Raw genomic sequence first — 103,695 nt, forward strand, 5'->3', positions numbered from 1 at the left:
TCTCATTAATTGGTGATTTTTGTTTGTATGTAACACTTGGAACTTTATTTGACTAATATTTCATTTTGGGGTATTCAACAATTGAAATGCACTCTAAGTGTTTGATGAAATGCTTAAGTCAAAACTAATCAAGTAATAAGCAACCCAACAGCACAAACCAAGCTCGATGTTCGTAAGGAATGACTTCAACTGCATCAAATCTTGCTTTGCACATTTCTTTAATTTAGTTTGAGCTTTACCTCTAATATATATGACTGTTATATATATTTTTAAAAACCAACAATTGAACCGGTAGAACCATCAGTCTGACCAGTGAACCGTTGAACCGGAGCTTTAGCGGTTCGATGTCTGATCCGGTTCTGATAACATTGGTTTCTTACTTAGTAAGTCAGCTGTGGTTTTGTGTTTACTTTTGTAAATTTAGATGACTTGTGGGATATAGGTGTTTGTCTACAGGATGATAATTTGGTTATGATGATTATAGGTGCAGTCTTGTGGACTGTCTAACTCGAGAGAAATAGAGAAATAGGTTAATTTTTAAAGGGGTTGCAAAAAGTTCCCAAACTTTAGGTACACAAATAATTGCGTTTGTTAAATTATGGTGTTCCCTTCAGAAATATGATGCGCGCTCTATAGAAACTAACCTATATGTTCCCTCGTGATGTAAAGGACCCGTTAGGGGTTTTACCTGCTATTCATACGGAGGATACTCAGGTTATAATTCCTATGCTTAGGACAGGAAGCATTATGGAGGCTGGTGCTACATATGGAGGGTGAAGATGTAGAAGCTGGTTTATGTGTTTTTTGTTACATCAGGGTCCTTTTAGCATAATTTGTATTAGATTCAACTTCATATGTCTATTTGGTATGTTTTGATTGGTTGTTGTCTATACTGTTACTTTTGTTGGAGTGTTGGTATTATCAATGAAATATTGTAAAAGGTTTTCGTTATATCAATGAAAATCGGTGAGATTGATCCCACTTGTCTCAAAAACAACAAAAAAAAAGTGAAATATTTAAATCCAAGAATAGGATTACAGTTGAACTCCTTACTCCTTAGTGCTATTAATATAAACAAAAATAAATTTCCGGAACATGAAAATCTGTCATATCATTATTCAAAAGATTATCGCTCCTACCGACCTAAATTATATTTATAAAGTGTTAAAATGATTGATTATCTCTCAGAAATTCGACAAGTAAAATTTCAAATCTGATAAGGACACTACACATTGATATATAGTAAATATTTAAGTCCGATATCTTAACCAACTGATAGTTATTTTAATTTGATTTTATGTATGAGATCATAATTAAGTTCAAACTGGGCCTATTCATCAGGTCGGTACTCGGTAAGTACCTTGAGAAATGGGCCGGGCCGGGCTTTGATTCGGTGAACTTCTACAGAGGAGCCAGGTTGCTTAGCCGTGTTGACCACTACAATACCTTCGTCCGAAAGTTCTATTGAACCAAAAGCGTAATTAAATGCCCATTATTTACCTTCGTCCGAAAGTTCTATTGCATGTTTTGTTGGAGGTGATACCCTAAAAAACTAAACTGAAAACCCCCTTTTGGTACTAACTAACTACATTTAATTGTTTCCTCCAAAAATCAGATGCCCAAGCGAAAGACTAAAAGCTCTACGACGAGAGAACGAAGCGGTACCGATGGCATCCTAAGCCATGAAAGAAATTGGTCTGAACTTCCACAAGAAATTCTCCATCTCTTCTCCAAAAAGCTCCCTGATATCTCCGATTTCATACGCTTCCGTGCTGTGTGCAAGACGTGGCAGTTATCAGCCCCAGTCAATGATCCTCCCCCACAACTCCCCTGGCTTCTAGAGCTCCGCCGTGAAGAAGGCCGTGAAAACGCCATTATACGTTTCTACTGCCTCTCGTCTAATAAAGTTCATACTATCACCTGTCCAGGTTCCCGCTGTGCCTGGCTCAGGGGCCCTGGATGGCGCTACTTACTTGCCTACTTGAGAAATTCCGAGATGTATCTCCTTAATCCTCTTACTGGTGATCAGATCCATCTCCCTTTTTTTGATGGCCGTGGGGTCCCAGACTATATTGGTCCTGATCCAATTCAAGGCGGCGATATTGTCGTTGTATCGGGAATAATGCCAAATTTGAATCCCCCATCCTATCTGATGGCTTTTTGGCGACATAAGGCTGACAATTGGGTCTATGTAGAAGGGGTCAGTGATTTTGGTAATGCATTTTGTATGGGAAAATATTTCAGTAATGACAGAGAAACTAGCATTACAAATGTTATTGATATTGCAACCAAAAAATTGGCTTATCAAATCGCACCACCGGAGGACACAAACCCTCCTTTAAAGGGTTGGACATTTATGGTCGAGTCAGGGGGAAAGATCCTAAGGTTGTTCCAGCATTACCAGACTGTGCAGTGCCACTTTGATATACACTGTCTTTATTTCGGTGATGGAGAACCGAAACCTTATTGGGTGAAAATAACTGATATCGGTGACCAAATGTTGTTTCTGCAAGGAAGTTCTGGTTTATCTTTCTGTGCAAGTAACTTTGTTGGATTCAAAGGGAATTGCATTTACTTCGGGAACGACTGGCATTATCTTTGTAGATATGACATAGGAGATGGTACAACTGAGGTGCTGCCTTGCCCTTTTGATGCAATAATGGGCTCTTGGTTTGTGCCTAGTCTGGTTTAACTCTCAGATATCAATTCAACTAAGAGCAAGTAAGTTTAACTCTCTGATATCAATTATGCACTGAGAGCAAGTAAGTTTAACTGAGTATTAATTTAGATTTTTGTTTAATTCGTTAGAAATTTAGTTCTGTTGTTCTAATCGGACTGTTTTCTAACAGTACTTTTAGTGGCCAGTGCTTTTGTAAATTAATTTTAGTATTACAAATATGCCTCCTGACTGATATTTAATACCACCGCTTGAACTTTACAAAATTAAGGGTTGATACTGTACTAAGAATCTTTTGCTCACGTGTTTTCACTTATGTTGGTTTCGGGTACACAAGAGTCAAGGCCAGATTTGAGGTGCGTTTCCGCATATTAAGATATGAGATCACTTAAATATAGATCGTTATTGCTGCCACTTGGGTTAATTTTAAATCCCACTCAGGGTTATTATATTAGGATTTATTTTGATTCCAACTAATATTCGAATATGTTGAAATTTGATATCTTGTGATCATTCACCATGTTGGGTATTTATTTCCATTTTATATATCTAAATTATGACATTGATATGTTGTATGACCGGCTATGATAACCTTCAAACAAAGGGTTGCATAGTAGACTTGGCATGTCCATTTTGTGTGCAGGTAGAGACAATATATAGTATTAACTCAGACAATTTGGTTTTGGATGGGATGAAGCCAATATTATTTCCAAGAGTAGCATTCAATCTCTGACATAATTTAGATATAAGGGTTTAGGGTTTAACATAATTTATTTTGATTCCAAGAGTTTGCTTATACTTTGCCTAATTGAAAAGAATATAAGAGCCTTTTTAATGATGATGAGTGCAGTTTGTTGGTGTATTTGATTACACAGGAATGAGTTTATATTTTCAAGCACCGCAAAAAATAAAACTAATAAGATTTTGATTATCATGATAATGGCAATGATTTCTTATTGAACAGGTAGTACCAAGCAGGCTGTGCAGGAGGGTTTCAGAAGTTTTTTGGGTCTAAAAGGAAATAGCAAGTTACTAGTTGTATAAAAACATATATTATTCCTCTAAGATATATATATAGTTGTAGTAGCAAGTAAACATTTTAACAAAAGGTGGAGTATGTTTAGCTAAGTAGATTAAAGAAGGGCAAAATTTTGGATATGATAGAGGCCGTAGTAGTTTGTGGTTCCTGATAATATTTGTGTTTGCATTGCATGCGGTTATATTTTGTGTCGGAAGTAAATAGTGGACTATCAATTGCTTGAATGAAACGGGCATATCCTTTTTCTTTTCTTTTTTCATACAAAAATATTTGGGATTTTCTTGTTGTCCATTAGATGAATTATTGTGTACAATTTGATATAAGATAAATGAAATATTAGAGTAGATCAACTAGGGTATTCTTAAGTTTACTAAGCCTTTTGGTGAACTCAAGTCTAAAATCCATCAAATTGGCTTCAAATTATGAATCCGAACTGTTGAAATTCACCTACCTTATGAGTGATGCCTTTACATGTAAATTTTTTTTTTTTGCATAGATTCAAAAGTTCAAAAAATGTTCAAAAAATAAATGCATTAAAATTAATTTATTAACCTTCTAATTTTGACCACTCGACTTTATACTAAATTAATTCGAATGTTAAAAAATTTCTTATGTAGATGCATCACTCGTAAGTAGGGCTGTAAATGAGCCGAGTTTGAGCGAGTTACCCCCAACTCGAACTCGGCTCGTTTAATAAACGAGCGAGCCAACTCAAGTTGAGATGGTAATAACGAGTTGTAGAGCCAACTCGAACTCGGCTCGTTATCAACTCGAGTTGGCTCACAACTCGTTTATAACTCATTTAACCAGTGATAGTATTACAACACAAGTTCAAACTCAGCTCGTTATCAACTCGAGTTGGCTCACAACTCGTTTAACTAGTGATAGTATTACAACACAAGTTTAAATATATTTTGCACGAATCTCAAAGCACAAATAACAGTCTAGAGATTCGAGTTTGATTATTTTGGGATTTATTGTGACCAATACTATGTAACTCGAGTTATAAATGAGCGAGTTGGGGCCAACTCGAACTCAGCTCATTTATTAAACGAGTTGGCCAACTCGAGTTGTAAATGAGTCGAGTTAAACGAGTTGTAAATGAGCGAGTTACGAGTTTGAGCTATTTTGCCCAGCCCTACTCGTAAGGTAGGCGAATTTCAACAATTCGGATTCGTCATTTGAAGCCGATTTAACATATTTTAGACTTGAATTGAACTTAAGAACACCCTAGTTCTACTCAAAATATTATCAGACATTAACTAATTACTATACACGAACGAATAAGAAAAATCATATTTACCATTCATATCTGTTTGTGGAATTTTTTTTAATTATATTCGGTTACTTGACCCTGGTGAAATAAGGTGCAAAATAATCAATAAAAATTCCAGGACCCCAATTGGTATAAACAACAAACTCAATTATTTTTATGTAATGAGATATCATTGTCAATTTTATACAGTTGGAGGATTGTCATAACTGGTTGTGATTTCTCAATTTTATACATGTCTTGACCTAATATTTATATGCTTATGTTACTATATATACTTTTTTTGGAAACAATTTTTTTTTGCAATTATAAAACATACTGGTGGTTGAAATAATTACAAAGTTATATTCCATATTTTGCCGTGTTACGTGGTAAAATAGGATCAATATAGCAATATGATACCAGAAGTGAAAACGAGTCAATTTATGATTTTCTCCGAATATGTGCTGCTTCTTTATTCTTAACTCTATTTTTTTTTAGTTTCGAAAAGAACACCTTTTTTTTTTTCCTCTTTTACAATTGTTCTCCAAATTCGGAATTTTTTTTGAGTTTCCTCGAAACTCTCTATAGCAAATTGTGCATCAAACCGAAAAGAATGTTCAGACGAGCCTAAATAACCGGATTCAAATCAGCTTTTTTTTCTTGAGAAAAGGAGCACTCTCCTATTCTTTTATCTGAGCCGTGCAAAATCGATCACGCGGCTTCAATTACATCTGATTCATTTTAATAGATTATGTTAATATAAAAGAAAAAAATAATTGAAGCCATGTGATCGATTTTAAATGGCTCAGATGGAAGAATATAATGATGCTCCTTTTCTCAAGAAAAAAGAACAGATTTGAATCCTAAATAACCTAGTGCACAATCACTAAAATGTGAAGTCTTAGAGTGGTTACAATTTGCTTTTTGAAGATGTATGTTATATTTCAAAATCATAAGTAATTTACTGCTTCGCGTTTTTTACATGAATGTGGAATTGGAGGGAATAATCCATCAATTCTTACTTGAGATTATTTTATTTTGGTTAATTTGTAAGACTAACTTGGATCACATAAACTGAAACAATTATTTCCAATTTCGGATATTGACATTTTTTATGATTTTAAAATTTTTCGTAAATAAGATATATTTTTGTCATCTTTTTTTTTTCTGCAAATAAATCACTTACATAGTTACATGCATAGTGCATTTTTTTTTTAGTCCAATAGATTTCAAGTTTGTCAGATCCGTTTTAAGATCCGTGCATGCAAATATTAAAGCTGACACACTTATTAAAGCAGTTTACATGGATTTTAAAGTGAATCAGACATACGTAGTATCTGTTTATTCATTTAAAAAGTAATGAGAGAATTTATTATCAATGAATTAATTTAAGACTTTAGATAATAAAAAAAATTACCTGTACCAACTTTTTGGGGATAAAGTGTAATTAGACACTATGTCTAGCTGCATGTATTGTAATTTTCTATGTTTAGCTGCACAAATTGCTCAAGAAAGAGATAGATCCCCATTTTAAAGCCCAGTATATAAATGAAGAGCATAAATTACAGTACATAAATGAAGGGAATATATTGCTAAAGAAAAAGATAGATCCCCATTTTAAAAGCCCAGTATATAAATGAAGGGCATGAATTGCTCAACAAAAATATAGATCCCATATTCTCATAAATTAAAAAAAAAAATGATAGATCCCACTTAAAAAGCCCAAGTCCAACATAACAGATCCCCATGTCGTTTCGGAATTTTGTTAAAAAAAATATTATTAACAAACCAAATATAGGAATGAATAATCCGAATATTTTATTTGAGAAATGTAAAATCTTAAATTAAATAGTTAGGAAAATATAACAAAAAATGAAAATATGGTCATTCAGTGGAAGAAACTTAAAATTTTTATGTCAGTTAACAAAATATTTCTGTTTAGATAATCCGGTTGTTTTTCAAGTTATATGATTTGAAATTTTCAACACAGCTGAGTTATGTAAATTTTATATATTCAACATACAATGATCTTTCAGAGAAATCCGTATCACCCAGGTACCTGAGGTGCAAGTTATAAATCTAAACCGTTCTTTTCATGTGGCATGAATCTCAAAGCAGACTCCCTAAAGTCCCAACTGGTTCCAGATTGAGTTTGTTTCAGCTAAGTTAATCTGAACCGTCCATTTTTTAAAAATTGTACCTCAGGTACCTGAAGGACACAGACTCCTTTCAGAGTGAGTAAACAATTGTTCAAATTTATGATAATTATTATTATTATTATTATCAAAATCATTATCAACATAATGTAATATTTCATCTAAATTATCATTATTATTAATGTCCAACCAATTATTATATTCCAAATAAATTTTAACATTACAACTATCAAGTACATTTTTATTCTCATCTTCACAATCATAATCAACAATTTTACTAATACTAGTTTCAAATTTCAAGATGAAATACACATAACCTCTTTAAAACTGACCTGGATTCTGATCAATCCGGATCTAAACAAAATTATGTTTCCTTTTAACTGATGTGAATTTAGGGATGTAAACGGTCGGATACGGATACAGTTACGGATAGTCTCGGATACATATATGGATCGGATATCGGACAGATACGGATATTAGATCTAATTTTCATAATAAGTTTGTTGATTACAAAACATATATCATATTATCAAAACATCAGTCACTAATTATAGTGTTATATTATTTATCAAAATATTTATATATATGCAGTTTAATAAATCATTGGTATGAATATGTACTTTAATAAATCAATTTAAGAACACATAGTATATTTGTTGTAATTTTTCAGATACAAATTAAATAGTTTAAGTACTTTTTCGAAAATCCCCACTAAATTGAATAATATCCGATCCATTTACCCCCCCCCCCCCCCCCCCCCCCCCCCCCCCCCCGAACCCGTATCCTCTCAGGTATTGCACAATTATTGCAGAGGATGACTTACTTAACGGTTTGAGATTAAATCTCAACCGGCTTGGGATTCGGGTCACTGTAGGGGGCCCCATTTTTGGGCTTTGAGATTCGTGCCAAGTTAAAAAGTACGGTTCAGATCTAGTAATTGTAAAAGATTCCCTTATCAGGTATTGGAGAGGATATATTTCCCCCCCCCCCCCCACCCCACACACACACACACACACACACGTGAATTCCTTTCCGTCTTGGATAAGATTTTTTAAGTCCAACTCTTCTAGGAATCTGAATTTTTTGTCCATTTCAAGATAGGAGTTTAAAAGTTCGATGTTAGGGATAATTAATATATTTTTTTCTCATTTATGTACGGAAAATAGAGAGAAGGGCCAAAAATTTTAATTCAGTAATTCCAGCCCTCATAAACTCTAATTTTTTATTACGAAGTTAATATAATTTTTTACATATAGATAAAAAAAATTTGGAATGAATAAACTTGAAATTATTAATATTCTCGTTTTAAGAAAAGAAGAAATTTGTTCTGCATAAATCCCTGACCTGTATACAAGCTCTCTCTTTCAGCGTTAAGTTGCCAAATTTTTCTAAGTTATTTGAGAGAAGTTTAAAAGTTAAAATTATATACTTTTCTTTTAGGTTAAATCAAAGCTTAAAATTGAAATTTTAGCTAAAAAGTATTCCGAGCTATCTTGACTTCATGTAACATATAATTAATAAAAAAATGAAAAAAAAAATATGATTAATACATTGCGTGCAGCTAAAATAGCTCTGTTAATATATATTTATCCTAAAAATACAGGAACTAAAACTAAGCGTGACGTGTCTATAGGTCTTTATCACCTTTTTTTATTTTATTTGAGTATTAAGTATAAACCCGTAGGTAGTCTTTATCAGCTGCTACCAGTTTTATGTTTCCTGCCCAGGTATGGTGTTGGATTTTATCCAAAGGGCTTTGGACAGAATCTCATCCAAAGTGATCCTTACCCTTTAATATACTTTAGGATTCGTACCAACATAACTAAAACTTAATAATCTAAGATCGGACGGTTTACATCTGAATTTGGATGAGATTTTGTCCAAAGCCCTTTGGAATAAACTCCAACCATATTTATGAAGTGCCTGACGGATAGGAATTTGCATCCTCTGAGATATCTCATATTTTGCGTGACTTTTTGGAAACTCTCAACCGTTGCATTACGTTATACGCGAATCTCAAAGCTCAAATAATACTGGCCCCCCAACGTCACCTCCGAATAGGCACCGGACACGTCGGTCACGCAAAATATGAGATATCTCAGAGGATACGCACTCGACGGATAGGACCAGCCTGCCTGACGAACAAAGGCTGGGACCCACCACACATTAAAAAACGGCGGCAACAACTCTCGTTTTTCGTTTGCGTATAAAATCGAGATCGTCTTTACTTAGGATTCTTCGTTTCGCTTCGTGCTTATCCACGAGAGAGAGAGAGATCGGGAGAGAGGACTGAGGAGAGAGAAGCCATGGATCCCTACACGGTACGGTCTTCTAATTTTCTACCTTTAATCTTCGTTGATACAATTAATCTAGGGTTTAGCTCCGGAATCAGGGTGGTTTGATCGCTTTAATTGCAAAGAATGATACAATTTTGCTATTTTTTTTTGGATTTAGTGATTAAATTTGTGCCTTATTCGTTTGTTTGTTGTTTGATGGTGTCAGCATCGACCATCGAGTGCCCACAACTCCGCTTTTTGGACCACCAATTCCGGTGCTCCTGTTTGGAATAACAATTCATCCTTGACCGTTGGATCTCGAGGTAAATTAAATTAAAAAATATTTCTCTCCTGTTAAATATTTCCTTATCAGTTCGCTTTCTATTGCGACCCAATTTTGATTTTGGTTTTTTTTCTTTTTTTTTTTCAGAATAGTGGTTTTACTAAATTATTTTATTTTATTTTATTTCTTGCTTAAAAGTTCAATCAACAAAGAGTACTGTTTGCTACAGGAATACTAGGAGAAAATTAGATAAAATATGAAAATTAGCTCAGTTAATTAGCAAAATTAATTTCCAATCAATGAAGCAGTAATCAAAAGCCATAATCAACAAGTTAAAAAATTTAAGGTGATATTATATTATCTGCAATCTATAATATGTTAAAATAAAAAGCCTTGTACAAAGTTTAAGGTGATATTATATTACCCTATGGAATTGCATCATATAGTGATGTGAATAATGAGACATTTTTGCCAATTCAGGGCCAATACTACTAGAAGACTACCACTTGTTGGAGAAGTTGGCACAGTTTGACAGGGAGCGGATACCAGAGAGAGTGGTACACGCGAGGGGAGCAAGCGCAAAGGGCTTCTTTGAAGTCACCCATGACGTCTCCCACCTGACCTGTGCGGATTTCCTGCGTGCCCCCGGCGTCCAGACCCCCCTTATCGTGCGCTTCTCTACTGTCATCCATGAAAGGGGCAGCCCTGAGACTCTACGTGACCCCCGTGGCTTCGCTGTCAAGTTTTATACCAGAGAGGTATCATGGTTGTGTGCTTGTTTGTTTTTAGGTATCATGACAAAATCTATCAGATTGACTTCTAATGACAAATCTAAACCGTTTAAACCGATCTACTTCACGAATTATGCTCATACACGTCAAATTTATAAAATTTTGAATTAATTTAGTATAAAGTCAAGCGTTCAAAAAAAGAAGGTTTAATAAGTTAATTTTAATGTGTTCATTTTTCATCATTTTTTTACCGCTCGACTTTATACTAAATTTATTTGAATTTTTTTTAATTTGACTTGTAAATTCATTACTCGTGTAGTAGATCACGGTTTGGATTTGTCATTTGAAGTCAATTCTATAGATTTTTTAAGTTGAGCTCACCAAACTCTTGGTGAGCTTTAGAACAACTTAGTTCTACTCGTGGTAAAATATCTCTGGTTATCACCATGCTTAGGTAGTGGTTGTCTTTTATTGGTTGAGTCATCAGATATCCTGGACTATTCAGTTTGATTGAGTTATATGTGGGTCAATTTTACTTCATATTTTTTGTTAGAATTAGTTCTATTAATAATCCATATTTAGAAGTTCCCCAAACAACCAATAGAATTGCGTGGATTCTCCTAAATGATCAGCCAAATACCCTTATCCCAGATGGCATTTCTTCTGACATTATTCCCACCTTTTTTTTATACTGCCAAGGTTGCAATTCTTCAATTTGTTTCATCCATTTTCTTTGTCAGGGAAACTTTGATCTGGTTGGAAATAACTTCCCAGTATTCTTTGTGCGTGATGGGATGAAGTTCCCTGACATGGTTCATGCACTCAAACCAAACCCGAAGACCCATATCCAGGAAAACTGGCGCATTGTCGACTTCTTCTCTCATCACCCTGAAAGTCTCCACATGTTCAGCTTCCTCTTTGATGATGTTGGCATCCCATTAAACTACAGGTATTTAAACACTAGTCTTTTTTAAGGTCAATTCGTTGAGTCAAATGGGTCAGGTCTGGATTCCCTTGGTTTGGTCAGAATTGACATTTTATTTGTGTTTGAGGAAGAAAAAGTTGATGTAAACATATCATGCGTTTCATAATTTTTTCCATGGTGGTTAAATGTAATAGTTTTTCAATGATGTAGTCTTGTGGTGTATCTTAGTTTCAAAAAGGATGATAGGATAATATTCCAAACTTGGAAGGATAATTTTCATTCAAGTTTTGTGCGTCTTCGAGTTTCCTTCCTGCTATTTTTATTTATTTTTTTATTTTTGTGAGGAACAAGTAGGAGGAAGCGAGTGACCTATCTTCACTTGATCAGTGAGGGAAAAATGACCATGTTGAAATCTTGGCTAAACTATATATTACATTACTGATACATAACAGGCACATGGACGGATTTGGTGTCAACACGTACAGCCTGATAAACAAAGAAGGTAAAACCCACTATGTGAAGTTCCACTGGAGACCTACTTGTGGTGTAAAATCCTTGCTGGATGATGAGGCAATCCAAGTTGGGGGTTCTAACCATAGCCACGCTACAAAGGATCTCACCGATTCTATAGCTTCTGGAAACTTCCCTGAATGGAAGCTTTACATCCAGACCATAGACCCGGAGCATGAAGATAAGTTTGACTTTGACCTGCTTGATGTAACTAAGATCTGGCCTGAGGATCTGATTCCACTCCAGCCAGTAGGCCGCATGGTCTTGAATAAAAATATTGATAATTTCTTTGCGGAGAATGAGATGCTTGCATTCTGTCCTGCTATTGTCGTGCCTGGGATTTATTACTCTGATGATAAGCTGCTCCAAACTAGGGTTTTTTCATATTCTGATACCCAGAGGCACCGGCTGGGGCCAAACTATTTGATGCTACCTGTGAATGCTCCCAAATGTGCACACCATAACAACCATCATGAGGGTTCCATGAACTTCATGCACCGGGATGAGGAGGTACTCGTGTTATTTTCTTCACAGCAACCTAGACTATGCACTTACAGACTTTAAAATCTGATACCCTGAGGAGGAGAAATTTCTCTTTTAAAATATATGGGATCAGGAATATCATTGTATGCTAAAAGAAAGGTACTGTCAGTGCCTCCCCACCATCCATTTTCTTGAAAAGATAACCAAACTACCTCCCTCTATATTCTTGAAATACACACATGAGGGAGAACAAATGAAGTTTTTGCTTATTTTTTCAAGAGACTGGAAGATATTCGAGGATATCACATGTCGTGGTTGTACGAGAATTTTTTTTTTTAAAAAGGGTTATAGATGATAACTTATTGGGGGGCATAAATGAATTAAGACATGATTGTTTGAAGTTTCAGAGGGGCAATATGTATATTTCTCCATTATGTTTAGTTTTCACTCTGATACCAGTAGGGAGCATTTATGATTTAACGCTTGATGTTGTTTCTTTCTTAGGTTAACTATTTCCCATCAAGATTTGATCCTGTTCGCCATTCTGAAACAGTTCCAATCCCTCCCCGTGTTTTTACCGCAAAACGTGAAAAAGTAAGTTTATACTTTTCGCCTTCTATGTCTGTATATATTATGTATTAAAATTTAAAACTAATATCTGCATTTAAAACACTTTTTTGCAGTGTATGATAGAGAAGGAGAACAACTTTAAGCAACCAGGTGAGAGGTACAGGTCCTTCGATCCTGCCAGGTTTGTGTTCTTTTTTTTGTTATAATTTATCTTTCAGTTACAAAGGAACTATATGGAAGCACAATTTTAACTTTGTATTTTGTACAAAAAAAAAAAAATTAGGCAAGAGCGATTTGTTCAGAGGTGGGTTGAAGCATTGTCAGATCCACGTGTCACGCATGAACTCCGAAGTATTTGGGTGTCATACTGGACCCAGGTACTATTCCCTTCCTATGCCTTGATAATATACCCTTTGACGAACAGATCATTTTATAACTTAAAATTTAGATTTTTAATGCAAATATATAATTGTGTTTATTGTTGTAGTGCGATGAATGGCTGGGGCAGAAATTGGGGACTCGACTATCAGTTAAACCAAGCATGTAGAGTTGCAGTGTGGAAAAGAATAAACATGAAAGAGATGTGTGAAATTGGGGACTCGACTATCAGTTACTATTCACATGATCTTGAGTAAAAAAAATAAAAATAAATGAAATATCAAAATCATGTGATAGTTACTTTTATTTTGACATGTCCGTGTGAAATGCTGTTGCTTGTTTTTAAACGATGTGTCGGTTATGTTTTATTTATATGTGAAGTGATGTTTCTTGTGAAGTTGCAACATCTGTTGTGCTGTATGTTTTGTTTATATTTCCTCAATTTTTAGCTTTGTTCAATGTGCACCTCCAGTTTTTAGTGTATTTTTTTTTTCTCCATTTAGTAAATTTTGGAATTAACACTTCTGCTCGAAATTAAGTAATCAAAACAATATTCATGATCTTTCGGTTATATTTAGGCTTTCAATCTTTTTTCCATTACATTCAACAGTCCTAAAAGTTTGTGAGCTTAACTCTAAATATATCAGATTAGTTTCAAACGACAAATTTAAATGGTAAAAAATGATTTACTTCACAAGTGATGTATTTATATATATGAAATTTATAAATTTGTAGATTAATTTAGTATAGAGTTAAACAATTCAAAATATTTTAATGATTTTTGAATTAAGATCGTCGCAAAACTTGGTGAGCTTAATAACACCCTCTATCTACTACATAGAATACATTCATTTTTGCTCTCTTCCTCTTTGCATATTTTTCTCTATAGACAACTAAAGAAGAAAATAACAAATACAAAGTACAACAGTCTAGTCTATCTCAATTGCAAATTCATCTTTGCAAATCCACTTCATACACCAATGAATAAACTGTACCACGGAGTATATCCTCTCCATTACTTCACTTTATGGTTTGAGATTAATTCCCAGCTGCTTTGGAATTTGGGCTAGAGCAGGAGGCAGTATTATTGGACTTTGAGATTCGTGCCAAGTTAAAAAGAACGGTCTAGATTCAGTAATTGTAAAAGAATCCCTATTACGGTACCGGGGAGGATCCGAATTCGTACATTTCTGTACTCTCGGGATGTGACCCATCATGGGAAACAAAATTATGAGCTTCTTGGCCGATATGCACTGAGCTATAGCCGCTCATGACCTTCATCCCTTTCTCTCTTATAAGCGACCTCAATTTAGCCGTTTCATCAACTAATCCATGCTTTGCATACATGTTCGAGGCCATTAAATACCCGGCTGAGTTTGAAGGCTCCAGTTGAATAACCCGTGTTACAGCCTCTGGGCCAACTTCACAATCCTCATAACTCCTACATGCACTCAGTAATGCACCCCATGCCGGTGCATTGGCTTGCACTGTTTCGGGCAGTTTCTCTATGAAGCTTATTGCGCCTTTGAGGTCTCCTGCTCTTCCTAACATATCGACTACACAAGAGTAATGCTCCATTTGAGGCTGAAATGAAATTTCGTTTACCATTTTATCAAAAAATGCCAGACCTTCCTTCACTAGACCGGCATGGCTGCATGCTGACAGAACCGTCAGCACAGTAACTCCATTAGGTTCTAATCCGTTTGATTTCATCTCCTCTAAGAGAGTAAGGGACTCCATTCCACGTCCATTCATTCCTAGTGCACCTATCATTGCATTATATGTTAAAATATTTCTTTTGGGCATTTCATCGAACACCTCCCTAGCAGAAACTAAATCTCCACATTTGCCATATGCATCTACAAGCCCTGTGCCAACAGCCAAGCCATTAATAAAACCATTCTTGACTGCCATTCCATGAGCACAATTGGAGAAAATCACCTCAGCCAAGCAAACACAAGCTTCTAGAAGGCCGAGCATGGTCACTGAATTAGGGCTACCAAGCTCTCTTTGTGCCTCCACAAAGAAGGTTATTGCTTCATTAGGTTTACCACAACTCGCAAAGCCTGAAACCATAGTGTTCCAAGTGAACAGGTTTCTCTCTTCCATGTTGTCAAACAGTTGCAAGGCCAACTCCATGAGGTCACACTTTGCATATGCATCCAATAGGGAATTCATCAAAATTATATTAGAGAACCGTACTCTTCGAATGATCACTGCATGAACACACTTGCACCACATCGGTTGCTTTTGTTTTTTGCAAAGTTGCAATAAGGAGACTAATGTGACATCATCTCCTCTAATTCCACAGTTAATCATGGAATCAAACATTGTGAGTGCTTCTACACACCTCTCAGCATGGACCAGACCTGAAAAGATACTATTCCACGAAACCAAGTTCCTTTCAGGCATTTGAACAAACACCTTGTAGGCAGATTCCATGTCAAAGGACTTGGAGTACATATCAATTAGTGAATTTGCCACAAAAACATCATTCTCAAAGCCCCAAGAAACCACAAGCCCATGTAACATTGTTCCATTACACATGTTCCCAATATTACAACAAGCTTGTATGACACTGACAACAGAAAGCCCATCTAAATCAACAAAAGCACCATTGAACATGTTTCTAAACAACAAAATCGCATTCACAGCATGGTCAGTTTGTGCATAGGCACTAATTAGTGCACTCCATGAGATGACATCTATCTTGAGCATTTCATCAAATAACTTTTGTGCACAGATCAATTCCTGGATTTTTCCATACATTGTTAATAAAGAGTTTGCAACTGACAAGTCCCTAATAAACCCAATCTTTAAAACATACCCATGCAGGTTCAATCCTTCTTTATACTCTTGAAGTTTCCAACAAGCCTGTATCGAGACAACCAATGTGGAAAGATTTGGCTTGAAGAAATCACAAACCCTAGCCTCTTTCCAATGACTCAACCCATTCAAGTAGTCACCATTGCTCATGAAACCATGTATTAAAGCATTCCAGGACACAGAGTTTTTATTCACTGAACTGTTAAACTGTGTAAAGGCTGAAGCGAACATGTTGCTTTTGAGGTAGAAGCTAGTGATGGAATTGGAGGTGGAAGGGAAAAGTTGGAGACCAGTTTTGATTGCATCTGCATGGAGACACATGCCGTGATCGAGCCACTGAACTGCCGCGAGAGATTTAAAGATGGAAGGGAGGAGTTCAGGCGGTATGGTGAAACTGAGACCTGTGGCCCTAGCATGGCGATAATGGTGCAAGAGATTCATGACAAGTGCTGAGAATTTTTGCAAATTGATCTCGCTTCCTTTTCAGGGCTGTTTTGTTTGCTATGACGGGGATCCGTATCCTCCCAGGTACCTGACTCAACACAATTGAAATGGACGGCCCAGATTTAATTTCAGTTGGTCGGTGATCAGAATGGCAGTATTATTTGTGCTTTGAGATGCGTGCCAAGTTAAAAATTATATCTTCAGATCGTCCGATTCAATTCTTCTAACCTGAGGGGATACAAATTCCTATGACGGGGAGGCGCGGAGCGAATTCACATCCCCTCAGGTTACCGGACTGAGTACAATTGAATCAGACAGTTCAAAATTGTTCTATTTAACTTGACACGAATCTCAAAGAAAATATAATAGTGCCCCCTCTGTCATTCTGATCAAGGACCGACTGAGAGTAAATCTGACCCGTCCGTTTCATTTGTGTTGAGTCAGGTACCTTGCAGTTGGAATTCACATCCCCTCAGGTTACCTGACTGAGTACAATTAAATCGGACGGTCCAAAATTGTTCTTTTTAAATTGGTACGAATCTCAAAGCATAAATAATACTGTCCCTCTGCACCATCCCGAGCTAGTATTGGCTGGTACCTGGGAGGATACCAAATCCATTTGAACATATTTTCTTCTCTGTGTGTTATTTTTGTTTTTTTTCAATTAAGCACTTCTTTAAAAATAAACCTAAACCCTAGTACTAGGTCACTTTTAATGACCCCAAAATAATAAAAAATAATTTATATGCATACAATTTAGTATTATACTGCATCTTTTTTTTTTGCCAAAAAGTTTCTTTCGAATTACTCTAATAATAAGTTGTGAAAGCTTTAAATATTATTTAGAGCATAACGTTGAGTTTTGGTGATTTAATAACTAAAACATGTCAAGAATTAAACAAACACATCTAATATACATGCAATTTGTTGTAAATGTTTTACTATAACTTTTGTCTGCGTAAAACTTAATGTACTCTTACGGAATTGCTTGATTAATAATTAGTGAAAGTATTAGATAATATTTGAGGCATAACTGTCAATTTTAATCGTCAAAAGTATTATTAGAGTAAATTCAAAATAGTTCAATTTTGTGGTTTAACTATGAATGCACATAAATCGTATTTTATAGATAAATTTCTAGAGGGTTTCCATTTGGCACAATATATTTCCAAACGGTTCATTATTTTTCCAAATGTAAAACATGTATAAATTTAATCCTACATGGTCTGTTCTGCAACTAAAGTGCAAATCTTACATTAGTTGATGCAAATAAAATGCAAAATATGTATAAAAAAGTTTCATCTCTTAGGGAATTAGTTTGATGTTTCAGAAAAAAAAAATCCCCTTTTTCTTATCTGGCAGCCTCTGTCGGTATTTTTTTTTAAAAAAGTATGAATAAAGTTGGAACCATGAGTTAATCAGTACAAAAAAAAATATATAAGAATTGTGTACAAATTTGTGCAAAAAAAAAAAGATCATTTCATGAGCTAGAATGCAAAATGTCTCAACAGTACATAATTTATGTGCTTAAAGGAATCTGACGGCTGTATTTTTTATTTAACCAAACTCAAGCCTCCATTTGTATTTTTGACTTTTGAGAACACCCTATCCACTTGTTCTGACATATAGCTTACACACAACTAACAACCCTTAATGGTTGGCGAAACCAGAACTGTGATTAGAAGATCTCATATAAAATATTTCGGTACATGTATATTCATAGAATAGTTTCATGTTTACTTTAAAATATATATATTGTGAACGAACGTACTGGAAAAATGGGAAATATATTTGTAGGAAGTATGTACTGGAGCAACTTAACCTAGACAAAAACCTCCCTCATTTTTTAAGTCTTTTTAAAGTCTCTCTCTCACTCTAGATTAACATTCAAACAAAGCACTAACAAATACATAAAAAACGCACAAAACATACAAACAAGTAACTAGTGTAATGGCATTGGAATTCTTTCTTTTTTATAGCAATTAACTCGTGAGCATTGGCAGTCCCTTTATTGCCAGAAATATACCATTTACATGTCGTATAATACCACCGGCTCTTGCCCTCTATCTTATCTTGCTTTTCTGACAATTCTATCCTATTGTCTCAATGTCACGACTTGCATGCTAACAAATGTTGCAAGATTATAGGATTAATTAAGGACTAGATCGTAAGCCGGTATTCATGCTATACAAAAGAATGATTCAAAGAAAAGAAATAAGTATGAAAAGGGAATAAGTCGAAGCCAAAATTGGTGATGCCATCAATCATTCATGAAACAGTGCTGGATGTAGGGGTTATCAAATCTGACATAATTGGACCAGTACTGCTTGTACTTGGCAATTGCAAGATCAAGCCATGGCTTGTAGTTTCCATTGTAATGCACCACAGCTGCACTCTCTATCTCTTTTGGGTCTACTGCCGGGTCGTACCCAAGACCAAGCACGTGCCAGGTGCGATTGAGTGGGAATGTTAGGTTGTAAAAGGTGATCAGGCCAGGTGGCAGTGATCCCAGCTTCCATAGCTTTCTGTCCTCATTCTGAAAAAAAATGCAAAGTACTTGTATTTTAGTATTTAGAAAATTAGAAAATGAACAATATTCATGATATAGCATTAAAACATATTAAATAGAAATGCAGACATTGCTGAGGGCTAAGGAGGCAGGGTATTTTGGTCACAAAAATTCAACAAAGAATGACTGGAACAGGCCAGTAGGTACTGGGAATACCATATTACCTCAACAACTACTAACAATACCATGCACCAACCTTGGCCCCAAAAGTAATTAAATAAAAAGAATATAAATTTGTATGTCGTACCAAATCTTGCCAATAGTGATAAATCCCAGTAATGTTCCTTTTCTTCCACTCCTTCAGATCAAACATATTCATCCCAAAGGCCCATCCACAGGCCCGTGGATCAAAATTATCTGAAATTTTTGGGTTTGAAAAATTCAAATACGTGTCAAACCGGTGAAAGCTCTCCTTGCATGTTTCAACCGCCCCATTCACCATTCCTTTCAAATTTACTGACCAGAGAGGAGTCAGGTCCCGTTGCACCACCACATCATCGTCCAAAAATAATATTTTATTTAATTTTGGGTACACCTCTGGCATGTAAAACCTCAAGTGGTTCAGCATAGAAAGGTACTTGGGGTTCCGGTATTTCAAATTCTCATGCCCAGCCGAAAGGGATGAGGGATGGTTAAATTTGAAATAATATTCTTTAATCCTCGCTGATTCAAGTTGGCGAAGAACTGAACAGTATGAAGAATTTAGCCATTTGAACTTGTCTATGTTTTGCACCTCGATTGTTGCATGGTTAGGCGGGTGCATCATGAACCACATTTTCATGGCTGGGAAATTTAATCTATCAGTTACTATGTGAAACACGTGTTTATGCGGCTCATTGGCATGTGTAACAGTTGAATTGATAACAACTGACGTTGCAAGCACATTGTCAGAGAAGACGGCATAATGGTAAAGAGAGGAATCTTCAAGTTTGGACTTCTCTTCTTCGAATTTTTCTTCCTTGTAGTAATTATAGTAATCATTGGTTAGTTGTAAATGAAGACAGTGTATGGGTTTTGGCACAGTTTTGGCTGCATGTTGAACTAGGAAGGTGTTTTGTTTTTTGGCTGAGTTGATTTTTTCTTCTGACAATTGAAGAATGGCCCGTATCTTTCTCTCAATCTCTTCTGATTTATGAAGTTTGTCTTTTGCTGAGGTTAAGGCATGGCCCATTGCTTTAGCCTGCTCAAGGGCACTGGAATAGAGAAAAAGAACAAAAAGATGTAATAACAGAGGAAGATGATTAGAAACAGAAAGCAACACATGCCACCATTATAATAGCAGGCACATAATTTGCATTATCCCTCCCTTCTTTTCCAGTATTACAAGAGTCTTGGAACTTCAAACAGTTTGATCCTGTAAAACCTCAAAGCATATTGGATAACCTCAAAGCATAATGAATTCTGTAGAAGCAGACATGAACTCCAATTGAAGTATCGTGAATTCTATTTAACATTATGCTGACATAAGGGAATGATGGGATCAAAAAAGAATTTCTAAAATCAAAACCATTAGAAAAGACATCAACAGATAGCAGTCAAAATCTAAGGTGTCATCCAGAAAACCTTAAATTGTAATGTTGACAAGAGAGGAGGTTTAAGATAAAATCTTCACAATCATCACTAACATACCTCTCATGTAGTTCATTGTCTGAGCTGGCATCTCCAATGGCATCTTGGTTCTCTTTGATTCGCATGATAAGCAATTGGTAAAGATCAAGCTCTTTCTTGGAATAAAATATGCTAGCATAAACCTTGGCCATTATTATCTGATCTTTCATGAGCATCAGTACGGAGTCTGACATGGGATTCTGGTATAGTACTCTCCATATACTGTACCTATCTTGTACCTTGTTCACAAAATTTTTGGTACGGTTTATCGCTGCATTTTGTATCTTGGTTTCATTTTCTTGGCTCATATGGATAAGATCCATTGTTCGTTTTTCCCTTCTCTTCTGCCTCAGCAGCTGAAGTTAAATTTTACAATCTCATTACATACAAATCAGAATAGAAAATTCATGTGCAAATCCAGTTTTTTTGTCTAAAATTTGATCAGCTTGCATAGGGCTGTATCAGCAAGTTCAATGTCACTTCATTCTGATGCTTTTCTACAGATTTATTAATAATTAAGACAATATAGACCTAATCAAGCAGGTCGTCAGCTTGGTCAAATATGGTCAAATACCAGTCTGGTTCACAATGAGTATGTTGGTGTCACAGGCCTTGATCTGAGAAGCTAGTTCATCCATTTAAATTGCCGCCTAGAAACAAATAAGAAGGAAACAAAAAAGGTAAGACACTGACCTCACGCTTACGTTTGATTGGGTCAATTGGTTCATCATTTTGAATTTGAGATCTAGTTTGATCATTTGCTTCCAATCTACTTGTCAAACTCAGCTCTGATCTGTTCACAAGAAGTTCGTTTGAAATGTGTCCCTGTTCAAAATTTACAGCTTTAAAAGTGCAGGCTAACTAGGCTGCAAAATTTGTATCGTAAAAACACTGCCAAACATATTTGTGCATCCTTTTCTTTTAAGAACAACAATAACGTGCCACATCTTCCAACTAAACCAAACAATTACTCATTCTGTAATTAAAATGCAACATATTAGGAGCTGTTTGCAAATGATATCCAATTATTGAAACCAAGAAATTAAACAAAGTTTTATAAATTGCCTCTTAACTTTCTTGTATTATTCAAATCATATCATCACTAATTTCCATACATTTGGCATGGAATAATCAGGTAATGGTGACCAGATTTTAGCTCAAACATGTTCTTCAATAGGGAGGCTTGTTAGAGTTAGGAGCGGAATAATCAAATTCATTAGAGTACACCTCTTCCATCACATAACTTAACATGATGGCATTAGTTGCAAGTATCTTAGAAAATGTAAGGTTTTAGTTGCGACATCAAATATTTTAGGTGTCATCACACGAATACTAATGTTATTAGTATCATTTGTAAAAAAAAAAAAACCCAGTAATTATCAGAATAAATAGAAGAAACAATAAGTACCAATCCAGCTGTTTCTTTAGTCTGATTCAGAGAAGAGAGCTCCTTGAAGTTTATTTTAAATGTTCTAATAGCACCTGAGGGATTGGTGTAGGCAACTGTTATTGATTCCTGACAAGTACTTCAAAAAATGTAATCAGAATAAAAATATTCTAATTATACAAGGGACAACAGTAATGATTTAAAAAATGTAAAACCCTATCATTGCTTTTGATAGGCCTATAATCAAGATGAAAAGGAATTATAGTAATTAACATGTAATAACTTGTGTACAAAACATAATGATAACTTTAGGACTCTACAAAGTTTCATGATTTTTTTAGCATCAAATGCAGCTGCTAATTAACTTTTCAGCATCAAAAACAGTGCAATCCATATGCTTGTCCCACTCTTAATCCTAACTGTGGTTCTTACAGTCCTACACAGCTTCAGGGCTCTTGACATGAGTTTGATCTAATTTGCAACAGCTAAAGCTTAATAAATTTCAGCCTACAGCTTTACTGCTAATGACAAGTGAATTGAGGAAAAGATTGGATCATTAATAGTTGGTACCAATCATAACAGGTACTGCATGATCCCAATTGGTACCCTATTCATTCATACCTGCTCATCATGGCAGTTTGTACAAGGTTGTTTACGGCCATCTCCACCATTTCCTTCATGTCTGAGAACTCATAAGTTTAAAAAAAAAGGGACAAAGGAAAATTGATTTACTCATGTAATATCATATATAATTAAAGTGAAGTTATGACTTGTAAATGCAAGAAAAGAAGAACAAACAATTGAGCCCACTAACCGGTTGGAAAAGGAGAACTTCCTCAAAAAAGAAAACTCTGATTGGGCAGATGAAACAATAATCGTCCCCTAAATAAAAAAGTTTATTTAAACAATTAAAAAGATAATATTTTGCAAAGTGAAAAGTTTGTGCATTATTGTCCACTACTAATCCTCCCTTATCAGTATAAGAGAAGGATATAAATAAAAGCTTTCACTTTGTATGAGGCTAGGAACAATACAGACACAATTCCAAGCATTGTCGTACTGGCTGATATATATAATGGTTAACATTATCTACCTGTCTAATTACCAGGGCTGTAGTATCATCAATCATTCAAATGCTATGAATTTTTAAAGAAAAATAGAATTAAGCTCACTAGGTCGAAAATGTGCCTGGTACTAAAACAGATACTACTACTAATCAAAATAAGAGAAATGTCCAAATTGTAAGGAAATTAAGCACCGCAGAGATTAGAAAAATAGAAATTGAAAGAAAGAAATATTACCTGAAATAAGAAGAAGATAATTAAAATTGAACGTCTAATCTCCATCTCGCATCAAGTAAGAGCAAGGGATGGAGAAAGTACTGAAGCGAAGGGAATATCGGGACGGGCTGTGGTTACCCAGTGTTGGAAGTGATTAGCGACCCGCATTCGCCAAATACTTCCTCAGTGATCGAGTTGCTGGACAGCACCACCTTTGGCCTCGTTCCGATTTGGTCTCGGTGGAGCGCCACCGCTAACGATTCTCGCCAAATCCGATCGATCTGGAGAGGATTTTCTATCGCGATTTGGCCTCCTTCAAATCCCGTCGACTGAAATCGCTTCTCGTTTCCGATCAGACACACGCCGCGAAATCCATTTCCAATTCTGATTTCTCTGTTTTGCTCCGCGTTCCGATCAGAGGGTTTAGTGTGATTGCTCCAGTTCGGATATGGAATTTATTTACCTAAGGTAACTCAAATTGTAATTTTAGATCTGGACCGTTCGATCTACTTTGGCAGCCATATTGAAGGATTCCGTGCATTCCAGCTCGGACCAGATTGGCACGAATTCTGATAAAACGGTCGTGATCTAAAACGTAAATATTGCATTACCTCAGAGAATCTGGACTCCATTAAATGTATGTCTTTGATGAGAGATTCATGATAAACGAAGTGTGGTTCTTCTGCTTCATGAGCGGTGTGTGCGTTCATGCTTCAGCTTCATTTTTAAGATTTTAAATTTCTTTTACTCAATAGAATAGAAAGCTTCATCTTTATTTTTTTATATTTAAATCGTTCGGTAATTTGATTTTGATAGTTGAAATTTAACTATATATTGCTATCCTTCTTTTTCTAATTTTAATATTTATCATTTTGACGTGGTCTCTGTTTTAATAATGTTATCCAATAATGAGGATGTTTTTAATTTTTTAGCAAGTTTAACAACAAATTTGAATTAATTAAAAATAAAGAAGAAATAAAGTCAACTCAAATATATAATTTTGTAATATAAAATAGTATGTCTTACATTAAATTTTTAAAAATATGTGTGTTTGAAACCGGAGGCAATATTTAAATAATATAAATTGTGTATATCACATTATTGCTTTTCCATTTACAGGTATAGTGACAAATTAATTATTCGGGTACGATGCGGCGAGGTCAAAAATTCATGATTCGAGAATAATTCGAGAATAATTCGGAATTATCCGGATCAGATATCTCAGTTCTATAAGAGAGCAAAACAAAAAACCAAAAATAAATGTTCTAGGAAAATTCGGGAAAAATTCATAAAATTAGCAAATTATTCGGGTTTAATTCGCGAATAATTTGTGAATCTTTTGACTATGTTTACAAGGGGGTGCTGACCCGCTTCACATGGACAACGCCAATAATTGACCATTTTAAACCTAAGATCCAACAAATGTATATAAAATCACAAAAGGAATTATGACGGTACATTTTGCATTTTGCATCAAGAATGTCTTTAAAAATTTCTTAGAAACGTGGGACTAAAGAAAACAAATCTCAGTATCCTCTATATCTAAATATTAAAACAAAAATATCATCAATACTTAGAAATACACACTACCTCTTGTTAAAGAGTTCCCTTATTAATTAATTATCAATTATCAGTAGAAAGCACCTGACACACCAAAAAATTGATCATCCAGAGAAAAACAAAATTAGGCAAAATGTACAAATCTGAGCAACAGAATTAATGAAAATCATGAGCCATGACAGTACAATTCCATCATCTTCCTTGTTGAGATCTATTGCTCGTACCAGCACCGGTACGACCCAGTGAGTTTGAACTGAGACGAATATCTTTCGACCTTCTCTTAATAGCCTCAACCTGCTCTAAAGTTTCCAAAACCTCCTTCATCGACGGTCTCTTTTTAGGGTCTTCATTGAGGCATTTTAAGCTTAGTTGTGCAGCTTTGAAGGCCCCCCTGGTGCTGTATTGTCCCTCGATCCGATGGTCCATAATATGCGATAACTTTCTCCGATCAGCTAAGAATGGCTTCGCATACTTCACTAAATTTTGTTGTTCATGCGGTCGATGTGGGTCTAATGCTCTCAGACCTGTTAGCATTTCTAACAGTACTACTCCAAACCCGTAAACATCGCTTTTCACATATAAATGACCTATAATTGATAACAAAATTTCACATGAAAATGACCTACAACTGAAGAGCAATTTGTGTAACAGGTCACTACACTGCAAAGGCTGACTAGGGCTTTACATGAGCCGGATGATGCGGGACGAGTAACGCAGAATGCCGCACCTCCAGGGACACAAGAGAACCCGAGATAAAAATTCGGATTGACTTTGGATGATTTAAGTGCCAAATCCACAAATATCTTGGAAGAATCAAAATGATTTGATGTTCATTTCTTTTTAATTATTTCAATAATCAATAATGCTTTTGTTGAAAGGGTGAAAGAGATAATTCCCTCCAACCAAAGGCACCAAAAGATATTTGAATTTTGACCACTATTTGAGATAGGCCACTTGATTTCTATTTCCATTAACAAAAGAAAAATCTTATGGTCCCCTACATAGGGGCCTACCTCCTAAATGCTAACATATCATTATGGTAGGCAACATTGATTAGTACCCAATTAAATTTATTTTTAATAAAGGGCAATTAATAAATTGCTTTTGATTAGTACCACAAGATATCCTTACCCCTCTATGATATGCACATGAGCACACATCCTTTGAATTTTACCTTAAAAAATTGACCTTCAATACAATTTGGTTCTACCAAAAGCAACAGGAAACACACAAGTTGATCTAAAGAGAGAGATGAAGAAGCTTATGTATGACCCTTCCTAAGGAATATAACAAAAACTTAAAAATAGCTGAAGATATTATAAGAACTTATATATAAATAAATAATATAATTGATATTTCATACCAGTAGCAACATATTCTGGAGCAGCGTAACCGAAAGTGCCCATGACCCTTGTCGTCACATGCGATTCACCGCTATCAGGGCCATGTTTTGCCAGACCAAAATCAGAGAGCTTTGCATTGTAATTCTACAAAAGAAGATAATTTCCCCACAATAATTCCTGGTAAATAAATAGTCAGAAATTGACTTTTTTACTGGTAATATTTTGAAAGGAAGGTGTTTACTTACAGAGTCCAAGAGGATATTTGAGGCCTTGAAGTCTCTGTAGATGACTTGTCTCTCTGACGAGTGAAGAAAGGCGAGGCCACGAGCCGCGCCTATTACAATTTTTAGTCTAAGATCCCAAGATAATGTATCGTTGGTTGTTCCTCCTATCAGAAGCAAATTACCAGAAAATTAATCCAACTTCACAGAGAGAAAATTTTGAAGATGATTTAATTAATTGAAGTTCATGCCTCTCCTATTGTTCTCAAAATAAGACAAACTTATTATGCATGAAAGAAAAAGACATGTCACATATTTGCATAGTGTCCCCACCAATTAAAAAAAAAGGAACATAAATAACATACTAATAAATTAAAAAGGAGTTCAAATCAGAAGAAGATATTTATTAAAGGACAAGTAAATCTAACCACATCAGAAAGAATTTGTATCCTCTGCATTAACTCAAAAGAGAATCTTTTGAGTTAATGAATCTCAGCCGTCCAATATGCTTTAAGATTTGTGTAAATTAGATCACACTAATATTAAAGAGCCTCCTATGTTATAAGTAGGATCCGGATTGGATCCGTTTAAAATCAAACGATTGAGATTAATTAACTCAAAAAGATTTCCTTTTGAGTTAATGCAGAGGATACACATTCCATCAGAAAAAGACATCAATCACTAGAGGCTGATACAGTCCTTGTCAGATATTAAATAATTTTGCAAAGCAATTAATAAGTTGGCAAATGGACACATATCAATCTCAAGTTCTCAACAAAACATTATCATCTCTGAAATTGCATGTACCTTCCAAGCAAAGGACAAAATATGTACCGTACTATTCAATTTTATAATGTAATGAGGTTGACTAGTTGGTATAAAGCATCCACCGCTGTATTGCACTACAAATTCAACCTTTTCTCATTTCTTGTCACTTGCATAAATTGCTAAACCTAATTTCTCATAAGAAACAAAAGAAAAGAAAATGATGAGATTCTCACTTCGAAAGAGATGGTTTTCTAAGCTGCCTTTGGCCATGAACTCATAAACCAGCAAAAGCTCCTTATCTTCCCAACAGTACCCCAACAGTTTCACCAGGTTTGGATGAGTCAACCTCCCTAGAAAATTCACCTCTGACTACAAAATTTACAAACAAAAAATAAAAAATATTGTTTACCATTTAAAATTTTAAACGAACTATATATATATGTCAACCGACAAGTAGTACTTGTCAACTTGATATAGTAAAGCAATATATAACTAACAAATTTTCTCTGGAAAAGGACTCAAATATAGGGTAAATTTTAACAGAGGAGTTTCGGCTTCATGCAGCGCACATACTATACAATAAAACAAGGCCATATATGGTTCGTGCACTGCATGAAGTCAAAACTACTCTGTTAAAATATTTACCCCAAATATATCCTAATTATTGAACCCACATAATCTAAGCACTTAAAAAGTACAAGTGATACCTGCCATTCTTCGATACCTTGCACGCTCTCGGGATTGAGTTTCTTCACGGCAATGACCATTCCGATCCCGCTCTTACTCGGATTCAATGTTTTTTCTTCAACCCATCCCTTGTACACCCTCCCAAACCCGCCTTCTCCAAGCACTGTCTCAGGTTTAAAATTTCTCGTGGCGCCTTTCAGCTCCGCAAATGTGAAAATTCTGAGGTTTGGTGTCTCGAGGATGTGTCCGTCAGGGTAAACTAAGGTGGGGTCATCTAAACTGACACGGCTACTACCGGTAGATTGGCCAAAAGTGCTGCTGCTTATGGTTGAGATCTCGGTCATGGACGTGCTGCTACTCGCCTTCGACGTCAAGCGACCTGTGCATTTTGTCAAGAGTTATTGGTACTAGTTTATGCTATATGACCGTTCCTGATTAGTGGTACTATCAGTAACGCCTGAGTCAGTATCACCCGTAGGTCCGTTTCTAATGTCTAGTTCTCCACTAGTGACTCTTACCAATAGCATGCCTACTGGTTTGATTAATTACCAGTACTGGTTTATTTAGTCATTCTTGGATTTTCTTTTCCTTTTTAATTTGAGTTTCCACCATCTTATATATGCAATGCTTAAGCGTTTGTGAAACCAGCAGATTTGAGAAAATATAATATAATTGTTAAGCGTTTGAATGCTATTGTGTTTGGACTTTGGAGGGTTCATCATGCATGGTTTTTTAATATGAAAGATGCCAAATGTGCAACACATTGAAATATTAAAATTAATCAGACTAAAATATGCCGGCTTTGGAAAGGAACATTATTGAAGTTATTGCGTAACACACTTATATATAAGAAGGGTTCAAATGCCTCCATTTTTTGTATCTCCATCATGCCTCTATTTTTTAAAACTTCAATAACTCAAGATTTAAAACTTAAAAGTCAAAATAAAACCGTTAGATGTGATATATGTTATTTTCTCTATGTACTCATAAAAAATTATCAAAAATTATCACATTTCAATTTTGTTTTTATGTGAATCAATAAGTTCAAAAATCAACGCCTAAAAATCATCCAAATTAGTGCATTTTTTACAAGCTCTTGATGACAATCAAAATAAAATTGAAATGTCATAATTTTTTACATCTGCATAGATAAAATGATGTAGATCATATCCAACGGTTTTATTTTAATTTGTAAGTTTTAAATTTTAAATTATTAAAGTTTTAAAAAATGAAGGCACGGTGGAGACACAAAAAATGAAGGTATTTGAACCCTCCTTGTATATATATATATATATTCCGATTAAATGAAAGTAGTGCAGTATCGTCCTGTTTGTTTCTTTGATATTGAGGTTCAAGTGTGTACCAAAGAAAGGTTGGTGTGGGAATTACCAAACAAGTTCAAACCATTCATATACATACATATAGATAGATAGATAGATAGATAGATAGATAGATAGATAGATAGACAGGCTAATGTGCTTTCGGTAGCATATGGGTCGAAATACACGGTTCAAATTTGAAATTTCAAAATTCAAAAAGTCGATCTGAACCGTTCATCTTATTCTCCATATTAATATGTGCTTGGAGACCAAATTTTACATTTTTCTGAATTTTTTTTACTATTTATTAAGCCACTTGGAAAATTGCTGATCCAACGGTGGCTTAACAAAACAGTAAAACCGTTGGATTAGCAATTTTCAAAGTACCTTAATAAATAGTAAAAAAATTCAGAAAAATATAAAATTTGGTTTCCAAGCACATATTAATATGGAGAACAAGATGAACGGTTCAGGTCAACTTTTTGAATTTTGAAATTTCAAATTTGAATTGTGTGTATTTCGGAAGCACATTAGCCTCTCTCTCTATATATATATATAGAGAGAGAGAGTAAAGCTAATATACACTTAAGTGTACTGTACACTTAACTTTATGATCGTCAGATTTCTTTAAAAGTCGTGTAGATTCTTTAAAAGTCGTGGTAGCACGACTTTTAAAGAAATCTGATGACCCTAAGGTTAAGTGTACGGAACACTTAAGTGTATATTAGCTTTACTCTATATATATATTCAAGTGAGGCCTCTCTGACATTTATTATTAAAGTTATAGTAAAATGAAACTTGGATTATATTGCAGAACTGATCTCACTTAATTGAAAGAAACTTGAATGAAGTGCTATTTGCAAATTATTAAATCCTTCGGTTTTCAAATATAGCTGAAAAACATACACAAATTAATCCTTCAAAATTTCCACTGGCTAAAAACAAAAGGGAAAATAAAATATATATATATATACTACTCAGTTTTATATATTACATGAGAAAAAAAAATTAAAAATTCCAAGTATATGAAATTATGAACTAACCTATAATGGCTGATGGTCTATTAGTCACTGAAGTGCAAGATTTCCATGGCATCCCAAGGCAATTCCCCATCTTTCTCTCCTGCTCTCTCTCTCTCTCTCTCTCTCTCTATCTGCCAACAACTAAATGCTGAGAAATATAAAGCTAGTTAACTGAAGGAAAGATATGAAGAGAGGAAATTATGAAGCAAGTGATGCGTCAACGAGGAAAGAGAAAGGAAAGAAGAGCAAGTTAGAGAGAGAGAGAGAGAGAGAGAGAGGTGATTATTATGATTTTTTTCCCAATACTTTCCTCTGTGGTTTCTAAGTCAGCAAGGTCAACCATTTCTCATGTTTTCACATTCCCTGCGTCTAATTCTTATTCCCAATATCAACGCTCCGGGTTTGCTGCGGCCTCTCAGTTCTGTATAGATGTGTGGCGAGTCTCTGCAAAAAATTAAGGCCTATACATTTTGTAGTTGGGAAACATTTAATAGCTAAATTGACAAGAATATAGACTGATCTTAATATATACAACATAGTGCTTAGGCATCCATATGTTTTTAAAAATAATTAATTATATATAATAAAATTTAATTAATTTTTTTTCAGCCTTCCTCATAAAATATTAAATGTATGTTTACAGCGTAGTAATTAAAATTTTACATTGTAGTTAATTTTGAAGATTTTAATTCAAATTTTATCTACACATTAAATATTTTTACAATTTAATTACCTTTTAGCATCTCCAATCTAAATTTTCTAGTTCTGCTTCAGAACATGGACACAATTTTTTCCTTTGTACCTTATTTGAACCAAATTGTATTTTTTTTTCAAAAAAAAAAAATCTGATATAGCATGTTGATTATACCTCTTTTTAGACTTGAAGTAAAAGTTTATTTTTTATTTGGTGATTTTTCATGATAATTCTAGTAGAAATAGGGGTGATATTATCCGACCGTATCCGACTCCGTATCCGAAAATTTAATACGGATATCCGATATCCGAATATCCGTGCAGATACGGATACAGATATGGTTTTGAATTTTAATTATCCGTATCCGAATAGTAGATATATATTATATAATTTAATATGAATTATGAAAAAAATTATGTTATTCACTATTATAAAAAACGAATATCCGTATCCGTATCCGGTTAATATCCAATCCATATCCGTCTAATATCCGATCCGTATCCGGAAAATAAAAACGGATACGGATATGATTTTACCACTATCCGATCCGTTTGCACCCCTAAGTAGGAAAAATTATAACGTTCGCTTTAAAACTTCTATTCATTCAAAATATGTATAGTAATTAAAATTATGAGATTTGCTCCAATAATATACACCATATCATACTGAAAATAAATTTGAAATTTATTTTCACCATCAAACTCGAAAGACAATATATATCAGAATACTAAAAATAATCGATTACAGTTTTGTTAATAATAAATCTGAAATTTAAATTATGATATCTGAAAATGCTATTTAAATACTTTTTAAACACTTATTAGAGAAATTTTTTTTGAATAATTTGTACATAATTCACATATGTGGAAGAATTTCACCCGTCGGCGAACCTGAGACGATTTTTCTCTAGACAATTGTTAACATGTGCAAAAACAACCCCTATTTTGTTGCTGAGAGCTGCTGGTTCTCCAGCTTGAGTGCAATGAAAAAGAACAAAGATTTTTGTATAGATCCGAGTTTAGGATCCTTATTTTACCTTAGCCCTATTATATGTGGCTTAGTATTAAGTTGATGTTTTGTTATGATTGTTTTTTGGTGGATTGTTAAAAGCAGAGCCTGTGTTTTGCTCTGCGTTAGTGCTTTATAGTTTTTCTTAACTGAGTTTTAAACTCTTTTTTTTTTGTAAGTTAACTATGATTTCATGCTAATAAAATGGACAATCTTGCCTTTTATCAAAAAAAAAAAAAAAAAATTGTTAACATGCTTCTTAAATAAAATGAGAACAAAAAACATTTCGTGCTTAGCCATGGTTGAATCTTGCTTAAATATTGTGGATAATATTTAATTATCTATGTCAGACAACGTCCTGATCAAGTAGCAATCATTCAAGGTGGTTGTTTTTTTCTTGCACGGAGACCCTAAAAATTCAACCATCTTTTGATGTTTATGCTTCTTCTTTTTTTCCAAAAAAAGTATATGCTTAAACTTTTTGTGAAAAGAAATCTATTTTTAACTAAAAAGAGAATGATGTAACGATATTATTAGAAAGACGCCAAACAAAGTTTGGTGGTACACAACTGCAAGTTTCAGTTCACATAAGTGCTGCACAAAAAGAAAGTTCGTAGTCTGTGATTCGATTTGAGTTTGATTTGAAAAAAGTTCACAATTAATTCGATTAGAAATTAGTTCGTTCTGAAACAAATTAAATCAGTTTGGTTTGAATCTTATTCAAATCAAATTCAAATTGGCTATGATTAGTTTGAAATTGATTCGCGAACTATTTAGGTTCGAATCTCAAATAATGCAACTAATGAAGTCAACCATCGATCTTTATAATGCAGGAACCAAGCTTATATCATAGCTCAAATTGTTAATATAATGATAACTTATAATAGGAAAATGTTTCAGCAATGTAACAAATTAACAATGGAATAAGTTTCATTTGACTAGGTCCATGTCGTGATTTTAATCAATCCAACAGCGTAAATGATAAGAGAATCTTGAGCTGGCCCATAATCTATCACTGTGAATTCGTGAAAGGTAAAAGGAAACCGTATGAATTTTGTTCCGTGCGAATTAAATTAAAGCATAAACTACTGGTATAACTAGAGATGCCAAACAAATTTGTAGTTCGTAATTCGATTGACTTTGATTCGAAAAACTTGTAGTTCACAATTAATTCAATTCGAAATTAGTTAGTTATGAAACAAATCAAAGCAATTCAGTTTAAATCTTATTCAAACTCAAATTCAAACTCAAACCGAAGTAAGTTCGATTCGTTTGCAGTTCTAGTTTACATAGCTATTAGTTAGTTTAATTTGTCTAACAATATTCATTTTTCAAGTCATAAAAAAGCAACCTATACTTGTCAACTCTTTAGGTACTAAAATTTTGGTGATTATTTTATTAATCTTAGTTGTGAGTTACCTGTTATGGGATTCTAAAATTGACGCACACTACTAGAGAATCTAAAGAAATAATCTAAGCAAAATAATTCATAACTAGCCACTTACCGCAAAATAGGAATTCTTAAAACACCGTAATTTGAATGGAAGCTATAGTAGTTAGAATAGTGAAATTTGAGAATAGCAATTTTTAAATTAGTGTGAAATTGGTACTATTCGGATTAGTAAAAATATTGTTTGGATTGTACATTTGGAATAGTGAATAACTGTGACCGATAAAAAATAGTGTTAATAATGTGCTAATTAAGAAGAAAAATAGATAAGTAGGGTCTCAAATGAATTGTCACGTCGTGGAGATAGCATAAGTGATGTCAATTATACATTTCATTTCGATGGAAATCAAAGAACGTTTTTTTTTTCTCTCTCTTTACATTTTCTGAATAGTAGTTATTCTAACATTTACAATGAATAGAGAATAACAACTATTATAGCTATTCCGAATACCAAAAATATTATTTGAATACACATTGCTATTCCAAATAAACTCTATTCTAAAATAGCTCATATTCTTGACACATCCAAACATACCCTTATTTAACATGTGTGTGATCAAAGTGGAAGCTATAGCAAAGCTACTGATTCACAATAAATACAATGAACCAGATCCATCCAGTAATTTATCTTGCAATCTACTGTTAACTGAACAAAATCTTGAGCGGTCTTTTTTTTGTTTTTTCTGATTAATATCTTGAGTTGCTTCAGTGGTGGGTTTTGCCTACTTAGTAGTGACAAAGTGCATGCTTTATTGACAGGATTAGGCTCAATCAGCCATTCAGATTTCGCCACGTAGCAGCTATCAGCAGCCCCTAACTTGTAAGATACAGCAGATCTAGACGCCTATGGGGGGTTTTAATTAATTAATTCACCAATTACTGGGAGGTCTGGTCTAAAAGAGGAGTAAGGAAATCATCATTAAAAAAAGGTACGCACTTATAGAAAAGATATTTGAAATAACAGATAGATAAAAAGGCGATACCGACATGAATGAAAAAACATATTAATGCTAAATAAAATAGAGTGAGGCTATCCTACATTGTAATTGGGATATAGGTATGTGGTATGAATTTATATTTATACTTTAAAAATTTAAATAGTCGATTCAAACAGTTAAACATAATTTTTATTTAAAATGGTATTTGAACATTAAACTTTATATTTTTTAATATTTCCTTTCACTATTTTTTAAATAAGTAGAAAAAATCACCGGATCTAAAGATTATGGACCATCCGAAAATAGTGATTTTCTAGTCAAATAAAAAATATATATATAATTTGGTTGTAAGTACATTTTCATATGAAGATCATATTGAACGGCTCAGATTGATTGTTTGAACTTTGAAAATCGAGATATAGATCCTTAACACATACCCATATTTGCATTGCAAAAGAGCATAGTCTCAATTTGATCCTTTAGTAATTGCAATCAAAACTTAAAAAGGTACAAAAGATTACTCTCTTTTTATCCAGTAGCCAGCATTTTGGATGGAAGTGATCAGAGAAGGCATTACATATGTGATATGTACATGGATTATATCATTGCAGCAAGTATCATTGATGATATAATTTTTTTTTCAATTTCGTAATATACATGGTATATGCACTTATGTTGTGCTCTTTGTTTCAGTGATTTTCCAATTTTTATACCTACAAGACATATATACTTCCAGTGAGAGATAAATGCCAAAACTTGTGTCAGCATTTTCTCATATTAGAAACAGCATATATGCATAACTGCCAGTACTTAGCCAATACTATTTGGACACATATACAAAAAATACCCACGAAAGTCGCAAAATTTGGTTTCTTTCTGTTAGTTTCAGCGCAGAGTAATGCTGTTGTTCTTTTGAACTCTAGGTTTCGAGCTTGAGGCTGATGCGACGTTGGGCTGAGCCTGAGATACAACATGCTCAAGTGCTGATGTTAAGTCACACGTGCTGGGCCGCATATGGGGTTGTTCCTTGAGACAGAGTGAGATGATCTCAGCTAATTGGTATAGTGAACGCTTCGGGTAGCACCCGTTAAGCAACGGATCTGCTAGGTGCATGTATCCTCTGCTGTTAAGGAAAGGACGGGACTGCAGAGGAATAAATTAAACAGTAATTGCTGTTAAATGAGGAAAACATGTGGTTTGGGTATACAAGTTTATAATCATAATATCACGTTTGAGTACTCCACTGGAATTTGGTTTTGAATTAAATTTATATGCCCCTTTTCAGTCATTGTACTTATTTTAGTTATTTTGTCTTTATCCAACTATACCAAGTGTTTACAGGTGATTAGGATTAATAAAGTCCATCAAATCTGAGCCAAAAACTCCATTTAAAAACCCTAAATTCAATTACAGAATTCATGTGCTTTTGGTCAGAGTAAACATGATAACAAGTTGAGGTAGAAAATAACCACAAACTTGCCATTTGTTTATACATTCTCTAGAGGTCTTGTATTGAAAGCCTTTCTTTTCTTGGTTTAATAAAAGATTAAAGTAACCATTGACAGTTGACCTACTTCTAAGAAAACCCAAAAACCTTAAGAAGAAGATACTTTTAAACAAAACCAAAGTTCCAGTGCCCGACCTAGTGAATCACTCATTTAAAAAATTCTCAAAATAACAAGTACTAGTGAGAATAAAAACAAATGTAAATTATCATTTTCAGAAAAAGAAAAACCTACCCAACGTATCAGACTCCGCTCGCCTTCTTCCCTTGACATGTCATATGCCTTTCTGCCAGAGATCAGCTCAAGGAGAACAACACCAAAGCTATACACATCAGACTTGACACTGAGCTTCCCACTCATGTAATAATCGGGTGCACAGTACCCATATGTGCCCATGACCCGTGTAGACACGTGCGTGCTATCCCCTGTGGGTCCCAGCTTGGCCAGGCCGAAGTCTGACAGCTTGGGGTTGAATTCATTGTCCAGTAATATGTTTGATGATTTCAAGTCCCGGTATATGACAGGTGGATTGACTTCGTGCAAGTACTGCAAGCCACGGGCTGCACCAGTAGCAATCTTGAGTCGAGTGCTCCAGTCGAGGGGCTTTCTGTTAGGTGGAAGATCTAGGAGCAAGGCGAAATGTAATGAGTTAATAGAGAACACTACAAGTCAATTAAAATTGCACAACTAGAGCCAGCACTAACCAACTAGTGATTTAACCCAACATCCATTTTAATTTACTTTTGTAGTACTTAATACTGCTTTCTAGTGACAACTGTATACATACACATGTTATGCAAGAATTTTTTCAGGGAGAAAACTTAGTCATATAAGGCCTTGTGAGAACTGACCTCAAGGACTCCTGTTATAATCTATTTTAAACAAACAAACTGTTCCAAAAGCTTAATCTCATGGTACAATGAAGGTTACATTTCATTGTTTCTATTCTAAACTAAATTTCAGATACATTACATTAAATCTTGCCAATTGCAAGGGCCTTTTTTTTTTTTTGCCAATGAACCAATTTGTTATCCCTTCCTAAAGGGGGAATTGGATACTAAAAATTATAGCACACTGCACCGAATATCAAACTGAGAACGGTAATATGCGAAAAGGTAAGTAAAGTGAGGAGAAGGAACCAACCGAAAAGGTGGTTTTCAAGGCTACCCTGAGACATATGCTCGTAAACCAAGATACGCTGGTCACCCTCGGCACAGTAGCCTATCAAGTTGACGAGATTCGGGTGGTGAAGCAAGAGAAGCATCAGGCACTCTACCACAAATTCATGCGTGCCCTCCATTCCTGCCTTCTTCAGCTGCTTGATCGCCACCGTCTACTCCCCGCAATATACCAATTCTTACATCAGATCAAAATAAACAAAATGTGCAAAATAAAAAGGAATTGAGTACTGTTCAGTAATATATATCAATCCAGTATTAGTAACCCACCCCTCCCCCTTTACAACCCCCTGCTATTATTTAAAACTTGGTATAGGTTGGGTTAGTACAATAATCAAGTAGTAGAAAAATGTGACTACCTGGCCACAAACCAACTGACCCTTGTAAACCAGACCGAACCCACCTTCGCCAATCAAGTTAGCCTCAGCAAAGTTGCTGGTGGCAGCCACCATCTGGCTCAGCGTGTATTTATTTGCATTTTTTGGATCAGGACAAACGCCTTTCTCGTCGAACTCAGTATAACCTAAGGGGCAGAAATAATTATTTAAGCCAGCAAAAAGGGGATAAATAAAGGTGTTATCAACTTTTGCACAAGGGATCCTGTAAGGTGTAAAATTGCATTTGCCACTCTTAAAATATATAAATTTGGTTTATGCTTAGAACATGATTTAACTCCGCCTGTGTAGTGCCTATGTAGTTTCTACACAGCCTGTCCCAAGTCAGGAAAAAGGAGGAGGGTTCGTGATAGAGCCAGCGGTAAAGAAAAACAGTCTCTTTATGGAAATGAAACCCTCACAAATTGGGGCAGGAGTAGTACTAGGATGGGCGACCTCTTGGAAAGTTCTTGTGCTGCTGATTTTGGTTGGGTTTCATTTCTAACCTACCCCAACTTGTTTGGAAATAAAGGCTTTGAAAAAGAAGAAGATGCTTAGAACATGATTTGCATCTTTTTTTTGTTCCTTCCTTTGAATGGTTGTATCCATGGTATCCAAGAATTGAATCCAAAAACTAAGAATTCTTCATTACTAACTATTTATGGGAGCATATGACTTTTACAACATGAACACAACTTGTACAAAATACAATTAAGAAAGGGCAATAAAGATTCACTTAGGCATTTATACAAACATGAACAGTGCGAACCAGAGAGCGATCAAAACCTATGGAATCAACAAGACGGGAAAGAGTTCTGGAGCTGGCCGCAGCGCCATTGCTCCGGCGTCGCCGCAGGTCTCTTGACCTCGGGCTGCAAGAGAAGCAACTCATCTCCTCTCTTGTCTCTTTCTACGCTACATTCCTTTGCTGACACATAGGGCTAGGAATCAGTTCCATAAACCAATCAGGAGAAACCAAAGGTGCATTCTAATCTCCCTAGAAAGAAGAAAAGAGGAGATTCTATAATTAGGTGAGTTACTTCTCTCTTGCTGTAGAGGTAATTGTTTCGCCATTTTTAGCAGATTTGCTGTAGAGGTAACGAATTCAGCTCCAATTTAGTGATGGAACTGGTATAGAATTCACATCCCTCGGGTTATCGGACTGAGTACAATTGAATCAGACCGTCTAAAATTATTCTATTTAACTTGGCACGAATCTTAAAGCACAAATAATACTGCCCCCCTGTCATCCCGAGCAAGGACCGGCTGAGAGTAAATCTGAACCGTCAGTTTCAATTGTATTGAGTCAGGTACCTGGGAGGATACGGATCCACTGGTATAAGCATTAGCTCAACGATAACGGTAACCTCTCTGGCTATTGCTACGACTACTACGAGGAGCCCACCGGGGGAGTACCACAAGTGCCACAGAAAATCACTGAAACGGAATAACAAAACACGGATTAAGTTAAGCCTTATTAAAAGAACACGGTCCATGCCAGATATTCTACACCGTCATTCTGACAGTGGTTATAATAAAAAGAATAATTATAACAAACCCCCTACTCTCATCCCCCCATTTTCCCCGCACTCTCTCTCTCTTCCTTAACTGCCATATATCCCCCACTAATTTCCCTAAAAGTTTCCTTTTATCCCCCCACTAATTATAAGAAACCCCCCACTCCCATCCCCGCATTAATTATGCATTCCTCTAATAACAATTCTCGCATTAATTATTGCTTTAAAAACAATCTGCGCATTAATTATACTGTTATCTAATAACAATCACTGTTAATAAATGCTTATCTGTTAATTGATGTTCAAAAAAGTATTTATCATTATTTCTGATAAGTATTTACCCTTATAACATATAGTTTTTATCCATGTAACATAGAGTATTTATCATTATGTCTGAAAGTATTTATCATTGATGTTTTACTGTAAGTTGCAATTATGTCTGAGAAGTATTTATCTATGCAATACAAAGTATTTATCCATGTAACATAAAGTATTTATCATTATGCATGAGAGTATTTATCATTGATGTTTTACTGAAAGTTGCAAGTATGCCTGAGAAGTATTTATCTATGTAACATAAAGTATTTATTCATATAATGTAAAGTATTTACCCATGTAACATAAAGTATTTATCATTATGTCTCAGAGTATTTATCATTGGGTGAAAGGATTGTTTATTTAATGGTCTCCAGTTGTGCGGGGACGATTCAAAAAAAAAGAAATTTTGTGCGGGAACAATTAATGGATTGATTTATTCTTTCATAAATAGATATCATTGCATAGGGTTTAATACCTGATAAATTCAAGTTAAATACTTTGATGCTTCAAGTTAAATACTAACAGTTTTTTAAACGCTCATTAATGATTGAGCGGTCCCCCCATATTTAATGGTCCCCAGTTGTGCGGGGACGATTCAAAAAAAAAGGAAATTTTGTGCGGGAACAATTAATGGATTGATTTATTCTTTCATAAATAGAGATCATTGCATAGGGTTTAATACCTCGCAAATTCAAGGTAAATACTTTAATGCTTCAAGTTAAATACCCGCAGTTTTTTAAACGTTCATTAATGATTGAGCGGTCCCCCCATGTTTTTTTTGGCAGTATCTGCGGGGATAAATGTGGGGATAAACCTGCGGGGATTGTTATCACTGTCTTAATAAAAATCTTATTTAAAACCTGAATGTATAAACTATAAACACAGGAGGCTGCTATTTTCACTTTTCAGAGCATAAATTTAACTATTCAGTAAATAGAGAACCTTTTTTCGTCTCTATATTAATTTTGTCCTTTTTGAAAACCTTCTTATTTTTTTTTCTTTTAATTAAATTATGTTATTTATAACCAATAAAGTTCATAACCCGTTACAAGTTGAAAAAATTGGTGACTCTGACCCATTCGAGATAGAAATTTAGCTCTTAGCTAAATATATTTTTATTTTATTATCTTATGTTGTTTTTTTTTTGTTCTATATTCATTCTAATATTAAAATCTATTGTTTCTCTTTTGTAAACAAGAACAAAATTGAATCAAATATTCAAAATATAGAGGAATTGTGTGATTTTCAAGTACTTCTAAATTCTTCTCACAAAACACTCAAAGACTCAGACTTTGCACAAAAGAAAAGGTAACAAAAGTTAATCAAATTGAATCTACGATACTCATAAAATGATTGTTCTAAGTGTCCACACTGTAAGTTATTCGTCTGATTTGATGAATTAAATTTATAAATTAATTTCTTTGCAAAAATAAAAAATTACAATATAATTTCTAAAATGAGTTAAAAAAGGATAAAAAAATCTTAGTGGTGAAATTTATATCTTACAAAAAAAAAAATGATCCTATCAAATATATTTTCAAGCGACGATAAGTTTTATACTTCTAAATATGTAAACAGTACCAACTGCTATTAATTTTCTAATTATGATTTTTTTTATTAGAAGCAGAAAATAAAAATGATATTTAAGAATGAGCAAAAGAGAAATAAATATATAAGAAGGATAAAATTGTATTTATACCGAAAAAGATATCTCCGCGCCGAATAGTTCAAATTATGTCCTGAAAATAGCTGCTTCCATAAAACATATTTTAGGATTTAAACCGCGCCTACGTTAATAGAAAATCGAACGACGGGTACAGCTGAGATTCTCTAATCCAGCGTAACAATTGGACCACTTACGAATTTCTACTTTTACCTACGATTCACAAAGCAAGCATCTTCACTCCCGTAATTTCCCTACTGTAAAAAAGTCGTACATTACTGTGTAAGAATAAAAACACCGCCTTCGTTCCCACTTTCCATCTTTGCTTCACTTGAGCTTTCCTTTTAAATCCCACCATGCGCTTCTCACCTCAAGAAAGAAAAGAAAGAAAAGAAAGAAGAATGAAGAAGCGCTCGAAGTTGCCGCCATTATTAGGCACCATTCTTAGCTTCTTCCTCCTCTTATTCATCTTCCATTTACCTCACAAATCAACCACTAGACTCCACCTCCCGAAGCCCTCGCTCCGTCTCTCTATTCGACCGAATCCGAACCCCCGTCTCCAACACACCGCCTCAGTACTCCTCCAAGATTGGCAAATTCTTGTTTTCCAATTTTACCCCTCTGTGGAAGCTTCTAGAAGGATGTCGTGCTTGTTCCGTGATAATTCAGTTACTCCCGCGCGGGCAACCTCCTTTAGCAATGCTTTCGTCTGCCCGCTGCCCCGCCGCCTCCGTGTCCGCCGCCCCTTCTACTCACCCCTCACAGTAGCATCCGATAACCCGGTAAGGAAGCAGTATATCAATACATTCCCTCTTATGCTACGGTGGAATTGGATTGTCTATGAATCCCTCTCTACTGCCAAAGATGTGATTGTATTTGCCAAGGGGGTTAACACAAAGCAAGGCATAAACCGACCGGCTAGAGAATTAACTTGTTTGTTCTACTCCTCTGACATCCGGGCCCCGTTCTACACTACGGCTGTCACCAGCTCATCTCATGAGGTATTTCGTTGCCACCATCCTGACCTCAATGCAATACCTGAATCTACCAATCAGATTTTTGTCTCTCTTAGAATTGGCAATTCTGACGAGTCATCTGACCCACTACCATCGGTTGCAATTTACACACCACCCAGTACTCAACAGCAAGCTTTGCACCAGAAAATGAAAATTTGTGCATGTACAATGGTCTATAATTCAGCAAAGTTTCTACCCGAATGGGTCAGGTATCACTCGGCCATTGGTGTAGAGAAGTTCTTCTTATATGACAATGGTAGCGATGACCGGTTAAACTTGACCGTGAACCGGCTCCAATCCAACCGGTACAACATATCGACCCGGTTCTGGCCATGGCCAAAAAGCCAGGAGGCTGCATTCTCTCATTGCGCCGCAATAAATCGTGACACGTGTGAATGGATGGTTTTCATTGATGTTGATGAGTTTGTTTACTCGCCATCCTGGTCTAATTCGTCCCGACCGGGCAGGTCCATGCTCGGTTCAGTTCTGCCGGTTCAGCCAACAGTCGGTCAGGTTTCCATTGGATGCTATGAATTTAGCCCATCAGGTCACAGGTACCACCCGAAGAAAGGGGTCATACAGGGCTATACGTGCCGTAGGCATGCTGAAGAGAGGCACAAGTCATTGGTCCGGCTTGATGCTGTGGACCGGTCATTGGTGAACTCGGTGCACCATTTCAGATTGAGGGATGAGTTTGAGTGGAAGAAAGTCGGGTGGGCAAGGGTTAACCATTACAAGTACCAAGCATGGGATGAGTTTAAGGTGAAGTTTCGTCGAAGGGCCTCAGCATTTGTGCCAGACTGGATGGATCGGGTTAACCCGGCATCTAAAGATCGGACTCCTGGGCTAGGGTTTGAGCCGGTTGAGCCGGCTGGTTGGGCTTGGAAGTTTTGTGAGGTGAATGATACGCGTCTAGGGGATTTAACCAGAAGGTGGTTTCATAGAGGTTAATTCTGGTTCAATTCCTTCAGCTGTAATTAATTGGTTTAGGTTTTTCTAGTTAATTCTTGGTTAACTGTGATTAGACCTTATAGAAAGAAATGAAACAGAGAAAACAATTAAATCACTAGATAATAAATATACATAGGAAAGGAGCGTCATGGAAATTTAGCTAGGCCTGATTTTCTTTTTACCCCTCCATTTTCTGGTGACTATTGTTTTGTTATATCTTAGTTTTAGTTCATACTGTTCATTAATTCATTGATTTGTTTGTGGTTTAGCTTTCTTGAGAAGACATTATATGAAATGATACAAGTTTAGAATAACCTTTTTTTTTTTCCATTTATTGAAAGGTAGTAGTTGTAATTTTCATTTGTGTATGTTTGCTATGAATAAAATCTATGCAACTGTTAGAAAGGGAGGCGTTATTTTGAAGCAACAATTAAATAATTGTGTACTGAGAAAATTTTCTAAATTCATATATATCCAATAAATATAATTGATTTATATGTTAAAAAAACGCTGAAAAAAATAAATTAAAATTATACAAAAGAAAATCATATATGTATTGAACAAAAAGTAATATTAACGTTTAGAGAAAGAATAAATTGAATAAATTTTGTTGCAAATGTGAAAACATTGTCTATATGAAAAATGTAATTTTTATCTATAACATATTTAACATTTGATATCAAATTCTAGCTTCGTGTAGTGAATTTTATTGAAATCTTATAGCATAAATAGAATAAATTAAATGAATTTAGATATTGCCAGCTTTTCCTCCATGTGGCATTATATTTAGTTAATGATAAAGTTCAAGGCGTACTGTACTGGCATAGAACTTGGAGATTCTTCACTTAGATTATTCTTTTTTTCAAAGTTCCTTCTAAGAAGCAATTGACACGCGTCTAATCAGAATTGGTCCCGGTTGTCAAGCAATAATTGGTGTTTTTAAAAATACCTACAGACAAAAAAATTGAATTAATAGTTATTGACATCCCATCCGAGGAAGAAAGGTATTGTGTGGCGTGAAGGCTTGAATATCCTAAGCATTAGCATGTGTTCTGCCAGTAAAGAATTTTTTATTTATAGAAAATGTTATAAAATAAAAGAGAGAAAGAGAAAGAACATCTTTATATTTTTATGTATAGAAGAATATGTAAAATTTTCATCTAAAAAAAATTATACCAATCCAACAGTCGCAGATTTATTAAGGAAGTATGGGACCCATTAATTTTCCAAATTTATGTGCATATACATGATTTCATATATAATTCAGAATAAAATGTTATGGATACTATAAAATTGACCTCTATACTTTGCAAGAAATTTTTATAAGATTGATCACATTCATATTTGACCCTCATATCTTGAAAGTCTAACTCTGTCCTTGCAATTCAAAGTTTTTATTTCTAATATTTTCTGCTGCTTGAAGAGACTTAAGGCAGTCAACATGATTTAAAAATATATTTTGTGATACTTTTTAATTACTTCTCATGTAATAAACTAGTATAGTACTCAAAGCGACTTGTTAAAGTGCGTAATGCATAATAAATATTACAAAGAAACACAAAAAGGAGATGACCGGAAAAAAAATATTAGAAGACAGCCGAAAAAAAAGACTTTAATTAAATCGGTAAAATTTTTGCTGATCCAAAATTTAAATTGGAAAAAAAAGACACCAATCCTTCTATTTATTGAAAAACTATGCACTTTTTCTCTTGCTCTATATTATTTATGAATAAAAAAATATCCTGCCAGTAGGTAATCAGTAGCCAAACTTGAGCAACGCGCCAACGCGCAAATGAGGTGCACATGTGCTAATCCTACATTCTTACTTGGCTGGCTATTCGTTGGAAAATTCCAAACATTTCCTGGTACTTTTGTATATGCCAAAAGCCTGTGACTGTCTCTGGAATCTGGACCCCACTCGCAGCTAATAAGTTTCAAATTATAAAATTGACGGGTCGACTAAACTGTGCCCTCGCCATACAACTGTTATCCAATTATGTTTTTTAGTTTTTATATATTTCTTTCTTTCTTTTCTTTTCTTTTCTTTTCTTTTTGTTTGTTCTATGCGCTCTGCTCTGGCATGCCTCTTTGGTGATATCTGTTATATATGGTGCTGTTTTCTCTCCAGTACTGTGCATTTTGGTGAACTTTCAAAAGAGTTCTAATGGTACTGTTCTTTTGGAGCATTATAAATTGTTCTTTCTTTTTAGGTTAATTCGCGAGTTGGCAAGTCAGCTCGGTCCAAGCATGAATTTGTGTGAATTTAGTATGCACGAATTTATTTTGTAAATTATGTTTGTATGAATTTAGAGATTTAGTATTTTAGTATGTATAAATTTAATTACAAACTTAATTTATAGTAGTTGGCTTTATAATACATTATCTAATATATTTAGGCTTTTGGTCCACGAGCTGGCTCGGCTAACTCGTTGTCAAAACAAGCAAGCCATAGGTCACTTTTTCAGTTCAGATTCGAATGTTGGCTAGCTCATGACTAGCTCGTTGCTAAAACGAGCAAGCCATAAGCTTGATCTAACTCGGACCGAGCCGACTCGTTGCCAGCCCTTATTAGTTAATCGACATGAAACAACCTAGTGACAATTAATTAAATTAAGCGAACAATTCGAGAAGTAATATTGTGTTTAGTATTAATTAGAAGGATGTCTAGTGTTGACATTTTGAATTAGGTTATTGCATGTGCTTCATCTGATGCATTGAAATTCTGGAACATTTTGTTTAATGAAGCCCCCTTTAATTATTGAACATGGGACAATTAATTAATCAAGACCTCAATTGTTTTGGTTTAATTAATACCTTAATACTTTTAGAATTAGTTCAATTCAGCTCTTAATTAGTTGGTTGCTTGGTTAACGATCAAATTGCTATTATATATTATGTGACATTTACAATTATCATAAGTTTCTAGTGTTTTTAAGTCATAATTAATTATATTATCTAATTAACAATATGATTAAATCGGTTCTTTATGCAAGCATGAATTTGTTTGTGCTAAATCAAACACTTACATTAAATAGTATACATAAATTTCTGCCATAATTAACACATTATGTGCATTAATTTATTCATATTTTTATGCAATTGAGGCCACATTAGAGTTTTTAAAATAGCAAAACTGATTCTTAGAAAAAATAATTAAAAAAATAATTATAACTTATAGTAATTACATGTGCATAGAATTTATTTGTATCAAATGAAGTACAAACATCAAATTTGAGCCCACTGAAATTACAAAACATCTTCCTAAAATTAAGACTTTGTACACAGAATTTATTGTAAATTTTTTATGATCCCTTCTAGCTCGAACAAGGGTGAAACTAGAAAATTTTGATAGAGGTGGTTGAAAATTAAAATGTACAATTGTAGTGAGTGGGATTTGAACCCAAGGCATCTCAACTATAAAATAAAGATTTAACCACTAGACTACAATTAAACATATGTCATTTATTGATAGTAGCTAGGCTATATAAAAAGTTAAAAATAAAATAAAATTCAACTAAATTCCTATACATATAATTCAAATTTTAAAATCATAGGGGTAGCTTAACCACCTTTAACTAAGTCTTAGATCCGTCTCTGAGCTCGAACATGTATCTTCTGCATTAACTGAGAACTTGAGTTAATGTATCTTGGTCGTCCAATTAGGATCTGACTAATTCGATCTGAGGTGAACTGCACGGGGCCCCTTAATATTTGTGCCAATATGGATCGAACCGTCTAGATTCATTTTGCATGAACTCAAATTTTGAGTTAATGTAGGCGATACGAATTCCCCCCCCCCCCCCCCCCCCCCCCCCCCCACACACACACACACACAAAAAACAAAGGTAAAATATGTCAATATGTGCATTTGTGATTGGTGATTGAAGGCGATCAGTACTAAGTGCTAATTATGTTATATTAGTTTGTCAGCTGTGACAATTAAAGTTGAAAGTTCAATTCTATTTATATTTCAAAAAAGATAAACAATTTATTGAGTCAAAACCTTTATAAAATTGCACCTTATTAGAGAACATGCAACTGGAGCCACTCTGAAGCAATATGACCGAGAAACTAAACAAATGATGATAATTTAGTAGGAATTTTTTTTTTATAAACCATAATTAGAAAAAAGATTTTTATGAAACTAATAACACGATTCTTTTATTTTATTTTTATAAAAAACATAAGAACTAAAATGCCATTTTGGTTCTCTTTTTTTGTTTTTTTTTTGGAACCGAATTGTCATTTCAATCCCGACTGTTTTCACATATTTTGAGGAAAAAATACGTTAAAAAATTGTAAAAATACCTGGGACTAAATTGCCATTTCGGTCCCGAAAAAGAAAAAAAATTCGGGACCGAAATGACATTTCAGTTCTTATGGTTTTTTGTTTAAAAAAAAAAGTAATCATGTTAGTTTCACAAAAATATTTTTTTGAATTATGGTTTATTAATAAAAATATTTGGTAGTGTCTGTTGATTTTTCTGGTCCTAATTATCATCAAAACAATGTTGAAGTATTATACATTTGTGTGTATAAGAAAGTAACAGGATCACATCAAATTAAATTTATTTTGTTTTTCTGTTTTGAAAAAAAATAGTTATATATATATTTTTTTTGTTAACAATCCGTAGGCTTAGAAAAATATAACCGAAGAAAATGAATATTATTTAATAAAGGCATGAAGAAAATAAACTGAGACCTCCTTTTAATCATTTGTTTTATTACCATAATCAATACCAAAGCCGAAAAATAACCAAAGTCCCCGACTCCCTCTACGATGAATCCGTATCCTCTCTCAGGTACTGCAGAGGATTATGCTCACTTTACAGTTTGAGGTTAAATCTCAACTGATTTAGGATTCGGATCACCATAGGAGCAGTATTATTGAGCTTTGAGATTCGTGCCAAGTTAAAAAAACGGTCCAGATCTAGTAATTATAAAAGATTCCCTTATCAGGTATTGGAGAGGATGTGATTTCCGACATTTTTATTTTTACCCATTAAAAAATTATTTTAATAATAATAACCAAAGTTTAGCAAAGTTTTTAAAATACCCCACCTGTGGAAATTTTTCACGGACTGGAATTTTAATTCCCATTTTTTTTTTAAAACAAAAATTTGTTTTTATTTTTTATTTTTTGTATTGAAATATTAGAAATGTTGGATATATTTCTTTGAAAATAGATGGAATACAATATAATTTGATTTATTAGAAAGACTGTAACAAATAACCCGGATCAATATTTTTCAGGTCGAATTTTTCGCGGCTGTAAGAAAAATTAATATATTTCTGTATGTGTTATTGGAAAAAAATAAAAATGTTTAGATTCTGAGTTATTGATCCCGGTTCAAAAGTCACTTCTATGTAATCTAGAAAATATTGTGATCCTTCTAGGACATTTAATTTATAAAAAGTTGTATCTATTTTGAGAATTCTTTTTGAATAATAATTATTAAATAACTTAAAGTTTTTGTTTTTTTCTAAAATAGATACAACTTTCCATAAATTAAATGTCCTAAAAGGATCACAATATTTTCTAGATTACATAGAAGTGACTTTTGAAACGGGATCAATAACTCAGAATCTAAGGCATTTTTATTTTTTTCCAATAACACATACAGAAATATATTAATTTTTCTTACAGCCGCGAAAAATCCGACCTGAAAAATATTGATCCGGGTTATTTGTTACAGTCTTTCTAATAAATCAAATTATATTGTATTTCATCTATTTTCAAAGAAATATATCCAACATTTCTAATATTTCAATACAAAAAATAAAAATAAATTTCTGTTTTATAAAAAAAAAAAAATTGGAATTAAAATTCCAGCCCGTGGAAAATTTCTACGGGTGGGATATTTTTAAAACTTTTGCTAAACTTTGGTTATTATTATTAAAATAATTTTTTAATGGGGTAAAATAAAAATGTCGGATGTGATTTCCTCTACGACAATAGGAATAAATTCGGATCCAGAGAGTTTAACGGGTTTTGTGCGGATCTGATAATCCCCATTTGCACACGTGGACCTTGTTTTGCCGCTAGCCAGCTTAAAGCCTTAAATGTTTGGTCCAAATTATTTTTTGGGCCCAAAATTTGGAGATTGAATCCTCTGCCCCGAGGGCAGGAAATTTCTGCCCCTAGAGTCACTGTTAGTAAATTCCAATTTCAAAAATTAATAGTGACCGGTCCTAGCTGCAATGACTGAGGGGGCAGGATTTTCCTGCACCCGGGGGGCAGTTGATCTGCTTTCCAAAATTTGAGGTAGTATGACACTATCTTTTTTTTTCGGTTGGTTTATGGTTCTAATTTTAGAGGGGAACAGTTTGTTTGGGTCCGACGAGTTCAATGGATTTTCAGTACATTTGATCCGTTTTAAAATCTGTGCACACTAAATTTTGCTAAAATTTACACATTAGAAAACTCAGAATTTTCATTTAGGGCCTATTTGACCTCTAATTGGAAATGGGCATGGACACAGGAATTGAACTGAAAAGTACTGTTCTCGTGGGAAAAAAAAATTCAATTAAATTTTCTTTTTCCCATGAGAACAGTAACGCGGCCGAACATGGCATTAATATGTTTGCATACAAATACAATCTCCGATTGATTGATCAGTACATGATAATAAAGAAGGGTTCAAATGTCTTTATTTTTTGTGCCTCCATCATATCTCTATTTTTAAAAATTTCAATAATTAAAAATTTTAAAGTCAAAATGAAACCATTGGATAGGATCTACATCATTTTATCTATGCATATGTAAAAAAATTATGACATTTTAATTTTATTTTGGTTGTCATCAAGAACTTGTAAAAACATACTAATACGGATAATTTCTAGACGTTGATTTTTCAACTTATTTTTTTACATAAAAAATTGAAATGTGATAATTTTTTATGAGCACATAGAGAAAATAACATAAATCACATCTAACGGTTTTATTTTGACTTTTAAGTTTTAAATTTTGAGTATTTAAAGTTTAAAAAAATAGAGGTACGGTGGAGACAAAAAAATTAGAGGCATTTGAACCCTCTCATGATAATATTAAATCATTTTATTTTGATATTACCGTTGAAATCAATTGATTAATTGTTATTAGATATCATTGACTGTCATTTTTTCATTAAATTTGAGTAACAACTTTTCATTAAAAGAATTATCCGTTATTGCACCGTTTCTATGATGACATCCGTCAATGAGTTGGCATCTGATCATTTCTCTCATACTTTGATTCGCTGATTAATTTAACTCTCTGATTTCTATTTCTCTCACACTTTTTCGCTAGTTAATTAAGAAAGTTCATTCTACTACACAGAGAATAACGATTTTTTTTTTAAAATATAACTGGCTTTAATTATTTTAACGTAACAAGTACTGTTTGTGGTAAAGTTATAAAAAAAGACTCCACCAATTATAGGGATCAGTTACTTTTACGGCGTGTCTAAAGAGTAATAACTCTGAATTATTTTAGTTGCGGTTTCATCTTATACGATGAGACGGAATACGTTTAAGAACAATGTTTCGTAGGGCTGCTAATGATTAAAGTTCGGCTCAAACTCGGTTCGGCTCAATGAGAGAAGCAAAATGATTTGGCTCGATTTTGAAAGAAAAAGCTCGGCTTTGCTCATGTAAACACTTGGCTCGACTCGGCTTGGCTCGCAAGCCAGCTCATATTTTAACTTATTGAGTTGAATATTGTTGTCAAGACTCAAGAGGACTGGTGCACTCTGGAATATTTTTTGATGGAAATTTTGTCAACAGGATCATCCAACTAACTACGATTTTTTAAGGATCATATTCAAATTTCAATTTTTTTTTTCAAATTTCAAACTTTTTCAAATTTCAACTTTTTTTCAAATTTCAATTTTTTTTCAAATTGTTTCGTACACAATCCGGATAACATTATTTCAATTTGATTTATTGATTTATTTATTTATTGTCAAAATTGTTTTAAAAATTTATCCCAACAAATCTGCACAAATATTGAAGTGGACGTGCATAAATATTAAAATAAAGCACACGGATCTTAAAGCGGATCAGAAGAACTGAAAACCCATCTAATTTGCTCCCTAGCTTTAGTAATAGTCTTACAAGCAGCTATCATACTTCTTTACACATTGCCAAAAAAAAAAAAAACTTATCTTTCTAAAGAACAAATGTGAATATCAAGTAAATAATAGAGGCTGTAGGATTTAGTTAGTTACAAGGGTTGACTAAGTCAACACCTTCATTATAAACGTGTAACAAGAATTAGTTAAGCACTACATTGCTTTATTCTCCAATCGTATTGCAATATTTTTATTTTTTATTTTAAAGTCTAAATAAAAGATTTGAATCGCTCAACATGGTATCCACGTTAACATATGCTTAGAGTTTAAATTTTATACTTTTTGAAATTTTTTTACTATCTTTTAAGATAGATACAAAAACATTGTTTTTGAATGATCCACGATCTTCTGAAAAATATTGATTTTGTACCTATCTTAAAAATATTAAAATAAATTAAAAATATATATAAAATTTGATCTCTAAGTACATTTTAACGTAAATATTATTTTGAACAGTTCATATCTTTTGTTTGAACTTTGAAATTAAAAATAAAGATATTAGAGTACGATTGGAGCATAAAGAAATGAGGTATTTGAGCCCTCCTCTTTATTTAATAAGGCCATATTTGGTTGCCAAGTGAGAATGAGAATGGATTTGAATTTGAATTCAATTTGAATGACTGAAGTACTGTGTGCGTAGAAAAAAAAAATTGGACACAATACTCAGCTGAACAGGACCAAAAAAATATTTGAATTTGAATATGAACTAGTTGCATCATTGTTGCGGCTACGCCGCAACCTTTTTTTTTGTGTATGTTGGCATACTCAATTTGTTTTTTCATTTTTTCGTGGTGACATTTTCTTCTCATTCTTCTGTATGGTAACAATAGTAAGAGTCAAATGACAATAATAGGAGTTAAATGTACACAGCGATCAGCGATCGATTGTTCGATGTTTAATTCTCTATCACTAATTATATCAGGACTATCAGCTGAATACATCTTTCCTAGTCACTAAGAACAAAATAGTAAATTTTCATTCGTTGTACCAAATTAATGCATTTCTTCTCATCACAAATGCAGCAACATAGTTAAGAGAACAAAATATATCATCGATTTTTTTATGAATAAGTAAACCAAACGTATCGTAACCTTGAGCAATTCCATAACAATACTATTATGTTAATTTTCCCTACCTAAATATGACATCCACAAATTCACACTTTTGATTGTATTTAGCATTTGTATTACAAAAAATAGCAGCTTTCTTATTGTTTCACTATACCTTTCTCGGATCAAAGGATTTCTGCACAACTATGAAGGCTTCTTCAGGAAACATCACAACGAACTAAATCAACATAAATCCCTCATAATTAAATTTCATTCAATAAAATAACTAATTCAAAGTTTCTCGAAATAATGCCAAACATTTTATAAAAACACTCAATAATTTACTTCTTTCAAAAGACCAAGGCAGGCTAGAATGTGCTGCAGTTTGGGAATTATACTATATCCTGCCAGTAACTTTTATTTGCAAAGAACACCTTCAAACTAATAGGTTGAAAAGATATATTTAATTAAATGGAACAATTTCAGCTCTACCTTCAATGTGTCATGCTCCTGGATTTTCTCCCAATCGAAATAATAAAGTTGAAACCAAATACAGAATATTCCTACATTTGGTTCCAAGCTTCTATGAGATGACAGCATCAAGAGCAATATAGTCAGTTTCTAAACTCAAACTTCTATGATGTGGGTATAACATATTTGGTTGGGTCTGAGATGACAAAATCAGGGGGTAATTTAATCAATTTTGCTTTCAAGGAAGAACAATCATGATATGTGCAGCTCAAGCAGATGGAAATAATTAAACCAAGAAAAAATCTAGGAGATGTGCAATTGATTCCAACTGCAAGACAATTCTGGCAAGAATCAACAATTGAACCGCAATATTCCAAAAAATCGCCACTCAGTACATACACCCCATCCTTTAAGTTAATGGCAAACTATGATGGTATATCTATTCCGCATTCCTTCAACAGTTCCACATATGGCTAAAATTGCATAGAACAAATTGAAATTTACATAATTAAAAATATTCCTAATTTAGTTACCATAGAAAAGACATCAAGATGCACTCCAAGTGTTACCTGTCTCTGTTTTGTTAGGAATTGTTCCAAATGCAATGAAGTCGAGACTTGCTTTAGCCTTAACCTGAAGCCTTCGCAATTTTCTGAAGCAAAATCCAAATATTTCTTCTTGCTAATAACAATCAATGAAAAAGTAATTCAATTTAAAAATAAAAAGCACAAAAGAACAGTAATATACCTTTGTGCTGGAGATAGACAGCTGGAACCATCGCCAGTAATCAGTCTTGCATTTAACTCGGTGACGTACCATGTATCTATCATACTACAAAGTGTCTTTTTTTTATGAAACTTAATTTATTTTTGCATTCTGACAGTGGCAGGTGAATTATGCTCAACTTGAAAAGTTATCCTTTTTTACTATATAGTGATGTACCAGGTGAATTATGCTAAACTTGAGCGTAATTTAGTTTTAAATTGCATCCATTGCGTAATTGAATACAACTTTATGGTATCCCTTTATGTTCGATAAATTGTTTACAGTTAAGGAGTGAACAGTAAATTATGGAAGCCTTCCTTGACTGTGGATTTGGCTATTTAACCCCAGCTATAAATACAGTTATGGTCAAACCTGCTATGTACAATTTAACGGGAGAACGACTCTTATTTTAAACCTCTCCTATCATACTCATCCACCTATGAGAAGGACATAAATAATTTCATAAAATCTAACCTGGTGTAATCTAAAATCCAGTATCTAAGTCCGCATGGAAGTGAACTTAAGATACTACTCAAGGTTAAATATCATACCTACAAAACTTTGGTCATCGTTAACTGATTCAGCCAAGCCACGGGCTTCATAAATCGCACATATTAACTCTCAAGTATTCAGAATAATAAAATTCAAGCCCCTTTCCGATTTATAACCCTAAATTAGCTATAGAAATTTGATACTAGAAGAGAGAGAGGTACAGAGAGGGTTCATATTCAAGCCAAAGGAGTCAATGTCATAGTTATGATGAATATATATAGGATGAAGACTACACAGCATGGATGTCAAACTAATACAAATTTAAGAGAAGAAATTAAATCATTCCAATCTTTCCTAGAAAACCTTTAATTGGCCTTGAAATTCATTTTCACTACTTTCAATTCACATGCCAACACTAATATGAAGTATGCATCACATAAAACCAGGTCTTCTTTTATGAAGTGAACATGCAATTTTTTTTACTAAAGAAAAAATACAGTGGTAAAATTTAGAAATCTTACCAAAATAGTATCGAAAATCTCAATTGTATAAAAAATTACTGATAGCTAGTTCCATGTACAGGAACAGATCATAATAAGAATCGCTGCCAGCACATTAAATCTAATCTCAATAACTGATACACAAAATAGGAAAAAATGGAAAAGCCGAGGAAAGTATGAATTAAATGTTTTGAATCGAGCCCGGTTAATTAACAGGAAAATAAAAGAACAAAATTAATATCTGCATAAGTGAAACATACCAAATGACGGATAGTCTCATCAGCGCCAAGCATGCAAACCACCCGACACAGTTTGGTTGCTTGTCGGCATCTGCGCCAACACATCTCAAAGTAGTCAAAAGTGCCCTTTTGCGTGTCCTAGTAAATGGTTCCATCTCTATGCTGGTGTCCACCACCTTGTCAGACTACCTACAGCTTGCGACCATCACCTTTAACCAATCCCCCAAATTTACCTATATCCCCCCATCAGGAAAAAGATAGACACACGACAAAAAAAGAAAAACATCAGTGAGAAAGAAAACAATGAAGAAAATATTTAATTAATTACAACACCTTTTTTTATGTCTCGGCTATGGCAGAAGGAACACTCACAACAGCAACCGATTGCTGTCTTCCATCAGAATACGAAGATTATTCAAAGGGCGCTCAAAATCTGGCATAATAACTCTTTTGGGGTGTTAGAAAAAAGATTGCAAGAATGCAAAGATGCAATTTTGGCATTTGATGTTCTGGAAGAACAGAGGCCTCTAGCGGATGCTGAATTTCGGGCTAGGATCCAACAGAGAGAAATGGCCTTCGAGTTAGCAAATAATATAGAGTCTTCGTGGAGACAACGCTCCAGAATTCAGTGGCTCAAAGAGGGTGACAGAAACACCAAAGCCTTTCATGCCTACGCGTCTTCAAGGTTGAGAAGAAACTGGATTGCCTCAATCCAAGACAACGGAGTCACAATTTCAGATCAACCTGGAATTATTCATCTATTCTACCAATCAATGAAGGATATCCTTGGGCAATCAGCCACTGTGCTGCCCCTGGATGCTCGGGCTTTATACCTGCAAAACAGCTCGGACCCGGATCTGAAATTCCTAGAAAACCCGATTACAGAAGGGGAAATTGAAAGTGCAGTGTTCCAATTGGCCAAGAATAAAGCATCGGGGCCCGATGGGTTGCCTAATGAATTTATTCAAAAATATTGGGTTCATCTCAAAGGGCAAGTTGGGGAGATCATAAAAGATTTCTATGAGGGAACTTTGGACCTTCTACCTTACAATGAGGGAAATATAGTTATGATCCCCAAGACGGAAGCTCCCACAGAGACGGGTCAGTTCCGACCCATCAGCATTCTTAACCTAATTCCAAAGCTGATCTCCAAAATTCTCTCCAACAGACTGAGTAGGGTCCTACCTAACCTTATATCAGTCAATCAAACTGCATTTGTAAAGGGAAGACAAATCGCAGACAATTTCGTCACAACTAGAGAGATGCTACAGCATATTGCTCAGACCAAGAACTCGGCAATTTTGGTGAAGATCGATTTCCGAAAAGCTTTTGATTCTGTAGAGTGGCCTTTTCTGATTAGGGTCATGCAAGCGAGGAACTTTCCAAGTAGATGGATAAGGTGGATGGAGCTGATCTGGACCACCTCCTCATCCAAAGTATGCATTAATGGTGACTACTCTGAGTCTTTCATGCACAAGCGGGGCCTTCGTCAAGGTGATCCGCTGTCACCGATGATGTTTAATCTGGCAGCGGATGTTTTTCAGCGTATGGTACAACACCTAAACTCCATTCTGACAAGACCCCTAACCAACAAGATTGACAACTCCATTGTAGCGCATCAGTATGCGGACGATACAGCGGTTATTGCCAGAGCTGATGTCACTTCACTGATATCGCTAAAACTGGTCCTTTGCCTTTACACCTCAGTTTCGGGGTTGCAGATTAATTTTAATAAAAGCATCTTCATCCCCATAAATGTACCCAACAATCAAATTGAGGTGGTCAAGGCCATTATTGGCTGTCAGCAATCACAATTCCCTACAATTTACCTTGGAATGCCTCTCACTATCAAGAAGCCGGTAAAAGAGCTATTTATCCCGCTTATTGAGAAGGTTGAAAAGCGTTTGACGGGTTGGCAAGCCAAGATGATATCTAGGGCTGGGCGCCTTCAACTCGTGCAATCAGTCATGTCAACCATTCCGGTCTACTACATGATTTGTTTTAGGCTCCCGAAATGGGTAATATGCAGAATTGATAGAGCTAGGAGACGCTGTTTATGGGGTACCTATGGGAAACAAGGAAATGGTATATCCTTGTGCAATTGGAGCATGGTAATATTGCCTAAAAAATGGGTAGGGCTTGGATTGCCGGATCTCAATTTAAGGAACATCTCCTTGATTTTAAGATGGTGGTGGAAGCCATATGAAGAACCTAACTCAATGTGGGCGATTTGCGTCTCAAAATTGAGAACCATTATTGTACAAAGGCCGGGACTACTCATATGGGCAAAAAAAGGATCCTTTTTCTGGAACCAATTGCAAGCAGTAAAGGGGATTTTTGATTGGTCAACCACCTGGGTAATAGGAGATGGCTACCGAATTGCTTACTGGTTCGATGATTGGGGTCAAGGGATTCTAGCCAATTCTGAAAATCAGATTATATTTAGGAAATTCTCCTTAGGTGATGCGGTTGAAACACGGTTACTACCGGTTCATGGAGCAACTCTCACACTGAGGGATGACATGCTGGCATGGAGATGGTCGGCTACTGGCATATACAGTGCGATCTCTGTTTACAAAATCATGATCGGGGCAGGGAAAATCAGATGGCCATTTGCTGGAATCTGGAAACTCAAATTACCACCAACGGTTAAGGCTTTCCTGTTCTTGTTCATCAAAGGGAAAATCCTCACCAGAGAGGTATTGAGAAGAAGGAATTTTCAATGCGAGCTCCAATGTGAAATGTGCAATGACCAGCAGGTGGAATCGGCACATCACCTCTTTTTCCGTTGTAGACATGCTCAAGCAATCTGGAGTAGCTTGGGACTCAGGGTCGGTAATCAGTACCAAACGGTGGGAGAGAGTTGGAAAGAGGTCGCTGACAAGGATTCTATTCTAGCTTCAAGTGCGATTTGGGCAATTTGGAAAAGCAGGAACATGGCTATCTTTGACAACAAGAAGGCAGCAATAGATGTCACTGTGCAATGGATAATACATGAAGCGACGCTATGGAGGAAGTTTTGTTAAAGGTGAATGGCGAATGGCGAATGGCAAAATGCTAAAAGCCAAGGGATTAAATTGTAAATTTATAATTTAAATCAAGGTGACTTTGTTTGGTTTGGGGCGTAGATGAGGAGGAGAAAGAGGACTAATTAGTTTTTGGTTCTGGGTGAAATGCATAGTGGATGTAGTTTATGCAATCTCCTCCTCATTATTTTGTATTTTGTGATGTACGCCCTATGCTTTTATTAATACATTATCTGGCAGCATCTGTCAGTTCATTCAAAAAATAATTACAACACCTTTAGCACAGGATTAAGTAGAGTCTGACTCGATCCATAGTTGTGAGTATAGGAAACTGCATAGCATTAGAACTAACTAAAACCTTAAAGTCATCTAGGTAGAGTTGGGCAAAGGTGTATGTTATTTTAAAATTGTAAAGATTTAAATTTTTTACTGTTAAAGTCATCTGTTTCAGATTCTTTTGTGGGGAGGAACCCACGTGAAGTTCAGGGAAGAAAGATTAATAAACAGATTCTTTTTCGTAAAGGTAAAATGAGTATCTCGTTAATTAAAAATAATTTTTAATAGGAAAAATAATAAAATGGGTAAATTTCTCAGCAATTCATACCGGCGGAAGCAATTCGTACCGGCAGAAGCAACCCAAGTGAGATTGACGGAGGAGAAAATTGAGCTAAACGAAAGAGGAAATAGATGAGCAGTACAATCAATTGACTAAAAGGAGGTACACCGATCAAAGAAGAAGCTGGTAGGCGTGGATCGCGGGAGAAGCAACACGTAGATGGAGGAAGGCAACGTGGCGACTTTGCAAGGAAAGGAAGCGGCAGCTGGATCTTATGGATTTTGGGGCAAAATCGTGGGTGCCGCGTTTTTTTCTGAGGCAAAATCGCAGGTGCCGCGGAGCTTTGTTCGGTGGTTTGGAGGTGATGCAATGGAGCGTCAGCCAAAATGAATCTGCCCCGTCGAAGCCGCAACGGATGGAGATGAGATGGATAGGCACTGTTCATTGATGGCGTCATCGAACATCCAAAATTAAGGTTTTATAATAATATCCGGAACCTATAATTTCTAGCCCATAGCCGCCATATTCCTCTTTCCTCTCGCCACTCTTTTGGGACTAAACCAAGCATTCGGACCATCCGGTTAGCACTTTTAAATACTGGTTTTTGTTCTTTAGTAATTTAGTAAATGCTTGTGCAAATATGCAGCCATTGCTCATTAGCAAAAACATACTTGTAGTAGGCCTGGTTGGGTAAAAGTAAAAGCTTGTTTCTTCGTCAGCCCATTAAGTAATAAAAGATTAGTGTTTGTGATAATTGATAAATTTAATTTATTGGTTAACGAAATACAAATTCCTTACAAGTTTTTTCTTTTTAAAATTACATATCCCATATTTAATTATTCATTCATTTCCATATTTAAATTATGTTAATCAGTATTTGTATCTTAAAGTTCACATGACATAATTATCCCACAATTATTTATTATTATATATCTGTATTAAATGTGCTTTTTTTTTATGCTTAAATGGGCCGTGGGCCTAAATGGGCCTCTTTTGTTGGATCACTATTGTATGAATATAAATTCTTTCATGTAGATTTGATGAATGAGAAAGAGAATATCATGTAGAAAGAATGATAACTGCATGAGTTGTTATATAAATTCAACAATAATTTATTACTACCTACGGATGAACTTCTATTATCAGCTATTTTCTAATTTATTATTAAAATAATATTAAGTTAGAAGTGTAAGTAACACTTAATTTTTTTTTTAAATGCAATTTTGATTTATAGATATTAGATGAAATCTGCAATTTTTACTCGATTTAATTTGTAATGCTTGGTATCCATTTGCAAGTATCTATCAGACTTCAATTACATGTGGTAGATTTCGCGAGACACTCGAAAAGTTTTTATCTCTATTGACAATTGCATAATAAATATATGAATAAGTGATTATTACCTATTAGTTATTTATCAAATTATCAATCATATATATATATATATATGTTTGTATTCAACATTTTTTATTTTGATATGGTTTATTAAATTAAATCATTTTTTTTTGTTAGCCAACATATATAAGTACAAATTGACTAACACAAATTACCACAGTCTAAAAAGTTACATATCCATAATCAGACAATTTATTGTTTTTTAAAATTTTGCTTCCCATGATACTGTTTAATTGCAATTTCTTAAATAAAGAATAATTATAAGTATTTAAATTTACATATTTACTATTGTAAATATTATATTGGTTTAAATTTATTTTAGAAATATATGAATTAAATTTATTTTAAAAATAGTGGTGTAAATTTACATATCTATTTCATTTATATTACAAAATAGGTGGGTCAGAGTTGATCTTAATTTAGTTCAATGCGCTGTGTAACTCAACAGAAGAGATATCAAATGTCATTATTTTTTGGTGCCTCATCCTATTATAATTTTTAAATTTTTAAATTTTTTGAATTATAAATTATTAACATGTAATATAAAATCATGACGGAGAGTTGCATCAGAGCCCTTCTCTTAATTGCTTACGTTAGTAGGTACTTATGTTGACTTAGGTTGGTTAGAGAATTTAATTTTAAATCTATTTGATTGACTTTAACGATATATTTTTTTTTTGAGAACGATATTTATTAATTTTTTAATTGATTTTATACTAAATAAATTTAATTAATTAAGCATATAAGTAAATTACTCATTAATTTAGTAAATCAATTTTAATGATTTGAATTTCATTTTTTATAACTAATTCAATATATTTTAAAGTAAACTCATCAACTATTTTAGTAACCTTAAATACATTTTTTTTTTTTTGAAAATCAGTGGCTTTAATGACAACTAATAATTTGATTGATAAAAATATATTTATAACGAGTCAAACAACTCTAATTTGTAAATTCTAAACTTATTTATTCTCATTAATATCTAAGCTACTCTTATAATCTAATTCTACTTATTTACACTTTAAAACACTCTAATATATCATTTTCTAATCTTCTTCACGATTAAATTTGCTTTTGTCCGATAGCCGCCACGCTTAGACGACCGGATCTACTCATCACTACCCTCGATGCCGCACTCCGATAGTCGGATTTATTCATCGCCACGCTTTGACACTCACCGTTGCGCTCCGACGGCCAGAGCTACTTATTGCCTCGTTCCGTCGAGATGGACAGAGACTCTACACTCCAAACTCTAACGATACCGCATTCTCGCTTCGATCAGCTCGACTCTCTCCCCTCTCTATCATTCTCTTCTCCGCTCGAGGAGGTAGAGATGAGAGGGAGGAGATAATATCAATGTGTTAGATTGGGACCTAGAAAAGATGGGAGGAATGGAAGGATCCGTATCCTCCACAGTACTGTAGACGATTTTTCTCACTTTACAGTTTGAGATTAAATATCAGTTACTATGGGATTCGGACTAGCGCAGGGGCAGTATTATTAGGCTTTGAGATTCGTGCCAAATTAAAAAAAAACGGTCTGAATCCACTAATTATAAAAGATTATTTTTTGAAGTAACAGAGAGGATGTGAATTCGAAATGGAATGGAGGGGTAGAGAAAGGAATTCACATCCTCTCCAATACCTGATAAGGGAATCTTTTACAATTACTAGATCTGAACCATACTTTTTAACTTGGCACGAATCTCAAAGCCCAAAAATGGGGCCCCCTACAGTGACCCGAATCTCAAGCCGGTTGAGATTTAATCTCAAACCGTAAAGTAAGTGATCCTCTACAATAATTGTGCAATACCTGAGAGGATACGGGTTCTAGAGAAAGGGACGGCTAGGTTGCTAGAATCTCCCCCTTTTTTTTAAGGGAAAATTTTCATGATGAAGCTATTCAATGTCAATGGTATATCTATCACACATTACTTTTATTCATAGTTTAAAAATATAGTTAATCTTTCTTCACAAGATAACAAAAAGAAGCTTCTACTAGTAATAAAGAATCGCCACAGAGGATCTCAAGTTACTTTGATGCGCTATGTATTTCAAAAAATAAGCATCAATATTTTACAAGAGAACAAAAAGAAGTTTTAATAAAAAATAAAAATAAATATAAAAGAAGAGAGCGTAACCACAACAGCAACCATACAATGCACCAACTTTATTTTTGTTGAACTTATATCAATCCTTATGTGCTGCTAAATAAGTTGCAACCCATTGTTGACTTCACAGTTGGTTGTATTATTTCATTTAACTTAAAAGGAAAACAATGTCTTTTTTAAATATATCACAAGACAAAGCAGCTTTTATTTGCTTATGCCCACTAAATAAGGTGAATTTGCATTTATTTTATGAAATGTTCTGAACCGGCCCGGTCTTTAAATCGGGCCGGTTTATTTTCTTGTTTTAGTACAATTGTATTTCACCGTCAATTTTGCAATTTATTGTTCTAGCTCATGATGCGTTTCAATTTCTTCATTTTTTTTAATTTGATTTTTCAATCTTTTTTAAATGATAAGGCTCATAAGTAGAATGTATAATTTTCTCTTCATGAAGTTTGATGTATTTTTATTTTTATTATAATTTTTTTCGTAAATTAATCTCTTTTCTACATTTAAATTTATTTTTATTTTATGTGTGTAGATTACTCATAGAATATTACATAGGTGTTCAAAATCTGTTTTCTTTAATTGTTTTGCACCAGTTGAATCTATTTCTGGTTTTATCAATTTTAATATAAAAAAATAATACCGAAAGGTTGAAAATTAAGTACTAGCTAATTAATAATTAATATCATGGAAAACAACGGTTAATACTTAATGCTATGGGAATAGAACTATAGATATCTTTGAAATGCATTAAAATAATATGAATTAGTGTAGCCGTCTGTTGACTCTGTTCTTTGTTTTTCCTTCAAAGAAAATCTGTTTTGCAGGGATTAGAATCCAAAATTACTGTGGCAGTTGCACAAGGAACCATCCATGTGTCAAACTTCTGACAGAAGGCAATATATATCTCATGCAAAATATTGTTGGCTCAAAATAAAAAAAATTCAACATCAGCTACAACTTTTACCGTTCGATCGGAACCGTCTGATCTTCTTTGGATTCTTATCGAACGGTCCATATCTAAACTCAGATTCTGAGTTACATTGGATCCGGGTCCTCGCCACAGAGGATCCCAACTATGGCCTGTTTGGCACCCTCTATCTATTTCCTTATTCAGAAGATAAACATCACAAAAAGATAAGCATGAGAAGCTTACAAGGGAACCAAAGAATTTTATAAGAGGAAATAATCAATGTAGTTAGTGGAATTAATTTCTTATAATAAGAAAAGAAGAGAGATTATGTGTACGGCTGAGTGCATAAGCATACAATTTAGGTACTTATCTTCAGGGCATATTTAAGGCTTAATCAAAGATAGGTAAGCCACTTTTATAATTTTAAAATTTTAATTATACGTATAGAAATTTAATTAAACTTATTTTTTTTAAACTCTTTATATAGTCTAGCCATTCTCAATAAATGATAAATGTTTAGTTGTAGTCTACTGGTTAAAGCTCTATTTTGTAGTTGAGATGTTTTCAATTCAAATCTCACCCACTACAATTGTATATTTTAATTTTCAGTAATTTTTATTAAAATTTACTAGTTCCGCTCCTGCTTATCTCTAACTTGTATATATACGTATATGAATTTTTCATTCATTTCTAATTTTTTATTGTGTTGATGCACACTTAATTGTAATTGTTGATAGAATTGTTACGTAATTTTAATCAAGACAAAATACATTTTGACAATTGTTGTTGAGAATCTTAATCTTTTTTTTTTTTTCAAATTTCTTAAAATACACACTTCAGTTTTACATTAATACAAAATAAAACGTCTAACTTATTTATTAAATTCTTTTTAAAAGTTTGTAGAACAATAATTGAAGGTTGTTTAGAATGTGCTTCAGAATCGCCTCATTAAAGACAAAAAAAAAAAATGAAAAGGAACGTGAGAAAGGCAATGACTTCACCTCCTTTACACTCTGATTTAGAAATTACAAAATTGTTAGTTTTGCATTTAATTTTTCAGCATAACTTACTTTTGTTCTTCTTCTCTTCGATCCCTTCGCTCACCTCCAAATTTTACGGTTCTAAACAAGTAACCAGTTACATTCAGATCCGGTCATGCCTAAACTTACCTCTGATCAGTTCCCTGCTTCTCGACGACCCTTAGTGGTGAATTGAAAGATACATATAATATATTAAGAAAAACAAATTAAGGAGATAACTATAAAGAATATAAAAAGTTAAATTACTATCTACTCTAGAAAATTAACCTCAATTAATGCTAACGTAGTATTAGAGTAATAGGTATAACTTAATCTTGCCAGATTTCTATTATAGAATAATGACCTTCCTTTAATAGTGTTGCACATGATAAATCAATGAACAAAGTCACAAACCACGCACCACACATAAAAAAGAAGTGTTGAGAATAAAAAAAAAATGGTCATCTATTTTGGTAAGCATTTAAGACAAATGGTTGGTTAACAACAATTTCATACAAATTTATCATGAAATTATTAGCAAACCTCAAAAAGTGCTTCATAGATATATATTTTCCCGCTAATTAATACCAAGCACGAGGCGAAGCTAACCGCCTCTATTGTGCGATTGCGTATCCTCTGAGATATCTCAACTTTTGCGTGACCGACGTGTCCGATGCCTATTCGGGGGTGATGTAGGTATTGTATGTGCTTTGAGATTCGTGCGGAGCGTATTTAAACGGTTGGGATTTTCTATAAAGTCACGCAAAGTTTGAGATATCTCAGAGGATACGAATTCCTATTGTGCGCGAATAAGAACCGGATTTACTGTGACGGTTACACAATCTCCAATCCGTGTACCAAACTTATGATGAAAGTAATAAGTCATATTGGAAACCATAGTGACAAGGTACCCGAATTATACCCGTTTAATTCTTTTTTGGAGTGATACCGAACTGAACACCGAATTATTCGGTTGACTGAACTTTGACCGAATTAAACTTGAATAATTCCCGAATTTTACGAATTATTCACGAATTTTTCCTGAATTTTTCTGAGAACAATTATTTTTTTGCTCCCTTGCAGGACTGAGATTTCTGGTCCGGATAATTCCGAATCATTCCCGAATTATACCCGAATTATACCCGAATCACGAATTTTTGATCTCGCCGAACCGAACCCAAATAATTCATTTGTCACTATGTTGGAAACTATATTCAGATCAGAGATCTCAGTCTTGCAAGAGAAAAAATTATGAGAAAAATTTGGAAAAAAATTCGTGAATAATTTGTAAAATTCAGAAAAATTTCATAAAATTCGCGAATTATTCGGGTTTAATTATGTCAAAGTTTGGTCAACCGAATAATTTGGCGTTCGGTTCAGCACCACAAAAAAAAAGAATTATTCGGGTATAATTCGGGTTTAATTCGCGAATTTTTTGACTCTGGTCATTATCTTTTTTCTGTCAATAACTGCCACACCTTCTCGCAGTTCGCAATCTGTCACAGAAGATCCCAACTGGAACCTGCTTGCCGCTCTATATGTATTCACAATTTAAAAGATAAGCACCAAAAATATACAAGAGAGCAAAAGAGAAAGCTTAGAGAACGAAAAGATGTGTATAGCTGCGTGGATATGGCAAGCAGATCCAGTGTACCCTTTCCTTCTCTTGGTCAACCGAGATGAGTTCCATGACAGGTATTATTATTATTATTATTATTATTATTATTATTATTATTATTATTATTATTATTATTATTTTAAATATTGATTTTGATGAGAAACCATGAATATTATCTGGTGTTTGCAATTGTATCTTCATGCAAATGGTGAAGCAGAGCTCTTCGTTTGATCGATGAATTCCAAAATAAAGCTGTAATTCAATGAAACTTCTTGTCAATTATGTTAATTAAGGTTTAAGATAGAAACTAGAAACCTCAAAGATAAAAAAATGTGCTCTGATTTCCAGTGGAACCAGAACAATGATAAAGTTTACTGTTTACATGTGCCAGTACTTTTTATCTAATATATCAGTGTTAAATTGAAAAAAAAAAAAAAATTCCCTTGTTAGCAAAATAAAATGTAAAATTTCAGACCAACAAAACCGGCCGACTGGTGGGGAGAGGGAGCAATAAAAATACTTGGAGGCCGAGATGTGGTCGGTGGTGGTACGTGGCTCGGTTGTACCAAAGACGGGAAATTGGCCTTCTTGACTAATGTTCTTGAGCCCAACGGGGACCCCACGGCACGCACTAGAGGCGACCTACCTGTACGATTTCTTCAGGTAATATAACAGAGGCAGACACCCTGATTAAATATCACATTGATTTAAGATTATAAAGGGAGCAAAATGCATGATGCCATGCCACAATTGGCAATGAGAATATATGAAAATGAAATGTTAAGCCAAAAGTGAAAATTATGTCATCTAAAACCTCAACATTTCTGAACTTCCAAATCAAGGCCTCAAATTATGAAGAATTTTTTTAATAATCCCCTGGACAAGAGTATATTGGTATATGATTTCCTGCTCTAGAATAGTGATAAATCTGGCAAAATTGGACTACTAGACTCTCATTTTCTGATTTCCATGATATCAATAGCGTTTTATATTGACATAGCAATTAAATTTATGGTTTTTTTTTTAATAATTGTTAGTATAATTATCTGATTACAATTGACAATAATTTTGGGGCTTATGTGACATTTTTGCCATTTTGAAGAGCAAATTTCTCATTTCCATCATCTTATTAGTCTAGACAATAAAATTAAGGGCTTCTGTGACATTTTTGCCCTTTTGAAGGGCAAATATTGAATTTCTGTGACTTGAAGGGATCCAGACTTTGACAGGCATCTTAATTTTTTACTGGTAGGGGAAGAAGAGCCCACTAGATTATGCAAATGAGGTTGCAAAGGAAGCAGGAGAGTACAATGGATTCAACCTAATATTAGCTGATTTGTGCAAAAGGGAGATGGTTTATGTGTCAAACCGGCCGAAAGGACGGCCAACTGCTATTCAAGTTGTTCCTCCGGGTCTTCATGTGCTTACCAATGCAACAATAGATAGCCCCTGGCAAAAGGTAGTTCTTTTTTCTTATGTTTAATTACAATTTTACTTGGCTCCAATTTATTTCTATTCTTTGCTGACTAACCTGTATTCAAAAAGTTCGAAAAGCTTGATTGATGCTAAAACATCAACTTCGTAACTGCGGTGTACGATTTTGGTTTTTTGAAATTGTTTTATTTTATCTGGAAAACATGTACTTGTACATCTCTCTAACCCAACAGTTTGTTTTCTCTTGTATACAGGCAGCATGTCTTCGTACGAGTTTTAAGGAATTACTGTTGAAGCATGGTGACAAAGAAATAGTTGCAAAGGATTTAGTTGAGAAGCTCATGACAGACAGGACTAAAGCTGATAAGAGCATGCTGCCTAACACTGGTTGTGATATCGACTATGAGCTCAATTTAAGCGCCATTTTTGTCGAGATCAAAACCAACAAAGTAAGTTAAGAGAAGCAACAGTAGTTGTTTTCATTGCAATAAAATGAAGTACAATAAGCAAAAAGAAATTTGTCCTTGACATATTATCTAAAATATAAAATATTGTTCTATATGAAGGGTATTTATGGAACTCGAAGCACCGCAGTTCTGTCGATGAAAGAAAATGGCAATGTGAGCTTCTATGAGAAGTACATTGAGGCCGGAATTTGGAAGGATCATACTTTGGAGTACCGTATCGAGGAGTCTCAGTAGAAGACAGTACCAGTAAATAAGGATACACAATCCAACAACACTCGTTGTTTGATTAGAATTGTTACATTATATGTCATGTAGCAGAGAGTACCAGTGTTATTACAGAGCTACTTTACATGTAATTATCAGATTTTCAGACCCCACCATCAAATCTTATAAGATGATAGCCGTATTGTATATTTTGGTAATTAATCTATGACAGGATTTGTAAAGTACCAGCAGAATGCCGCGCGATGCTGATAACTGACATATATTTTGGAACATTTACTGGTTCTATTAATCAAGCAACTGATAACTGATATATTAGATATTACCCATACTTCTAAAGAAAATTATCATTGTTTACCAAACATTTAATGGGTCATTAATCAAGTATAAAATCATAAATCAAAGGAAAGATAAAAAGTTAAAAAACACATGAGACCATTAAAGGGATCCCAATGGTACAAAAATCACATAAATATAAAATTAAACACATAGCTTACCTGACAAAAAGCCTGATAACCCATAGATATCCTCAAAAACCATAATTAAGAGATAAACATACAAAAATGGCATCAATATATATTTTAATTTCTTTTCATCTTATTTACTCTACAAAGAAAATGGAATGTAGATATCCAACATAGGACCAGCAACAGCTATAGGGGATGACACTTACCTCCAGACATAGTGTGAATGACATGAAACCAAGGACGGACCCATGTGGAGCCACGAGGGGGCAGCCGCCCCCCTCCCCCCCACCCTTGACTTTAAGTTTTAGTAGTGATTTATCTGTTCCGATTGATTTTGTCCCTTTCTGAAATTTTTTTCCCTCTCGATGCTTAATTTGTAATTCGGATTAAATTTAGTGTTAAAATCAAAATAAATTTTTTGAATTATGATTGGTAATTAGAATTATAAGTTAGAATATCAGAAATTACAAGTCAGAGTGGTTCTGAGTTCTGACTTGGACATAAGTCATTGATGATTTTGGATGCCTAATTGATATTTAGGTTCATGATAGAACGATTTAGCGAAACTAAAACTGAAGTCATTGATGATCCACATGGTAGTTTTGTGTACTAAGTTCTAACATTTCACTTTTTTTAGGTTCATGATAAAAAAAAAAAGCATATACTTTTTTTTTTAATCTTAATATATATTGTCAGCTCCCTCCTGGCCAACTGACCTTCAAAAATAATAATATAAGGTTTAAAATTTGTAAAACGATATGCATATATTAAGGGATATTTAATTGGGTTCGAACATATAAGAATATAATGTGATATCTAACTGTGCTAATTAATTGCAGCTTTCAATTATAAATCATTTTCAAGCTGATTTTAGTTAATATTTAGTTGCATGGAAAATATTGGAATGGAATAAAAATTATGATGAGTGCGGATGGGCGCCATAGTAAAGAAATAATGTAAATATTTTGAGTCCTGAAATGAAAATGGTTATCAGTTGGTAGCTACTATTAAGCCTTTAAAAAAAATAAAAAAAATAAATGAAGTATTACCTGTTGTTAGAATATACACCATGACACGATCACAGAATATTAGAAGATGATTGACAAACAAGGCATAAGATTGCGGAATATTTGTTTACCTTCAATGTAATATTTAGACAATCTTATGTTAAGAAAATAATGTGGAGAAGGAAATATGTTATTAAAAAAATATGTATATATTAGCAAACATTCAATTTAAATAGAATAAATTAGCAATTAGATTATACATGAGGGGGTGCTGACCAGAAAAACATATATGAAAATACTATGTAATTCTATTCTGAATTAATGAAAACAAAGAGAGAAAAGGAAGTTTCATAAGAGTGATTGTGTTCCTTATTCTTTGTTATATTATTCTAATAATTTTGACACCTGTTTTCTTATATATTTATGTTATCTTGTTTATTTTGCAAATCTGTACGGATAAGGGCAGTCATCTTGGTCATGATTCATGAGAGAAGATTACCTAGCTAGCAAGTAGCAACACATTAAAAGTTATTGAGGTATCATCGAAGTCAAAATTGGATCAATACATGTGTAAAATTGAATACTATAGGGTACACCTGTCCCGCAAACTACCAAATTAGCTAGATTTTGAAAATAATGAAACTATGATAAGAACTGGGGTGCAAATTAGTCAAAAATGGAAGACTTTAACAGTATACGTGGAGGTTATAGCAGATTAATTCCCAACGACTTGGCATTGAATGTTTCAACCTAGTGTTATTTTCATTAAATATTCCGTCTAGAATCCGTCATCCGTTTATTGATTCGTACTATATTCGATAAAATGGACTAGAGTAAGATATTTTTCTCATGAGCAGATATTTTTTTATAGTAATAATATAGAATAATTATATTGCTCCCCTCACGTCCATCTCCGCATTTTCTCCGCACTCTCTCTCTTCCTTAACTGCCATATATTTCCTCACTTATTTCGCTAAAAATTTTCATTTATCCCCGCATTAAATTAGACTGTCATTTAATACCAATTCCCGCATTAATTATGCTTTCCTCTAATAACAATTCCCGCATTAATTATTTCTTTAAAAATAATCCCCGCATTAATTATACTGTTATCTAATAACAATCTCCGTTAATAAATATTTATTTGTTATTTCTGAGAAGTATTTATCCATGTAACATAAAATATTTATCATTATGTCTGAGAGTATTTATCATTGATGTTTTACTGTAAGTTGCAATTATGTTTGAGAAGTATTTATCTATGTAGCATAAAATATTTATCCATGTAACATAAAGTATTTATCATTATGTCTAAGAGTATTTATCATTGATATTTTTGTTAGTTTGTAATAATCTAGAAGTCAATAATACGATAATTTTATCACAAAGCTTTGTTCATGAATTTGATGATTAATATCATTTTGTTGCCTTGAGTATTATTGCATTTATGAATCATTTCGAGTTCATGACTGAAATTGTAAAACTTCATAATATAGATTATATATACTCTAAAAGTCACTGACCGAGATAATTAGCAGGAACACTAATTACCACGACAAGGTTAGTATGTGGATTAAATGATGGTCAAGTTTTACAGACCATAGACAATGAGTTGTCATTTTAATCACATAGATATATGTTCCAGGAACATGATATCTGACAGACCCCGAATGAAACATTATACGGAATTGTGTTCGTGTCATTAATGCTTTCATTCAGTGTTAAGTTCTAAAGTATGAGGTATTCATCTTTCCTACATAAGAGATGTATCTGTGACTGTTACCTAACGCTATCTGTAAAAAGTAGCTATAACGGTAGCTCTTCGGTATACATAACTTATGCTGAGGAAGTGATGGTCTACCAAAAGTACTATTGTTCCTCGTATTTATTATACGACTTATAGTGTCACTGGGCCCCTTGATAGAGTAAGATTATCAGCGCGCGGTATGATTACAAGAGTAATCATATTTGATAATCTGCTCAAGATCAAGAAAAGATTAAGTTTACAAGGATGACACACACCTACCTTGAAACTAATCTGATAGCTATGAGACAAAAGAATTAACATGAGTAAATTATTTACTGGATTGTGATATTGTACTGTACAGCATCATCTGTGTAATTAGATGGTCATGATGCGTTTTGCCAGATGCCTCTCATAATTATAGAAGTTAAAACAGTTTTAATTCTATTTACCAACATAACACAGATCCTATTGGGTCACACCATATAGGAGCTACTCGGAGAATCTTGTTGATTAATTATAAATTGATTATGATTAATAATAAGATGGTTATAATTAATTATACGTGTTATAATTAAATTATAAATGTCATATAAGATGACAAACAAAAAACACTGGTTAATTTATAAACGTACACGTTACGTTGTATAAAAGTTATCGAAACAACAACCGCAAGCAATGTTATCAGAACCAGACCGGACCAGTTGGTTGGACCGGAAAAAACCGAAATCGGTCACCTGTCCGGTTCAGTTCTTTAATACTATCGCTTCAGCTATTGTATCGCTTAAAATCGATTTTATCGGCCGGTTCGTATTGAAAATTCGCTGGAGAAAACCATGTAAAACCGCGGTTCAATCAGATTTCTTTTATCTTGCTGACTTGCTCTCGCTGCGATCTGATTTGCGTATCAGAAATTGGCTCTCCTTTCTCCTTCGATTTGGTCTTCTTCTTCAATCTTCTTATATTTATTGTTGTGTACTGCACATAGACTCAATCTCAGTCTGAAGGCTATATGTGAAAAAAAAAATCATCAAAGAACTAGCATCAAATACTGTAAGTAATCTCCTTCAATCGTTAAATTCGAATTTGTAGAATAGCACTCGAAAAGAAATAATTTTTGAGTTTATTGCATTGAATAGATGGATGCATTAAAGGTGTTCGATCAAATGCTCAAACCTAAATAAGATTTAGATGAGAGTGATGGAGTTGTGTCTAAGTGTCAAGTAATAAGTCTATACATGTTTCTCTCCCAATCAAGTACTCGCGAGTACAATTTTTTACTGGAAATTGACAGTAAGCATGACTTAACCATTTCTGATGACATGCCAGTAAGGCAGTAGGCGTCACCAAACTTATGGTTTATTCTTTAGAAGAAAGGTAAGTATTGGTAAAGAGGAGAAAACATATATTTTAATTTAGACTATCTAACCTACAACAAATGCACCAAATCAACTTTCTGGCATCATCAAAGACCAAATTCTAAATAATGAATAAAATAATTTATTCATCATAGAACATGCTTATTAACCTTCAAGCTGGTAAGATATTTTTATATTCCTATTACTTGCTTTTCAACTTAGAAATGTATTACAGTTAAATATCAAATTTGTAACTATGAGGCACCAAAACCCCTTAATTGTTCTGTAAGAATGATGAGCAGTTTGCCAGCTTATATGTTCTTTAAAAGTTAGGTTTAAATGTGTATGGTTTATTAACCAGCTTATACTTGTAAGGAATTGATTGCATCCAAGTCGTCTCATGCAAAGGTGTGCTACACTTTACAAATAGAGGCCACTGCCCTCAGAGAAGCTATCAAATATGCGGCAACAAGGAGTATAAAGAAATACAATTTCTGCAATGACAGCAAAGAACTGGCAGACCTAGCCTTACAACTGCAACTGCCGACTGGTACTGACTGGAGGGAGTTAGAGAGTGCTACGATGTGTGGAAAATGTTAAAACAGAACTCTGCTTTCAACTGTGTGCTGATACCACAAAGCCAAGATGACATGGGCAGAGCAACTAAGAAGGAACATAGCGGGGATACCAACTGGTAAAATCAACTGTTGGGATTGAGTAGAAGAACCATGATGGATACCAGACAGGTACTGGGGCCTTCTGGTACGAAGAGGAGAAGCTTCAGGGGTCTTTGGTTGCAAATTTCACAACTTCAAAATATTGCTTTCTTTATGGTCTAATTTTCCCATTTTACTTTATTTCATTTTTTTTATACTATTTTAAGCATTTTTCAATACTTTTTGTTCATAGATATAAAATTTGTAGTCTCAATCTTCAATTAAATATGAACATGATTCTGATAATAAATTATATATATTTTAAAAAACCAACAATTGAACCGGTTGAACCACCGGTCCGACCACTGAACCGTTAAACCGAAGCTTTAACGGTTTGATGTCCGGTCCAGTTTTGATAACACTGACCGCAAGAAATATAATTGTTCAGAATAATTATATGGATATTATCTGAATTTGGGCCGAGGGCATTTTGGTCTTTTCACATGTCATCCTTATCCACATGACACGTCATTGATCTTATCCACATGACATGTCATTATCCTTATCCATTCAATGACATACCTTGTAAATAGGCATATGTTGAGGGGTATTTCGGTCTTTTGCGAACCTCCTGAAAAGCCTATAAATAGAGGGGTACATGGAGAGAGAAACTTACTAATTCACTCGTATCGTTTCGTGTCGAATCGAATCGGTATTTTCTCTCCCAAATAGTATTTCGGTTGAGAAAAGAAAGTTATACGTATAATCTTGCGGGTTGTTAATTAGTAGATTTACGGGATTGGTGAATAGTGTTTTCCCGAATTTCACGATATTTCAGTTTTGCTTATTTGTGAAACTAAGTAATCGAAAATTCGTGTTTACGGGTTTTCATCTTTTCCCCGTGAATAGTGTTTTTGCATAATTTTGCGGTTTACGGTATTTCTGGCAAAAGAAATAAACCGCTCTCCGATTAGTCCTGGTGGACAACCGATAGAGGCATCATACGTCTGATGCTCCGAGACGAGTCATTCCCAATGTCGCTCTTCTCGCTCGGTCTGCTTTCCAATTTGAATTTGGAAACAAGGTATAAATATATTATATTAATCTATTTAATTTGTTAAATAGATTTAATGTTTTAGAAATCAATTATGGGAGTAGATCCTGAGCTTAAGTTGGCCGTAGAAATTTTTTGTTTTACGGTCATTCCGCAGCTTAAGCACAAAGCTAATTAATCGGTTTGAACTGTCAAAACCGAGCTAATTAAATGGGTTTGAACTGTCAAAAACCCAACAGTTTTACTGTAAGTGCAATTATGTTTGAGAAGTATTTATCTATGTAACATACAAATATTTATCTTTATAATATATAGTATTTATCCATGTAACATAAAGTATTTATCATTATGTCTTAGAGTATTTATCATTGATGTTTTACTGAAAATTGCAATTATGTCTGAGAAGTATTTATCTATGTAACATAAAGTATTTATCCATGTAACATAAAGTATTTATCATTATGCATGAGAGTATTTATCATTGATGTTTTATTGAAAGTTGCAATTATGCCTGAAAAGTATTTATCCATGTAACATAAAGTATTTATCATTATGTGAGGGAATTGTTTATTTAATGGTCCCCAGTTGTGCGGGGACAATCCAAAAAAAAGGAAATTTTGTGCGGGGATAACTGACAAGTATTTATAAGGGGATTGTTTATTTAATGGTCCCCAGTTGTGCGGGGACAATTAATGGATTGATTTATTCAGTCATAAATAGAGATCATTGCATAGGGATTAATACTTTGCAAATTCACGATAAATACTTTGACGCTTCAAGTTAAATACTAACAGTTTTTGCGGAGTATTAATGATTGAGCGGTCCCCCCATGACTTTTTTGGCAGTTTGTGCGGGGTTTTTTTGTGGGTTGAGACTGCGGAGATTGTTATCAGGATCCAATAATATAATGTATATGTGTAAAATAAATAAGTTTTGGTGATCTAGTTATACAATAATAAAATTATTTATTATATAAGTATTTATCATTATTCGTTTGTTATATATCGTTATTCCTTTGATCTGTATCTTCCCCATTAATACCCCTAATTCCGTCATGATGGATGCAACATAAAAGCAAAATAAGAGACATGTATGCATGAATTACGATTATTATGAAATGCAACTTTGGAGTCCAAAACTGAAAATAAGAATTCGAGCATGCTATGTATAGCATAGAGCCCCTCCATGCAACGCTTCGGATTTCGACTTTTCAAAATCCTAACGGTCGATCCGAACCGTTCATCTTGTTCTGCATATTAATATGTGTTTGGGGACCAAATTTTACATTTTTTGGAATTGTTTTACTATTTCTTTAGATTTATTGAAAATCGCTGTTTTCAGCAAATCTGGACCATAAAAAAACAGCGATTTTCAATAAATCTAAAGAAATAGTAAAAAAATTCCAAAAAATGTAAAATTTGGTCCCCAAACACATATTAATATGGAGAACAAGATGAACGGTTCGGATCGACCGTTAGGATTTTGAAAAGTCGAAATCCAAGGCGTTGCATGGAGGGGCTCTATGTTATGCATAGCATGTTAGCATATTCCTATATATATATATATATATATATATATATATATATATATATGAGATAGGCTACGGTGAGTTGCGAAGTAAAGCGACTATTTTACTTCACGCTTATATTTTGCGATTTTAAAGTTCAAAACGTCGATCCGAACCGTTCATCTTGTTCTCCATATTGAAATGTGCTTGGAGACCAAATTTTACATTTTTTGGAATTTTTTTACTATTTATTAAGCAATTTTGAAAGTCGCTGATCTGATGGTCCAGAAAATTTTACTGTTTTCACTGTTCACAGCAAAACAACATTTTTAAAAAATGCTTAATAAATAGTAAACAAATTCCAAAAAATGTAAAATTTGGTCTCCAAGCACATTTCAATATGGATTAAACATCTAACGGTTCAGATTGGTCGTTTGGACTTTCAAAATAAAAATACGGCGTGAAGTAGAAACGCGTTTTACTTCGCAACTCACCGTAGCCCATCTCTCTCTCTCTCTATATATATATATACGAGGGATCAAGTTACAACAAGTTACCACAATCATTTTCTACATTTTAAAAGTCCAAGTCATCGATCCAAACTGTTAGATGTGATCTCTACAATAAAATGTGCTTGGAGACCAAATTTTATATTTTTTGGAATTTTTTTACTATTTATTAAGATGGGTACAAAAACTAATCAAATTCAGACCATTGAATTTTGTACCCATCTTAATAAATAGTAAAAAAAAATTCAAAAAATGTAAAATTTGGTCTCCAAGCAGATTTTATTGTAGATATCACATTTAACGATTTGGATCGACGATTTGGACTTTTAAAATGTAAAAAATGGTTGTGGTAACTCAAAAATTATTGTAACTTGATCCCTCCTCATATATATATATAGGATTTGGCTACGGTGCTATGAGTTGCATAGAGGGCTACGGTGCTACGACTCAATATTCAAGTTTTCAAAATCCTAACAGTCGATCCGAACCGTTCATCTTGTTCTCCATATTAATATGTGTTTGGAGACCAAAATTTACATTTTTTTGAAAAAAATTTACTATTTTTTTAGATTTATTGAAAATCGTTGTTTTTCAGACAAATCTGGACCATAAAAAACAGCGATATTCAATAAATCTTAAAAAATAGTAAAAAATTTCCAAAAAATGTAAAATTTGGTCTCCAAACACATACTAATATGGACAACAAGATGAATGGTTCGGATCGACCATTAGGATTTTGAAAACTCGAATATTGAGCCGTAGCACCGTAGCCCTCTATGCAACCTAGGGGTGATTAATGAGCGAGCATGAGCGAGTTAGGGTATGCTCATGCTCGCTCATTAAGTAAATGAGCGAGTTTAAATGAGCGGATAAATGAGTGAGTTGTAAATGAGCGAGCTTTTAATGAGCAAGTTATGAGCGGCTCACGAGTTATGACTTATGACTCATAACAAAATTATATAGTGTGCCCACACATAACAAAATTTGTTAACAGTCATCATAACAAAATCCAACAAATTGTCATAATTCATTTAAATGAGCGAGTTGTTATGACTATTACTTGTTTTGGGCTTTAGGCGGAGGTTTTGGTTCTGCCGATTTACAAAAAAAAATGAATATGAAACTATGAATATTAGTATATTACACAGGATTAAATGTTACATTGTGCTCACTATATTACACAGGATTAAATATGAAACTATGCTCACTATCTATCAATCTTAATGAGGCAAGGTTGATGTTACACATAATTACATAAGATTAAATGTGACAGGGATTATATGTGGTAAATTCTTAATGAGCGAGTTATGAGCGAGTTGGGTCATGCTCATGCTCGCTCATTAAGTAAATGAGCGAGTTTAAATGAGCGGATAAATGAGCTAGTTTAAACGAGCTTTTAATGAGCGAGTTATGAGCGGCTCACGAGTTATGAGCGATTTACTCACCCCTAATGCAACCCATAGCACCGTAGCCAAATCCTATATTGAATTTGGCTACGGTGCTATGGGTTGCATAGAGGGCTACGGTGCTACGACTCAATATTCGAGTTTTGAAAATCCTAACAGTCGATCCGAACCGTTCATCTTGTTCTCCATATTAATATGTGTTTGGAGACTCAATATAGGTTTTCTTGTACATTGGACTATAACTCATTGTTTTTTACTTAAAAAAAAACTAATTCAAACCGTTCAATTTGATATCCATATCAAAATGTACTTGGAGACCAAAATTTTCATTTTTTGATTTTTTTTTTTGCTATTTTTTTAGAATTTTTGAAAATCACTGTTTTTCTATGGTTCAGAAATTTCTGAAAAACAACAATTTTCAAAAATTCTATAAAAATAGCTAAAATTGTTTCAAAAAAATATAAAATTTGATCTCCAAGCACATTTTGATATGGAGAACATGATGAGCTATTTAGATCGACTATTTGAATCAAGAAGTATTTCTAATTAATTTTTTATTAGTGTGACTACGTGAGATCTATATCATTTGTAGGGGTGAATATGTAGTGAATTCGGAGCAGAGAATGCTAACACCACATTTGTCTTCGCCTTTCAATGAGATGAATACATATAGAAAACGGATGTCAAAATTTAAAACCAAATCCACCTTCAACAAGTACGGATACGGAATGGATAATCCATGAATATGAAATCAAATACATATACAAATACAAAACCAATAATTGTTGGATAATTGAGTTATATAAAATTTATATGATACATATACTAATTAACAAAATTTAAATATTAAAAAAAATTTAAGTTAGTTTATAATTTAAATATCTAAACACAACAAGATGATTTCAGTGACCCATTGCACCTAAATTATGTGCCACAAAAGATCTTTCATCAACTATAGCGTTTCCTGTGGTGGACTGGTTGTGTAGGAACCTCCAAAATAATAATCTTTTTTTTTTATAAATCAGAAATATGTACTTTTTGTGTTAGTCTCACAAGAATAGACTGTGCCGGAGCCAAAACAGTATATAAGGATCTTCAATAAAATTCGGACTTCTTAATCCGTCAGATTTCTATTACATATATAGAGTAATTATTTTTAATGTATAGTGTTGTAAGTGATAAATCAATCAATAATAGGTCACAACTGCCGCACATAAACAGAAGTGTTAAGAATAATTTTTTTTAATGATTATCTAAATTAATCTCCATATTAATCTTTTCTGTCAATAACTGCCACACTTTTCGCATCTGTAAGATCCAAATCCGGATCTGCTTCCCGCCCTATATATATTCGCAATTTAAAACATAAGCACCAAAAATATACAAGAGAGCAAAAGAGAAAGCTTAGAGAACGAAAAGATGTGTATAGCTGCGTGGATATGGCGAGCAGATCCAATGTACCCTTTCCTTCTCTTGCTCAACCGAGACGAGTTCCATGACAGGTATTATTCTTTTTTTTAAAGTTTGTTTTTTTTTGTAAATTGTTTTCTACTTGATTTTATGAGTGGTAGTGATGAGAAACCGTGAATTTTAGCTTGTGTTTGGCATTGTATCTTCATGCAATTGATGAAACAATTCCCTTAGTTTGATCAATGAATTTCAAAATAAGCTGTAGTTCAATGAAATTTAATGTCAATTTTGGATTTGGTAGAAGATAAAACAATGGAACAATGGGGTAGTTATGTTAATTAAGGTTTAAGATAGAAACTAGAAACCTCAAAGAAAACAAAATGTGCAATGATTTTGATTACAAGTGTCAGCACCTTTTTATCTAATAAAACAAAATTGCAAAGAATGAGTCAATACATAACAGAACCTAATTAAAGGGTGATTTAAAGGGTTCAATATATGATATACCAGGGTTAAATTGAAAAATATATGTCCAAAGTTAACAAAATAAAATGTAAAATTTCAGACCGACAAAACCGGCTGACTGGTGGAGAGAGGGAGCAACAAAAATACTCGGAGGCCGAGACATGGTTGGTGGTGGTACGTGGCTCGGTTGTACCAAAGAGGGAAAATTGGCTTTCTTGACTAATGTTCTTGAGACGAGGAGGACCCCACGGCACGCACCAGAGGCAACCTGCCTGTACGATTTCTTCAGGTATGTATGTGGATATTTTTTTCATGAGGGCAAATGCCTTGAGTTTGTGTACCTCTATCATGCCTCCATTTTTAGAATTAAACTTAAAATTTAAATGTCACAATATAACCATTAGATATGATCTATATCATTTTATCTATGTACGCGCAAAAGATCACGGCACGCACCAGAGAGAAAATAATAGGGATCCAGAGTTTGACAGGCATCTTAATTTTTTACTGACGGTTACAAGGCTTGTATAATTGTAGGGGAAGAAGAGCCCTCTAGATTATGCAAATGAGGTTGCAAAGGAAGCAGGAGAGTACAATGGATTCAACCTAATATTAGCTGATTTGCGCAAAAGGGAGATGGTTTATGTGTCAAACCGGCCGAAAGGACAGCCAACTGCTATTCAAGTTGTTCCCCCGGGTCTTCATGTGCTTACCAATGCAACACTAGATAGCCCTTGGCAAAAGGTAGTTCTTTTTTCTTATGTTAATCTTTATTGTTATTTTAGTTTATGCCAATTTATTTCAGATTTGTGTTCTTTATTGCTCGTTGTTGACTTACCTGTTTTAGAAAAGCTTGATTTATGCTAAAACCATCAACTTGGTATATAATCGTTCTTTATTGCTCTTTTAACTGGAAAGCATGTACTTATACATCTCTCTAGCCCAACAGTTTGTTTTCTTTTGTATACAGGCAGTATGGCTTCGTACGAGTTTTAAGGAATTACTGTTGAAGCATGGTGACAAAGAAATAGTTGCAAATGATTTAGTTGAGAAGCTCATGACAAACAGGACTAAAGCTGATAAGAGCATGCTGCCTAACACTGGTTGTGATATCGACTTTGAGCTCAATATAAGCGCCATTTTTGTAGAGATCAAAACCAACAAAGTAAGTTAAGAAATTAAAGTAAAAAGAAATCTGCCCTTACATATTATTTAATATAAAATATTGTTTTATATGAAGGGTATTTATGGAACTCGAAGCACTGCAGTTCTGTCGATGAAAGAAAACGGCAACGTGAGCTTCTATGAGAAATACATTGAGGCAGGAATTTGGAAGGATCATACTTTAGAATACTGTATTGAGCAGTCTCAGAAAAAGAGAGTAACAGAAATTAAGGATTCGGGATCCAACAATACTTATTGTTCGATTCGAGTCGTTACTTAATTTATATGCCATGTAGAAGAGAGTAATGTTGGATCATGATCTCATTTAAGGGCTTATTCACAAATTATGTTGGTTCTGTAATATATGTATTTTGTTTGGACCTCTTTGTAATTTGTGTAGAACAAATAAACTTTGTGTAATTTACTTTTGAACTAAGAGAAAAGTCAGAAAATTGGATTAGGCCTCCAAAGTCCAAACTGTGTCATCCTCTTTCGCATTGTGTGTGCGCTCTAACTCTCACAAGTGATATTAGAGCTAACTGGGAACTTTTTTGAATGCCCTCTATACTGTAAGCTAAATTGCACCAATCCTTTTCTGAATGCCCTCTATACTGTAAACTAAATTGCACTGATCCTTTTCTAATTGCCCTCTAAAAATTATTTTAAAATTTAAATTGATCAATTTTATTTTTAAAATAATTGATAAACTGTTAAATAGTTAAAAGATGATAGAAAAAAGAATGATAAATTTGGATGGAGATATTAAATATTATGGTGTTTTAATGATAAAATTAGCTATTTAAAAAATTTAGATAGGTACACTAGAAATTTGAACTTGAAAAAAATATTCATTTGTGATAAAAATTTCTCCATGCAAATATTTTTTTGGAGCGTAGTCCGAAAAATATGTGGACCACAGTTGGGGAATGTAAGATTAGCAAGGGACTGAAGGATGGGGACCACTTGTCGGGTTAAAAGCATCCGTTAAGAAAAAAATTGAGATGGTAGGGGGACCCTTGGTGACAGGAGATAACCGAGAAGAGGGGGCAATAGCACATCTTGTTTAATGAGCTGACAACTGTTTAAGGGATAAATTGAGAGGAGCAGCACTGGAGAAGAAGATAGTGCTGAGGTCGTTAAGTCGTTAGAGTGAATTTCTTCTAATTTTATTTCTCTTTCGCTGAATTTACCAGCCAATAAAAGGGATTTGTAGCCAGTAAGAATGACATTGATGATTGGATAAATAATTTTATCAGTTTTATTTTTATCCTTCTAATTTTCTCTTTCCTTCATCCTTTGTTTGTCAGACCAAACTCGATAGAGATCAGTAGAAAGTGTGTGTGGGTATTGTCATGTGCTTGATCTGAGAGAGAAACAGACTCGAGACGACCAAAAGGCACATATAACTTGCGCCAAAGAGAGATATTCTCTGTAGATTATATGATACTGGTTTCACTTGAGTTAACCTGACACGTAGTTGAAATAAAGTGCGGCCAATGACTGGCACAGAAAAATTATTGCAGCATACTTGGATCACAGACTGTCACGGAAAAGAAGTGGAGGTGCAAAATCTGGATAATGCTTTTCTTAAACTAAAGGCATTCCCAATTATAGTTATAAAACTAAGAGAGATTTTAAATTTTAAATTAGAGCTACCTACTTTATTAAGTCTAAAACACGCCAATCCAATCTACTGATACATGAAATGAAAAGAGATTACCAGAGGCAAATCTCTTTTGTCAACCAAAAAAGAAATCATAGATGATGTTAGGATTAGTGATTATAGAAAATCACACTGCAGTGCTCATTTTATTTCTTGTGCATTCTGGATTCTGGTGAGTTCTGGCGAAGAGGCGAGAGCGGCGAAAGAGGTGGCCTTGTCAGATCTGTCCCAGCACTGAAATCTATTGCCTTTCCTGTGGGGCTACTATCTCCTGTCAATCTCATTTTACGCTTTCCCTACATAAGAATGTAAATAAACTTATTGTTTGCAGGATTTGGGTTTTTCATTCAGATGCTCTTTCGATTACAAACTTGTTGATTTCTTTGTTGAAATCCTAGAATATTTTTCACCTATGGCTTCAAAAAAGTAATAAATAAAATAAAAAATGGATTGAGTTTTAGTTCATTTATAAGTTATAACTTAACCTGACCAGGAATACCCCTATAGCAGCTTTTTGAAATTGTCAGAGACTTTGTTTGGGTTGATCCAATCTAACCCGGTGCAATTTAGTTAATTAGTTTGAAGAGAAGGAAACAATTAATAAAAGTTTGCTTACAGTAGTAGAAGCACTAGTTGAGTTCTTTCTTTCAGATCTCTGGTACCGCTCTTTTTCTCTCTCTAGCAGAGCTAGAAGCTTTTTATTACTTTCCTCCAGAATTTTGTTCTCTTCAAACAGTGCATTCACCTTCAAAGGACATAGCACACAAGGAATTATCATTCTTTTTTCTTCTTATTTGTTTACTATTACTTCTATAGTGGAAGCATACATATAATACAAGGAAAACATTCAACAGAACAGAAATCAGGAGATAAGTTCTTTACAGGCTTTTACCTCCTCTTCAGCTCTGCTAAGGTTAAGGTGCAGGTGCTCCTTATCCTTTTGCAACAATTCAATTTGGGCTTTCAGCTCTGCTACCTAGAAGTACCATTAGCAGTATTAGATATATTTCTTGATTAATACAAGCATAATCATGAAGCAGTACACTTTAATTAAACTATTATTTGAATGGTTCAACTTTGAGATACTGAAAAGAAGACAGACAAAGAACATAATATTTCTGAACCAATGGAATCATGTTCTTCTAGAAATTCCATAAAGCAACATGACTGAATAGAGATATTAATTTTTTGTTATACTTAAATTTGAAGCAAAGGTCAGATATGATAAGTTTCCTGGCATATAGCCCGAGTAACTAGGATGTGACCAGAACCTAAAAGGAAGGGTTTGGAAAAAAGAAGAAAGAATTTAGAATGAATTTGAGATGAAATTACAAAATAACCCCTACTGTACCTGGGACTGGTCTACGGACTGTGCACGTAGCTCCTCATTTTCCTTAGCAGACTCGTCAAGGGAGTCCATAAGCCTCTCAAGGTCACGCTCAAAGAGAGAGCACTCTCTCTCCAGCTTAGCACAGTGTGCTGACAGCTGATCATAGCCAGCTTGCACAGCCATCTTTTCCTCCACGCATTTCTTCAGTGCTTTTGCATTCATGCTTGCCTCCGACTGGTATCATTTCCAGAGAAACCATAAGTAGAATGTTCTTGTGTTAGTTTTAAGATCTATTCATTTAAATAAACACAGAGATTGTGGCACATATAGTAGTAATTATTAACAACGGATTCCAATGTCGGATTTTCGGTAGTGGTATTATCAGGTCTTGACAGTTGCAGTGTTATTGGCCCTTGGTCACTAGAGAAGAAAATGTTTAGGTAATATTTTCCTTCACTTGATATCTAAGCATCATTAGAAATGGTATCAATATAAGATTGAGATTGATCAAATCAAACAAAAGGAAGAAATTTTCAGTGATGAAGTCGTGTTTCATAAATGACCAAACAAAATAGTTTTTGCCCTTCTTTATGGTATCTAATTGCAACTTTAGGAAAATGGAGGTTAATATGTGAATTTGAAGTTCAACCAATGAAATAAAACAGTTAAATCTTAAAATCACGAAACCAAGGAATAGCTTTACCAGTTTGACCTTGATATTATAATTTTTATTTTTCTTTGTTTATTTTTATTTTATTATAAATTGCAAACTGTAAGGTTAAATATATTGGTTTAATTTGAGGGGACTCAAAGCTACTGATAATTAGGCACTATTGACGCTTAATTGACAATCTTAGGTGATCAGAGACGTAATATATTATCTGAGGTGTACACAGTATGAAAGGTGAGATAATTTTACTGACTGAACTCCTTTGCATTGTGCAACAGCCAACAGCATGAAAGCAAATTAAACACAAATCAGAATAAAGTTTCTTATTTTAATGTGAAACCTAGAACTTGGAGGTTATGTACAAAATAATCATAATTTCCTGGAAAAAAAACAGGCCTGATGTACCATTTTTTTTATGGGAAACAAAATATTTACCGATTTCAAAGTATTTTTCTGTGAAAGCTAGAACTTTTCTGTGAAAGCTAGAACTAATTCGCCAATTAGTACAAATCAATTTCAAGACAGGACTTACATACCAATAAAAAGGAACACATCTTATCCAATAACCCTGACTCTAAATATTCGATCTATCAATTTCGCCAGATAAAAGCCTCAGAAATAACGGAAATTGACCAAACCAGGAAAGACAAACCTTGTATAGTTCCATTTGGCGAGTGGACTTGCGGAGACGGTCTTCAAGGTGAAAGACCTGATCTTGGAGGCGGTGGCGTGCATCCTCTGACGTAATAAGCCTCAATTGCATGTTCTTTGCAGAGATCTGAAGCCCCAGAGAGCTCTCTATCGTCTCCCTTATGTACTCCTCGGTCTCTGGCGGTATATCCATGCCAGAGAAATTCAGGCGCAAGAAATCAAGATCGAGCGAAAGAGAAGCAGAAACCCTAAATCAGAGAAACCAAGAGAGATGGGGGATACGAATGAACAAAAGATAGCCGTTGGGTTGGAATTTGAATATAAAAACGCTTAGCGATCTTTTTTGAATGAAAGTAATAAATTGCCTCGGGGGATGAGAATTGCTAAATGAATACAATAGTCTACCCAGAAGTGTGTGGTGCGGCGTGACTACGTCTCGGCATCATCTCGGATAAATCTGAACCGTTGCCTTGGTTTGAGACTTGAGACGAGCCCGATCTTGATTCTTGATTCAGACAAAAGGTTCGGATATGCACTTTTGGTTGGGATAGATTGTGGATTTGTGGTGTCTCGCACTGTTTTAACGGACCCAAGAAAGGAACGTCGTTTGAATGCACCTGGTGCACTCCGTAAAAGCTAATGCCAACCCACTAACATATGGGACCCCTCAGCCTCTGGTCAGAATGAGAAAGGATCACGGTTAGTTTAATAACTATGTGTTGCAATAATATACTTTTATAGTCCAATTTTTTAATTTGTATAAAAATTATACTTTTTTTTAAATGACAATGATACATTTTGCTAAATAAAACGGCAGACCGGAGAAGTCTGTTTCATAAAATATAAAATATATATGATATAACTCTAATTTTTTTTCATCTGTTTTTTCAACTGTTGATTTAAATTTCTATGAGACAGCGTATCACCCACACACACCTCTGAGCTGCGCATAACCATAGTCACAAGATTCGCGAATTAAACCCGAATAATTTTTTTTTTTGGTGACCGAACGCCGAATTATTCGGTTGACCGAATTTTGAATTAAACTCGAATAATTCGTGAATTTTACGATTTTTTCCGAATTTTACAAATTATTAGCGAATTTTTCCGAGAACAATTTATTTATTATTATTTTTTTGTTTTCTTGCATGATTGAGATCTTTGATCCGGATAATTCCGAATCATTTCCGAATTATACCTGAATTATTCCCGAATCACGAATTTTTGATCTTGCCAAACCGAACCCGAATAATTCATTTGTCACTGTGCGCATGACCCCCTACAATTTCTGAAAATGTTTAGATCTTATCACGCATGCAGTTCTGAATTGCATATGACTTTAAAACTGCGCATCACCAGTTTGTACCAAACTTTTAAAATTTTAAAACCCACGCAGCTCACCGCAACTTTACCCCAACTTTTAAAATTGGTGGGTCTCATTTGACCAATTTGTATCCTACTTAATTGGTTTTTAATATGATATGTGGGTCTCATTTGAACCTTTTGTCTCAGGAATGAATTGAAATGGTAAAATTAATAAATACGTACGTGCCATTGGAAATTGATAGAAAGGTCGATCATGCACATGACGGCTAGTGTGCAGATTCGAAGTGCACACATGATAGATTTTTAATATCTAAGAGATCGATAGTAATGTTAAATTTTAAAATATTGAGGGGTAGCTAAAATTTTTTTGGAAGCCTGAGCTGTCCTGTGTTCAATTCTATCAAAAACAGAACGCTCTTCCACTTTGTCAATTTAGAAAAACAGTGCCTTGTAAAGTTATGGATTCTAGTGGTGTGAATCTTTATTTGCTTCTGGTTTCACCAATTTTATAGTAAGAGTGAGGGTATGCTATTATGCATAGTGTGGTACAGATTAATATTTTTATTTTCAAAATTCTAATAATATTTGATTCGAACCGTTCAACAAGATCTCCATATGAATATGTACTTGTAAACTAATGTTACTATAATTTATTTACTATTTTGTTACTACTATCCATTTTAAAAAAATAGCAAAAGAAGTTCTAAAAAATATAAAATTTAGTTTACAAGTATATATTCATATGGAGATCGACTATGTTAAACGGTTAAACAGCTCAGATCGATCGTTAAATCTTTCAAAATCCATAGAGCATACCAATATGCACTATGCAACCATAGCCTAATGACTCTTCATAGTATTACTATCATTAATGAGTGAGTCTATGGTACTATGCATATCCTAACGGTCGATCCGAACTGGTCATCTTGTTCTCCATATTAATATGTGTTTGGAGACCAAATTTTACATTTTTTTTGAAAATCACTTGATCTGAAAATTCTGGACCATCCAAAAACAGTGATTTTCAATAAATCTAAAAAAATAGTAAAAAAATTTCAAAAAATGTAAAATTTGGTCTCCAAACACATATTAATATGGAGAACAAGATGAACGGTTCGGATCGACCGTTAGAATTTGAAAACTCGAATATAGAGCCGTAGCACGATAACAAATTGTAATATGCATAGTACCATAGACTCACTCATCATTAATTGCTCCAAATATTTCCTCTTCACATAGCATTTACATTACAAGGGGGAAAGACCATATTTTTACTTTTTGATAATTTGTATATGTTCTATAGCAAACAAATATGCTAAGTTATAATTAAATAATTCTTTGAAATATTTATGTTTATTTTAATAAATTGTAAACGAAAATTAATGTTTTCAGTTTCATACTTAATCTTGCTATAGAGTTAAAATATTTTTCAATTCTGTACGATTTACATATATATCCACAAAAATATATGTACAGTTATTGAAAATTTATTTAAAGATGATTTTCGTGATTTGCATATTTTAATTATATATATTTAAATTGTAAAAATTTATGTCATCATCAATATAATATAAGATAGTTCAGGAAATAACTAAATTATCAATGGCACTCAAAAGCTGAATAAACGAGAACAAATATTGAAATATATATAGGCCTAGATACAAAGAGAGATAACAAGGTGCTCTATCACTTTTTCAATTTAGAAAGAGGAGGGTTCAAATGCCTCCATGTTTTTGTGCCTCCATCATGCCTCCATCTCTCTCAATTATTTTCAAAGTTCAAACAGTCGATTCAAACCGCTCAACCTAACCTCCATACTAAAATATGTTTGGAAACCAAATTTTATATTTTTAGGAATTTTTTTACTATTTTTTTGGATAAGTACAAAATCAGTAAATCTGAACCATCTAAAAACAGTATTTTTGTACCTATCTAAAAAAATAGTAAAAAAATTCCTAAAAGTATAAAATTTGGTCTCCAAACATATTTTAGTATGGAGGTTAGATTGAGCGGTTCGGATCGACTGTTTGAACTTTGAAAATGATGAAGAGAGATGGAGGCATGATGGAGGCATTTGAACCCTTCTCATTTAGAAATTATATTGCACATGAGAAACAGTGATGTGTGAAGTTATGGTTGTGGATTATATATAACAAGCAAAACCTCGATTTTTCTAAGAGATATGTGAAGAATGATTATTTGTTAATTGTATTCGAATTATTTCTTTCCTAAATATGCTAATGATGAGGATCTTATGAGGCTTTCATTCTTTATTTCTCAACAAAGCCCCTTGTAGAAATTCTTTCCTTAATTTACTGCCACAATTAATTCAGACTTCAGAGAGAGCACAATCTGATGAAGTTAAAATAAGAAATTATTAATTAAGGACAAAATTAGGATTAAGATTTTAGAAAGAAATCCTCATCAGCTATCAAAATTAGCGGAGCACTAAAATTAGCACACCACAATTCTTAAACCCCGTCTCTAATTATATAAAGAAATATTAAATCAATACAAAACGCTTTCAAAATGAAAGGTTCCACATCTGAATTTTTCGATTGGGCTGATCTTCCCTCACTAGTGTTGCATTTGATTTCAGAAAAAATTAATTTCATCACGGATTATGTTCGATATCGTGCTGTTTGTTCTTCATGGCGCTTTGCATCCCTTCCGAAGCCACGCCACCTCCCGCCCCAACTTCCGTGGTTGTTTCTTCCGCAAGCCCCATATCTGGACATAAACAGCACAAAGGATGAAGGGATCCGACTGTTTTACGATTTCTGGCAATTCAAGATGCACAAGCATCACCTCCCGGAGACCATCGACAAGATTCACATCCCAGAGATCATTGAAAAAGAACACAAGATTCTCATCCCGGAAACGATCGAGAATATGTGTCTCAGCTCCTATCGTGGCTGGCTCTTGTTTGTGGCCCATGGAGATAAAGAGATTTTCTTACTGAACCCATTAACCCGGGCTCGCATCCAGCTCCCTTCTTTTATTACTACAGTTAATATTATCGGGCCTCACCAGGATACCTCCATCTTTAGCAGCATGTTTAATTCTTGTATTAATTTCCAGAGCACCAAGTTGTCTTTTTCTACGGATCCGACCAACCCAAAGTGTCTGATAATGGTGTTTGTTTGTAATTGCCGACAGATATGCTTCTGCAAGGTCGAGGACCATTGCTGGACAGATGTTGACCTGTCTCCAGTGGTAAGTGATTACCTGGAAGATGTGGTATATAGCAATGAAAGATTCTATTTGCTCCATGATAGATTGATTTCCATTTATGACCCAAAGCAACACAAAGTGCTGGGTACATACTTTTTCAAGCCAGAGTTTCGACCTAATAACAAGTTCTTTTTGGAAGGAACATCTGGGCTGTACGTTGTTGCTATTCATTACAGTGATGAAAGAGGAGAGGTATTAGGAAAGTTTGATCTTAGGAAGGCTTTTAAGCAAACAATTGAGCTGTACCAGATCCCAAAGCAGTGGATTGCTGATGACCGGGACTCGCTTGATCGGGGTTGTACGTACTTGAAGTGCATGGAGAACGTGCAGTTTGTTTGTGTAGCATGTGTTGGTAATGATGGTGATGCAATATCTCGTTGTAGCATCCTTTCTGTCAAGCTGGACGAAGGCAATTCAGAGCTGGTAGCAGAAGGTACTGGCGAGAAGCTGCCGTATTGGAGGCCGTTTTGGATGTTGAGCCTACCAATTCTGTGGTTTCAGCCCAGCTTTGTTTAGTTGTCAGGAAAGAAGACTATTCCAACAGTTTTTTTAGGTATAGAAATCAGTGTCTTTAATTATTAGTTTGGTTCCCAATTGCAACTAAGTACTGTTCAGAAATAGGATAGTTCAACAGTTTTATGGGTCTTTTGAACTGCTTTGGGGTCTATTTGTTTGCGCTTTTATGTATGCTATTTGAGATGTCATTAGATATTATTTACCCCGAGTTATTTTAGAATGTTGGTGTTTATGTTTTTTGTGCCGTGTGTTTTAGAGTCATTAATTAATCAACTTAGATTGTGCGATATTTATATGGCTTAACTAATTTTGTTAATCTGTTCACGTCTAATTTTTATTAATGTTGGTTTGAATGAAATTTCAACAATGATGCAGTAGATTAAACTGACATTATGACAGCGACAAATGTTCGACAAATGTTTTAAAAAAAAAATGAATGCTTTTAGTTTCATACTTAATCTTGCTATAGAGTTAAAAATATTTTTCAATTCTGTACGATTTACATATCCACAAGAATACATGTACAGTTATTGAAAATTTATTTAAAAAGGATTTTCGTTATTTGTATATTTTAATTATATATTCTTCAATTGTAAAAATTTATGTCATCGTCAATATGATATAAAATAGTTCAGGAAATAACTAAATTATCAATGGCACTCAAAAGCTGAATAATCGAGCACAAATATTGAAATATATAGGCGTTGGAGCACACAAAAAATTGCTGTAGCTGACCGCCCCCAGGCAGTTTGGTAAAAAAAAAAAAAAAAAAAAAGAAGAAGAAGAGAAATTAATTGCTCCAACGCGGGGCGGTTTGGTAGAAAAACCTGACCGTTTCACGTTTGGGCGATTAGGACAGATTTGAAGAAAAAAAAAATTAGAGGTCAGATTTGATATTTTTTTATTTTTTAGGATATTAATAAAAAAAATTGGGAGATAACATAACAGAATCGCAACCATTAGGTTAGCATCATCTATGATCTATTGGTACATACTTATCAATTTTTATTTTAAAAATTATTAGAGTGGAATCAATTCAATCTTCATTTCCTATCGTTGTTGAAGTCTGAGATGTCTTGTGTTCAATTCTATCAAGAACAAGGTGCTCTGTCACCTTTTGAATTTAGAAATTATACTGCACATGAGGAACAGTGATCTGTGAAGTTATGGATTCTACTGAGGGAACTGGATCACTTGCCGTCTGTGGGGCAGGAAATTTCTGCCTCTAAAGTTACTGCCCGGTAGATCCAGAATGAGTTTTAACATTTAAATATTTGATATAGTTTTGTCTTGGATCCACCCAGCAGTGACTTTAGAAGTAAGAATTTCCTGACCTTCGAAGGCAGGAGATTTGGTTCCTATAATAAGATAAGTCTTCACTTGCTGCATTTAGCGAAACTAAAATGTAACTATTTCAGAGTGAATAGTCAGTAGAGGTGTTGATGCTTTGACCAAGCTGGCATGAGAATCGAAATTAATTTAAAATTTTAATATTTGCAAATATTTTGGGTGCCATTCCTATTTGTAGAAAAACAAAATGTTATTCCTATTTGTAGGAAAAATAGTTTTGAAGAAGCCTGTTTTGTTAAAGAAAAATAAAAAGAAGATATGCTCGCACTGAAATTGCCTCTATTTTAAATGACAATCCATAAGTTTCGGTTTGTCCCAAACAAACAAGCATGAATTAAACATTTACGGTAGTTGCAAAACAAATATTGCATGACCTAGCTACCAACTATATACAAGGGTTATGTAACTTGTGTTGTTGTTATATTTTTTTGAAACTATTCTTTAACTATCGTTCTAAGTTGCTTAGAATTGAGATCACAACTTATGAATTCATAATTGCACATATATACAAGTAAAAAAAATGAAAGAAATTGGTGGAAATCAAAAGTAAGTGAAGATAATGAATACATCTAAGAGCCTTGGCCTCTCCTTCTTAATAACTGAGACCGTTATCGTTGAGTTTTTCAAAGAGGAATCGACACCCACATCTAATGTGTTATGGCAAAGATCATATTGGTGTGTTGATTTTGCTGAATAAGATGTAAATTATTTATTTGTATTTTGATACATAGTACAAGAAGCTATGTATAAGAAATAAATAATGTTCATCAATCCAAACAAAGGGATTGGTGGTATGCTCTCGTACTCTATTTTCTGAGATGTCCGGGTCTGATGTATGCCATGTGGTAGAATGTTTCTTAATCTGGTGGTTTGTTGTGCCTAATGGTGTGGATTCAGTCTCTTTTCCTAGATGTCCAGGTCTAATATATATACCGCGTAGTTGTGCAGCGAGGTTTAATCGATTTGGGAGTTACCGTTGGTTGTTCGCAATTTGAAGGAGAAGAAGAAGGGGGCAGCCACGCGGTCAGGACAGAAGGGCTGACCATGTTCGCAATTTGCAAAATGGTTTGTTGTGTCAGTGGTTGACTGTGGTGCGGGGGACGTCGGATGGTGATCAGTCGGATCTTGACTGGCTTGTGGGTTGCTCTAGTCAGTAGTCAGATCTTGCAAATCTTCTTGCAGATTCTTGACTGGCTTACAGGTTGCAGTAGTCGGATCTTGACTGTCTTGCAGGGTGTAGTAGTGGGATCTTGTCAATCTTGACTTGCTTGCCGGTTGGAATTGGATGGACGGTTGGTCAGTCTGTCAGTCTGGTCTTTTATCTTGGTGTGGATGGTCCCATGTCTGTAATGTCTGGGCCTATGGTGTATGGTGGTCGCGCATCTGTGATGTACGGGTCTATGGCGTATGGTGGGTCCCGTATCTGTGATGTCTAGGTCTATGGCGTATTGTGGTCCAGTGTCTGTGATGTCCAGCTCTGGTCTATGACCTATGGTGATCTATTATGTCTGGTGTTATAGTCCCGTTTCTCTTACTGTGATCTGTTGTGTTGTGTTGTGTTGTGTTTGGTGTGTAGTTTATGTTTATGAACTGATTATTGAAAAACAGAACTGTTTGAACTTTTAATATTGTAAAAACTGTTTATGGTTCGGTTCTGATAAGGGATTCTGCTCTCAACTTTCTTGCATTATAATCTCTATACCTCTGCTTAACTGCTTTAGTCTCTAAAGTTTATTCTTATATATTTTGTCACTATACTAACATATTTTTCAAGTTTTTAACTCTGCCTGTGTACCAAAGTGATTGGTGTGCAGCTGGTCTCAAGCCCAGAATCAAGGAGGAGAGGAAACTTGAAAAGAAAAGAAAAAAATCTTTATAGAAAACAAAACTGTCATGTACTGTTTGGGGTTGTCTTGTAGATTGTCTGTGAGTATCTTGATTGGTTTTGGGTTTTCGGGTTCGGATCTAGGTCGTAGTGATCCCTTTTTAATTGAGTGTTCATGACTGGTTATTTTGCAATGTCAAGACTATTATGGCATAGTGAATAAAATGAAAATTTTGATCTCTAAATACTTATTTACATCTATTGTTTTGTTCTGATGTCTTTTTATTTTTTTATTTTTAGCAATCTGTTCTCTGGGATTACCTTTTTAACTTTTAACAACAACTGATAATACGCTATTGTTTCAAAAAAGCTCATACTTTCATTTCTTGACCACTTTACTTGAAAGTAATATATTTTATGTTGTTCTCGCCTGAATTCTGAAGTTTGAGCATTTTATTTCCTTTAACTACATAACATCGCAGGTGGATTACTAAACGATCATTAAGAGTTAAATGATTTTGCAGGAATAATAGATTTCGACACTAATCAGAATGCGGCTGTGCCAAAGATTACAACCCCAGGAGTGGTAACTGGTAAGGCCAATGTTCCAACAAGAGGTTATTTCAACTAACATAATGAAAAGAATAATATTTGTTACTAATTTGCCTGGTTAAAATGTAGAGGTACTATTTTCAGGTAAAGCAATGAAATTTTATTTAACCCCCAAATAAGAAATGCAATAGACGTTTCTTCTTCTTTTTTAATTTATTTAGAAAATGTAACTCCCTAGTTCTTTTTTTTCTTTTCTTTTCTTTTGTGAGTCATTGAAAAAGTAGAAAGGAAGCTAAATTATCTGTATTTTTCCTAAATAATATAAAATTTCAATCTAATTTTTATAAGAAGTTACTCTTGCATAGATACAACTACAATGATGGTACACAAATCAATTAATACAGAAGCATTATTCTGTCCTGTCTATGATAAAACAATCTCCATTTCCTGTTGTGTTCTTTAGTCTCGGCTCTGCCTTCTCTACCTGTACATAACCTATCAGTAGTACTTTAGATGCTTCTAGCACCAAATTTAGATGCAGTTTAGACTCATGTCTATGATGCATTATCATGCATCATTTCTCCAAATCTCACAGAATTTGGAGAGGTTAACCTATAGCCAAGGATTCTGGTTTCATACAGGTTACAGTCGGTACATGAACCAACTGGTATCAATATGAACTGTACAGGAAGTTCAATTAAATAATGCTTGATTGTCCTTAATGCTGCATTTAGCAAAACAAAAATGTAAAATTTCAGAGTTGAATGACAGTAGAGGTGTTGATGCATTGACCAGGCTGGCATGGTAAGGTTTTTAGCTGAATCCAGAGATGAAAACCAAACAGCTATATCTATTGTACTGGACACAAGCTAATTTGCTCACGCCTAAGTATTCTTCAGGTAAAATTACCTCTTCGTCCCAGTCGGTTCTGGCAATTTTAATACTGAGTATATATAATGGTTTGTTCTAATACTCCAATAACAACTCCCCAGAATAATCCCTGAAATAAGGCCATATAATTTATTCAGAAAACTTAAAGATGCCTCATTTTTTACCAAAAGCATTGATCACCATATAATTTCGCCATTATGGTACCAGCACCTAAAGGTTGTTCAAAACCAGCCTACTTGTATCTGGTAAGCAATCTTCCTTTATGGGGTTTGTGTTTATTACATTGATAATATATTTTTGTATCAGACTATTGGTTAGGACCAGTATGAGTAGAAATCTGCTCAAAATTGCAAGCACTGGTATAACAGTAAACTAAAACATGAGGGATTAAGCCACGTGCATAAGCTTGGCCCATAAAGGCATTCTCTTCTTCCTGACCAATCACAACTAGTTAGTAAGGTGCCAGAATAATAGAGCATGAATCCAAAGAGGATGGCAACTATGAAGTGAAGCATAAGAGCAATTTGAAGTGTTTTTCCCATGGTGTTGTAGATACTTAATGGCCCCTACATATTGGGAGAGCTGACGGTTGGGGACAGATAGCATTACCATTGTGAATTATACCACCGCATTTATTTTTCTCCATCAAAGTTTCTGAGTTTTGGTTCTTTTCTCGACGGTTACTTCTCCATTTATAGAATATATCCTAACGGCTAAATTAGCCTTGTAAATACTTAAATAGAGAGCATGTACGTTGTAAATATTATGATTTCTATCAATAAAGCAAATAATATAATTATTCAATCAATTCACAAATTGTATTAGTTTTGTATCTATTGGCACCGTAAGCTTGCCCGCAGATTGTTTGAACTACATTTGTCATGCCAAGCTACAATTATTGATTACATGATTGTAATCAAGATTCTAAATAGCGATTATAGCGCTATAGCTTTTAATGTCCAAAAAAGCTATAGCACAGCTATAGCGTAACAATAACTAGCTATTCAGAATTATTATAAAAGAAAATCGGTTAATAGCGTTATAGCTTTTGCAGTCCAAAAAAGCCATAGCCAGCTATTTAGAACCATGTTACTGTTAGTCAGTCACATTTGATTTTGATAGTGCAGCTGTAAATTCAGGCTTACACAGATTATGTTTCTCTCATAAAATATATTTGATAATGAGCATTGCATCGTTGAATCTATACTATAGCAAATCAAACAAGAAATAAGTCGTCAAATTGAGAAACATTCAGCATTTGTGCATCTGAAAAGGGAAACATAATTAGCCAAATGATAATAATAAAAAAAACCCTATTCACGCATAAACTGATGAGATTAGGCTGCCCCCATATTAAACAATATATAATAATTAAGTGATTGCCAATTTGCCACCATTAAAATAAAGCAGAGGAACATATTCACAGATTGTATATAACTTCAATTAAACTCAATCTGACATGCAACTACCTTCATCCAACACAAAAGAAAGGAAATCATATGAGATCATTCAGATTTTGTGCTGATTTGAGGTTCCCATACAATTCTCAAATTCAGCATTCCATCTCCTAAGCTGCATGTGTAGAGAGAGAGAGTATGAGAATTTTACTTACAAAGATCAATAAAGCACTTATTCAGCATCTTACCACATCCAGTGGACCAGATAATTTTTATTTTTTAATATTTTATAGATATTTTAGTGTCAATGAAATTTTGTTTAAATCTAAAACCCAAAATAAATCCAAGAGCGTGGCGTGTTCCATAAGGAAATGTAGCAATATCTCACTGGCCAGGCCCAGTGTTGGCATAAACAGAGAGAGAGACAGAGTCAAGTACCTTTTCAACTGCATCTAGCATGCTTGGCAGATCTTTATTTTTCTTCAATTCGTCTAAGCGACTTCTCATTTCATTATTACTTTTCTTCACCTTAAACAAATAGAAGTCGCAATCACTTATACAAAAACAAAAAAAATGAAATTTGGACCCAAGAAGATTGCAAGATAAGCAAATATTCTAAATTCTGAATATACAAACCTTCTCAAGCAAGTTCTTCAGAGTAGCTATCTCATCCTTCTTCACTGTTATTATCTTCTCTTGCAAGTCCCCAGTATAAGGATAGAGCACATCAAGGGATTGTTCTTCAATTATATGTTCGACCTTACTAAGGATAGAGCCGACCTATGAAAATGTTATGATTCATTTATATATACAAGGATGGTATAACAACATGTGCAAACAATCAGTATGTTAAATTAGATTTCTATTGGCAGAAATCATGGGAAAACCAAACAAGTAACACTGAGAAGTTCCTTGTTTTTTTTTTTGGTGGGTGGGGGGTGGGGGGGTTTGCTTGGTGAGCCCCTATCTAACCTGAAAAAAAAAAGAAAAAAAAGGGGAAAAAAATGTAACCTTTGCAACATCACAGATCTTGTCCAGGGCCCTCTACAATTAAACAAGGATAACATTTAGTTACTTCACTAGGTGCAACATGCGTCCGCATCTGCTGTAATTCCAAGGAGAATTACAGGACCCTGTAATTCTGAATTTCCACCGTTGATTAAAATTGAATGGTCAGGATTAAAAATAAAAGAAATAGACTAATTTATTATGTCTTTCTCTCTCCCAGTGCTGCCCCCATTCTTGCCCGTGTATCATTTCCCAACTCTTTACTAACTAAAATCTAAACACATTGCATAATCCGAATAAGAATCAAAATAAAAAAATTAACAAAAAAGAAAAGAGAATCAAGCTAAATTGGAGTTTTAATAAGAATCAACAAGACTCAATTATGGTTTAGGCATAACAAAATATTTTGACAACTCAAACCTTTACTAACCATAATAAACATATCAAATAGCATGTCAATTGCATAATCCGAGCAAGAATCAAAATAAAAAAAAAACCTATCAAAAAAGAAAGAAAATCAAGCTAATTGGAGTTTCAAATATACCATCATCATTTCATTTTGAAGTGCTGCACCTAGAGCAAATTAAACTCAAATTTTACAAGCTAGTACCAGTGAAGAAATAAAATAAACTATAAATATATTTACAAGGGTTAAGAAGTAAAATAAAACAACAATAACTGAAAAGAAAAAAAAAAATGAAAAAAGAGAACAAATTTAACTATCTTGGACTCCATAAGCTGGTATCAGTGGTGTTTAAAGTCCATTAATTGATTATATGGTACCAGCACCATGTGTACTCCAGGATATATATTTCGACCCGTTAACTCCCAGTAATTGGATCTGACCCGGTTGCAGAGAAGAAGAGAAAGGGAAAGAAAAATAGTGGGAAATCAAAATTATCTTTATAACTCCCACCAAAATGAAAGAGAAAGAGGAGAATACGGAGCAGGAAAGACGGAGCACACAATTGAAATACGAGCAACGGGCAGTGCAGGAAGAAAGAAAGGAGTACTATAAATTAGTCTATTTTCTTTTTTTTAATCTCAACCATCCAATTCTAATAAACGGTGAATATTGAGGATTACAGGGTCCTGTAATTCTCCTTGGAATTTCAGCAGATGCGGTTCCGGTGCAACATAGCACTTACAAGGACAAACAGCTATTAGAAAAAGAATGACATAAAAAAAATTGAAGAATTTAGTAACATACCTCTATGTTGTATGGTAAAGACTCAACAACCTGAAAAGCCAATTAAATGAGGGCAATTCTGTCAAATTAAAATGTAAATAAATATAATATTGGTACTTTTTGCAAACATATGCCAAGAGACTTGGTGAGTAAACAATAGAAAATTAAAAACTTGACAATGTTTTGAAAACATGTAGCTTACAATGTTTTGAAATAGGTGATAAAGGGTATCCTTCTCAGCTTCAGTAAACCCCTCAAAAGCTTTGTTAAAGTCCTGTATTGTGACAACAATTCAAGGTTAATTTCAATCCCATATTTAGATGATACAAGTACAACAAAACTATTGGCCACATCCAAGATAGCAAATTGCTACACTGGAGCACTACACTGACCCGCCACACAAATTGCTACACTGTGCAATACACTGACCCGCCATACAAATTGCTACACTGGAGCAAGAGACAGTGAATATAGCGTCAACAGAGGTGGAAATGCAAAGGAAATGTAAAAGAATAAGAGACAAGGGTTTAAGAGACTTATTCTCACCTCCCGAGAGCTAGGGACGAGCAGACGGCGAACACCTTCGCTCTTGAATAGCTTCTTCAAGATTTGGTGCCTCGCGCTGATTCGCACTGAAGACGAATTTTCGGCCTCCATTGATGCGGATCTGAGGAGATTAGGAGAAAAAACTTGGTCACTGGATTCTTCAAAATTGAAATCAAAATAGCGGGCACAAGGGAAGTAGCTTGGTTCTGATTTTAAAGTCGGATCTCGTCCGGCTTAATGGATCCTGGGCCTGGATCGGTGACACTCAGGCCCAATAAAAGATGTGCTCGAAGACTCATAACAGATCTACATGAAAAGCAAATAATGGTCCGGGCCGGGCCGGGCCGTTGTATAGTTTGAATGGGTTGAATGGGGATTTGATAAGTTCACATAATGTTCAAAATCTAACTAATACTGAAACGGAAAGTTCACATCATGTTACAAGAGATTTTAGATTTAAACTTCAGAAAGTTTCCAACTATGGAGTCACAAAAGTTTTCTGCGTCACTAAAAATATATATATATATATATATGGAGTGACAAAAGTTTCCAACTATGTAGTTTAAAAGAAGCAAATATTGGGTAAAAACACGTATTATATTAGAGCTAATTTGTATTGGTGCATACTTGAAGATATTTACAGCGTACGTCTATGGATGGTGTTTGGTTGTGAACTTTACTAATGAGATCTAACTTGATTATTTCAATTTAGACAAATCTAAATTATTCATGTTTGGTTGATACTTAAAGTTATACATTGACGTAAGTTATTACTTGTTTGGAAAGAATTTGATAGCTTAAGGCATGATTTGATATTACAAATTATTTTATCTTACAAAAATTTTAACATCAATAATAAAACTATTCTTCGTATTTTTTATTCATTTTGATTGAAAAAATTGTACAAGAAAATGAATTATGTATAAATTAATTCTATATCTTAGAGATACACATTGCATTTAGTTAATCTTTTTTAATTAAACTTATATGTATACTAATTTATTTTGTCAAAAATATGTTGGATTACTGAACAAAAAAATATTTATTTGTAGTACAATTTCAAATAAATATTTTATTTAATAATTTTGTAGATTGCATATTTTGTTAATTTAGAAAGTTATGCTATTTTGTAAAGAAAATGTTCATTCCATAATTGATAAAGTTATAAGTTTCACTGTACATTAGTTAAACCACTGATAGGGGTGGCAAAAAATCTCATAGCTCGTGGCTCGATTGTGACTCGCACCTGACTCGCTCGTTACTGGACCTAGTTGTTGATGAGTCAGCTCGCCACTAGCTTAGTTCAAAATTAACGAGTTCAAGCTGGAGCCTAACTTGCTCGGCTAGCCAACAATTTGTAAAAGAGGCAACCGTAATTTGAACAATTTCCAAGAAAACTTACTTTGATTCAGAGGTGCTATCTGTGGAAGAGGCGGCGAGACAGGAGGCAGACTGTCAGAGATTGTGGTGCGAGGAAAAGGTTCGACGAGTTCAACGTGAGGTGGGCACTGAGGATGAGGCTGAGGCTGTGGCGCGATGAGATTCTAGGGCGAGGCCTTCGCCAGTTCGAAAGAGAGAGATGAGTTCAAACGAGAGAGGAAAAAGCGGCGAGACAGGTGGCGAACTGTCAGCGATTGAGGTGTGAGGAAGAGGTTCGTCAAGTGAAAGCATGCGCAGGTGGGAGCACGAGCAGAGAGAAAGCCGCGGAGGGAGAGTGAGAGTGGCGGCTGGAGTAGAAGAGAGAGAAACCTAAGGGAGAAAAAACAAAAGCGGAAAAACTAAAAGACCATTTTGAATTTTGTTGCAAAGGTAACGGGGTCCGTTAGCGCTCTCCGTTCCTCATATTTTCAGATAATCCATCACGAATGTAATAACAGATCTGACGGTTTAAAGTGTTAGAACTTAGAAACATATTGCTGAAGTTCTAGAGAAAGCGTGTTAGCCGTACTTAAATATATAAATATATATAGATGAGTTATGGTGAGTTGCGAAGTAAAACGTGTTTCTACTTCACACTGTATTTTCATTTTGAAAGTTCAAACAATCGATCCGAATCGTTAGATGTGATCTCCATATTGAAATGTGCTTGGAGACCAAATTTTACATTTTTTTTGGAATTTTTTTACTATTTATTAAGCAATTTTGAAAATTGTTATTTTGTTGTGAACAGTAAAAAATGTAAAAATTTCTGGACCATCGAATCAGTGATTTTCAAAATTGCTTAATAAATAGTAAAAAAATTCTAAAAAATGTAAAATTTGGTCTCCAAGCACATTTCAATATGGAGATCATGTTGAGCGGTTCGGATCGGTCGTTTAGATTTTCAAATCGCAAAATATGAATGTGAAGTAAAATAGTCATTTTACTTCGCAACTCACCGTAGCCCATCTCACATACATACATACATACATACATACATACATACATACATATACATATATATATAGAGAGAGAGAGAGATGAGCTATGGTGAGTTGCGAAGTAAAACGCATTTCTACTTCACGCCGTATTTTCATTTTGAAAGTCCAAACGACCAATCCGAACCATTAGATGTGTGCATGATCTCCATATTGAAATTTGCTTGGAGACTAAATTTTACATTTTTTTGAATTTTTTTACTATTTATTAAGCAATTTTGAAAACTGTTATTTTGCTATGAACAGTAAAAACAGTAAAAAATTTGGACCATTAGGATCGTTCTTGATGTGACTTTTAGTATCGGATAAATGACCATTCTTGATTAATGTAACTATCAGTAACGCCTAGGTCAGTGTCGTCTGTAGGTCCGTTCTTGATGTCCTTTTTTTACCGTTACTAATGTCTAATTCTCTAATAGTGCGTAAATTATAGGTAAGTACTATAATTAAGTCATTTGTTTAATTTTTATTTACAGAAATGGCAATTCTTACAAGCCAATTTTGGTAAAGAACAATAAATAGAAGATACTAGATTTCGTACTGATTGCATCTATTTTAAATGACACTCCAAACAAACATGATCCTTTTACGGTAGTTGCAAACCAAACATTGCATGACCTACCAACTATATACAAGGGTTGTGTAACTTGAGTTATTGTTATATTTTTCTTGAAACTATTGTTTAACTATCGCTCTTCTAAGTTCCTTATGAATCCGATCCATAACTGCATACGAGGAAATTTTTTGAAAAGAAATTGGTGGAAATCAAAAGTAAGTGAAGATAATTACTCCATCGAAGGATGTCGACTCTTGACAGGATGTGATTCTCTGATGTGCTCGATTTTAGTGTATCTTGGCCGCCAGATCACTATATTTCCGGGCGCAGTATTTTGGTCTCATGAGAAAACAAGAAACAATGGAGCATACAAAAGTGGAAGACATGGAATATTTACACACAGATATTTTTCTTGTGATAGAAGAACCTTTTGCTAATGACGAAGAGCAGTTTTTCGCATACCATGTTGGTTCAGAAACTATTCCCAGTTGTAGATCAATATTTAATTGATATCTCTGATGACAATGTTATTCAGTTCTTAGTTTTAGTTGAACGGCATATCTGCGAAAATACTTGCTTATGTTATCTTGCTGGGTTTAAAACTTTGGCTTTAGTGATGTTGACGAAGAATTTTTGCAATTAATGATAGATTGCCTTTTAATTTTGGAAGATATAAAGAAGAATATGAGCCATTCAATTGTAGGAACAGCTTAATTTATTAGACCTTCAGAATTCATTTAACCTACCCTCTGATAGCGTATGAATTACAAAATTAGTCATAGTACCCTCAAATTAGGTTTCATGTTAGTTTCCATAAAAGTCTTAGAGTGAGTCTATGGTAATATGCATATCACGATTTGGCACCGTGCTACGGCTCTATATTCGAGTTTTCAAATCCTAACGGCCGATCCGAACCGTTCATCTTGTTTTCCATATTAATATGTGTTTGGAGACCAAATTTTACATTTTTTGAAATTTTTTTACTATTTTTTTAGATTTATTGAAAATCACTGTTTTTGGATGGTCCAGAATTTTCAGATCAAGTGATTTTCTAAATATCTAAAAAAATAGTAAAAAAATTTAAAAAAATGTAAAATTTGGTCTCCAAACACATATTAATATGGAGAACAAGATGAACGGTTCGGATCGACCGTTAGGATTTAAAAACTTGAATATAGAGCCGTAGCACGGTAACAACCCGTGATATGCATATTACCATAGACTCACTCAAAGTCTTATGTATATGTTGTGTCATATATATATATATATATATATATTATAGTTAAATTTTGCTTGAAATTGGTTTGTTTACTGCTTCTTTGGAAGCTATTATCGAACTACGTCGAAAAATTGATGCTTTGGGAAAAAATTAACTCACCTCATGAAAAAGAATATATTCCACGATTTTATAAATTGATCGCATGCGATAAAGCCCTCTGACTTGTTGTCGTCGGATTGGTTAAAAAAAAAAAAATCTAAAATCAAAATAAGGCTACGTATCAATAATTAATATTTACATATAATTATGGTAGTCGTTTTATATGTACGCTATTGGCTGTTTTTATTGAATATCAAACACAGTGACACAAGCACTATTCGGGGGTGTAGATTTTAAGCACAGGATTTTGGTTCAAGGCAGCGAAGAAGTGCGAGAAAAAATTTATTTGTACCATTTTGTCCAAGTTTCAGTAAGTAAAGTAATAAATAAGTTGTTTACTTCTGTAATGAACACCTCATTAATTGAATATAATCAATTTTTGATTCCTTCTTTAATTGAAGACCAATCCTAGTTAGCTTTTTCTAATGAAAAAAGAAAAAAGTTGTACGTAGCTGAAAATAAAATCCTGCTTTGAAATTTCGTGCGCTATTTTTCATTCTTCGACGGAAACATTGCATGACCTACCAACTATATATATACAAGGATTGTTTAACTATGGCTCTTCTAAGTTCTTTACAATTGAGATCACAAATTAATATATGAATCCATAACTGCATATATACAAGGGAAAAATTTGACAAGCTAATTTATGAAATTGGTGGAAATCAAAAGTGAAGATAATTACTTCATCGAAGAATCTCGACTATTAACGGGATGTGATTCCCTTATATTTGGGTTAATAATTTCTTATTTCAAAAGGCTAACATTTAAATTTCATAACAGATGCATGTACGATTTTTATTAATATACACAAGTTTGAAAATATTATGCAATCCTGCTCTACATCGCACACACCAAAGGCGCATTGCCCGCATATGAACAATTATTTTTTCTTTCAAAAGAAAAATAAAATATGGTTCAAGATCATGAACATGGCAGGATACACAATTTCTCTAAACAAAATTGTGTCATCAATAGGAACATCACTTCTATAGTTCTATTTATTTTTCGTTAACAAAATTGGTTTGTATATAAGAATTACCATTTGTGTAAATAAAAATAAAATTAATGACAATAGTACTTAGAATATTTACAAACCAAAGGATAGTCTTAACAAAAGATCT

At 34.1% G+C, this 103,695-nt stretch overlaps 11 protein-coding genes and 1 pseudogene across 19 annotated transcripts; 6 read left to right on the forward strand and 6 right to left on the reverse strand.

Annotated features, from left to right (window-relative positions):
- The first annotated feature begins 1,570 nt into the window (after positions 1-1,570).
- Positions 1,571-3,988, forward strand: LOC144556409 (putative F-box protein At4g17565). 2 transcript variants are annotated; one of them, XM_078304756.1, is made up of 2 exons: positions 1,571-2,721; positions 3,642-3,988. In XM_078304756.1, the coding sequence occupies exon 1, from the start codon at positions 1,616-1,618 to the stop codon at positions 2,690-2,692; it is 1,077 nt and encodes a 358-aa protein (XP_078160882.1). In that variant the 5' UTR covers positions 1,571-1,615; the 3' UTR covers positions 2,693-2,721; positions 3,642-3,988. The 2 variants fall into 2 exon arrangements, 1 of the variants encoding a protein (XP_078160882.1); XR_013512382.1 differs by lacking the exon at positions 1,571-2,721 and adding an exon at positions 2,749-3,033.
- A 5,289-nt stretch (positions 3,989-9,277) lies between these two features.
- Positions 9,278-81,969, forward strand: LOC144556412 (catalase isozyme B). 2 transcript variants are annotated; one of them, XM_078304761.1, is made up of 10 exons: positions 9,278-9,448; positions 9,630-9,726; positions 10,167-10,444; positions 11,158-11,366; positions 11,795-12,362; positions 12,840-12,929; positions 13,019-13,086; positions 13,189-13,282; positions 13,393-13,481; positions 81,928-81,969. In XM_078304761.1, exons 1-9 carry the CDS (start codon positions 9,434-9,436, stop codon positions 13,450-13,452), a joined length of 1,479 nt encoding a protein of 492 aa, XP_078160887.1. In that variant the 5' UTR covers positions 9,278-9,433; the 3' UTR covers positions 13,453-13,481; positions 81,928-81,969. The 2 variants fall into 2 exon arrangements, with proteins under 2 accessions (XP_078160887.1, XP_078160886.1); XM_078304760.1 differs by lacking the exon at positions 81,928-81,969 and having other exon boundaries at positions 13,393-13,699.
- LOC144556860 (pentatricopeptide repeat-containing protein At2g17210-like) lies at positions 14,184-16,579 on the reverse strand. Its single transcript, XM_078305337.1, has one exon. It carries the CDS (start codon positions 16,548-16,550, stop codon positions 14,439-14,441), a length of 2,112 nt encoding a protein of 703 aa, XP_078161463.1. The 5' UTR covers positions 16,551-16,579; the 3' UTR covers positions 14,184-14,438.
- On the reverse strand, positions 18,544-23,672 carry GAUT3 (galacturonosyltransferase 3). 4 transcript variants are annotated; one of them, XM_078305005.1, is made up of 8 exons: positions 23,419-23,672; positions 22,916-22,999; positions 22,739-22,806; positions 22,139-22,256; positions 21,424-21,555; positions 20,752-21,086; positions 19,370-20,315; positions 18,544-19,089 (listed from the first exon to the last, which is right to left on the reverse strand). In XM_078305005.1, the coding sequence occupies exons 1-8, from the start codon at positions 23,461-23,463 to the stop codon at positions 18,814-18,816; spliced, it is 2,004 nt and encodes a 667-aa protein (XP_078161131.1). In that variant the 5' UTR covers positions 23,464-23,672; the 3' UTR covers positions 18,544-18,813. The 4 variants fall into 4 exon arrangements, with proteins under 4 accessions (XP_078161131.1, XP_078161132.1, XP_078161133.1 ...); XM_078305006.1 differs by having other exon boundaries at positions 22,139-22,246; positions 22,739-22,799; positions 22,932-22,999; positions 23,419-23,667; XM_078305007.1 differs by having other exon boundaries at positions 22,739-22,799; positions 22,932-22,999; positions 23,419-23,666.
- Positions 24,974-30,568, reverse strand: LOC144556413 (putative serine/threonine-protein kinase PIX13). Its single transcript, XM_078304762.1, has 6 exons — positions 30,339-30,568; positions 27,997-28,355; positions 27,523-27,658; positions 26,546-26,688; positions 26,321-26,444; positions 24,974-25,544 (listed from the first exon to the last, which is right to left on the reverse strand). The coding sequence occupies exons 1-6, from the start codon at positions 30,406-30,408 to the stop codon at positions 25,150-25,152; spliced, it is 1,227 nt and encodes a 408-aa protein (XP_078160888.1). The 5' UTR covers positions 30,409-30,568; the 3' UTR covers positions 24,974-25,149.
- Positions 35,027-38,577, reverse strand: LOC144556414 (putative serine/threonine-protein kinase PBL21). Of its 3 annotated transcripts, XM_078304763.1 has the most exons (6): positions 38,505-38,577; positions 38,251-38,392; positions 37,450-37,613; positions 37,056-37,245; positions 36,147-36,535; positions 35,027-35,550 (listed from the first exon to the last, which is right to left on the reverse strand). In XM_078304763.1, the coding sequence occupies exons 2-6, from the start codon at positions 38,354-38,356 to the stop codon at positions 35,293-35,295; spliced, it is 1,107 nt and encodes a 368-aa protein (XP_078160889.1). In that variant the 5' UTR covers positions 38,357-38,392; positions 38,505-38,577; the 3' UTR covers positions 35,027-35,292. The 3 variants fall into 3 exon arrangements, with proteins under 3 accessions (XP_078160889.1, XP_078160891.1, XP_078160890.1); XM_078304765.1 differs by lacking the exon at positions 38,505-38,577 and having other exon boundaries at positions 38,234-38,371; XM_078304764.1 differs by lacking the exons at positions 37,450-37,613; positions 38,505-38,577 and having other exon boundaries at positions 38,234-38,470.
- On the forward strand, positions 41,048-43,178 carry LOC144556411 (glycosyltransferase family 92 protein Os08g0121900-like). Its single transcript, XM_078304759.1, has one exon. It carries the CDS (start codon positions 41,319-41,321, stop codon positions 42,927-42,929), a length of 1,611 nt encoding a protein of 536 aa, XP_078160885.1. The 5' UTR covers positions 41,048-41,318; the 3' UTR covers positions 42,930-43,178.
- Positions 65,130-67,453, forward strand: LOC144556417 (uncharacterized). Its single transcript, XM_078304766.1, has 5 exons — positions 65,130-65,279; positions 65,676-65,865; positions 66,455-66,661; positions 66,891-67,085; positions 67,203-67,453. Exons 1-5 carry the CDS (start codon positions 65,197-65,199, stop codon positions 67,335-67,337), a joined length of 810 nt encoding a protein of 269 aa, XP_078160892.1. The 5' UTR covers positions 65,130-65,196; the 3' UTR covers positions 67,338-67,453.
- On the forward strand, positions 78,449-80,367 carry LOC144556415 (uncharacterized; annotated as a pseudogene). Its single transcript, XR_013512383.1, has 5 exons — positions 78,449-78,535; positions 79,009-79,197; positions 79,446-79,652; positions 79,879-80,073; positions 80,149-80,367. The product of XR_013512383.1 is annotated as an uncharacterized LOC144556415 (transcript).
- LOC144556418 (uncharacterized) lies at positions 81,655-84,713 on the reverse strand. The gene is made up of 5 exons (XM_078304767.1): positions 84,388-84,713; positions 83,087-83,299; positions 82,628-82,711; positions 82,352-82,480; positions 81,655-82,031 (listed from the first exon to the last, which is right to left on the reverse strand). The coding sequence occupies exons 1-5, from the start codon at positions 84,577-84,579 to the stop codon at positions 81,882-81,884; spliced, it is 768 nt and encodes a 255-aa protein (XP_078160893.1). The 5' UTR covers positions 84,580-84,713; the 3' UTR covers positions 81,655-81,881.
- A 3,528-nt stretch (positions 84,714-88,241) lies between these two features.
- On the forward strand, positions 88,242-89,462 carry LOC144557151 (putative F-box protein At4g17565). The gene has a single exon (XM_078305679.1). It carries the CDS (start codon positions 88,242-88,244, stop codon positions 89,460-89,462), a length of 1,221 nt encoding a protein of 406 aa, XP_078161805.1.
- Positions 89,463-95,307: 5,845 nt separating this feature from the next.
- EMB3006 (embryo defective 3006) lies at positions 95,308-99,761 on the reverse strand. Its single transcript, XM_078304768.1, has 8 exons — positions 99,623-99,761; positions 98,221-98,341; positions 97,877-97,948; positions 97,696-97,725; positions 96,489-96,521; positions 96,114-96,257; positions 95,916-96,005; positions 95,308-95,652 (listed from the first exon to the last, which is right to left on the reverse strand). The coding sequence occupies exons 2-8, from the start codon at positions 98,329-98,331 to the stop codon at positions 95,590-95,592; spliced, it is 543 nt and encodes a 180-aa protein (XP_078160894.1). The 5' UTR covers positions 98,332-98,341; positions 99,623-99,761; the 3' UTR covers positions 95,308-95,589.
- Between the last annotated feature and the right edge of the window lie 3,934 nt (positions 99,762-103,695).

Source organism: Carex rostrata, chromosome 7 (assembly GCF_964058835.1).
Source record: "Carex rostrata chromosome 7, lpCarRost1.2, whole genome shotgun sequence".
Taxonomy (NCBI): domain Eukaryota; kingdom Viridiplantae; phylum Streptophyta; class Magnoliopsida; order Poales; family Cyperaceae; genus Carex; species Carex rostrata.

What these genes read in the sequence shown, in the direction of transcription:
- GAUT3 (XM_078305005.1), bottom strand. Translation starts at nt 23,463, where the DNA reads ATGGAGATTAGACGTTCAATTTTAATTATCTTCTTCTTATTTCAG. An exon ending in TTATCTTCTTCTTATTTCAG is followed by an intron (nt 23,000 to 23,418) that starts GTAATATTTCTT and finishes TTTTTTATTTAG; the next exon opens with GGGACGATTATTGTTTCATC. An exon ending in ATCACTATTGGCAAGATTTG is followed by an intron (nt 19,090 to 19,369) that starts GTACGACATACA and finishes ATTTTTTTTCAG; the next exon opens with AATGAGGACAGAAAGCTATG.
- LOC144556412 (XM_078304761.1), top strand. An exon ending in TCAAGTTTTATACCAGAGAG is followed by an intron (nt 10,445 to 11,157) that starts GTATCATGGTTG and finishes TTTCTTTGTCAG; the next exon opens with GGAAACTTTGATCTGGTTGG. An exon ending in AGGTCCTTCGATCCTGCCAG is followed by an intron (nt 13,087 to 13,188) that starts GTTTGTGTTCTT and finishes AAAAAAAATTAG; the next exon opens with GCAAGAGCGATTTGTTCAGA.
- LOC144556414 (XM_078304763.1), bottom strand. Translation starts at nt 38,356, where the DNA reads ATGAGTTGCTTCTCTTGCAGCCCGAGGTCAAGAGACCTGCGGCGACGC. An exon ending in CCGTCTTGTTGATTCCATAG is followed by an intron (nt 37,614 to 38,250) that starts GTTTTGATCGCT and finishes TCTGCCCCTTAG; the next exon opens with GTTATACTGAGTTCGACGAG. An exon ending in GTCAGTTGGTTTGTGGCCAG is followed by an intron (nt 37,246 to 37,449) that starts GTAGTCACATTT and finishes TGCGGGGAGTAG; the next exon opens with ACGGTGGCGATCAAGCAGCT.
- LOC144556860 (XM_078305337.1), bottom strand. Translation starts at nt 16,550, where the DNA reads ATGAATCTCTTGCACCATTATCGCCATGCTAGGGCCACAGGTCTCAGT.
- LOC144556418 (XM_078304767.1), bottom strand. Translation starts at nt 84,579, where the DNA reads ATGGATATACCGCCAGAGACCGAGGAGTACATAAGGGAGACGATAGAG. An exon ending in GCCAAATGGAACTATACAAG is followed by an intron (nt 83,300 to 84,387) that starts GTTTGTCTTTCC and finishes AAATGATACCAG; the next exon opens with TCGGAGGCAAGCATGAATGC. An exon ending in AGTCCGTAGACCAGTCCCAG is followed by an intron (nt 82,712 to 83,086) that starts GTACAGTAGGGG and finishes TGGTACTTCTAG; the next exon opens with GTAGCAGAGCTGAAAGCCCA.
- LOC144556409 (XM_078304756.1), top strand. Translation starts at nt 1,616, where the DNA reads ATGCCCAAGCGAAAGACTAAAAGCTCTACGACGAGAGAACGAAGCGGT.
- LOC144557151 (XM_078305679.1), top strand. Translation starts at nt 88,242, where the DNA reads ATGAAAGGTTCCACATCTGAATTTTTCGATTGGGCTGATCTTCCCTCA.
- EMB3006 (XM_078304768.1), bottom strand. Translation starts at nt 98,331, where the DNA reads ATGGAGGCCGAAAATTCGTCTTCAGTGCGAATCAGCGCGAGGCACCAA. An exon ending in ATCACCTATTTCAAAACATT is followed by an intron (nt 97,726 to 97,876) that starts GTAAGCTACATG and finishes TTGGCTTTTCAG; the next exon opens with GTTGTTGAGTCTTTACCATA. An exon ending in TGAAGAACTTGCTTGAGAAG is followed by an intron (nt 96,006 to 96,113) that starts GTTTGTATATTC and finishes TATTTGTTTAAG; the next exon opens with GTGAAGAAAAGTAATAATGA.
- LOC144556417 (XM_078304766.1), top strand. Translation starts at nt 65,197, where the DNA reads ATGTGTATAGCTGCGTGGATATGGCAAGCAGATCCAGTGTACCCTTTC. An exon ending in CGAGATGAGTTCCATGACAG is followed by an intron (nt 65,280 to 65,675) that starts GTATTATTATTA and finishes GTAAAATTTCAG; the next exon opens with ACCAACAAAACCGGCCGACT. An exon ending in TACCTGTACGATTTCTTCAG is followed by an intron (nt 65,866 to 66,454) that starts GTAATATAACAG and finishes TTTTACTGGTAG; the next exon opens with GGGAAGAAGAGCCCACTAGA.
- LOC144556411 (XM_078304759.1), top strand. Translation starts at nt 41,319, where the DNA reads ATGCGCTTCTCACCTCAAGAAAGAAAAGAAAGAAAAGAAAGAAGAATG.
- LOC144556413 (XM_078304762.1), bottom strand. Translation starts at nt 30,408, where the DNA reads ATGGGGAATTGCCTTGGGATGCCATGGAAATCTTGCACTTCAGTGACT. An exon ending in AGAAAACCATCTCTTTCGAA is followed by an intron (nt 26,689 to 27,522) that starts GTGAGAATCTCA and finishes TGCTTCTGATAG; the next exon opens with GAGGAACAACCAACGATACA. An exon ending in CAAATATCCTCTTGGACTCT is followed by an intron (nt 26,445 to 26,545) that starts GTAAGTAAACAC and finishes CTTCTTTTGTAG; the next exon opens with AATTACAATGCAAAGCTCTC.